The following is a 144179-nucleotide window of genomic DNA, read 5'->3' on the forward strand; positions in this document are numbered from 1 at the left end:
AGGGAAAGAGAAAGTGTAGTTAACCACGAGATGAGTTCATCAGAACAGCTCATTTGGCATATAGTCTAATACTGTTTCCTACTGTATTTAGAGCATCAGAGCAGATGATTCCATAGAGACTGCACAGGTCCCCAATGACATGACGTGGGCATGAGAAACAGACCATATGTGACACTGGGATCAGCTGTCCTCCTTAGCACATTGGCCTTCTATGTCTAAGAAGCACAGATGTAAGTATCAACCATTAGTATTAGTTAAAAACCCTGGGGCAGAAAGATACCTCCTTATACTTACAATGTTATTATGCTCAGAAAAGGAATCAAGAATCATAAATCATGAATAAAGAATGAATAGGTAACAAAAATCAAGTGGCCCTTGACGGATGTGGTTCTTATGGAGTGCTGTGTATCCAAATCACATGTTGTGTTGTTGGTCAGGCGGTTGATGTGGCCATAGATAACAGCTGAGAGCAGAGCAGACAGAACCACTCCAACCCAGTGAAGGGCAGGGGAAATAGTTCCCTATGGATGATGGGAGACAGCCCTGGAGCACAATGCGTACCATATAGGCCCTCACACAGACCCTGCATTGTGTGTGTATGTGGAAGTATTTGTACTGAAGGGACAAACTAAGAACCGGGGGAGGGCTTATGTCACAGACAGAGTGCCGAGTGGCTAGAGAGAAAGCTGAAGGAACAGCTTTAGATCGTACTCTCAGATATCTCAGACCATAATATGATTATCTGATTCACATTTGGATAATAGGCATAACTGAACCGCTTCATATGATTCTGATATTGTCATAACTATCCAATTTAGCAACAGGTCATGCATTTTCAAGAAGTATGTACTGTATGCTTTTAGTAGCAAATTAGCAGCGTTTTCTCTGCAGTAGTCACAGTGTGTGTCCCTACACTACACTACAGTATCTAACCTTGGATGATCTGAAAGACAAAGGCGGTGACTTGCGTCATTCTGAGTCACATGCCCTGAAGGAACAATGGCTTCTGTGTGACAGTGTGGCTGCAGTGTGTTTCCTGAGTGGGGTGACAAGAGTGGGAGACAGAGGTCCAAATTAACCAGCCGGCCGGACCCGTGTCCTAGCAAGCAAATATACAGAGGCGGGCATAGTGACGGGCACACACACAGTCACAGTGACGGGCACACACACACATACACACACACACAAGAAGGAAGGAAGTTGGTAGTACTGGCACAGGCTGTCTCAGTCACTGCAGACCCGACCTTCTCTTAAAACCCTTTCAGCGCTCTCTCTCCATTCAACCCACAGCCCTGACAGGCATTGTCTACTGGACATGGTGATGAATGAAAGGTCAACCAGGGGTTAAATTAGGAAGGAACAGAGAGGGTAGTTGGGAGGGGAAACTGATTTCACCCACCTGAAGACGGGAGGCAGCACACTCTAGTCTACAGTGGGAATTTGAACGGTTTCTGCTCTTTTAGAGACCCACAACTTAATGAGTGGACTCAATAGCTCATTAAAACAATTACAATTGAATCCCTGGAAAACAGAAATGACTACTACATATTCTCATTTACAGTACATAATGATGAGAGTACTGTGGGGAGCTCCAGAGGTCAGAGCTATGTTCAGTGTATCTGACATGTGCAAGGCTATATATTTCCCAATAGACCACAGAAGTGCCTTCCTCCTTTCTCCATCCATTAACAGTGATTACCGCTAGCTCCCTGATGATGCTCATTTAGCTGCATTATGCTTCAATGGAATCATGCAACTCTGCTGACATATGTTCCCCCATATGTTTCCGCTAACTGCTGAAGATTATAGACGTGATGCAGCATTGTACAGTAGTTACAGATGTTGGATCTAAATTTGACCAGTATTGTCGCAGCAAAATAATCCTGCAGCAACAGGATTGTAATGTTTAGTCCATAATGTTGCTTGATCGGTGGTTAAGCTATTAGCTGGCGAAAATTAAGCTACATGAAAAGTGCAATACCGTGTGTTAGAGCAGGTTTTCAATGAATTTATGTTCATCATGAAGTGCATCTGCATTTTCTGCGGTGCAGGAAAATGTTCAGCAACAAAAGAGTGATCAAATTAAGATCCCATATCTGTACACAACATCAGGACAACTTCTACATAGTCATTATGAATCTCATAACTTCGTTTTTTTTTTACCTGGGGCCTATCTACAAGGGCACTTGAAGGGATTCATAAGAACATATAGGCCTAATGATCAGTTACACATGTTTTGAGATTGGTTTGGCTAAAGATAATGATAGGATATTTGGTGGCATTTATAATACATTGGTTTATTCCGTTTTAGATAAGTATTGGCATATTGTAAATATTCACATCTGCTATAGTTAGTGACTGTAGTTATCATTGTTGATGTGTAAATGTTTGTCTACAGTATTTGGTTTATTACGCACATTTTGACTTGACTTCATATAGGCCCACCCTACCTGTTTATTCAACTAGCTCTCACAGTCTCACGTCAGAATTAGACGTTTCTTAAGCAACAAATTTCGAAGTGGTTCCAAAAGGTCAAATTTGGAAGTGTTTAAGGTTAAGTTTAGGCATTAACTCTGAATTTTTAACGTTAGGGTTAAGTTTAGTTATTAACTGCTAAATCTTATGGTTAGGCATTAACTCCGAATGGTTAAGGTAAGGGTTAAGGTTTGGGATAGTCTGGGATAGGCTTAAAACAAAAATCTAAAAAACATATTGCTATCGCTGGATTCGAACATGCAACCAGAGGCAGATGCTTACGCCCATCCACCATCCCTGTCCACAACGCCTTAGCAAAACCGAAACCTATTTGAAGGTAACAGCGCTCACTGTTGCCCCTAGTGGACGTTGTCTATGTCATCTCCCGACATCCTCAGACATGGATGGATGTTGAATACTGACTTGTATCACGGGTGACCTGGCTGTGTCTATTAGGTGTTAATGATTCTGGGAGTATCAGGTTAAGGTACATATGCCTTCTAATCATTGTTCAGGCAATATGCTTGTGAAACAGCATGTGTTGGAGACTATAGCTCTGTTGGTAGGACTCTAAGGCCTATGCTCAGCTGAGCGAGTGTCAGGCCTGTTTTAGGCTATCCTGGGTGAAAGAGAGAATTAGCTCTTATAAAGGCTATTTATTACAGATGACTATCAGATTATTATGCCATAATTTAGAGGATGATTAATCTGATTGTTCCAGTGAAGTTCCAGATAGATGTGTTTGGCATAGCATTTTACAGCTGAGTGATTAGGGATGATCGAAAAAGGTCAGATCCCTGTTGGGCAGTCATGTGTGTCTGTCTCCCTGGGACTGCGTGGGATGAAGCTGCCCCTAGACGTAGATCTCAGGTCAGTTTTGTGTTTTCTTTCTATTGGTTGATGTTGGTAGTGAGGGAGGCTAAGCTGATCCTAGATATGTGTTTACAAGATGCTGGGAGAGAGGAGGAGCTTGCAGACCAGGAACAATGACCTCACAAGCAAGAACACTGCAAAATCATGTCAGTATTTTCATGGAGTAACATATCCTTCATTGCGTTGAGGTTTCTATGAAATTAGATGTTGCTAAAATACATGTTGTTGATAACATACACGTCTATATTGATGGTTCGCTGCTTTCTGGAAAGCTGATGTTAACCGTGTGCGATGGAGTGTGCGACGGATGGTAGTTTCGGAATGATCTCCACCTCGGTAATTACATGGTAATGTCTTCAAACTTGCTGCACTTATGAAGAGCTGTGCCATTCATATTTCTGTCATCGCCATAGTAACCGAAAGGTCTTTGCTGAATATCGTTCAGAACGAAATGGAAAAAGTCTTATCTACTGTCATCAGATACGCTTAAAGAGCGCTAACTGAGGGATGGTGCGTGTGTGTATGTGTGTGTCTCTGTGTGTGTGTGTGTGTGTGTGTGTGTGTGTGTGTGTGTGTGTGTGTGTGTGTGTGTGTGTCTGTGTGTGTGTGTGTGTTTGTGTGTGTCTGTGTCTGTGTGTGTCTGTGTGTGTCTGTGTGTGTCTGTGTGTGTGGGCTGATGTACCGGTAGGTAGGAGAGAAAGAATCCTCACCTGGGGAGTTGGCTGTTGCTAGGTGGAGGCTGAAGCAGGACAGAGAGATACAGTGTCTCTCATAACAGTGTATAACACTGTAGCTTGCCAACACCCACTCAAACACCCCCAGTCAGTCTGGAGAAGTAAACCAACCCACACAGACTGGAGAAACCCACACAGACTGGAGAAACCCACACAGACTGGAGAGACTGATAATGATGAGAAATAAAGAGCATCTGGACAACAAAAGGCCAGCTAAAGGAGGCCAAGCCCCTGAGCCTCCTAACGTGAGAGTCATAAGAGCTGCTCTCTGCTCTCTCTGTTCCTGGGGGAGCTACACACACACACACACACACACACAGAGGGAGTTCACCATGGCAACAGGGCGTTCAGGGCAGCGGGACGTCGTCTCAGTCTGACACAGGTGTGAGAACAGATAACATACACTTTACCAGATATGAGATGTGGAAGAGATGGTACTGGGGTGTTTTCCTCTCTGACTCCTGTACTGTAAACTGCATCTACCTAAAGCCTACATCCCTGCATACGTGTGCACAGTATGTGTTTGTTTGAGTACACACACAATACCCACACGCTCACACAAACACAGTCACCATATTTGCATTTCTCGTTCCAAAAACGACTCAATGTCCTGATTGCACAGCCTCAGTCACCCCAGCCGAGGCAGTGTAGCTTATTTCCTGACAGAGAGATTGGAAATGATGATTGAGTGCAGCTATTACTATGAGAGAATGAGTCTGAGAGAGAGGGAGGGAGAGAGAGATGAATATATATATATATATATATATATATATATATATATATATATATATACAGAGAGAGAGAGAGAGAGAGAGAGAGAGAGAGAGAGAGAGAGAGAGAGAGAGAGAGAGAGAGAGAGGGAGAGAGAGAGATAGAGAGAGAGAGAGAGAGAGAGAGAGAGAGAGAGAGAGAGAGAGAGAGAGAGAGAGAGAGAGAGAGATGGGGAGACTGAGAGCGAGAGAGATGTGGAGACTGGGAGAGAAAGAAGTGGGTCAGTGTTTAATAGGCCAGAAACATGATGTGGCCAGGCCAGCCATTAACTACATTCCTCTGGCCAAAGCCCACTGAACGGCATCGCATTACACCTGATTTGCATAGCTGATTAATCATCGCTTAACTGTGTGTCTTTGTGGTATGCCAGGGGATTCACTTGTGTTTGTTTTGATTCATCTTGTTGTATTTATTGTATTGTGTTGATGTTGTTATTTTGCTTTATGTTGTATTGAATTGTGTGTTCATGTTTAGACCCTGGTGTAAATAAATGTTTTAAAAAAAACTAATAATAAAACAAAAACGAATAACATAAACATGAGTGAATCTGGATTGAGGGTGCAGTATCAGTACAAAGGATCATGGATATGAATGAGGCTTGAGGGAGCAGAGAGTGGGTATGATTCTGAAGTGGTGAAATTGTGTTCTGTTGGAAGGTAGGAGAGGAGAGGAGAGGAGAGGAGAGGAGAGGAGAGGAGAGGAGAGGAGAGGAGAGGAGAGGAGAGGAGAGGAGAGGAGAGGAGAGGAGAGGAGAGGAGAGGAGAGGAGAGGAGAGGAGAGGGGGTTGAACTATAATTACATCAATGTGACACTGTGTCCTATGGATATTGGATGACAGGAGAAATTGAAGACATCACTAGAGCTTTGGTTGGTTTGATGACATGGTATAGTAGAGGTTAGCGATGTGGGAATGACTGTCACCTACACCTGACTGAATACATTTCACCTGGCGGCTGCTCCCCAAGGTCACCATACATCAGAGTGTCCTTCCTTCTCTCCTTCATCCTTCCTTTCCTTGCAGTACTCAACTCTACAATGTGCAGTAGGCTACAATTGACCTGCCTCTAGCAGGTATCCTGTTCCAAAATACTTGCAGGTGTTGGTACTGTAGCTTCAACTTTATAACTTAATTTCTCACTTCTGGGGCTGCTCAATAATGTATGTTTATTGCAGTGGCAGAACAGGAGGTCTGATGAGATGATTTCTAATGTTCTTATTTAGTAATGTATGAGAGAGAGAGAGAGAGAGAGAGAGAGAGAGAGAGAGAGAGAGAGAGAGAGAGAGAGAGAGAGAGAGAGAGAGAGAGAGAGAGAGAGAGAGAGGGGGGGGGGAGTGGAGGAGACGATGTTTTAATTTGTTTTTAGATGTTAGTGTCTAATACAGGCTGACAGTGAGGGTTAGATCAGTCTGGGCGCTGCTTGGACCGGCACAAGTGTGAGTGTGTATGTGTGTGTGTGTGTGTGTGTGTTTGTTTGTGTGTGTGTGTGTGTGTGTGTGTGTTTGTGTGTGTGTGTGTGTGTGTATCTCTGTGTGCGTGCGAATATGGACATGCATGCACTCAAAAATGATGGGCTAAAAACAACACAATTTGGGTTATTTGGTAACCCAGCACTGGTTAACCCTTTCCAGCCGGAGCGTTCTAATCTCTGAATAATACTCCTGGCACATATCTATTTCTACTATTGAACTGTTACTGTACTAAGGTAGTTAGCCAGCTAGCTCACTAAAATTACTCAATCCTAATTTAGCTAGATAGGATGGCATATTTTGTGTTTGGTCCACTATGACTGTCCCTGATCAGCTGATGGCTTATCCATCATGATCATCTACCATACATCCATATGATGGATGAGCCAATCTAGACACAAGTAATGTGTGAAAGTGTTTGCTGTAAATCAGATAATGTCATTCTGGTTAGTTAACAGCCCTTTAGAGACTCAAAACGTTTTTATAGTATGTGTTGTGGATTGATGAAAAAAGGCAACTAATTGCAGAATAACGTTATATATTTTGTATAGGTAAAGATGGATGGAGTCGAAGGTGGGTACGCTTGCCTACTGCAGTCCCTACAGAGGAGGAAGCCGCTGACAGCTCTGTTGAGGTCAGGCTCATAGCAGATTAAGATGTTGAGGAAGAGTACCATGAAGGCATTGGCTGATTTGCCAATGGCTTTTATTATTATGTACTACATTTTACATTTTAGTCATTTGAGCAGACGCTCTTATCCAGAACAACTTACAGTTAGTGAGTGCATACATTATTTTAATTTTATTTTTCATACCGGCCCCCCGTGGGAATTGAACCCACAACCCTGGCGTTGCAAACGCCATGCTCTACCAACTGAGCTACATCCCTGCCGGCCATTCTCTCCCCTACCCTGGACAACGCTGGGCCAATTGTGCGCCGCCCCATGGGTCTCCAATATTTGGCTAGCCTGGTCCCAGATCTGTTCATCCTATTGTATTATTGTGAGGGCAAGCGGTTATGCATCGGAGGGGACCTAAATTGTTTTAGGTTGAGGCACTCCAGATAGTGTGAATCATTACGGACACAGGGACCTGTAAAGGTAAGTATCAAAGATGTCTACTCTGACGCCACGTCTAGGGAATAGGGTGCCATTTGGAATGCAGGCCTAGCATTGAAAGATTATAAAATATTGTTCCTCCTGTGCAGGGTGTACCTGGTGTTGGCATACACTGAGATGACAGAGGAGCTGGGTCATGTGAGAGGTCTGGCTGTCAAACAGACTGAGATCCTGAGGAAGTCATCCCACAAGCAGATGGGTCAGTATGTCCAAACACGTTATGCAAATATTAAAGGTTATACTCCATATTGATGTAGAATAGAATACCCTGCGGTAAAATAGAATGTGAGTTTGCCAGATCAGGCTGGTCGAGGGAGGTTATAGAAATGTAGCATGCTTGATGCCATGCCAACTGATGCCTGTTCATCATGTTAAGTTTACATAATGCAAATGTTAATTTCAGTAATACATTTTAACATATTCTTTAACCTCTATGGGATCGGTGTCCTGTATACGGGACGGTTGAGCTAACGTGCGCTAATTTGGTTAGCATAACTGTTGTAAGTCACAGCAAACTTTCCAGGAAATAGACATGTCTTATATGGGCAGAAAGCTTAAATTCTCGTTAATCTGACTGCATTGTCCAATTTAGATTAGATATTACAGTGAAAAAAGACTATGCTATTGTTTGCAACTGGTTTGATACATTCACCTCTGAAGGTAAATAATGTACTTACGTTCAGTAATCTTGCTCTGATTTGTCATCCTAAGGGTCCCAGAGATAAAATGTTTTGTCATCCTAAGGGTCCCAGAGATAAAATGTAGCATAGTTTTGTTTGATAAAATCAATTTTTATATTCAAATGTAGGAACTGGGTTATACAGTTTGAAGCCCTGCTGTCTCTGGCTCCACACCCACCCCGCACAGCCATCTAGATGTGTGAAAGTTAGTGTAGAAGCTAATGATCCATCATGTATGACATTCCTGGGAGTGTGTAAACTTACATTTTGTATTACCATATCCTTTTTGTATGTTCTCTATAGTTATGTACTTGAAAATGTATCAATTGACCAATTTGGCACATTTGGTAGACTTGATACGAAACAGTCCGGTATTGCAATGCTTCACTGGATCAAACTGAAACTTTGCACACACACTGATGCCATCTAGTGGCCAAAATCTAAATTGTGCCTAAACTGCAATATTATATTGTGATCTTTCTCTTGCATTTCAAAGATGCATGTTTTTTTGTTTGTATTATCTTTTACCAGATCTAATGTGTTATATTCTCCTACATTAATTTCACATTTCCACAAACTTCAAAGTGTTTCCTTTCAAATGGTATCAAGAATATGCATATCCTTGCTTCAGGTCCTGAGCTACAGACAGTTAGATTTGGGTATGTCGTTTTAGGTGAAAATGGAAGAAAAGGGTCCGATCGTTAAGAGGTTAATATTAAGATGAGTTATTAGTATTATAATAAGGTATACCACCTTATTGTATCCCAACAATGGGATTTACATAGGCTTTTAGGAAACTCGTACACTTCTGTAAGCGTTATTGAAGCTAAAAAAAAAATGTTTGAGCTTAATGTGCTAACTATGCTGAAGAACAGATGACCAGGAATGACATTTACTCTCATGGGTGGCTAGAAATAACTATCTGAATGCCACGCCCCTATTAAACTACACCTCAAGTCTTCTGATCTGACCCATTGGGTCATATCTCAATAACCAAGCACCAGCATCAATAACCCAGCAGTTTTTAAAGAAAACAACCCAACTATGTGACCCAACATCTGCAACCCAGCAGTTGGGTCAACCAAACAACCCAGCTTTTTTTAGAGTGTGTGTGTACTAAGACTGAATGGTTCACAAATGAGCTCTGGCACAGTGAGTAAACATTAAACTGGCTGAGAGATGTATCCTTACACACTCACACACACACACAGTCACACATACACACACTGTTATGTATGGGTCCCTGTTTGTGGTGTGTTTGGGGAGACTGCAGCTCCGGTTCAGTCCTCCTCTGGGTCTCAGAGACAGATGAAGGGAGAAGTGTGTCACTGGGTCAAACCTCGGCAGCCATCTTAGAGAGACGTCACTTTCACCTTCTCTAACCCAGACTGCACAGGGAAATGGATGACTTAATTTATTCAGATGTGTTTGTGTTATTTCCCAAAGTGCTACTCTGGAGGTTTTAGCCATAAAATATGAATATTGTTTCTTCTTTTCATCCAGTTTCTGTCATTGTGGCTAGGTTTTGTTAGTTCTGCTCTGTTTAATTGCGTTATAGTGTAGATGTACTGTCTTTAACATGGAGGAATATTTTCCTAACTCTAGTCACCTGTGGAGACCAAGCACTCTGTGGAAATCAAAGCCAGGATTATGCAAATCAAAATAGAACAGTGTGTGGACGCCTCGACCCAGTGACCCCATCACACACCCACACACGCATGCACACAATCCAGCACACGCACCCACACATACACATATTCACAAACACCCACACATACACACACACACACACAAACACACAGGGTGAAATTACCCAGCACCCCCTGCTCACCATATCGACCTCAAAGCTGTCACAGTATCCCCTGCCTGCTCTCTGAGCATGTGTGTGTGTGTGTGTGTGTGTGTGTGTGTGTGTGTGTGTGTGTGTGTGTGTGTGTGTGTGTGTTGTGTGTGTGTGTGTGTGTGTGTGTGTGTGTGTGTGTGTGTGTGTGTGTGTGTGTGTGTGTGTGTGTGTGTGTGTGTGTGTGTGTGTGTGTGTGTGTGTGTGTGTGTGTGTGTGTGTGTGTGTTTGTGTGTGTGCGCGTGCGTGCGTGTGTGTGTGTGTGTGTGCATGGGTTGCATGTCTGTGTGTCCCTCCCCGCCTGCTCTGTGTGCTCGGGTGTGAGCAGCATGGCAATCCAGTCATTAGAACAGCACCGCTGATTATCATAGACACACACACACAAACACTCCCAGACAGACTGCAGGGCTGGGGAAAGGCCAGTAGATTCCACAGCTGTGCTACAACTACAGTTTACTCTCTTTGTTAGAAGGGATGTTGACAAAGAATCATTGAGTAAGTGCCTAATATTAGAATACACTTCTGAATAATTTAGTGGTTGTGGTTGAGAAAGGGTGTGAGGGGTTTGAGGTTTTTTGTCTTTGTGGCTGTTAAAGGCTGGGGCTGTGTATGAACCAGGCCTGATCGATGGTCATGGATGAGACAGATGAGAGGAGAGAGAGTAGGCCAGAGGCTGCAGCACTGGATTAGAGAATCATCTCTCACACTCTCTCCTCAGAACACTGAATACTGCAGACTCACAGTGCTACAGATACACAGATTACACACACACACAACATATGCATGCCTGCATGCCCACGCATACACATTCTATGCATCTCATTTATTGTTTATTCATGGATTTCATCCAATATGGATTATTTTGGTCATTTTGATGTTGGATATTGTTGTGGTCATTTACTGCATTCAGAGAGAGGAGAGAAAGCAGGGTAGTGTCAGAGGAGAGACATTCTGTTTTATCTTCAGTTTTATCATTTCATCTCTGTATACCAGCTGATGTCCTTCACTGGTCCTTTTCTCCTCTTTGACAGATAGACAGACATCTGATGCCCTTCTGATGGTGGATGGGCTCTAATGGCTGACACTGGCCTCACACTACCATGGCACCTCGCTGAAGAGAGCTTAAAACACAGCAGGGTGTGTGTGTGCGCTCGCGTGTGTGTACGTGCGTGCGCGCGTGTCCGTGCATTCATATGTTTGAGTGTGTGATGCGGGATCTCAAGGAGAAGGCCTTCAGAAGCAGGAGTTCAGTTTGCATAAACAGACATGTGGGGGTTTATAGAATAGATGGTTACACACAGAGGCTGCAACTCTCTGCAGCTCTATCAACAACAACACAGAGTTACATATGGAATAAACAAAACAAGTGCATGTACAGCCGATGGATAGTTTGATGACTAAAGGGGGATCACATCCCATTCCCAGTGAGGGTGTAACTCAATACCAGTCACTAATAGTCCTTCTACCCACCCCCAACCATCAGTTAGCCAATTGGTCAGGATGTCCTTAATGGAAAATTCCACCCAAAACTATCTTTTGGTATTTTTTTCATTAGTCCATTGTATATTGAAAGTTACATATCTTGAAAACTTGATTGCTGACAAGCAAAACATTTTGGGACTATGTCAACAATGGACCAAAATATCGTTTTTGGGTGTTTTCCTTTAACACATTGACTGACCTCCCTGGATCCTCTACAGCTTCTGACAGGAAGACTATACGTGTGTCACGTTTGCTTACAGACAGGGACAGACCAAGGCGCAGCGTGATATGCGTACATGTTTATTAAATATCAAACACAACGACAAAATAACAAAGTCCAAGGCACAGCACCACACCACACCACACCACACCACACCACACCACACCACACCACACCACACCACACCACACCACACCACACCACACCACACCACACCACACCACACCACACCACACGGAACAAGATCCCACAACCCACTAGTGCCAATAGGCTGCCTAAGTATGGTCCCCAATCAGAGACAATGAGCAACAGCTGCCTCTGATTGGGAACCACACCGGCCAAGATAGATCTATAACATACTAGATCCAAACATAGAAAATACAACATAGAAAATCACACAGAAAATACACACCCTAACTCAACAAATACGAGTCCCCAGAGTCAGGGCGTGACAACGTGATGATAGAGAAGAATAGATATATACTCTGGCTTAGTGAGGGCTGGTTGGAAGACAAAGGCAATACATATGCAATATACTTTGAGTGTACAAAACATTAGGAATACCTTCCTAATATTGAGTTGCACCCCTTTTTGCCCTCAGAACAGCCTCAATTCGTTGGGGCATGGATTCTACAAGGTGTCGAAAGCATTCCAAAGGGATGCTGTCCCATGTTGGCTCCAATGCTCCCAACAGTTGTGTCAAGTTGGCTGGATGTCCTTTGGGTGGTGGACAATTCTTGATACACACAGGAAACTGTTGAGCGTGTAAAATCGAGCAGCGTTGCAGTTCTTGACACACTCAAACCGGTGTGCCTGGCATCTACTACCTTACCCTGTTCAAAGGCACTTAAATATTTTGTCTTGCCCATTCACCCTCTGAATGGCACACATACACAATCCATGTCTCAATTGTTTCAAGGCCTAAAACTCATTTTTTAACCTGTCTCCTCCCCTTCATCTACAGAGATTGAAGTGGATTTAACAAGTGACATCAATAAGGGATCATAGCTTTCACCTGGATTCACCTGGTCAGTCTATGTCATAATGTTTTGTACACTGAGGGTACATGCTTTAAACATGAACAGAGACATGCACAGTGGCCCTGCTAGGGAAATGTATTGTAGCTCCACTAACAAGATGTACTGTACTGTAGCTCCAGAAGGGAGTTGTATGCTGTAGCTAATGTATTCTACTTTTCACAGAGTGGAAGTTCCTCTTCAGAGCTGGTCACAGATAGATTGGAGACCAACAACCGGCTGAATGTGAGTGTAGCCTTTCCGGAACCTCTTACCTACCCACACGCTATTTTTTACAACAAACAAACACACACAGGAGATGAAATACACACATAGACACACACACACAAACACGAGCAGTCACTCTGCTTTTGTAGTCAGAATGCCCTGGGAGCTCATTAGAAGGAGTGTGTATTTTATTTTCTTATCTGTTGAGAGCAGAGACACATCTCAATCTACATTTCTATTATAAGAAACAGCATCTCCACTAGACATCTCTATTCTCTATCATCAGACTGCTGCATCTCTACACTGACACTGACTGAATACTGGGTAGTCATTTGTTTCACATCACAGTAACTCAACACAAAGACAAGAAGTACAGCAAAAGTAGCACAAGTGTTAGTTTTCTAGCAGACATACTGTGAGCCATAAAGCCTCAGTGCCAAGAGGAGAGCAGCGCTCACTAATAAGGGTTAAAGGTTAGAGGTCAGGTTGAGGGTAAACATCACCGCCAGCATCAGCTGCTGTTCCTGTTCCTGGCATCACACATATTAGCATGGAACCACGTCCTTCACTACACCCCATCAGCTGCCTACACTATACCAGATAGGACATGAAATCCTTTGTGTGTGTGTGTGTGTGTGCGCACGCATGTTTGTGTGTGTGTGCTTGGTTGATGATCCAGAACCATATCACTACAGGACTAATAGTACACCCCTGCCTACGGCAGCCAGAGCCAATCAGAGGATGGATGACACACGCTCATAGAGAAAATGTATCCCATAGCAACGCCTCTGACCCGCATCACCTGTCAGAGAACCCCAGAATGCACTATGAATAAGCAAAAATAGAGGATGTTCCATGTATCTACCTCACTTCCCTTCCTTCGTTACTGACACACCCTCAAATATCTGAGAGGACTGGATAAGTGTCAATAAGATGGCGGACACACCCTCTGACCTATCAAGAGTCTAGGCTAGTGGCATACCTCCTACTCCTCAGGGGGAGTGACACAGTGCAGTGCACAGGAATAGAGGGGATGCTAGGGAGGTAGGGAATCAGAATGCAGAGACAGACTCAGCCCACAGGAAGTCTGTCTAAGTGTCTGTGACCTATGGGGTGACCTCTGGGGTGAGCATCAAACAGTCCCGTCCTCCAGTCCTGCTCTGCCTGTCTAGACAGAGGGATATAGAGAGAGACTGAGGACAGAGAAAGGAGAGAGGACAGAGGGCTAGCATAACTGGAGGGAGATATGGGGAGATGGAGAGGGCACAAGGCTAATTAGTGGTAGACAGATAGAGAGCAGAGGCATAGTGCTAATTGCCTGACGAGGACCGTTTTGGCATGATCAAGTATTCAGGGGGAGAGAGAGCGGGTGATGAGGGAGGGGAGAGGAGGGGAAGGGAGGAAGGAAGGTAAGGTGAGAAGGGTGAAGCAGTGTGTTGCTTTTCTGGGAGGAGGGGGAGGATGGAGAAGTAGAAGGATGAGGCAGTGTAAGAGTTGTGTTTCAATGAGGAGGGGGTGAGGTGAGGAGTGAGTGAGGAGGGGTCAGGCAGTGTAAGAGTTGTTTCAGTGAGGAGGTTGATGTGAGAAAAGGAGGGGTGAGGCAGGGTGAGAGCTGTGTTTCTGTGAGGGGGTGAGGTAAGGAGTGGGTTAGGAGGGGTGAGGCAGGGTTACTGCAGAGTATTGTGTTACTGTGACCAAGCCCTCTAGGCCCCCGGAGGTGAGCAGAATTCCTAATGAGCTGTGAACTGTAAACAATACTCAGGATCCACACTCGGGAATTCTGCTGCTTCCTATCAAGAATTCTATTCTCTAACAGGAAGCGTCCACCCTCCCACACACACATACACACACACCCCCCACACACACCTGACGCACGCACACACACACCACCACACACACACACACACCACACACACACACACACACACCTCCCTCAGCCCATCCCCTCTGTGCCTGAGGGACAAAGCTAGGTGCTGGGGTAGACCAATGAATAACAGCTCAAATTGGAGGAAATGGGATCTTAAAATTACATTTCAGAGCGTCTCGTTGAAAGTGCAAGCCTGAGACCTGGTTAGCTTCATATTAAGGCTCAATATCCTGTAGGAACATCAGAAATATTAGTCAAGCATCACGTAGCAATATAACATCTGCCCATTTACATCCCTTTAATCAGGTTATAGAGACAGAGAGGCTGAGAAAATGTAATGGTAATGGGGTTACAATATTAAGCACCTAATATATCTACATCCTGATATATCTGCAGTCAAAAAGATTCACTGTCATGAAGAAATGGAAGAAGGCATGTGGAATTTACCTCACCCCATGTTTTTGTCCCCAGCACACATTGACTCATGTTTAAGGATCGTAATGACGGTAATGAGACATTATTTGTCATAGTCTATAAAGATTATAGGTGTAACCATATCTGGTTTGATATTTCAGTGAATTGATGACAGAGCTGTACAGGAGACAGGGATGTGCCCAGGCCACCAGATATAATATGTTACACTGATCCCACCTAGTGGTCACAGTAGAGAAGGCAGATTCCCCATTGATACAATAATGGCAACAGTGTGTGTGTGTGTGTGTGTGTGTGTGTGTGTGTGTGTGTGTGTGTGTGTGTGTGTGTGTGTGTGTGTGTGTGTGTGTGTGTGTGTGTGTGTGTGTGTGTGTGTGTGTGTGTGTGTGTGTGTGTGTGTGTGTCATCTCTGTAGCCCACAGTATCACAGATACCAATCTGTTTCCTCTGAGTGTCCACACTGTTTTATCCCAGATACCTCTTTCACAAACCAACCATCTTGTGTCTCTGTCTGTGTCTGTGTCCTATCAGACAGTGCCAACTAAACCCACAGGGGCCAACTAACCCCCTCGTCTGCACTCCAGCCACTGGACCACTCACTCTCGACTACATGATGACACTCCAGCAAGTCAACCCAACCAGATCATCACCTTATTAGGAGGCAGTAGGTATTCAAAGCTAACTCATCAGCACCACACTATGGGCAAACAGACACATTGCAGTTAACTGGACATTTTTTGCCCACTTCCGACAAGACAGACTTCAGCCCTATTCCGATTCCACCCCCTTCTCCCTGAAGTGTGCACTCATTCACCCCAGAGACGGGCAGTACTTCTGTTACATGTATTTGAAATATGTATTTCAATTACTTCTGAGTATTTAGTCATTTGTATTACACTGGGCTGAACTACACTCAAAACTTGAGACATCTGTGGCATTATGTTATGTGACAAAACTGCACATTTTACAGTGGCCTTTTATTGTCCCCAGCACGAAGTGCACCTGTGTAATGATCATGCTGTTTAATCAGCTTCTCAATATGCCATACCTGTCAGGTGGATGGATTATCTTGGCAAAGGAGAAATGTTCACTAACAGGGATGTACACAATTGTGTGCACAGAAATAAGAGAAATAAGCTTTTTGTGCGTATGGAACATTTCTGGGATCTTTTATTTCAGCTCATGAAACATGGGACCAACACTTGTTGAGTTTATATTTGTGTTCAGTGTAAATGTATTGTATATGTAAAAATGTACAATTGCAAAGCATTTGCAGTTTTATTCTAATGAGTTCCGGCCCGAAACAAGGCCAATAATAATACCCAGTGTGCTTTGCAGTTCATTTTGGTTCATTTTCACATATACATTTACATTTTGGCAATTTAGCAGACACTCTTATCCAGAGTGACTTACAGTCAGTGCATTCAACTAAGGAAGATAAACAACAACATATCACAGTCATAGCAAGTAAAACATTTCTGTATTCGTTACTGAGAATGTTGTTGCTGTTCAGGCCGTCTACTTACAAATATATTTCTGTATTTTAAAATACAAAATACATGTATTTTAATTAAATACATGTAAAAATACAAGTATTTTGTGGTTCACTTTGATACGCTGATCTTTATGGTATTTTTTAATTGTACTTTGTCCTTTTTGCCCATTCCCGATTCACCAGAGGCATAAGCCTACATACCCAATTGCTCTCCAGGAGGAGGGTTGGCCAATATGCAGACGCAAAGTCTGCCATATGTCTTACAACAATCTGATACTTTTACATCCCTGTGGTAGAGTGAGTGAGTACAGGTTTCTGGAAGAAAGGGGAGAATCTGAATTGGGCTACAAGTCTGGACTGTTGAGATGTAAACTATGTAGACAGACTGTGCAGTTGAAGGACATGTTTGTTACATTTTACATTTACGTCATTTAGCAGACGCTCTTATCCAGAGCGACTTACAAATAGGTGCATTCACCCTATAGCCAGTGGGATAACCACTTTACAATATTATTATTATTATTTTATTTTTTTAGGGGGGGGGGGGGTAGAAGGATTACTTTATCCTATCCCAGGTATTCCTTAAAGAGGTGGGGTTTCAAATGTCTCCGGAAGGTGGTGAGTGACTCCGCTGTCCTGGCGTCGTGAGGGAGCTTGTTCCACCATTGGGGTGCCAGAGCAGCGAACAGTTTTGACTGGGCTGAGCGGGAACTATGCTTCCGCAGAGGAAGGGGAGCCAGCAGGCCAGAGGTGGATGAACGCAATGCCCTCGTTTGGATGTAGGGACTGATCAGAGCCTGAAGATACAGAGGTGCCGATCCCCTCACAGCTCCATAGGCAAGCACCATGGTCTTGTAACAGATGCGAGCTTCAACTGGAAGCCAGTGGAGTGTGCGGAGGAGCGGGGTGACGTGAGAGAACTTGGGAAGGTTGAACACCAGACGGGCTGCGGCATTCTGGATGAGTTGTAGGGGTTTAATGGCACAGGCGGGGAGCCCAGCCAACAGCGAGTTGCAGTAATCCAGACGTGAGATGACAAGTGCCTGGATTAGGACCTGTGCCGCTTCCTGTGTAAGGCAGGATCGTACTCTCCGAATGTTGTAGAGCATGAACCTGCAGGATCGGGTCACCGCCTTGATGTTAGCGGAGAACGACAGGGTGTTGTCCAGGGTCACGCCAAGGCTCTTCGCACTCTGGGAGGAGGACACAATGGAGTTGTCAACCGTGATGGCGAGATCATGGAACGGGCAGTCCTTCCCCGGGAGGAAGAGCAGCTCCGTCTTGCCAAGGTTCAGCTTGAGGTGGTGATCCGTCATCCATACTGATATGTCTGCCAGACATGCAGAGATGCGATTCGCCACCTGGTTATCAGAAGGGGGAAAGGAGAAGATTAGTTGTGTATCGTCAGCGTAGCAATGATAGGAGAGGCCATGTGAGGATATGACAGAGCCAAGTGACTTGGTGTATAGGGAGAATAGGAGAGGGCCTAGAACTGAGCCCTGGGGGACACCAGTGGTGAGAGCACGTGGTGCGGAGACAGCTTCTCGCCACGCCACTTGGTAGGAGCGACCGGTCAGGTAGGACGCGATCCAGGAGTGAGCCGCGCCGGAGATGCCCAGCTCGGAGAGGGTGGAGAGGAGGATCTGATGGTTCACAGTATCAAAGGCAGCAGACAGGTCTAGAAGGACAAGAGCAGAGGAGAGAGAGTTAGCTTTAGCAGTGCGGAGAGCCTCCGTGACACAGAGAAGAGCAGTCTCAGTTGAATGACCAGTCCTGAAACCTGACTGGTTTGGATCAAGAAGGTCATTCTGAGAGAGATAGCAAGAGAGTTGGCTAAAGACGGCACGCTCAATAGTTTTGGAAAGAAAAGAAAGAAGGGATACTGGTCTGTAGTTGTTGACATCAGTGGGATCGAGTGTTGGTTTTTTGAGAAGGGGTGCAACTCTCGCTCTCTTGAAGACGGAAGGGACATAGCCAGCGGTCAAGGATGAGTTGATCAGCGAGGTGAGGTAGGGGAGAAGGTCAGCGGAGATGGTCTGGAGAAGAGAGGAGGGGATGGGGTCAAGCGGGCAGGTTGTTGGGCGGCCTGCAGTCACAAGTCGCAAGATTTTATCTGGAGAGAGAGGGGAGAAAGAAGTCAAAGCATAGGGTAGGGCAGTGTGAGCAGGACCAGCAGTGTCATTAGACTTAACAAACGAGGATCGGATGTCGTCAACCTTCTTTTCAAAGTGGTTGACGAAGTCATCCACAGAGAGAGAGGAGGGGGGTGGGGGGGGGGGATTCAGCAGGGAGGAGAATGTGGCAAAGAGCTTCCTAGGGTTAGAGGCAGATGCTTGGAATTTAGAGTGGTAGAAAGTGGCCTTAGCAGCAGAAACAGATGAAGAAAATGTAGAGAGGAGGGAGTGAAAAGATGCCAGGTCGGCAGGGAGTTTAGTTTTCTTCCATTTCCGCTCCGCTGCCCGGAGCTCTGTTCTGTGAGCTCGCAATGAGTCATCAAGCCACGGAGCTGGAGGGGAGGACCGAGCCGGCTGGGAGGATAGGGGACACAGAGAGTCAAAGGATGCAGAAAGGGAGGAGAGGAGGGTTGAGGAGGCAGAATCAGGAGATTGGAGGGAGAAGGATTGAGCAGAGGGAAGAGATGATAGGATGGAAGAGGAGAGAGTAGTGGGAGAGAGAGAGCGAAGGTTGCGGCGGCGCATTACCATCTGTGTAGGGGCAGAGTGAGTAGTGTTGGAGGAGAGCGAGAGAGAAAAGGATACAAAGTAGTGGTCGGAGACATGGAGGGGAGTTGCAGTGAGATTAGTAGAAGAGCAGCATCTAGTAAAGATGAGGTCAAGCGTATTGCCTGCCTTGTGAGTAGGGGGGGACGGTGAGAGGGTGAGGTCAAAAGAGGAGAGGAGTGGAAAGAAGGAGGCAGAGAGAAATGAGTCAAATGTAGACGTAGGGAGGTTGAAATCCCCCAAAACTGTGAGGGGTGAGCCATCCTCAGGAAAGGAACTTATCAAGGCGTCAAGCTCATTGATGAACTCTCCAAGGGAACCTGGAGGGCGATAGATGACAAGGATATCAAGCTTAAATGGGCTAGTGACTGTGACAGCATGGAATTCAAATGAGGAGATAGACAGATGGGTTAGGGGAAAAATTGAGAATGTCCACTTGGGAGAGATGAGGATTCCTGTGCCACCACCCCTCTGACCAGATGCTCTCGGGGTATGCGAGAACACATGGTCAGACGAGGAGAGAGCAGTAGGAGTAGCAGTGTTTTCAGTGGTAATCCATGTTTCCGTCAGCGCCAGGAAGTCGAGGGACTGGAGGGTAGCATAGGCTGGGATGAAGTCAGCCTTGTTGGCAGCAGAACGGCAGTTCCAGAGGCTGCCTGAGACCTGGAACTCCAGGTGTGGGGTGCGTGCAGGGACCACCAGGTTAGAGAGGCAGCAGCCACGCGGTGTGAGGCATTTGTGTAGCCTGTGCGGAGAGGAGAGAACAGGGATAGGCAGAGGCATAGTTGACAGGCTGTAGAAAATGGCTACAATAATGCAGAGGAGATCGGAATGAAATGAACTAAACATCTGGGAAAGGAGAGAGTAAAAACCAAAACTCCCAAATATAACTCTCCCAACTTCACCTCAGAAACTATAATTGTTTCACTGAACCACCCGAATAAAACTCTCCCAACTTCCACTTTAGAAATTAGAATTGTTGTGAACTACAGCGGTTCAATGTTTCAAGGAATAGACTCAACTTACTTTATTCAGCTAGCTAACTATGACGCTATAGCTAACTAGCATGCTAGCATCCAATAACACACAGTTTAGCACCAATACTTGGTTACAACAAACTACCAATAGTGTGTTAACACACTAAACAGATAATTCGTGTCCGTGTCTAGTTCCTTTCATAACGCAGCAATAATTAAACGTTGGCTAGCTAGCACAAATATATTGTATTTAGCTGCTACAGTACAGTTAGCTGGTCGTGTTGGCTAGCTAGCAATGGCTGCTGTGTTGACTTTGTTTGAATAACGACGGCGCTGCGAACAAATGTAGCTGGCTAAAAGGATATTGTATTTAGTTGCTACCGTTGCTAATAGCTACTCGCCAGCTAGTCAAGGAGGTGAGTTAGCTAGCTAGCTAGCTAGCTTCGTGCTACACCCGGCACCGCCGAATACAATGCTAACTTACAATAACTACCCACAACAGCCCACGATGCCTACCTATAATACCTAATAATATACAGCCCACGATGCCTACCTATAATACCTAACAACAATCTAAATACATAGTTTAAGCCTTACTCGACAAAGCCCAAGCTGTGTATAAAGCCAAACTTACCCGACGCCAGCTGTCTGGGTGGCAGACTGCAATCAGTAGCTGTAATTAAGTACAGCAGCTACCAACCACCTAACGTTAATGCCTCGGATAATGAGGTTAGAAAAACAGCTGAATGGTAGGTAGCTAGCTGGCCCAATTACAGGTACTCTTAAGCGTGAAATAACATTGGAAACAGCTATCCACAGTTGCTAAAAGTTACCAGTAGCTACCCGCTAGCTAGCTAGCTTTGTTGGTCCAGGTAGTGGGTTAGCTAGCCTCGTGCTTCGCCGAATACAATACTTACCTACAATAATTACCTACAATAACCTACAATAACTACCTAAGTAAACTACCTATAATACCTAACTACAATACCTACCTACAATCTAAATACATGGTTTAAGCTTTACTCAACACCATATAAGAAGCCAAGCTTACCTCCTGCTAGAGAAAACACAACCTCTCCCGACCAGGAAGAAACATCCTGATAGTTAGTCTATAGTCTATCTATAGTTTAGTCTATACAAAAGGATAAGTTTGACAAATAAAATTACATTTATGCATTTATCCCAAAATACTGTCTGGGACCAAACTGCAGTAGCCTAGGCTAGTCATATCTTTACAGGTCAGGATTTGTATAGTGGTACACTATGCTGCAGACATATTTACAGTAGGGTATATTAATTAACCATTATGCAGGGCCTACAGACATTGAGGCCTAGGGCTACTGTGAGACCACATTGCTCAATTATGTTTATCAGAAGTATTCAAATGATCAATTCATAATAAGGCCTTTAAGCTAGCAGGCCATTATAAATTGATGACAGGTGTTTGTTTGACATTTCAGATGGCCATGTGACCGTTAAACCAGCGGGATGTTACATCACTACTCACTACTGTTTAGTAGCTTCATATGCGGACTTTGCGTTTTTTCTCTCCTATCACGCCTCTGCTGCGCTCAATTATTCTCTTCTGGCTGCCCACAGCGTCTGTCAAAATCTGTCCATGAAAATAAGTGAGAAATGTTTGTATGGCGGTCAATGAGAGAGCCTCAAATTTGGTCAACAAAAAATGTAATTGCTAATTTGCTACATGAGGCTTATTTGGTCTAATATAAGTTTTATAAATTGTTAGGTTGTTGTTACAAATGTACTGATATACGTGGACACAGGTGGCATTTCGGCAACTTTGAAAATAATGACTTTATCACAGTTTCAAAACCCAGAGGAGGGAACACTTGCGAAACAGACCAAGCAGACCAGCCCTGGGTTTGGGGTTTGAGAAGTTAATGAGAGAAGTGAAACATTTTCTTTAGTTGCACATTTTCTTTTAAAAAAATCTATAGGCACAACCTAGATTCGAACCAATGTCTTAAGTAGTTGAACGTGTTATTACTCCAACCTCCTGAAAGTGACAAACTGACACATTTTAATTTCCATCAAAAACCTTATATCGAATGAGTGCCTTTGATTTACACATGCGCAGTTCGGCACGAAACAACCAATTGACCCGATGACGTTTTTCTGCGGATGAGTTTAGCTAGCCAAAGTCGCCATGACATTACCTACAATCGTGATCTGGGATATCTATTGGAGAAGCAGTTTCTGCCTATCTTAATACTGTAGGCCTACTGTCTTTGACTTTTGTGCCTGTTGTTCACAAGCGTATCTACCCTCTCATTGGCTAGAATGGTTCCACCTGATCTCGCCTCCTCCCATCTGCCTTCCATCTTTGAGGACATGCATTTCCATTGTTAAAGCGACCACTCGACTATCTTATCAATATAATATAACATCTTTGCTGTGGATCAGACGCGCTGTCAGGTGCGAAGCTACTGATGCCACCGCCGCAGCTCCGTTAAAAGTAAAGAATGTGCCAGGAACAAAGAACAAGAGCTGCTCTCTGATTCTCTCCAAGGAGAGAGCGAGAGATCAACCATAGCCAGCTGGCGGAGAGAAAGCCCGCGGAACCGGGCAGGACAAGGAAGTGGCAGCATGAGAGCAGCGAGGAAGCCCCGGCAGAGAGATCCATCCAGCGAGGCAGTTGACGCGGGCGAATCAATGACAGAGCTGCCACAATGGTTGCGGCTCTATTTCTATGGGATGCACGGTGTCACTTTGGATATCCTCCTGTCGTCGGCACAGGGTCTTTTGGCTGACAGCGACCCCAAACTGTTCGGCTTTTCCTCCCCGTACCTCTGCATCATGCACTCGCTGACCCATTTCTTGCTGGAAAAAATATATTCGCAAAAGAAGTGCTTTCAAGGACGCCCAGTGGTTTTCCACCTTGTTTTCTATCCCTCTGTTTACATCGGGTTGCAGATCCTGATTGGGAATATAAACACGCTGACCGAGCACGTTAGAATAGTCTCTGCCACTCATCTCGTAGTTCACTACCTACTGGCCCTGTACTTCACCCAAGTATTCCACAAGGGGCTTGCGCGGCTGCGCTACCACTGCCCCGGGAAACGGACCCTGGCTACCCCGGAAGAGCGCACACTGGAGCCGCTGCCTAATAAGGGTCTGCCCGATGTTGTGCGATTCCTCTTCTTTGGAATGCACGGCTTTCTGGACGAGATCATTTTTACCTCGATATTCAACCTTATCGAGAAATCTGACCGGACCATGAGCGGCCACACGTCCCTGTGGTCCTTCCTGATGTACGGGAGCTGCAGCTTCGTTGTAGAGAAACTCTACCTGCATTTGCACTTCAGACGGGGCTGGAGCACCTGGAGGCGGCTCCCCATCTATATCTGCTTCATCTACACCTGGGAGTTCTGTTGGGGGCTGGCGCTGCGGCAGTACGGCGCATGCTCCTGGGATTATTCCCACTATCCATTCAACTTCATGGGCCTGATCACTCTCCTCTACCTACCCGGATGGGTCTGCATCAGTCTCTACCAGGATATTCTGTCCAACGTTCTGCTGCGCGTGGTGGTGTGTGCCAAAGACGAGGAGCGAGGGCACTCAGAGCAGGGCGCGGGCGTCAACGTCTGCCCCGTGTCCAGGAAAAAACATGTATTATAGGCCTAGGCCACATTTGATCTAGGGACTATTGATACTAATAAAAATTATGAAGAGGACATTTAAGACCATCAGTGGTGTACCCGCACTTTGTAAAATAATGTGTATTTCCCTAGTGGAAATGTGGAATTGATGTAGCTGTTTAGACAGCATATTTTATCAGTGACTCTAATGATTAGCCAATCAATTTGTGACAGGTAGCCTAAACACACAGACATGCCTTGCCTGCCATTTCAGCTGTGATGACAACTGCCATTTCTAACTTTGATGTAGATGAAACAATTATATTTGACTGTCAATTGTTTCCTAAACTTTATTGACCAAGTCAGCCATATGCATGGTGGCACCTTTTGACTGGGTTGGTCTCTTCAATCCCAGAGCATGCTTTGAACTAATTTCTGCATGGCTTCATATGCACATTCATAAGCACTTTAATTGCTTAAATCTTATTACCTTAAAAAATGCATGACATTTAGAAATAAAATAGGTTCTCAAAAGTTCAAAATGTATGTAGCATGAGTTGTAATCAAACAGAATAGAATGGGTGGTGGACCGAATTAATTTCACTGTGAATATTTTTCGGAACCTTAACCTTACTGTGTTGGAGTGCCTTTCTGAGCAAACCTACAGACAGCTTGACTAAAGACAAACTGAACTACACTAAACTCTGTGTGCCAGTTTCCCCCTAGGCCTGGCTGAACTGAAAAGGAAGCTCAATGGGGAATTGAAAGTGCTTTTTAGTCCACAACTTTAGGCTTAATCTGGGTCATGTAAACAGGCAATGTGTGCCAGTCAGACAGACCCTGAGGATCTGCTTTAGCTTTCTCCCTTCTTTACATAGGGACATCTCCAGCCCCAGGCTTGTTTACCTAACGTTTATAAAGCAGCGGAGCACGAGTCAGCTTTTTATGGTTTACACTCTATAGGTTGATCTGGAGTATGCAATATCAGGAGTCAGCAGACCTGAGTTCAAATACTACTTGAAATCTTTCAGACACTTTCACTGTTTGCTTTAACCTGCCTGGAGTGCCAGATGGACAGGGTTTGGGGTTAGACTTTTTGTGAATATTCTATTGGTTCCATTACTCCATGAAAGCTCAATCAAGCCTAGCTAAATTATTTGAAATTATTTCAAAATAGTTTTTGAACCCAGGCCTGGGAGTCAGGTGTGGAGCATGTACAGTATAATTACTTGGGATCATGTATAGAGCCCTTTTGCCCTTTGGCATAGATCTTTCTGCCTGTTTTATTTCCTTGTTTGCACTTGTACCACACGGTAGAGTCTCATGTTCTCTCTGAGGGGCCAAACACATACAGGATGTGTGAATACCTGGCACTGTGACTTCACTAGCAACCTGTTCCAACATTATACTCGTTGGAAAGTACGTTTGGAAACGTACAGTTTTAGCTCTTTTACTGATTTTATGATTCTCTAGCATGTTTTTAATGCATTTTACTGCCTGCCTTCGTCAGTCCTGGGGATTCCGTGAAACTAAGGTTGGAGGTAACTGAAAGCTGGTAATACGGATGAGTAATACTAGTCCAAGGAAAAATATCTGATAACATATGCTATAAAAATATTTCAATTTTTGCACGTGATTTTTGTCAGATGATTATGAATATGAACTGTATCTTTCATGCCGTGGGAGTTTCCTGGCCTGCGCAAACAAACAATACCTTCCAGTCTTCTGGACACTCACACTGGACTGACTGAAATAACAAAATGATTTTCCTTTTGGTTTGTCATTTCAAAATGGTGGGCTTTTGTTGTGGGCGATGCAAAATAAGGATACACATGGGCCAACAGTAACTGCCTCAATGATGAATAGGACCAGGAGTTTCTTTCCTGGTTATGTGGTCGGGGATAACCTCCTGTCCCTGGTAAAGTTGTTATCTTAACTATATGATAATGTTTCTTTTAAAACTTGAGGTTTGGAAATCATTGATCAGCTGTATTTAATAATAGAGTACAATTATGTCCTATATGGCTCGAATGAGGAAGGAAAACCATGTTTATTTTAGGTTATAAATGAGGAGAGACTAAAGTATTCTTGGTACAGTATGTCCATGGTGAAATTGAATTGAATCAATCACTGGATGGAAATAGTGTAGCCTGCATACTGTACATTACTTATAACTTCATTAAATCTCAAAGAATTCCATGTTGAACCGCCAAGGTTGTCCCAGTTCATGTTCATGTCTTGATTGACACTAAATTGCTTGTATTTACAGGTTTTCTGTGCTTCTCTCAGATCAGCTGCCTAGGAAAGATGCACAATGTCATAAAAAACATAAAATGCCTGACCTTTACAGGAAACCGCACCTCAAATATATAAAGTCAACACTGCTCTCTGTGAGTGGATCAAGATATACTAAATGACTCTTATCTGTGCATAGTGTCAGATTGAGTCTGCATGAGAGGCAGAGATGAAGAATCTGTTTTTTCCACTTCTGCACTGTTTGTTAGGTGTGTGTGTGTGTGTGTGTGTGTTTGTGTGTGTGTGTGTTTGTGTAGGCTAGGCTACCCGTGGAAGGTTGTCAAGGATACCATTCAGCGAGGTTGGAGGGGTAAGGTAAGAAGAGCTAGACTGTTACTGTAGGGACCTGTTATTTATGTTCTCATATATCTGATACACAGCACCACCAGCCTATCTGATTGGCCATAAACATCTAGGGACAACACTGGCTTATCTAATTGGCCGGATGACTCTTCTGGACTCATTATCTCCCTGCAGACTTCCTCTATTTGTTAGAACAGTAGAACACTGATACTAACACAGCATTCAGTGTTGATGTTTACTGCTTCACTAACATCTAGACAGTTACAACACACGCACTCAAACTCTTAATAGGGTTGTGGGCCTAAGTTCAGAAGTCTGTCTAAAATTCAAGGTCATTCTCTACAGAGTAAAGCAGGCTAACGCTTAAATGCCAAATGTCTACAGTAATCTACTTTAATGCTTAATAAGGCTTTGGGCTCTACCGTGGTCTCCCCCTCCCCTCGAGTTTCAAGAAGGGGTGAGGACGGCCTCCAAAGCAAGGCAGGAGTCATACTTACACACAAGGTTTATTATTATTAGGGCAGGGCAAGGAAAATCTCATGTTACACTTTTGGCCATGTACTTTAATTAGTCGTTCACAATACGTGGAGAAGAAACTATTAGCACCTCTTGTTAATGTCAATTCATAAAATATTTATAATAACAGCTCTAATAGGTGCCTGTCTTCACAACATCAACACTGTGAGGGTCAGTAACACAACAGTGAGTGCAATAGACAACCAATGACACTGTAAATATTCAGAGACAGAGTCCCGTTTTTTTTTTATATACCCTCAAATTATATGCAAATAACTACAGGAGAAATGTTGTCACAGAAACTATCTCTACTTGCAATCCACTCGTCTTTGTTCCTGTCGCAACATGTCAATATCTTTAGGCTATTTCCAGCTGAATGGAATTAGTAGACGTATGAAGCTTTATCATTACTGCAATGTGAACTTTAAGGCACAGAGAAAACAGCAACCTGACAAACTCAGGTTGTACAGTACTGCATGGCATACACTATAGTTTCTCCTTATGTGCAATCAACAAACTTTTAGTCAACATTTTACCCTAAACCATCATCTGCCTGGGATGTTCAAGTACTTACCTCTTATTACAGTATTATTATATAGGTCAAACGAGAGACTTGTGCCACCGTGTGTATGTTACACAGGACACAGTCCAGTTACACAGGCCAACACTCATGATCCATCCGTCAGTGTTTTTTCAAGTTCTCCTTAATGGTGGATTGTTCCATATCAGCTATCACTTTATTCAGTGTCTTAGTCTTGTCGGACAGACCCTGATGCTTCAGTCTGAACACCAGCGCCTTAGACAGGTGTATGGGCAGCTTGGGGGCACATGTCCGTCCTGTATAGCATTGACAGGTGAACCTCCTGGAGAAGAGAGTCAGGTCAGCCAGACTGGGCGTCCCCAGGACCATGTACGTGTTCCTGGCCCGGAGGATATGGAAGTTCCCTGAGGACAGATGAAGGTAGTGGTCCGACTCGTAGTGCTTCCGGACGCAGCGACCATTCCCCTGGCACAGGAAGTCACTGCAGAGCTGGGCGGCGGCTGTCACGTTGGCGACGTAGGGGTTGAGCGTGGTGGTGAGGTACGAGGAAAGAGCCTCACAGGATGCCTGTGGGGAGGGAGAGAGAGAGAAAGTTGGAGGAAATGATAACTCTTCATGGTCATACGTAGTGGTGAGGTACGCCTAGAGAGCCTCACAGGATGCCTGGGTGGAGGGATGGAACAATACATCAAAGAAAGTTCAAGTGGATTCATATGTGCTGGAATATTCTATTCATGGTGAGAATACTTTTGTTCTGCTTTCGTATAGTTTTGTTGCTTAAAATGAAATTCTGTGTCTCAAATGGCACCCTATTCCCTCTAATGTAGTCACTACCTTTGATTGGCCCTGGCCATTTGGGACACAGCCATAGTGTCCGTTAAGACATTCCAGGTCCACTATGGCTGTGGTGTTTTCTGTCAACATTAACTGAGTGGGGTCAAAAAAGTACAAAAATATATACAGTACACTCACTACTGTAAGTCGCTCTGGATAAGAGTGTCTGCTAAATGACTAAAATGTAAATGTAAAAATGTCAGTGGTATTGGCTTTCAGTGAGAGTGGGGAGTATCACCTTGAGTGGTCCCTCCTTGTATGCATATTTATTTATTCATTCATTTATTTATTTTAAGATACATATTGATGCCATAAGTTAATGGTGCCACCTGTCAATGATTTTAGAAGGCAGGATAAGGATGATTTAAATTATTTCACTGTCCAGATCCATGTACACTTGTAAGATATCCAGACACAATGCGTGCCTGACTACCTCCGGATGTGGTGAGGAAGATCTGATCACAATCAGATCACAATGCGTCTTTTGATTGTCTACATACAGTATACCTGTCTGAAAATGTGGGCACAATCAGAATGTGGACAAAATTAGGACAAAGGATGCATGTTAGAACCAGGTATAAACAGGGCTAGAGTATCACCTAACCTTGTCATTGTAGTCGGCACTGGCCCCCCACAGCACGGCTCCTGAGGCCCCCACAGCAGCACTCTCCCCGATGGTGCTGACAAGGTCCCCCTGGAGAACATCACACAGTTAACGCAGAGAAGGGTTATTATTACAGTGGTAGGGGGTATGACAGAGGTAACTGCACCCCAGGACAGCATTGCTCTAACCTCAGATCCCCACCATCACCCTGCTTCATGTGTATGGGGGGTAGGGGCTAGAGACTCATTTAGGATTGGTCAAAAGCCTCTGTAAGAAGCATATTTCTCACCTGGCTGAGGAAGCGTCTGTTCTGGTCGATGAAGACGGGTCGTGTGTATACGTAGACGGGTGCGGTGGCGGGCCGGGCGGGCAGGGCAGACACCCTCAGCGCCTCCTGGACTCTGTTCCTCACCAACAGGGCGGCGCTATGCCTGTCCCCTAGAGACGCCTAAAGGAGGCACAACAACCACATAGGAGTTAGTTTCTCTCACCTTACCTACAAAATAGCCAGCACCAGACTTGTATAGCCTGCCAGACTACACAGGAGATGGCAAAACCAAAACACATCTGGCTACCAGACTAGGGGTAGATGTTAGATTATGAATTAGTAATATATAAAAAAAAACATTCTTACCTGCAGGTATATCGAGGGGTAGAGTGCGGAACTAGCCTCCCACAGCCAGAGCAGCTCATCATTCTGCCCCCTCACCTCCTTGGAACATCTCCCTGTGTATCCCGGCTCCATCCAACCATGGTTATAACAGTTGGGGAACAGGTAGAATCCCCACTGGTAGTTGGGCCTGAGCCGGCTACCCAAGGACATAGTCTCTGCCATGTAGCTGCGGGCTGCGGCCTGGAACTGCTTCTTGGCTGTAGCCGTTGCCCGCCGGGCTGTGAGGGAGCGGTCCCTCTGGCGGGCATGAGTCACTGATAGGGTCCTGTAGATCCACTTGGAGCCCCAGTTCCTGGCCCACAGGGGGCGCCAGTCCTCCCAGTCGATCACAGCCAGGCCACGGGCCGTCCTGGAGGGGGGTGGAGCAGTAAAGTTATACACTTATTATGCACTGATCTAAGGTCAGTTTTGTGTCCCCAACTCTCCCTTAATGGTTGAGGTAGTGTTTGAACATGGTGAATTAAACATTGATCTGTGCCTAAGGGCAACCTCTACATGGAGAGGATGTATTGCAGTAGAGTAGCAGTTGTAGTTGCCCCTTAGTTTTGAGCTGATGGTTAATCATTAAGGTTTGGATTTTGGAGGTGATTCTAGATCAGTACTTGGAGGGGATGTAGTAGTTGATGTCAGCGCGGGCCTTGGCCAGACTGGCCCTAAGGTTTCCTCTCTGGGGGATGCCTCCGTAGAACTGCTGCCTGGAAGGCAGGTCCACGTGAGGGTAGAGGCCCAGTCGGTCAGTATAGAACAGAGACAGGAACTGACCTGGCACCTAGAAGCAAGGAGGAAGGAAACACAGTAACGTTTTTGTTAGGATAAAGTTATGTCTTGTACTTCTCGCAATAAATCCCTGTTAGGACATTGAAGTATATGATTGTTTTAGGTTTGATGTGTCAAACACTGTTGTGGATATCATTCATTTTCACACCTGTTAGCAGCTTTCCAAGAGGTACAGTTGAAGTCGGAAGTTTACATACACCTTAGCCAAATACATTTCAACTCAGTTTTTTCACAATTCCTGACATTTAATCCTAGTAAAAATTCACTGTCTTAGGTCAGTCAGGATCACCACTTTATTTTAAGAATTTGAAATGTCAGAATAATAGTAGAGAGAATGATTTATTTCAGCTTTTATTTCTTTCATCACATTCCCAGTGGGTCAGAAGTTTACATACACTCAATTAGTATTTGGTAGCATTGCCTTTAAATTGTTTAACTTGGGTCAAATGTTTCGGGTAGCCTTCCACAAGCTTCTCACAATAAGTTGTGTGAATTTTGGCCCATTCCTCCTGACAGAGCTGGTGTAACTGAGTCAGGTTTGTATGCCTCCTTGCTCGCACACACTTTTTTAGTTCTGCCCACAAATGTTCTATAGGATTGAGGTCAGGGCTTTGTGATGGCCACTCCAATATCTTGACTTTGTTGTCCTTAAGCCATTTTGCCACAACTTTGGAAGTATGCTTGGGGTCATTGTCCATTTGGAAGACCCATTTGCGACCAAGCTTTAACTTCCTGACTGATGTCTTGAGATGTTGCTTCAATATATCCACATAATTGTCCTTCCTCATGATGTAAGTCGCTCTGGATAAGAGCGTCTGCTAAATGATGTAAAATGTCATCTATTTTGTGAAGTGCACCAGTCCCTCCTGCAGCAAAGCACCCCCACAGCATGATGCTGCAACCCCCGTGCTTCACGGTAGGGATGGTGTTCTTCGGCTTGCAAGCAACCCCCTTTTTCCTCCAAACATAACGATGGGCATTATGGCCAAACAGTTCTATTTTTGTTTCATCAGACCAGAGGACATTTCTCAAAAAAGTATGATCTTTGTCCCCATGTGCAGTTGCAAACCGTAGTCTGGCTTTTTTATGGTGGTTTTGGAGCAGTGGCTTCTTCCTTGCTGAGCGGCCTTTCAGGTTATGTCGATATAGGACTCGTTTTACTGTGGATATAGATACTTTTGTACCTGTTTCCTCCAGCATCTTCACAAGGTCCTTTGCTGTTGTTCTGGGATTGATTTGCACTATTTGCACCAAAGTGCGTTCATTTCTAGGAGACAGAACGCGTCTCCTTCCTGAGCGGTATGACGGCTGCGTGGTCCCATTGTGTTCATACTTGCGTACTATTGTTTGTACAGATGAACATGGTACCTTCAGGCATTTGGAAATTGCGCCCAAGGATGAACCAGACTTGTGGAGATCTACAATTTGGCTGATTTCTTTGGATTTTCCCATGATGTCAAGCAAGGAGGCACTGAGTTTGAAGGTAGGCCTTGAAATACATCCACATGTACACCTCCAATTGACTCAAATGATGTCAATTAGCCTATCAGAAGCTTTTAAAGCCATGACATCATTTTCTGGAATTTTCCAAGCTGTTTAAAGGCACAGTCAACTTAGTGTATGTAAACTTCTGACCCACTGGAATTGTGATACAGTGAATTATAAGTGAAATAATCTGTCTGTAAACAATTGTTGGAAAAATTACTTGTGTCATGTACAAAGTAGATGTCCTAACTGACTTGCCAAAACTATAGTTTGTTAACAAGAAATTTGTGGAGTGGTTGAAAAACGAGTTTTAATGACTCCAACCTAAGTGTATGTAAACTTCCGACTTCAACTGTATATGTGTATTGTTTCTTACCTTGGCAGGTGTGGCCACGCCTCTGTAGGGGGAGGTGTCCAGGGAGATATTGTACCTGTTACAGACCAGATCTGGGATGTTCCAGGTCACTATGAAGGGCTCACGGTCAAACAGAGGGGGAGCAGTGTCGGGGAGAGGATGGGGGGAGGTTTTGGGCAGACGAGGAGTGGAGGTTTTGGGTAATGGACGCATGGTAGAGGGAAGAGGAGCGATTGTTATTTTGGGAAGAGGAGGGACAGTAGTTGTGGAGAGAGGAGGGGTGGAGGTGGTGTGGAAGAGAGGATTGGGAGAGGACTGAGAGAAAGGAGGGGTGGTAGTTTTGGGACGTGGACGGGAAGTTTTGGGGAGACGAGGATGGAAAGTTTTGGGGAAGGGACTGGTGGTATGGGGGAGAGGAGGAGGAAGAGAAGGGGAGGTTTTGGATAAGGGAGGGTTGGTAGTTTTGGGAAGACGAGGGAGGGAGGCTTTGGGGAGAAGCGGGCGGGAGGTTTTGAGGAGGGGACAGGTGGTATGAGGAGGTGGAGGAGGGGAGGTTTTGGGGAGGAGAGTGATGGCGGTTGTGAAGAAGGGAGGGATGGTGGTGGAGGAAATATAGAGGAGAGGAACGGGGGAGGACTGAGAGAGAGGAGAGGTGGTGATTAGGGGGAGAGGAGGAATGGTAGTTTTGAGAGGATGTGGGCGGGAGGTTTTGGGGAGATGAGGAGTTGTAGTTTTGGGGAGACAAGGGTGAGTGGTATTTGGGCGATGAGTGGAGAAGATTTTGTGGTTCTTACCTGTTTTGGTTAGGTGATGGGAGGTATCGGGAAGAGGAGGGACAGTGGTTGTGGAAAGAGGGGGAGTGGTGGTGGAGGAAGTGTAGGGGAGAGGAGAAGGGGAGGACTGAGAGAGAGAATGGGTGGTGGTTTTGGGTAAGGGAGGAACAGTGATTTTGGGGAGATGAAGGCGTGATATTTTGGGGAGACGAGATGGGGACATTTTGAGGAGATGAGGAAAGGTAGTTTTGGGGGTTTTGGGAGAGGTTTTGGGTAGGGGACTGGTCATATAGGGAGTAGGAGCAGGGGAGGTTTTGGGAATGAGAGGGAAGGTCGTTTTGGGGAGACGAGGGTGAGAGGTTTTGGGGAGACGAGGGTGAGAGGTGTTGGGGAGACGAGGGTGAGAGGTTTTGGGGAGACGAGGGTGAGAGGTGTTGGGGAGACGAGGGTGAGAGGTTTTGGGGAGACGAGGGTGAGAGGTTTTGGGGAGACAAGTCGGGGAGGTTTTGGGGAGACGAGGGCGGTAGGTTTTGGGGGGACAACGGCGGTAGGCTTTGGTTAGGGGAGGCGAGGTATTGGGGACAGGAGAAGGGGAGGTTTTGGGGAAAGGAGGGACGGTTGTTGTGGAGAGGGGAAGGATGGTGGTGGAGCTGGTGTAAGAGAGAGGAGCAGGTGAGGACTGAGAGGCAGGAGGGACGATAGTTTTGGAGAGAAATGGGCGGGAGGTTTTGAGGAGATGAGTGGGGGAGATTTTGGGGAGACGCGGGTGGGAGGTTTTGGGGAGGGGACTGGTCATATAGAGAGGAGGAGGAAGGGAAGTTTTGGGGAGACGAGGATGGGAGGTTTTTTGGAGGAGGCGGGTAGTATGGGGGAGTCGAGGGCGGAACGTTTTGGGTTTGGCACGGGTGGTATGAGGTAGAGTTGCATGGGAGGTTTTGGGAAGAGGAGGAACAGTGGTTTTGGAAAGGAGTGGGATGGTGGTGTAGGGGAGAGGAGCGGGCGAGGACTGAGAGAGAGGTGGGTTTAAGGTGGTGAAGGAAGTTTGACGTTGGGGCTGGGGGTGTGTGGATGTTTTGGGGAAGAGGGTGGGAGTGGAAGTGTGGGTGAGAGGAGAGGTGGCAGTGAGTGTAAGAGAAGGGCTGGAGGTTGTTGGAGGTAGGAGGGTAGTGGAGTTGATGACACCCAGGAGAGAGAGGGTGAGGGCGGACAGCAGCAGTACAACGTCCCTGCTCTTCTGGATGTACCAACCCATCCTTTCTCCTGGGGAGGAAAAACATTCAGCAAAGAAACAGACAACAAACTGTCAGTATGATGTGTACTTCATATAGAACACATATACTGTACAGATTTACAGATGGCTGTTTGTCTTAGTCATTTAGAACTTATAGTCATTTAGAACTTTCATTCTACAGACATTTACTTGTTTCAAGTAGAGATTTGTATCATCTCACCAATCTTCCCACAAACATTTTTCAATCCCTTTCCCCATGTGCATAAATGAACCTCCTTGGCTAAAGGTTGTGGCCATGTCAGAATGCTGGCTATGGTAGCTGAGTGCCAGCCTCAAAGATGCCCACAAAGATGGCTGGCGCTGTATGGAAGAACTGCCATGGAATTGCCCTTTGGATAACCACTATCCCCTATCCCTATCCTGCCAAGCCTAACCCACAGATAGATATAACGACAAGGTAAAAGACAGACGACACGGTACCTGGACATCCCTTCACATCAGGCCTTCACCACAGCTCCTTGATCTGACGACACTCTTGATCCAAGGAAGACATCTTGGCTTTTAGAGAAATGACTTTTGCACCTCATCGGACCAGACTGAGAAGGTACTGCAAAAACAACCCTCTGGTATCCCAAACAGAGGAGACTAGACACATTTCCTACACAGACCAACTGGAGAGAGGAGAAAGCTGGGCAGAGCTGTGTACAAGGATGCACCCACCACTGCCTGTTTGCCTATCGAGAATGACTTGTTATGGTCGGGACCAGCCAAGTTTGTCTTGGAGCAAGAGAGGATGAGACACCATGGTGTGAGGTTGTGGAGCGTGTACTGTTTTAACCTCTGTAATGTAGCAAGTAGACTGGGACCGGGGGCAGGGGCTTGGCAGGAGTAAATAAGGATCGGTAAGGGGATGGGCTGGGGCAGCATATGGGGCTAAGGCTGGGTTATGTAGGTTAGGCAGGGGATGGGGATTGTGATAGATAATGAGATTGGTAAGGGGATCAGGAAGGGGATGAGCTGGGGCTGCATATGGGGTTGGGACTGAGATTGGGACTGGACAGAGTATCACAAACAGATGATGTATTTATAGCAGTATTTCCGAATGCCTTTATCATTCTGATTTGATTGCCTTTACACTGTGCTGATTCAAAGCCGCCGTAATGTAGAGGTGTCATAGGTCACAATCAACCGCACAGGGGTTCCGGAAATGAAACTGGGCTGGTTATCAAAACAGTGTAGCTGTGTAGGACTCTAAATCAATGAGACTTCCTGAACCTGACAGTCTGAGGAAGAGCTTATAACAATTGTAACGTTCTATTATCTGGTTCAGAGCACATTGTTTTGGTTATCTCCAGTATGCAGCTCAATGGGAACACTGGTTATCTGTGCAGCGTTCCACTCTGGCCAGACTAGTTGTCTATGCAGACCATCTCACACCTCAGTGACAGCAGAGAGGACTATTACATAATTGATCCTACATTGAATGTTGCTTAGAGACTCACTAGCAGAAACACTACTGTAGTCAGGGGCGTCTTCAGTGTTTGTGGAACAGACATGTTTTTCCTCCTAGGCCTCCAACACAACAATGTGATTCAGACACTGATGAATACATACTTCTTTCAGACATGGAAAGGGCAAGCTAGGAGAGGGTGGGAGGTATTGTAAGGTCTCTCTGCAGCTTACAGTACATTATTGTGAGGTCAAATATAAGGCAGACATACAGGCTGGAGAGTTCACATAGAGCTGAGAAACCATAATAAACCATAAATCCTCAGACAAAATGGCCAGGGCTTGAATGTAGAGTCTTGAATGTAGTACAAGTATTTAATTTAGTTAGTATAACATTAAATGATAGTAAAACAACAACACACTCATTTTGAAATGAAAAAGGGCTGTGTGGTTAAGAGCATTGTGCCAGTAACCGAAAGGTCGCTGGTTCTAATCCCCGAGCCGACTAGGTGAAAAATCTGTCGATGTGCCCTTAAGCAAGGCACTTACCCTAATTGCTCCTGTAAATCGCTCTGGCTAAGAGCGTCTGCTAAATTACTAAAATGTAATTATGATAGACTAAATTACATAGCACTGGCAGCACACCTCATGGTCTCTCTTTTCACACAATGAACTCTGTGACATATGACCTCTGACCTTGTAATACAGCCTTAATATGGGATTACAGTCATGGGGCTGGAGGGTGGTCGGTGGTGATGGTGATGGGGGAGGACACAGGCCAGCGCCACAGGCACAGGGTGCTGATGGGGGAGGACACAGGCCAGCGCCACAGGTACAGGGTGCTGATGGGGGAGGGGAGGGGAGGGGAGGGGAGGGGAGGGGGGGAGGTCAGAAATACAATTACATTGTATGATGTTAAAGAGCACATGTGTCAAACTCATTCCACGGAGGGCCGAGTGTCTGCGGGTTTTCGCTCCTCCCTTGGACTTGACTGATGAATTAAGGTCAGTAATTAGTAAAGAACTCCCCTCACCTGGTTGTCTAGGTCTTAATTGACAGGAAAAACAAAAACCCGCAGAAACTAGGCCCTCCATGGAATGAGTTTGACACCCCTGTTATAGAGGGTTAATGGATTATCCCACATATAGTACATTGTTGACATTGTCTTTTGAGAAGACAAAGTCAGGGAGAATTTGCATGTGAGTGACTTTCCAGAACATTTTCAAATCCAACCACAAGATGGTGCTTCTGATATTACATATGAATAGGGTTGTAGTGGCTAAATTGTCCAATATAATTGTCCCAATACAATTTCCATCCTAATGCTTTCGACCATAAAGGAGAGAGGTGAAATGTTAGTCTTGATGCAAACAAATCCAATGTCCAGAGTTTGATTCAAGTTGAAAAATAAGAATCAATTTATTTGTCGTTCTTCTTGTTACAAAAATGTAAAGAAAAATCAAACCAATTAATTCAATTCAAACTAAAGAAACAAACAACATGCATGGTTTGGTATGGTCAAAAGACTGTGTGCTGCCATTCCAGTCACTCCGAAGAAGTGAACGTCGATTAAGGAAGCCCCCAGCACCTCTCTGATTCAGAGGGGTTGGTTTAAATGTGGAAAACACATTTCAGTTGAATGCATTTAGTTGTACAACTGACTGGGTATCCCCCTTTCCTTTCCCTTTCCCAATAGGCCTTGGAGCCTGTAGACATTTGAACTGTGTTCCCCACACACATTAAGACATGTGGCAATCACACATTAAAATATACAATATAAGCCAGGGATGGGCAACTGGCGGCCCGCCACTTTTGTAGGCCTGAAGATCCATTTCCAAAAACGTACTGTTTAGCGTTAGAATAGTAGAATACACAAAGTGAAATTTCGAAATGTGGTTGTGCATCAGCAGTTTTTCTCTTGTTCTGTTATCACTGACAGTCATTCTATTAATCCATGTCAGGTAAATTAGTCTAGCCAGCTATCTAACCTTGTAGTAATCATGGTCTAATTACAGACCGTGGGCCTCCATTGATTTTGTTAGTACTCTCACTCAGATATCATATTAAAAACTGCAAACATGTCTCTCCACCCTATGGCAAAATGTGTAGAATTGCATGAAATAGTTATACAATTGTAAAATAGGGGGGGGGGGGGCAATAACATTTAACTTAGGGCCCCCAAAAGGCTAGGGCCGGCTCTGACTGCATGTGTGGGTATGCAGAACTGTGAGCCACTGCAGCCCCTCAGGATGAGTTCAGATTTCTTTGTGGCCCCCACCCCTATCAGAGTTGCCCATGCTCTGACAAGGTGGAACCTTTTTCTTATTTTTTCTTTCCAGTGCAATGATATTTTCACAGGTTTCTCTCTCAGCTTTTTCCTGTAGAAAAGTCCCTTTTATACCTTTTAGTATTACTTTGTGCAGTTGAATGAGTGAATGAGTGGATAAGGGAAAAAATAAGGGATATATTGTATGCTTTATTTCTGCCTAGGATATACTGCCCTCTTGTGGTAGAGTTATATTTCCTCTCTCTGATCGCTCTGTCTCTCTCTGATCTCTCTCCATTTCTCTCTGATCTCTCCATCTCTCCCTCTCTCTCGCTCTGATTTCTCTCTTCTCCCTGTCTCAGACTTACTCTCATTCTCTTGACCCCCTCCCCCCTCCCCCACACCTCTTTATTCCTTAAGTTACATAATCAATTATTTCTGTTCTGTGGCATTTGAGGAACTGACCGGGTTACTGCATTACATCCCCCTCACTTCCAATCTCTCTGTGTGTGAGGAGAGCACTGGTATGTTCTGTAGCTTTTATTAGGAACTGAGGCCATGGCAAGGGGAGCGAGTGTTTAAAGTTTCACGTATTTTTTTATTAGTCCTACATATGGGATGCACTTGGTACACACTACTAAATGCTTACTTGCAGGTTCCTTCTCGACAATGCAACAACAATAACACATAATAAAAGAAAGGAATACGAACAAAGTCAATGGCACAGTAGAATAGAATAAACATTTTAGCATAAGTGTAATACAGGAAGGCACAATTTATAATCTAATATGTACATGTGATTCAGGGATGGGGGCATTGGGTGGCGAGTGTTTAAATTGTGCAGTATTTAGCAATAATAATGAAAGAGTCTGGTAGCAGCAGTTGTGATGTGTGTGTAGCATTAATGTATGTGTGTGTGTGTGTGTGTGTGTGTGTGTGTGTGTGTGTGTGTGTGTGTGTGTGTGTGTGTGTGTGTGTGTGTGTGTGTGTGTGTGTGTGTGTGTGTGTGTGTGTGTGTGTGTGTTAGGGATGAATAGTGGGAACCAGGTTACAGAGATTTCCAGCCCAAACCCACTCCCTTTTCCCAGGACATTTCTCCCGCGATGCAGACAGCTGTATAGGTTCCCTAATATAGGAGTAGTAAAGGCCCAGTGCACTACTTTTATTAATATTGATTGCTGCAGCACCCTCAGCACCCCTACTTCCTGCGGATATGGGGTTATACATAAGCTTCTAACTTATAGCCTCTGTCTTTTGCACAATTTGCACCTGCGCTCCCCTGGCCTCTCTTCCTAAAAAAACGCTCCTAAGCTCTTGGAGTCCCTCACCCCTAAAAGAAGAAAAAACCTAGACTAGAATAGCTTGCTGGACATTTTTTTTTTAGTATTTCTTATACTAATAGACTATTTGTAGAGGGATGCAAACTCTTGTTTGCTGAATGTTAAATACAGCAGCCAACAATAGAACTCACGGGGAGTTTGAAAGAAGAGAGAACGTGTGATGGCGGTAGACTATAGCAGTTATTTATTCAGACCCATAACCATTCAATCTTCATGAAGAGAAGAGAAAGCCTTTTGCATCTTATTCTAGCCCTATATTATTCAAGTATGTCATTACAATGATGAAGATAAGGAAAACACAACTTATTTTATTTAACTGTTGAAAGCAAGGAAGGGATGAAGCAACAATCGAGAGAGAAAGGGGAACATTAGGTTAAAAAGTATTATTATTAAGTATATGTCAGCCGACTAATTATAAAAATGTAAAATAGGCCCTATTATATTTCAAAATTAAATTCCTAGCCTATAATTGTAACTTTGTAGGCAGCATGTCCTGCACCAGCAACGCTGTTCTCTCCCAGCTTCATGGTTTGAACGAGGAGCGTAATTCCAGTCCATATAATACAGTATAATACAATAGAGTAGAGTAATACAGTCCACAAAATTAGCCTATTGGAGCTTGTTTCATTTATTTACCCAAGAGAGGATAGCTATATCTATGGGCTTTTATGTTTGTCTGTCATGCATAATGTGCGGTAACATATAGCCTACTGTATATCATAGGCTATTTATTGGATAATGGCACAATCATTTGGGCTTTTTTGGGCTTGGGATCATAAAATGTCTTTAATGTAGGGATCATAAAATGTCTTTAATGTATGGCTCATCAGGCTCAGGTAGCATCAGACTTGACTCTTCATGCTGATCAAAGCTCTAATCAAATCCAGACATATTTATACAACGCCTCTGATTTTGGCGGGAAATACCAGGTTACCTGTGAGATTAGTGATTTATTCTCGGGGTGGAACATTTATAAAATACAGGGAAAATGTTCAACCCTAGTTTGTGTGTGTGTGTGTGGATGAGTGTACAGTATATCTGTGTGTGTGTGTGCTTGAGTGAGTGCATGTGTGCTAAGGTGCATGTGGTCTGTCCAGTTCAAGTGTTCAGCAGTCTGAGGGCTTGTAGATAGAAACTGTCTCTGAGACTTTTGGTATCAGACCTAATGATCCGATACCGTCTGCCCGATGGTAAGGGATTGAACTGATCGTGGCTGGGGTGTGTGGGGTCCTTGATGATGCTGCAGGCCTTCCTCACGCACCGTTTCGAGTAGGTGTCCTGGCTGTGATGCAACCGGTCAGGACACTCTTGATGGTGCAGCGGTAGTATTTGGGGAGGACCCAAGGTGGCATGCCGAATTTCTTCAGCCGCCTTACGCTTTGAACACACCAACTGTGTCGTTGCGCAAAATAGTATGCTGCATCATCTAGATATGTGTGCAACAAAAGTTCAACATTCACCTTCTGCTACCATTTCTGTCAACCCGTTTACACATACAGTTTGACGCATACGCATACGCTCGATAAATCAAACGTATGCACCACACAGAACGCACTGCAACTGCCTCTGCAACTCAATGCTGCAAGGCAAATGTAGCGTTCCATTGGAAATGAATGTACTTCTGGTGTACCAAAACGCAATGACACAGTCGGTGTGTTGGAAGCATTAGGAAGTAGAGACACTGTTGCACCCTCTTGACAAGAGTGGTGGTGTTGTTGGTCCATGTCAAGTCCTCGGTGATGTGGACGCCAAGGAAAATAAAGCTGCTGACTCTTTCTACTGCAGTCCCGTTGATGTGATTCAGCGCATCGTCCCTCCTCTGCTTCCTGAAGTCAACAATCAACTAATTTATTTTGTTGACGTTGAGGGAGAGGTTGTTTTCCTGGCACCACAATGCCAATTCACTTACCTCCTGCTTATAGGCTGACTCGTCATTGTTGGCTATCAGGCCTACAACGTGGTGTCGTCAGCACAGCCACGCAGTTGTGGTCAAAGAGGGAGTACAGCAGAGGGTTGCGGACACACCCCGGTTAACCAGGGGGCTCTGAGGTACCGGAAGAAAAAAGTGACAAACACAACGTAGCAGCGCAGCAGACAGAGTAAACAGCCATGTAGCCTACTATCTATGGTGGTGAAATGGACAGCACTCTCCAAGGTGCTGATTAATTCAAAGCATTTTAGACGTCACTGCAGAACATATACAGTAGTATGCCCACATACTCAAGTATAGCTGGGGGGCTTACACAAGTCCGAATTTCTTATAGCCTAATTTTCAAGACATCAATGTACAGCAACATTTTTAGATGTCACTGCAGAACACCTACCATATGCATTTGCACACATTCTCAGCTGTGGGGCTTACAAGACCCAAATGTCATATCATTTTCAAGACATCAATGTAGCAGTAGAACAAATATCCCAATATTGGAATATAACTTCAAATACAATAAATCAATGTAGGCTACAGCAGAACACACATATGAGAATATATAGGCTCCTGCCTATGTGATAATATGAAGCGTATATTCAGATTAACTTCACAGTACAGAACAAGTTTGTAAAGGAAAGATATGTTCCTACCTTAGTTTTCAAAAACTAAAAAAGCCCATGTGTTGTGATAATTGTGTTGTTTGCTCTATAACCTCTTAATTCATATGCCTTGCGACCGTGATATATAGGCCTAAAGGCAGAGACAATAAGAAGACACAGTGGCAGAATAAATTCAACCATACCTTTGTTTTATCACAAAACTAGATAGCAACCTCTGTCCAGTGAAGTCCACAAAGCGTATTGCATGTACAGTAACAGACAGTTACATGACCCACAGCATGGTCAAGCAAGTTAATGTTCCGACATTTTCGGACCACTGAATAACTATTGATTTACAACCACAGTGTTACTGCAAGTCACAAAGAAAACAGGAGCTGCCTCCACTATTCCAGCACCATTTCAACTTCAACATTTCAACATCATCCAATCACCTCTGCTTAGTCTAATACAGTGACAACTAAAAGATACCAAAAACAATTTAGTCCAATCAACGTAAGCTAAATATGATGTGGCTGTTCATGGTTCTGATTTCTGTGTGCGTGTGTGTGCATGCTCGTTCGAGCAAGTAGAAAAACATGTTGACTCACCCTACTTGTAGAGAAACGCCAATGCCATCCTCCTCTCTTTCATGTTGATGAAGCGGTCTATCACTCTATCATACAGTACACACTTTTTTTGATGTTGTCCTAGGCTACCTGGCTAAAATGCTTGCTCACAAGCCTAACTTCTATTCATGGGCAACGTTAGCTAGTTAACATTAGCCTTCTACATCTAGCTACATATTGAACTTCCATCCTTTCAGGCCAGGGGCACAACAATGTATGAATTAATGGTTGGATCAGAATCTGCATTATAATCATTGGCAAATTTGTTTTACTTTTTTTGTCAAGGGTGGCCATATTCTCGCTGGCTTCCCTTGCATTCAATGCTACGGGCGGCAACAATGTCATACTTGTTTGGACCAGACAGCATCAGATAGATGGCCTACACGTAGAGAGACAGAGGGGCGCTGTTTCGCTCGCTCGGATGCTTTCTCCTGTGAGATACATTCTGCCACTTGCGAATTGAAGGAAAATTATGAAACACAGAGAGATGAAAGATAAATTATTTGTATTTGTATTTATTTTATATTGGTATTTTTGGGGGGGAAGCCTGGCATCCATGAGTACATGCCACTCCTTGTAATGATGTTCAGAAGAAGGGCTGCAGTGTCAATATTTTTTGTTGTTGTTGTGTTAATTATAACCTTAGTGTCCTCTTTAGTCTTGTCTACAATGCTTGCTGACACTAAATGTGCCTTGGTTTGGACATGTTCCAAAAAAAAAATTCTGAGGGCTCTTTGTTGTTTTTTTACGTTGTTTTTACGTTGTTTTGTTACTCTTTTGCTAGTTTAATCTCTCCAGTCTATACCAATGCTCCCTACCTTTTTGCATGTTGCACAGCTCAGCCTTAAATTTTGCATGACAAGCCAGGTGTTATATATTTGCTTGTTCTTGAACTGAGCCTCCATCCAAATTGCACCTGCTCTGAGCACTTCGTCGGTGGATGCACCTTCGTCGCCCTCCAGAAAAACAGTCAGTATCTGGTGTGACCAACATTTGCCTCATGCAGCGCCACACATCTCCTTCGCATAGAGTTGATCAGGCTGTTGATTGTGGCCTGTGGAATGTTGTCCCACTCCTCTTCAATGGCTGTGTGAAGTTGCTGGATATTGGCGGAAACTGGAACATGCTGTCGTACACGTCGATCCAGAGCATGCCAAACATGCTCAATGGGTGACATGTCTTGTGAGTATGCAGGCCATGGAAGAACTGGGACATTTTCAGCTTCCAGGAATTGTGTGCAGATCCTTGCAACATGGGGCTGTGCATTATCATGCTGAAACATGACGTGATGGCAGCGGATAAATGGCACGACAATGGGCCTCAGGATCTCAGGAGAGAAATAAGCTTTTTGTGCATTGGAAATTTCTGGGATCTTTTATTTCAGCTCATGAAACATGGGACCAACACTTTACATGTTGCGTTTATATTTTTGTTCAGTATACATTTTTTATTTGGCTTTCCCAGGTTTCAAATTCAGTAGGGAGACGACTAGCCTAGGCTACGTGACGTGATTACGTAGGGACCTCTTCACTACCACCACTACCAAGACCTGTGTCAAGATCAGTTACTTACCCAACCGGCCCTCACCATAACCTATATGTACAAATAAGAGAGCAGGTCTGGAAGGATAGGATGATTACACAGTAGGATCCCCGCGCTTTTATGTGATGATTTTTCTGGGGGGCGGGAGAAATATCAAGGAGGCAGGCAACTTGATTTAACTCTGATCACTTTTATTAGAATGTTCACGGTGCAAACAGTGAAACAATTAATAAATCATGCCTCGAGAGGTACCGTACTGAACAGAGTGAAATCTGAGAGGTGCCGGATCCTGTTAATTTAAGCACTGTTGTTGCCGATCCTCACAGCCTGTGGTCTGCCCGTCAGGAAGTCCAGAATCCAGTTGCAGAGGGTGGTGTCCAGACCCAGGGCTCTGAGCTTGGTGTCAATCTGGGAGGGAACAATAATGTTGAATGCTGAACTGTAGTCAATGAACAGCATTCTCACATAGGTGTTCTTCTTGTCCAGATGTGTTACAGCCATGTCAATAGCGATGGAAATGGCATCTTCCGTGGATCTGTTGGAGTGGTAGGCAGATTGGAGTGGGTCCAGTGTGCCTGGCATGCTGGTCTTGATGTGGCCCATGACCAGCTTCTCGAAGCGCTTCCTGATGACCGGGGTGAGTGCGACGTGGCAATAGCAATTTGGGCATGTCACCTTGTTTTTCTTGGGCACTGGGATGATGTATGTGTGTGTGTGTGTGTTTGTGTGTGTGCTTGATCGCTGAGGCCAGGGTTGGCATTGTAGCTGGGTCTGTGGTGCCTCCATCTCTCACAACGTTCACTCCTGGGGCTGCTTTCTCTCTGTGTGAGTTTTCTGTAACTCTTCTTGGGGCATTAAGTTGTTACAGAACACTCTGTGAGGAGGACAAGTGGTTGTACTTCAATCAAGTGGAAGGGTGATGAGCTTCCCCTGAACTACAAAGGTGAAGGGTCAAGTATCATGAACAGGCATGGAGTTTCAGGCATGGATGGGGCTCCATGCCTGAAGTTTGAACATTCACATTACTCTGTTACTGGCACAGCCTGGTCAGTTCAGTCTTTATAAATATCACAAGATGCCTCAACTCAAGTTGATTGGGAGTGAACCTTGGAAGACCTCTTGTCCATCTAACTTCCCAGGACTTGTCTCCAACAGAAAGTGATTCCTTCAAATCATATTATGTCATCTAATCCTAGAGGGGAATTACAGAGTGAGTTTCCAGAGCACAGAAAACATTCTCAGTGTTGTGTGTATACAGTTCGGTAGCCTGGTCCCATCTGTATGCTCTGCTTTTGCCAACTATTCTGACAACAATTGCATGCATGCCACCAATGTTCAGAGGAGCTGGTTAAAACACATACAGATCTGGGATCAGGATAATGGGCCACAGCCCTGACTCATCAGTCATCATCAGACAGAGCATACTGTATTTTATCATCTAACCTGACCTAGATCTAGTCCCCAAAAAGTCTTTATGTAAACATCTCTCTCATTTGGTGACATACTCTTAAGATCCTTGTGATCCCCATACCAAAGAATGGTAAGAATATACATACCAGATCATTCTAAACATTTGAAACATTCTATGAATGTATGGTTAAGAATGTGTATTTGCATACATACTGTATGTACATGTGTTGGTATGTGTCTCCAAATCATAAAACCATAAAACATCCAATGATTTAGAAAAAGCACAAAAGCCGGTGTCTGAATGTTGACAGCCAAGCTGCCTTATTACACACACATCTCTGTCCTTAATTTGATCCAGCTGTAATTCTTGAGTGCAAGGCAGGCAGCATACCAGGAAGAGCAGTCATCAGCAGCACCGACTGTAGGCAGAAGGCACTAACCCTCAACACATCACTGTGGATAGAAAACCTTTTTGCTCAGCTCAGTCCCAACCACAGGGAAACACAGAGGTACTGTAGGTACTGTAGGCAGACCTCAGAACACTGAGAACTACTCAGAAACCCAAGGTTACCTCAGTAACACTCCGTTCTCTGGGTTGGTTTGTGTTTCATTGGCTTTACCACCATTACCCTTTAGATACAATTCAACAGAGCTGTCATTGTATGTAAGTGAGCAGTTAGCCTTGTCCTCTTCATCATGGTCATTATCGTCATCATCATCGTTATAATCATGATCATCATCGTCATCATTATCATCATCGTTATCATCATGATCATCATCGTCATCATTATCATCATCATCGTTATCATCATGATCATCATCGTCATTTCCTATACACTCTAAAGGAGCATTGAGTACAACATTCTTCTCCTTGACAACCTCCATTCTCTCTGTCGGCATGTTTACTGATAAAGACTCCTGTGCTGACATGCCGTGAGCCTCTCTCTCTCTTTATCTCACTGACCCATATTGAGCCCTCTGTTCTTAGTGACTGGTTCCACAGGTTTTTTCAGTCTGCTTCAGTGAGCCACTCAGCAGAACCAGCCTATGTATTATTTTACGGCAACTAACCATTTCTGATGTACTTTTCATCTTCTGGTTCCGTTCCTCTCTGTTGCCTCACTACACAACCATTCTGAGCCTGAGGGAGTGGCCAGAGTCCACTGTCATGACATAGACTCAGAAAAACAATAAAGGAATATTGTCCTGATGCTCTCATCAGGCGTGCGTGTGTGTGTGCGTCCGCATGTGTGTGTGTGTGCGCGTGCGTGCGCATGTGTGTGTGTGTGTTAATCACTCTGTTAGAGGCTGGGGAGCCGAGGCTCTGCATCTCTACCCCCTCGGGCTCCATGATAAAATATGCAGCAAGAAACTTGCATGCTGCTCTCGTAGGCCTACTTAGGCTTTGCTTCATTATTAAGTGAATATTAAAGCAAAATACAACTGTGAAAACAGAAAACATATGTTGATGTGTGTTGGGTACTGTACTGTCTGAGTTGAAAAGGCCAAAACAATTGCTGACACAATCGGTTAATGTGTAAGACATCATAGTGAACCGTGCCACGACTGTACACAGTGATTTATTCCAGCCCTGCCCCCTATTGGCCCCAAGGGAAAGGGGAAGGAAAGGGAATACCCAGTCAGTTGCACAACTAAATGCATTCAACCGAAATGTGTTTTCCACATTTAACCCAACCCCTCTGAATCAGAGAGGTGCTGGGTGCTGCCTTAATTGAAGTCCACGTCATTGGCGCCCGGGGAGCAGTTGTTGTTGAGCAGCAGCCTTGCTCAAGGGCAGAGCGGCAGATTTCTCCCAATTTCTATTTTTTTCTATTATATAATCCTAGTATTTTATTGCAATAAAATAACAAGGCCTACATAGCAAAGAACATGAATAATAAATAATGATGTATTTAATATTTAGAATTAATTATCCATGTAAAAATAATCAGCTGCTATCTAATTCTGTCCTCCTGTCCATATTATATGGCCCATTAGCCATAACTGTAGCCACGGAAGTTCAAGGCCGACCGGGGTACTGCAGGCATTGTTTGCAGAAAACAGGATCCCCTATTATAGTGGATGGAAAAATGTCAATCTTGGTGGTTAATCTTCGTGTAAGTTAAAAAAAAAATTGAAGTCAATCATGTTACCAATAATTGCTTCTAATACACCAGATATATGTCCTTGACTGATTATTTTAAAATCGCACAGACAAAGTTATAAGGATCAACTTAAACAGGAAGCACCCGTGGTAAGGACTAATCAATGTTGGTCTGACCAATCGGAATCTATGCTTTAAGATTGTTTTGATCACGCGGACTGGGAAAAGTTCCGGGTCGCCTCTGAGAATAGTATCTACGTATGCACTGACTCGGTGACTGGGTTCATCAGGAAGTACACAGAAGATATTGTTCCCACTGTGACGATTAGAATTTATCCAAACCAAAAACCATGGATAGATGGCAGCATTCGTGCAAAACTGAAAGTGCGAACCATCGCATTTAACTATGGAAAGGTGACTGGGAACATGGATGTGTACAAACAGACCAGCTATGACCTCTGTAAGGTCATCAAAGAGGCAAAATGACAGTACAGGGAAAAATTGGAGTCGCAATTCAACGGCTCAGATATGAGACGTATGTGGAAGGGACTCTAGACAATCACAGATTATAAAGGGAAAGCCAGCCACATCGCGGACACCAATTCCTCGCTCCTGGATAAGCTGAACACCTTCTTCAACTGCTTCAAGAAAAACAACATCGAGCCACCGACGCGGGCCCCTTCCGCTCATGAGGACTGTGTGCTCTCGTTCTCTGTGTCCGACGTGAGTAAGTCATTTAAGTGTGTTAACCCTCGGAAGGCTGCCGGCCCAGACGGCATCCCAAGCCGCGTCCTCAGAGCATGTGTAAACCAGCTGGCTGGAGTGTTTACGGACATATTAAATCTGTCAGTCTGTCTCCCAGTCTGTTATCCCCACTTGCTTCAAGATGTCCACAATTGCTCCAGTACCCAAGAAGCGAAGGTAACTGAACTAAATGACTATCACCCCATAGCACTCACTTCTGTCATCATGAAGTGTTTTAAGAGGGTAGTTAAGGACCATATCACCTCCACCTTACCCGACAACCTAGACCCACTACAATTCGCATACCGCCCCAACAGATCCACGGTTGGCGCAATCGCCATTGCACTGCACACTGCCCTATCCCACCTGGACAAGAGAAATACCTATGTAATAATGCTGTTCATCGACTACAGCCCAGCCTTCAACACCATAGTGCCCTCCAAGCTCATCACTAAGCTCAGGGCCCTGGGTCTGAACCCCTCCCTGTACAACTGGGTCCTGGACTTCCTGACGGCCGACCCCAAGTGGTGAAGGTAGGTAACAACACCTCAGCCACGCTGACCCCACAGGGGTGCATGCTCAGCCACCTCCTGTACTCCCTGTTCACCCATGACTGCATGGCGACGCATGTCTCCAACTCAATTATCAAGTTTGCTGACAACACAACAGCGGTAGGCCTGATTACCAACAATGATGAGACCGCCTACAGGGAGGAGGTGAGAGCCCTCGCGGAGGGGTGCCAGGAATATAACCTCTTCATAAAAGGTCAACAAAACAAAGGAGCTGATCGTGGACTACAGGAGACAGCAGAGAGAGCATGCCCCAAATCCACATCGGTGGGGCCGCAGAGCAGAGGGTCAAAAGCTTCAAGTTCCTCGGTGTGCACATCACTGTCGACCTGAAATGGTCCCTTCACACTGACAGTGTGGTGAAGAAGGCACAACAGCACCTCTTCAACCTCAGGAGTTTGACACATATGATTTAGAATTACAGGTGCATCAAAGCTGGGACTGAGAGACTGATAAACAGCTTCTATCTCCAGGCCATCAGACTGTTAAACAGTCACCACTAGCCGGTCTCCGCCCAGTACCCTACCTTAGTCACTGTTACTAGCCGGCTACCACCCGGTACTCTACCCTGCACCGAGACTGCATTGCCCTAAGTACATAGAGTCATTGAACACTGGTCACTTTAATAATGTTTACATACCGTTTTACCCACTTTATATGCATATACTGTATTTTAGTCATGGCTCATCCTATAGAACTACTGCTGTACACACCTTTTCTATTCATATACTGTCCATACTGTCTGTACACGCCATTATATACACTGAATATACAAAACATTAAGAACACCTGCTCTTTCATGACATAGATTGACCAGGTAAAAGCTATGATCCCTTATTGATTTCACTAGTTAAATCCACTTCAATCAGTGTAAATGAAGGGGAGGAGACAGGTTAAAGAAGGATTTCTAAGCCTTGAGACAATTGAGACATGGATTATGTATGTGTGGCATTCATAGGGTGAATGGGCAAGACAAAAGTGCCTTTTAACTGGGTATGGTAGGAGGTAGGGTTGCACGATATTGGAAATAACTGACATTGCGATATTTTGTTTTTCTGCGATATATATTGCGATATGAAAAAAAACAGGATGTATGTATGATCCTCTGGGGAAAATGCAGTTTGCAAACAGCGACTTTTCAGGTGGAAGTCCTCGTTAATAAAGTGTATGGTCAGATTTATGTAGGGCTCCGCTGTCCGGCTGGACCACAAGTCCGTTGTTGCTGTATAATATTCCACTTGTGACAGCTCTGTTTCAACTTGTGCCTTGCATTTCTCGTACAACTCTGGGATGGCAACTTGAGAAAAATAGTTGCGTGATGGCATTACATACCGCTTGTCAAGCGACCGGATCATGTTTTTAAAACCCTCTTTGGTAACCGTGTTAATTGGTACCATGTCTTTGGCGACGTGAAATGTTATTGAATCTGTGATTTCTCTCTGCCGTTTGGAACCTTTCTCGTATGGTGTAATACTGGCAAAGGCATCCGAAATAGATTTTTGCTTTGGAGGGCATTGAGATGCTTTGCACTCGTCATACGAAGATTTGTGGTGCCGCCTTAAATGATCGAACAAATTGGTCGTGTTGCCTCGTGTTGTGGCAACAATTGCAAGGCACTCTCGACAAAGTACCTGTTTTTGGTCAACATCATCCTGTCTGTAGCCAAAATATTTGCATATAATTGATGATGCATTTCTTTTTGCAACCAAATTCTCAATTTCTGTCTTTTTTGCCTGTTCCTCGCTCATCATTTCGTCACGCGCAAGCAGAGCCTGCATGTCAACCACGTGCAACAATGAACTCTGTGTTTAACATAATAATAATAATATTAAACTGTGTATCCAATAACCCATAAATCTGAGTAAATTACGTTATATCAGACAGATATAATGCTAGTTTAACATTTTTTAAAAATACATATATTGTAGACTGATATATATGTACCTTACTATTCTGAGGGCGAAAGGGTTGGGTGCAACTCAATATTAGGAAGGTGTTCCTAATGTTTTGTATAGTCAGTGTATAGCCTATTTATTTATATTCTGGACTCTGACATTGCTCGTTCTGATATTTCTTTCTTTTAACTTTTCAATTATGTGCGTATTGTTGTCCAGTTATTATTACTGCACTGTTGGAGCTAGAAACACCAGCATTTTGCTGCACCTGTGATAACATCTGCAAATCTGTGTCAATAAACTTTGATGTGATTTGATTTGTCCAGTCATATATACAGTCATTGGGCCTAGGCCTACCGCACCATAGCCTCATCTCCTACTTATCCTCATGATAATGCTGTGTTCCGTTGGTAGTCTGAACTAGGAAACTCAGAATTTTCCGACTTGATAACTGGTGGAATGCGGCATGTGTACAACTAGTTAGCAAGTCGGAAATGTCCGTGTTTCCTAGTTCAGACTAGTACATGAATGCAGCATAAATAACTAGCATCAATTTGGCAACCTACGCTTTCTGTCTCTGCTCCGTTTTGCACAGGTCCACTTCGATGCATTCCAGGATAAGCACAGATAAAACAATGAGCCAGATATTTCACCGGATGTATAAATGTGAAGCATCCGGTTGGCGTTTCCTTTCGCTACCAAATATGGTAATGAGAGGAAGCCCAGTGGCCGGCAGCGGGAGATTTGGGCGATATTCTGCTAATTTTCTCATCGATTAAAAATGTTGAACTCCATACAGTTTTCTGTTTCCAAAACCAGAATCTGTAATAAACAGAGTGGACTGCGTTTTGTAGACTATCCTTTGCCAAGGTTTCAAAAAATTGCGTTGTTTAGAAGGAGTGCAAGGTTCGAATATAGTTATTGCACATACGCACTTCACATAGTAGGCGTTCCCTAACGGAAATATGTAAATAAATGCTAGAACGCGCCAATAGGATCTCACCAGTTCGTGCTTGCTTCTCCAAACGTCCTTACTTGTTCTGCCCACTAAGATTAATTTGCTCCCATTTCAAATGACAGGCTCTGGTCTATCTTGGGTTAGTTATAAGAGTCTTTGGTATAAACATAGGCGGATTGGATCGTACCATTCTCTCAAAAAATATTTTAATTGCGCTTCTTTTTACGTATTTTCATTTAATTTCATTGTGTCATAAATGTTGTGTAACATAACCATTTAATGCTCACAAGATGATCTAGTCGTGCATTTCAAAAATGCGCACTCCCCCCGTTACGTGTTTGGTTTAGTCCCACAGACTGCCATGTTGGATTGAGCCAAAGATCTCCTGCTGCTCGCGCTGGAGTTCCGATGAAAGTTAGGATCTATCATCTTCAAGACGTTGCAGGAATGTTCTCATAATTTGGATAGAAGGAGGACCTTGCGTTGTGTTTGGAACCAACGGGGATATTAGCATACTAAAGCTGTTTCTATCGGGTCGTGAACAGACGTGCATCGATGTGAGGGTCCGGTTGCAGGCCACCGGAGATCAATGACTGTTTGTTTGGGTTTCATACAACGACGAATCGGAATCAAAACACACCTTTTGGTTGATTGTCAATAATGAGTGGCCATCTGCCGCAACGGCGGCCCGCTAACAGTGGATCCATACTGCTAACCCCACAAGAGAACGACTGTCTCTTCAATTACCTTGGCAGGAAATGCACCGTAAGTTTATCAGTTGTTATACTTTGTTGACTAATTGCTCGTGGATGATGTTTACCCGTTTCAGGATGAACTGAAACCTGTGTAATTGATGCCTCAATATGTTTGATATGATAACAACCGAAGGAAAACACTGACGGTCCTTCCCTTTGCTTCTTTGGCTAGACTGGTGGAACAGGGGTAGGGAAACGGGAATGTTGATATCCCGGGACACAGTGACATTTGGGCGGTAGAAAGTTTCAGTCAGGCCCCGAGGCCTCTAGTGTTCCCCTGACACACCTGCATAACATGGAAAAACCCAGAAGAGCCAACTACTGTTACCAAGAATGTGCTGTTCGGTTTTTTGTTGGCCTAGACCAGGGCCAGTGTTTGGATCTGGTAAACTCATCAACCTGGCCACGAATTATTATTCGTACTAACATTGCATAATGCCTTGGCTGATTTTGGAAGTAGCCTGTGTGTTCAGAACAATTTGTCTGGCATACTACCACACTTGGCATGCATTGTTCTGTTGTCCACACAATGCTTTCTCATAGGCAATCACATAATTCAATTCAGTTGATTGTTCTCCTCGGTTTTTGAGATGCAGCAATCAGTGAAGAATGTGACCAATGTAGCATTACAATGTATCTCTGTGGCAAATTAACTCTGATGTGCAGGGGCGCTATTTAATGTGACGGCCTGAAAATTATATTATATAACGCGTTTTGTTATCAGTTGACACTGCCAGGAAGTTATATTTCAATAGAAACAATGTGTCCTCTTGAAACATTATCTGCATTGTTTGCATCCTTTAACCTCTGTATTTAATTTGGTGTAATGTACAATAGAATTGTATTGCCCTACACGTATGTCAACAAAATAGGTTTACTGTATCTATTCACTGGTTTTACACCCCATTGTGTCAACTTGATCTATGTCAGTAAACTACCCGCCTAGCCTTGGGTGGTAGGCTCCTCTTCATCTGATGACAATTCAGAGAGAGAATGCACCCACCACTTTTATTTCACTCTCCATAGAGGTATGTGCTACTTGTAAACACCAGGTTGGTTGATGCAATTGGATGCCATTTAATGTTGTTAATCAGTGCATCAGGCATGTGGTTTAATCAGATTTCCTCATGGATATGGGTCAGGTTGTGTTGCGTAATGCTTGAACCTAAGTTTGGCTTCTTGGCAAGTTGGCAGGTTTCTGCCCAGTGTGAAGTCGGATACTGCTCGCACACATTCCCTACAGTGGTTGAGCCTACAGTTTCACTAGAGTAGACGAGTTGATAGTTTTGTCTCGCTAGTAACTTTCACATGCCACATTACCACACCCTTTGTTACTTCCCCAGATCACCTGGCTTTGAGTCATGTCACCTTTGTCATGTTCACAAAGTAGGCTAAGATGGTGTTAAGGAAGTAGACTTATCTTTCTTTCTCACGTGGTGGGCCAGAAGAGTCCCGCCTCCTACCTGTCAGTCACAGTCATACCTGTCCCAGGTGTGTCTCTGCACCTGTGTTGTACACCTGTATAAACAGCCAATGATGTCGTTCCACAGACATCCAGGCCATGTCACTCAGCATGTGACACAGCCCATGCAGTTGCGTGAGAAACATTCCTGCCTCTCTCTCCTCATGAAAAAATATTGTTAAAATCTCTGAGGAGTGAGTGATTGCTTGTTATGTAATGGTCTCATATAGCTAGAGAAGAAAATGTAGGAATTCGTCGTCACTGCTGCTGTCTTTTCTCTTCCTCCACAGAGAACTCAAGCCCTTTGCTTCTGTGTTTAACCTTTTGTTTATTCCAGTGGTTAAAGGCCAGTAATGTTATTCTAGCTGTTAGCCAGAAGCTACGGTCTCTAATAGCCTGTTGAGACATGGCTGTTATTTGCTAGTCGGAATTGGAGCGGTGTCAGTGGATCTCAGCTCAGGGTCTGTGTCTCTCTCTCTTTCTTTCTCTCTCTCCTCGCTTTCTCTCTCTCTCTCCTCTCTTTCTCTCTCTCTCCTTGCTTTCTCTCTCTTTCCTCTCTTTCAGTCAGTCATACATACAAACCTTGAGCAGCACACTCTGAAACGCAGGCCCTGCCAAATGATGAATCACACGTGAGAGGTCCAACCTGTGCTGCTGGGGTTTCACTGACATTCAACTCATCGGTATTCCTGCTGCTTCACTTTTTACTATCAGCACCTGGCTAGAGGTGGAAGCTATCCAATTCATGTTTGTGTGTGTGAGTGAGTGAGACAGAGATGCAGAGACTGCCTGATCAGCAGTCCTCTCCAGCAGGAAGTGCGGTGGTCGACCTCCTCCAGTATTTTGTGCTGGAGTGGCAAAAACGTGCCTTTTGATCTTAACCTCATTTTCTCCTTCCCAAGCTCTTCCCTGTTCCCTCTCTTTCCCCACCTCAGCCTCCCCTTACCACCCCTACTCTGGGCCTCTGCCTCCCAATACCAGTCTCTGTATTTCCTACAACTCTCCAGTCTTTACTCCTTCCCAATTCCATTCTGACTCCCCAATCTCCCCCCCCCCCCCCCCTTTCTTCCCAACCCCAGCCATTCCTACCCAATCCCAATTTTTAGGCTACATGGGAAATAATGTCAGGACATGGATGAATGATGCACAGTTACAGTACATTCGTCATCCTGTTTGTTTGTTTTCCCTGTGAGCCCTCTACAGTCCCGCTGGCTATAGTGTGTAGTAGCACCAGCAGCCTGGAGAGTGGTGCCGTGGCGAGCTTTGATGATGTCACTGGGACTGGGTGCTTCCTGTGGCTAGCGGGGCTGTTTCAGGCTGGCACTGGTGATCAGAGCTGGAGAGGCTGATCGATGATACAGTTCAGCTCTCTGTGACCTCACTGCCTTAGCCCTGTTGTGAGCACAGCCAGCTATATGAGCACAGACAGATATTGCTTTCTTTGAAATGTAGGCTAGGCTAGAAAGCTTCATGTCTCCAGACACTGCACAACCCTTACCCATCTGTGTGTAGTTAGCTACTAGGCCTTCTAGTCAACTTGGTTTACCACTTTCTGCATTGGTCTGCCTTTCATCTGCAGGGTAATGGGCCTGAACCCCTCTGCGAGGAGGCTAGTAAACTTGGGGAAGAACTTGGGTCCGGTTTCCCAAAAGCATTTTAAGGCTAAGTTCATCATTAGAACCTTCGTAGGAGCATCGGTAAATCTCTGTGCTGTTTCCCAAAACCATTGTTACTAAAGTTGCACTTGAAAACGCTCATTATTTACCGACTGCCTCAGACCACTCGTAAAACAGCTAAGTGTGTCGTTAGCTGATTTTTTACCCTTCTGCATCACTTTATTCACAGAAGATCTCTGCTAAACATAGAATCAAGATGTTTATCTGTCTGACTGTGACCAACCATAACTTCAGAACAAAGTGGACTACAAATAGGCCTACAAACTTGCCAAAATCTTTGCAAGTGTTACAAACAAGTGAAGGATAAAAAGCTTTAAATGAAACCCAAGATGACGGCATTAAAATATACTTTTGGTCATGTATGTGGACACCTGCTCGTCGAACAGCTCAGTCCACAATCATGAGCATTAATATGGAGGTGGTCGTCCCTTTGCTGCTATAACAGCCTCCACTCTTCTGGGAAGATGTTGGAACATTGCTGCTGGAAATTGCTTCCATTCAGCCACAAGCATTATTGAGGTCGGGCACTGATGTTGGGCGATTGGACCTGGCTCGAGTTGGTGTTCTAATTCATCCCAAAGGTGTTAGATGGGGTCGAGGTCAGGGCTCTGTGCAGGCCAGTCAAGTTCTTCCACACCGATCTCGACAAACCATTTCTGTATGGACCTCGCTTTGTGCATGAGGGTATTGTCATCCTGAAACAGGAAAGGGCCTTCCCCAAACTGTTGCCATAAAGTTGGAAGCACAGAATTGTCTAGAATGTCATTGTATGGTGTAGCGTTAAGATTTCCCTTCACTGGAACTAAGGGGCCTAGCCCAAATCATGAAAAACAGCCCCAGACCATTAATCCTCCTCCACTTAACTTTAGTTGGCACTATGCATTGGGGCAGGTGGTGTTCTCCTGGCATCCGCCAAACCCAGATTAGTCCAATGGTGGCGTCCAATGGTGGCGAGCTTTACACCACTCCAGCCAACGCTTGACATTGCGCATGGTGATCTTAAGCTTGTGTACGGCTGCTCGGCCATGGAAACCCATTGCATGAAGCTCCCGACTAATAGTTTATTGTGCCGACGTTGCTTCCAGAGGTAGTTTGGAACTCTGTAGTGAGTGTTGCAACCGATGACAGACGATTTTTACGTGCTACATGCTTCGGCACTTGGCGGTCCCGTTCTGTAAACTTGTGTGGACTACCACTTCGCGGCTGTGCCATTGTTGCTCCTAGACATTTCCACTTCACAATAACAGCATGTACAGTTGACCGGCGCAGCTCTGGCAGGGCAGGAATTTGACAAACTGACTTGTTGGAAAGGTGCCATCCTATGACGGTGCCACGTTGAAAGTCACTGAACTCTTCAGTAAGGCCGTTCTACTACCATTGTTTGTCTATGGAGATTGCATGGTGGTGTGCTCGATTTTATACACCTGTCAGCAATGGGTGTGGCTAAAATTGCTGAATCATTAATTTGAATACATAGTGTAAATAGGCAACGTGTATATATTTTAATCATATTAAAATACATTTTCAGTGAAATTGTATTTGTCACATGCTTCGTAAACAACAATGCAGAGTTGAAGATAAAATAAAAATTGTGACGAGGAATAAATACACAGTGAATAATAATAAAGGGTAAAAATAACATGGCTATATACAGGGACTACCAGTACAGAGTCGAATGCAGTGGTATGAGGTAATTGAGGTTGCTATGTACATTAAGTGCCTTCAGAAAGTATTCACACCCTTTGACTTTATCCACATTTTGTTACAGCCTGAATTTAAAATGGATTAGGCCTAAATTGACTTTTTTTTTTTTTTCACTGGCCTACACACAATAACCCAATAATGTCAAAGTGAAATTATGTTTTAAAATGTCTAAGTATTCAACCCCTTTGTTATGGCAAGCCAAAATAAGTACAGGAGTAAATATTTGCTTAACAAGTCTCGTAATAAGTTGAATGGACTCACTCTGTGTGAAATAATAGTGTTTAACATGATTTTTGAATGACTACCTCATCCCTGTACCCCACACATACACTTATCTGTAAGGTCCCTCAGTCTAGCAGTGAATTACAAACACAGATTCAACCACAAAGACCAGGGAGGTTTTCCAATGCCTTGCAAAGAAGGGCACCTATTGGTAGATGTGTAAAAATAAAAAAGCAGACATTGAATATCCCTTTGAGCATGATGAAGTTATTAATTACACTTTGGATGGTGTGTCAATACAACCAGTCACTACAAAGATTCAGGCATCCTTCCTATCTCAGTTGCCTGAGAGGAAAGAAACCGCTCAGGGATTTCACCATGAGGCCAATGGTGACTTTAAAACAGGTGCAGTGTTTAATGGCTGTGATAGGAGAAAACTGAGGATGAATCAACAACATTGAAGTTACTCCACAATACTAACCTAATTGATGGAGTGAAAAGAAGGAAGCCTGTACATAATATTAATATTCCAAAACATCCTGTTTGAAACAAGTCACTAAAGTAATACTGCAAAAAATGTGGCAAAGCAATTAACTTTTTGTCCAGAATACAGTGTTATGTTTGGGGCAAATCCAAAACAACACTTTACTGAGTACCACTCTCCATATTTTCAAGCAAAGTGGTGGCTGCATCATGTTATGGGTATGCTTGTAATCGTTAAGGACTAGGGAGGTTTTTTAGGATAAAGGGAAATGGAATAGAGCTAAGCACAGGCAAAATCCTAGAGAAAAACCTGTTCCAGTCTGCTTTCCACCAGACACTGGGAGATGAATTCACCTTTCAGCAGGACAATAACCTAAAACACAAGGCCACATCTACACTGGAGTTGCTTACCAAGAAGACGATGAATGTTCCTGAGTGGCAGAGTTACAGTTTTGACTTAAATCTACTTGAAAATCTATGGCAAGACCTGAAAATGTTTGTCTAGCAATGATCAACAACCAATTTGACAGAGATGAAGAATTTTGAAAATAATAATGGGCAAATGTTGCACAATCCAGGTGTGGAAAGCTCTTAGAGACTTACCCAGAAAGACTCACAGCTGTAATCGCTGCCAAAGGTGCTTCTACAAAGTATAGACTCAGGGGTGTGAATACTTATGTATAATATAGAATTTTGTGTTCAATACAATTGCAAAAATGTCTAAAAGCATGTTATGTGTGTGTTGGGGTTTAAGTATGTGTGAGTTTGTGGGTAGAGTCCAGTGTGTGTGTGCATGGGCAGTGCAAGAGAGTTGGTTCAAAAAAGGGTCAATGCAGGTAGTCCAGGTAGCCATTTGATCAGCTATTTAGCAGCCTTGTTCAGCGGTTTTATGGCTGGTGGTAGAAGCTGTTCACTTGGTGCACTGGTACTGTTTGCCATGCGGTAACAGAGAGAACAGTCTATGGCTTGGGTGGCTGTAGCCTTTGACAGTTTTTAGCGCCTTCCTCTTTCACCGCCTGGTATAGAGGTACTGGGTGGCAGGGAGCTCGGCCCCAGTGAGGTACTGGGTGCCTTGCAGTTGCCGTACCAAGCGGTGACGCAACCAGTCAAGATGCTCTCAATGGTGCAGCTGTATAACTTTTTGAGGATCTGAGGGCCCATGCCCATGTTAATTCCTTAGTAATGTGGATACCGAGGAACTTGACGCTCTCAATCTGCTCCTCTACAGCCCCGTCAATGTGGATGGGGGCGTGCTCGCCCCACCATTTCCTGTAGTCCACAATCAGCTCCTTTGTCTTGCTGATGTTGCAGGAGAGGTTGTTATCCTGGCACCACACTGCCAGGTCTCTAACCTCCCAATAAGCTGCCTCATCGTCGTCTGTGATCAGTCCTACCACCGCCGTGTCGTCAGCAAACTTGGTGAAGACAAATTTCAATTGAGTTATATTTTGCCAATAGGCTACTGTCTCTGTAATTTGTCTATTGACGCACTTAGCAAACATTCTCTCTGTGTGGTGTTTTGGCCTTCGGACGCTTCGTTAAAACACTCGTAGGCCCTGATCTTGAGTCTGTGTAGTGGAGCCTGACATCTAGCTCTGCTTAGTCAGAGGGTTCTGCTGCAGGCCTGTGTGCCCCAGCAGGATCACACATAATGGGCATGGAAGGAAGGCTAGACCACATCAGTCTGTGTAAGACCATGAGACACTTGGCAATAACTTTCCAGTTAGCTCTGTTTGAGCTAGCCCTTTATCTTTATGACAAGTTCTCTTCAAAGAGCTGAGGACATTGTTGGCATTGCTGCAGCAGATTCACTTGATAACCACTGCTCCCTGAGACAGCCTCCTCCTTCTAGTGCTTACAGGTCTAGATACATTACTGACATGGCTGCTGTCTGAGTCAATCAGTGGTGTGATACAGCTCGTTCCTATAGAGAAGGGCGTAGAGGCTGTTACAGTGGGACACACACTGCTGCCAACAGTAAAGACACGTTATGACAGGCCAAAATTCCTGTCCTTCTCTCATTACTATAAGTAAGTGACAGAGTATATTCACCACTTTATTGGCAGCCTGACAGGCTACTTTACCGTCCTGCGTGAGTAGACTGCTGAGATGTCAGTAAGCCATACAGAGGACAGTATTGGCACACGCACACAAGAGGACAGGGTGACTTTAGTCCTGCTGTGAGATGAACAGCACTGCGGTAGTCTAAACTCTGCCAATGCTGTCACACCTCTGTAGTAGTGTTTCTGCGCATACAGTATTTGCAAACCTTTATTTAAAGGTCGACTCGGCGAGATGACGTTGCCCTGAGCAGCTCTGCAGATATTGAGATGAGCGCGATGCAAGACTTGCACAGTCACACAGAGTATCTGCGCAAGTGCATGGGTGCGCTTCACGCTGTTGTATAAAAAAGAAAGGGTGTAGATCAACTTTAATATTGCAGATAGATTGTAACTTCCATCAATGTAATTGTCTGCATCATTTCCAATCCCCCATATGTTTAAAAAAATATATTTATATACATATACACGACCGGTCAAGAGTTTTAGAACACCTACTCATTCAAGGGTTTTTCTTAATTTTTTACTATTTTCGACCTTGTAGAATAATAGTGAAGACATCAAAACTATGAAATAACACATGGAATCATGTAGTAACCAAAAAAGTGTTAAACAAATCAAAATATATTTTACATTTGAGATTCTTCAAATAGCCACCCTTTGCCTTGATGACAGCTTTGCACACTCTTGACATTCCCTCAACCTGCTTCACCTGGAATGCTTTTCCAACAATCTTGAAGGAGTTCCCACATATGCTGAGCACTTGTTGGCTGCTTTTCCTTCACTCTGTGGTCCGACTCATCCCAAAACATCTCAATTTGGTTGAGGTCAGGGGATTGTGGAGGCCAGGTCATCTGATGCAGCACTCCATCACTCTCCTTGGTAAAATAGCCCTTACATAGCCTGGAGGTGTGTTGGGTCATTGTCCTGTTGAAAAACAAATGATAGTCCCACTAAGCCCAAACCAGATGGGATGTCTTATCGCTGCAGAATGCTGTCATAGCCATGCTGGTTAAGTGTGCCTTGAATTCTAAATAAATCACAGACAGTGTCACCAGCAAATCACCCAAACACCATAAAACCTCCTCCTCCATGCTTTACGGTGGGAAATACACATGCAGAGATCATCCATTCACCCACACCGCGTCTCAAATTTGGGCTCCAGAACAAAGGACACATTTCCACCTGTCTAATGTCCATTGCTCGTGTTTCTTGGCCCAAGCAAGTCTCTTCTTCTTATTGGTGTCCTTTAGTAGTGGTTTCTTTGCAGCATTTCGACCATGAAGGCCTGATTCACGCAGTCCCCTCTGAACAGTTAATGTTGAGATGTGTCTGTTACTTGAACTCTGTGAAGCATTTATTTGGGCTGCAATTTCTGAGGCTGGTAACTCTAATGAACTTATCCTCTGCAGCAGAGGTAACTCTGGGTCTTCCATTCCTGATGGCGGTCGATGGCATAGCGCTTGATGGTTTTTGCGACTGCACTTGAAGAAACGTTCAAAGTTCCTGAAATGTTCTGTATTGACTGACCTTCAAGTCTTAAAGTAATAACTGTCGTTTCTCTTTGCTTATTTGAGCTGTTCTTGCCATCATATGGACTTGGTCTTTTACCAAATAGGGCTATCTTCTGTATACCCCCCTACCTTGTCACAACACAACTGATTGGCTCAAACGCATTAAGAAGGAAAGAAATTCCACAAATTAACTTTTAAGAAGGCACACCTGTTAATTGAAATGCATTCCAGGTGACTACCTCATGAAGCTGGTTGAGAGAATGCCAAGAGTGTGCAAAGCTGTCATCAAGGCAAAGGGTGGCTATTTGAAGAATCTCAAATATATAAAATATTTTGATTTGTTTAACAATTTTTTGGTTAGTACATGATTCCATATGTGTTATTTCATAGTTTTGATGTCTTCACTATTATTCTACAATCTAGAAAATAGTAAAATTAATGAAAAACCCTTGAATGAGTAGGTGTTCTAAAACGTGTTACCAGTAGTGTATACATACATACAGTGAAGGAAAAAAGTATTTGATCCCCTGCTGATTTTGTACATTTGCCCACTGCCAAAGACATGATCAGTCTATCATTTTAATGGTAGGTTTATTTGAACAGTGAGAGACAGAATAACAACAACAAAGTCCAGAAAAACGCATGTCAAAAATGTTATAAATTGATTTGCATTTTTATGAGGGAAATAAGTATTTGACCCCCTCTCAATCAGAAAGATTTCTGGCTCCCAGGTGTCTTTTATACAGTTCCCTCAGCCAGGGCATTGAAAATGGGTCGTGGATGGGTATTCCAGCATGACAATGACCCAAAACACACGGCCAAGGCAACAAAGGAGTGGCTTAAGAAGAAGCACATTAAGGTCCTGGAGTGGCCAGTCTCCAAACCTTAATCCCATAGAAAATCTGTGGAGGGAGCTGAAGGTTCGAGTTGCCAAACGTCAGCCTCGAAACCTTAATGACTTGGAGAAGATCTGCAAAGAGGAGTGGGACAAAATCCCTCCTGAGATGTGTGCAAACCTGGTGGCCAACTACAAGAAATGTCTGACCTCTGTGATTGCCAACAAGGGTTTTGCCACCAAGGACTAAGTCATGTTTTGTAGAGGGGTCAAATACTTATTTCCCTCATTAAAATGCAAATCAATTTAGAACATTTTTTACATGCGTTTTTCTGGGTTTCTTTGTTGTTATTCTGTCTCTCACTGTTCAATTAAACCTACCATTAAAATTATAGACTGATCATGTCTTTGTCAGTGGGCAAATGTACAAAATCAGCAGGGGATCAAATACTTTTTTCCCTCACTGTACATGCATGCATACATACATACATACATACATACATACATACATACATACATACATACATACATACATACATACATACATACATATAAATACATATATTTAAACTCAGCAAAAAAAGAAACGTCCCTTTTTCAGGACCCTGTCTTTCAAAGATAATTCGTAAAAATCCAAATAACTTAACAGATCTTCATTGTAAAGGGTTTAAACACAGTTTCCCATGCTTGTTCAATGAACCAACAATTAACGAACATGCACCTGTGGAATGGTCGTTAAGTAGGCAATTAAGGTCACAGTTATGAAAACTTAGGACACTAAAGAGGCCTTTATACTGACTCTGGAAAACACCAAAAGAAAGATGCCCAGGGTCCCTGCTCATCTGCGTGAACGTGCCTTAGGCATGCTGCAAGGAGGCATGAGGACTGTAGATGTGGCCAGGGCAATAAATTGCAATGTCCGTTCTGTGAGACACCTAAGACAGCGCTACAGGGAGATAGGACGGACAGCTGATCGTCCTCGCAGTGGCAGACCACGTGTAACAACACCTGCACAGGATTGGTACATCCAAATATCACACCTGCGGGACAGGTACAGGATGGCAACAACAATTGCCCAATTTACACCAGGAACGCACAATCCCTCCATCAGTGCTCAGACTGTGCGCAATAGGCTGAGAGAGGCTGGACATCCTCCTCCCTCATGTGGTACCCTTCCTGCAGGCTCATCCTGACATGACCCTCCAGCATGACAATGCCACCAGCCATACTGCTCGTTCTCTGTGTGATTTCCTGCAAGACAGGAATGTCAGTGTTCTGCCACGGTCAGCGAACAGCCCGGATCTCAATCCCATTGAGCACGTCTGGGACCTGTTGGATCGGAGGGTGAGGGCTAGGGCCATTCCCCCCAGAAATGTCCGTGAACTTGCAGGTGCCTTGGTGGAAGAGTAACATCTCACAGTAAGAACTGGCAAATCTGGTGTAGTCCATGAGGAGGAGATGCACTGCTGTACTTAATGCAGCTGGTGGCCACACTGACTGTTACTATTTTGACCCCCCCTTTGTTCAGGGACACATTATTCCATTTCTGTTAGTCACATGTCTGTGGAACTTGTTCAGTTTATGTCTCAGTTGTTGAATCTTGTTATGTTCATACAAATATTTACACATGTTAAGTTTGCTGAAAATAAATGCAGTTGACAGTGAGAGGGCGTTTCTTTTTTTGCTGAGTTTATATACATATCCTTTTTTTAAAGGATGTACAGTGGGGGAAAAAAGTATTTAGTCAGCCACCAATTGTGCAAGTTCTCCCACTTAAAAAGATGAGAGAGGCCTGCAATATCTTTCATCATAGGTACACGTCAACTATGACAGACAAAATGAGAATTTTTCTTCCAGAAAATCACATTGTAGGATTTTTAATGAATTTATTTGCAAATTATGGTGGAAAATAAGTATTTGGTCACCTACAAACAAGCAAGATTTCTGGCTCTCACAGACCTGTAACTTCTTCTTTAAGAGGCTCCTCTGTCCTCCACTTGTTACCTGTATTAATGGCACCTGTTTGAACTTGGTATCAATATAAATGACACCTGTCCACAACCTCAAACAGTCACACTCCAAACTCCACTATGGCCAAGACCAAAGAGCTGTCAAAGGACACCAGAAACAAAATTGTAGACCTGCACCAGGCTGGGAAGACTGAATCTGCAATAGGTAAGCAGCTTGGTTTGAAGAAATCAACTGTGGGAGCAATTATTAGGAAATGGAAGACATACAAGACCACTGATAATCTCCCTCGATCTGGGGCTCCACGCAAGATCTCACCCCGTGGGGTCAAAATGATCACAAGAACGGTGAGCAAAAATCCCAGAACCACACGGGGGGACCTAGTGAATGACCTGCAGAGAGCTGGGACCAAAGTAACAAAGCCTACCATCAGTAACACACTACGCTGCCAGGGACTCAAATCCTGCAGTGCCAGACGTGTCCCCCTGCTTAAGCCAGTACATGTCCAGGCCCGTCTGAAGTTTGCTAGAGTGCATTTGGATGATCCAGAAGAGGATTGGGAGAATGTCAGATGAAACCAAAATATAACTTTTTGGTAAAAACTCAACTCGTCGTGTTTGGAGGACAAAGAATGCCGAGTTGAATCCAAAGAACACCATACCTACTGTGAAGCATGGGGGTGGAAACATCATGCTTTGGGGCTGTTTTTCTGCAAAGGGACCAGGACGACTGATCCGTGTAAAGAAAAGAATGAATGGGGCCATGTATCGTGAGATTTTGAGTGAAAACCTCCTTCCATCAGCAAGGGCATTGAAGATGAAACGTGGCTGGGTCTTGATCCCAAACACACCGCCCGGGCAACGAAGGAGTGGCTTCGTAAGAAGCATTTCAAGGTCCTGGAGTGGCCTAGCCAGTCTCCAGATCTCAACCCCATAGAAAATCTTTGGAGGGAGTTGAAAGTCCGTGTTGCCCAGCGACAGCCCCAAAACATCACTGCTCTAGAGGAGATCTGCATGGAGGAATGGGCCAAAATACCAGCAACAGTGTGTGAAAACCTTGTGAAGACTTACAGAAAACATTTGACCTGTGTCCCCCACTGTAACAAAGTATTGAGAAACTTTTGTTATTGACCAAATACTTATTTACCATCATAATTTGCAAATAAATTCATTAAAAATCCTACAATGTGATTCTCTGGGAAAAAAAATCTAATTTTGTCTGTCATAGTTGTCGTGTACCTATGATGAAAATTACAGGCCTCATCTTTTTAAGTGGGAGAACTTGCACACTTGGTGGCTGACTAAATACTTTTTTCCCCACTGTATATGCGCTTCACGCTGTTAGTGTGGTAGCTACGGGACCAAAACAGAAGAAAAGTTTAGCCTCACACTTCAACGCTCTTAGATGTTGCGGATATCGGCCTGATATTGCGTTTACTTGGATTGTCGAGTCTACCTTTAAACCAGGAGGTTGATTCCATTTTTCTTTTAAGGGAGACCTGGCCAACACTGCTTCACTGTAAAACATAGACTGAGAGTCTGTGGGTCTCAGTTAAATCCCTATTCCAACCATTTGACGTTTTAGTCATTTAGCAGACGGTCTTATCCAGAGCGACTTACAGTTAGTGCCTTCATCCCTTGTATCAGGGGTACTATACTCTCTCATCACATCATTCATTAACCCCTTGTGCCTCTCTCTCTCTCTCCCCTGCAGTCGCTGTGTTCTGCGGTGGTGCAGGTATACTCAGCAGACAGGAACTCAGCCTGGACCAAGAAGTGCTGTGGTGTGGCCTGTCTGGTCAAAGACAACCCAGCACGATCCTACTTTATCAGGGTGTTCGACATTAAGGTGGGTTTAGTTCACACACAAAACACAGACCAACTCAGGATCACTGCAGCACGGATTGTCCTTTACTATAGAGATGACAAATAGTTCTGATCACTGTACACACTCTCATACACTTCTTTATTTACATACACGTATAGGGCTGTCGAGGTGACCGTATTACCGCCACACCGGCAGTCACGAGTCATGAAGGCAGTCAAATTCCACGTGACCGTTTAGTAACGGTAATGAGGCTTCTCCAAGCTCTGATGCTGCTGATGGTCATTAGTAGCCTACCAAACTTGCTAACTGCCTGGTACTCAGCACTCTATTGTCCCCCTAATCACTCTGACATCAATGCAGATGTAATCGAAAATCGAATCAAACACTTAATGAGAGCCCTTGAGCTCATGTTGCGCAACATTTGTATAGGCTATGCAATTGCGTGAGAAAACGGAGTGATGGCCTCTACTAAAAAGAAGAGGATGCCATCAGCTTTCTGTAGGCTTACTATATTCATTTCTCAACTTTCCCATTATTAAGCACATTGCTTATCTTTACAACAGGAGTATAGCCTACCTGGCTGGCATGAAAATGAATCACGGGAAAAGCGTCCTCCATTCGCTATTTAAGTGCATAGATTACTTGTATTTTTCCCGCAGGTGCATGATAATGGTCCATTCTAAATCAAAACAGATTTCACACATATATTATTTAGTATATGTAAAGATGAGATTAAATCAATAATAGTCTGATGGGTGACAATATTAGCCTATCACTTGTGAATGATATATTATCACTTGTGAATGATGCCCAGCATCAAGCCTTTTTTTGCGACTTTTTCGAATCATAGTCGCACACCTCATGTAGCCTAGCCCATAGGCCTATATGTTTTGATAAGGTTTGTATCACAACTAAAGTGGCCAAATAACTTCTTAAAATTAAGCACATTAATCCGCTTTACAAGGGGTTTAGAGCATAACTGGTATACATAAGCAGCGCGTGAGTTTCAAGTTTGGGGAAAATGATTTTCACCATAAAAATGCACCTTTATAATAAAAGCATTACATGCATAATCGCATTTGCGGTCACTTTTGATAATGGTGTTTTCCTGCTAGTGAAACATTCCCGCTTATAGCCTACTGCCATGTGCGCATTGCTGCTCTCATAATGAGAAGAAATAGCCTAATAGTTTATCAACATTCAAGCTAATTCTTCTGATCTGTTGTGTCAGCCACATTGCGTAAATAAATGTTTTTTTGATGCTTGTGCTTGTATTAATTTGGGATCTATTGCATCCCACAACTGTCGACTTTTGTACTATGGGGGATAGTAGATTGACATGGGCTAGTGCTTTTGCTGTTCGTTAGGCCTACTCAGCTTGTGGACAGTTCTTCCAATATCTTCAATATGCACATCGGAATTGGATAAGGACGCGAGCAGTTGCAGACCCGATGTGTCTCTCTTCACTTGCAGCCTGTGAGAAAGACCCGATCACGTGATTGAGAGCGCGCAGCACTCAGTGAGAAGGGCACAACAAAGGGTGGTCCTCTGTAGCTCAGCTGGTAGAGCACGGCGCTTGTAACGCCAAGGTAGTGGGTTCGATCCCCAGGACCACCCATACACAAAAAAAAATTTATGCACGCATGACTGTAAGTCGCTTTGGATAAAAGCGTCTGCTAAATGGCATATTATTATTATATTATAAAGGCATGGATTTTCTTAGGGTGCGTTACAGCCACAAAGGGGATGCCGCCGTGAAATTCGAGGCATTATCAAGTGCTTGTCAAATTGTGAATGAGAGACTTGGAGTGTGTACAGCCTGCGCAAAAAACAAAGCAGAGCTCATGCCTTTCCAGCCACTTTTTTCAAATCATCGTTAGTCGCATCATGCAGCCTTAAAATCTATTAAAAATCGAAACCTAAAGCCCAACGTTTGTAGAACAACTAAAGTTACATGAATAACTCTAAATTAAGCATATAGGCTTACCTATTTCTTTGTTAACCGCTCAACACAGAATAGCCGCATGTGCGCACTTCCTCAAATCGTTTGGAGAAAATATTTATATTTTCTTTGTTCAATTGTATTCTTTATACTATAAAATAATGCCACGGAATTCTAAGCAAATCTTGTCTGCTAAATGAACAAGTGTAGCCCACAGCCATTTGACATAGCCACATCAGGACCTAACATAAGGACAACTCAGAGTATGCTATTCTGTTCTTCTGAAATAGACTACATTTCCTTCATATCATGCTTCTTTAGACCTGCCTAAAATAAATAATGGATTTATTGTGAAGGTGTAGGCTATATTACATGGATTTATAAGACATTTTAAAATGTAGATGTTCCAAAGGTCTGCATCAATGGCTTGTAGGCTATGTGTGGAAGCCAGGAGATACTGAATGTGATTATGTTGATTAACGGTCAATTACCGTGGGACCGACAGTTATTTGCTTGACAATCACCGGCTGACGATATTTCGAGACCGCCACAGCCCTATACACGTATACAGAATCTATTCACACACAATCTTTGTCCAATACCTACATGCTCTCTCTCACAAATACACACACACACACTAAATCTGTGGATGTGCCCTTGAGCAAGGCACTTAATCCTAATTTGCTCCAGGGGCGCCGTACTACAGTGGCTGACCCTGTAAAACAACACATTTCACTGCACCTATCCTTTGTATGTGACAATAAAACATATTTCTTTAAAATAATAATTCTATCCACACACTCACACTGTCTCTCTCTCCACAGGAGGGTAAAACCATGTTTGTGCAGGAGCTCTACAACAACTTCTCAATCACTTTTTCCAAATCTTACTTCATCACATTCGCAGGAGACGTGAGTTATACCTTTCTCTATGTACTTGATGTACCTTGCTCCAACCAAGTCCTTTCACATGACATTAATAGCAAAAACCTGTGTGTGCCATCTTTTGAAGCTTGCAGTGTTGTTCGTTGTTATGACATTCCACTTTCTGCGTTTGTGGGCGTGCATGCGTGTTTGTGTGTGTAGTCGTGCCAGATGGGACTGAACTTCGCCAGCGAGGAGGAGGCCAAGCATTTCCGGGAAGCCATGGGGGAGCTGCTGGGGAGACGACAGAGAAAATCTGGTGACTACTACCTACCGACGCCATCTTTGATTCTACTGACCTCGGACCTCTGATATTAAAACCATCTCCTCTCCTCTGACCTCAGCCTAGTCTGCTAATGTTTGGACAGATCCTCTCAATTTTGAGATATGGATCTCTCCTCCTCTCTATGCCGTCTCTTTTACTTCCTGATTGTACAATTGACAGCTCTCTCTCTTCCTCTCTCGCTCTCTGGCCCACCGTTAAGGGCTTTAGCTCCGGTAGAAGGGGAGCAGATCTAGAATCAGCTTTACGATCTCCTAAATCCTAACATAAACATGTGCCTGATCAGCTAAGATCAGTGTCCAGGGGCAACAGTGCTCTTCCATGCCTCTTTTTGAAGTGCTCCTTGAGATCAGCTTGCTATAATAAGGTCAGGACTATTTGTCCTCTGTCCCAAACCAGCAAGAGTCTATGCAGTTTCTGTATGGATGATGACCCTTGACTCTTTTAGATTTGAGCTCCGTTTTGTCAGTCTGTCTGATCGTTCTGGTAAATCACTAACTCGTACACGTACGCTTGACGATCAATCCGCACACACGCGCATCCTCCACCTATCCAACCATATACTGCTTAAAAACTAACTCTGTCCGAACCCCCCGCTTGCAGATTAGTTCCTCTTTGATCCATACACTTCAGTCACCTGTGACTCCATACCAATCACTTACCTCTCCCTTTCACTAACACTAACACACAGCACTATACATGAGTTTAATTCTATACATTTTGTTTTACAGAAAAAAGACGTGACCCTCCAGGTCCAAATGGTAGGTTCTTCATGAAATTCACTCAAGTCTTTTGTTGGAAAATCATTTTGATTTGAATCAGAAATCGACATAGACACTAAGTTTTCAATCAAATAACCCTGAAATTATTGGACTTAAAATATACATACACGTAAACAAACACGCTCGTCACTTCCTGACTTCCCCACATGGCTTTGATTGAATGGTTCCAGTGTAAAGCCATTGGATAATCCACTGAAAGCAGGGTGTCTCAGAGTGAACACCACTCCCAACCCCCTAACTAACAGATTACCTACCCTACCCCCCAGTCCTAATCGTAACCATAAGGGGCATGGAAGTACTAAATAACTGACTGTAGCATCAGTGGTGAAAGGCAATTTGTACGTACCATAGACCCGCCTTACAGGACATGCTTAGGTATTCTGCATGCACACACTCCAGAAAGCCAGTTCTACAGGGACGTTGAGCAGATCCCTCCCCTCAATCTTAAAATACCAAACCTGTAACACCACACACTCTCACACTCCATCACACACTCCAAACCTACCTCCACAGTAGATCACTTAGCTATAGATAAGATGCTATATATAACCATGTAGAGTATAAGAGGTTTCTATTTGAGGTTTCATTCTCAAATCCCCTCTCATCACTACCCAGACAGGCTGCGGTGTGATACGGTTCATTGGGTTTTTCTTAAACTTATGTCACTTAGTACCAGAGCTTTCCTTACTGTCTAGATGCTGTAGTAGTCGAAAGTGCTCCCCATAATGTACTGGTCTGACTGGGTGGACAGACCATGTCACCCCAGTCAACCCCTGGTCTGCTTAATCAGGCTAAGAGGATTTAATTCAGCTGCTAATGTTAGTTACTTCACAATACTCAGACTACCCCAGTCCCCTCACACTCACAGCACTGGCAATGTGGAACAGGGGGAGTAGAGGAAAGTGGGGGTGGGGGGGGGGGGGGGGGGGGGGTTAAGAATGTGTGACAATTTCTCTTCATAGCGGTGACCTGTAAACAGATTGCTGAGGATGACGTTTTTACATGGCACGGCCCAGACCTATCCTGTCCTATGAGGGTTGATCAGACTGGCATGGTTTGAGCTGTGCCCAGACAGACAACATTCTGGCCTAGCTGGCATGGTGTGTTCTGCCTGTGACCATACAGCGGTTTGTCTGTGGTGTCCCAGCGGCTGCAGTAATGACGGGTGAGAATGGCTCTGCTAATAGGAAGAGAGCACAGACAGATCCAGTGATTGTACCACGTTGGACAGATGGATGTAGTGTTTGTTTGGGTCTGACTCACTAGTGTGTCTCGGGGGAATTAACCATGTTCACCCGGTAGGTTACAGCTTAAATTGTTGCCCTGAATGCCCTCTCTCGTTCACCCCTCCCCCTCCTCCTTATCGCTCTCTCTCTCCCTTTTTCTCACACCGTCTCTCCTTCTTTCTCCATGCTGTCTCTCTTTGAGTCCTGTCTCCCACCCAACCAGCCTCTCTCTGATGTAGATGCATCATGTTTAAGAGAACCTCAGGGATTATGGTGGATTAGCAGTGGGCATTAATGGTTATGTCAAATCCAGCTGCACCGTGATTTGCTGGGATTAGAGGTGGGCTGCAGTTGGGGGTGTGGTTTGGCACGCTGGTGGAGAGGGGAGGAGGGCAGAAGGAAAAGAGTCGGGCTCGGAGAGCTGGAACCTGGCAGTGCTCCCTGTTGCGAGGGGGAGGAGAGAGCACTCTGTTTGGAGGCGGGGCCAGTTGTAGCTGTGTCATTTGCCCAACCCCTAGGCACCTCACTCAGCCGGAGGGTCTTAGTCTGCCTGCTGTCTGTCTGGTCGTAACCTGCTCAGTCTCCTCTCTGGTTGCTCCTCCACCTGGATCTGTTTTTGGAAACTCCTGGAGTTGGTTCTGTGGCTCGCACACCCTGTGTTCCTCTCTGGATGTCGCTCTGATTCTCTGGATCTATAGATCAGTGGATCTCTGCGCTATAGCCCAGGACTGGGCACCACATAGTCTTGCCCCCCATGCTGCCATCATCGCTCTGAGATGATGTTCTGTACCACCTTCCTGTCCTCTCCCTCTGAGGACCTATCTGAGGGGGGAGGAGGAGGGGGGATGCATCCGGGAGGGTGTCTCTCCACCCTCCACTGCCTGATCCTTCCCCAGGAGGAACTATATGCGCCCCCCTCGGACCCCACCACCCGCCTCTCGCTACGCCACAGGGACCACGCCTGCGGCGTGGTTGGTAAGATGCTGCTGGACGTCAACATGGCGGCGGCCGGAGGTTGTGAGGGGGACAGAGGGGAGAGGAAGGGGGACGGAACTCCCTGTGACTGTAGTCCCTCAGTCTTGCCCTCGGTCAGACAGAGCCCCCGTGGGGACTCCAGCCACAGAGGTAGGTGGTTAAGGAGTCGGGGCACTCGTCCATAGAATTCAGTATGGATTGACCACTATGTGGGTGTCACAGGACGTGTGAGCCATAGGTAGTGGCAATATTATTCAGTGTGAGGATTCCACACGAATCTCATCCAGTCAGTGTTGTAGTATTTTTTTTTGTTTGTTTCGTGTTTGCTGTGCGTTGGTCTATCCCTGCAGTCCCTCTAGCAGACATCTCCATGACTAACTGCCCTAAGCCTAATGGGAGGCATTAGAGAGGAGATGGTTTGACATGTGTGCTTAGTAAGAATGTAATGTGATCACAGCAGCAGGTAGTGTGTTGTGACGTTGGCTGAACTCTCCAGGTGTTAAAAGCCAGCCCACTGTCTCACCCTGTGTGCGCTCTCATTGAACTAATTGGAGGAGGTCGCGCGTCAACGATGGAAGTAGGCCTCATTAATGAAATGTCAAAAGTGTATTATTGTAATCAGTATGTTAAACTACCTAGTTCTGAGACACTGGTCTCTCTCCCCCAGACCCAGACTCCCCAGGACTGTTGCATTGTGGGTACTGTTGTACTGACTCTTCTGTTCCTCCCCAGGCCCTGCCCTGCACATTGCCACGGTGGACATCAAGAACCCAGAGATCAACAGCGTGACACGGTTCCATGGACACAACAACTCTCAGATGAACAACATGCTGAGCAGCAGCTTCAAGAAGAAGGTGAAGGGAAAGAAGGTTAAGAAGCTGACCAAGGCAGACATCGGAACGCCCAGCAACTTCCAGTGAGTATTCCATTCCATTTCTAATTCCTAATTGATTAATTTCTATTCTAATCCTTTCTATTCTGTTCTATCTGATTCTATTCTGTTCTATCTGATTCTATTCTGTTCTGTTTTATTTGGGTCAATTTTTTTTTTATTCGGCTCTTATTGGTGACACCTGAGTAGTAAGGGTCATTCACAAGTCCTCACAGTGTGGGTTGAATCCTCACATGAGATTTAGATTTGTGTGGAACGTCTAGTTACTCACTGTGATGTCTAGTTAGGATGTGGCCCGTTGAGGTCATCTGGGGGGTATTGCACGGCTAATGTATAGCCATACTGCCATGTGTTAATGTGCGGGCAAAGAGTTGATGGGACTTTTTAATCCTGGCCATATTTCTAATCCCATGTAATATGTAACTGGCATGATGATTGGTAGATGTGAGGATAATCTTTCCCGTGTTTTTAGGAATTGTACACTGTGGTAGTCAATACTATGGTACTGGGTTACTGAAGATGCCACTGAAATTTGGACTCCAGACCAAAGGACACATTTCCACCGGTCTAATGTCCATTGCTGGTGTTTCTTGGCCCAAGCAAGTCTCTTCTTTTATTGGTGTCCTTAAGTAGTGGTTTCTTTGCAGCAATTCGACCATGAAGGCCTGATTCACACAGTCCCCTCTGAACAGTTGATGTTGAGATGTGTCTGTTAATTGAACTCTTTGAAGCATTTATTTGGGTTGCAATTTCTGAGGCTTGTAACTCTAATGAACTTATACTCTGCAGCAGAGGTAACCCCGGGTCTTCCATTCCTGTGGCGGTCCTCCATGAGAGCCAGTTTCATCATAGCGTTTGATTGTTTTTGCGACTGCACTTGAATAAACTTTCAAAGTTCTTGAAATGTTCATTATTGACTGATCTTCATGTCTTAAAGTAATGATGGACTGTCGTTTCTCTTAGCTTATTTGAACGGTTGTTGCCATAATATGGACTTGGTCTTTTACCAAATAGGGCTATCTTCTGTATACCCCCCCCCCCCCCACACACACACACACACACACACACACACACACACACACACAACTGATTGGCTGAAACGCATTAAGAAGGCACACCTGTTAATTGAAATGCATTCCAGGTGACTACCTCATGAAGCTGGTTGAGAGAATGCCAAGTGTGCAAAGCTGTCATCAAGGCAAAGGGTGGCTATTTGAAGAATCTCAAATAAAATATATTTTGATTTGTTTAACACTCTTTTGGTTAATACATGATTCTCTTTGTGTTATTTCATAGTTTTGATGTCTTCACTATTATTCTACAATGTAAAAATGTTTCAATATAAATAAATAACCCTTCAATGAGTAGGTGTGTCAACTTTTGACTGGTAGTGTGTATATATATATATATATATATATAACAATTATTTAGTTTTTTTTTTGTGGAATTTATTTTCAATGTTTTTATGAATGTCGCTAGCAACAACAGAATAAACACATTTTGAATTAGGAGTATCTTTCTAATGATGTCAATTTAATTAATCAACTCCTAATATTGAGTAAATTACACTCTCTGGAGTATCTGGCATAGGCTTTGAAAAAGCACCTGTGAATAGGCTACCAGTGTGGTAGGTGCTGTGTCTTGACTTGGACATTAATTTTTGCCAACACTTGGCTCAGCTTTGTTTAACCAGCTAAACAGCTGCTCTTAGTGAAAATGTGTTTGGCATTAACTTTCTAGCTAATAGGCTACTTTAGAGTTTATACTTCCTCTGTGTGTCCAATCATCCCCTGAGTATAGGGTTCAGTATATAGTAGGTAGCCTATGTGATCATTCCCTCAGGCTCTGTACTCATCTCTCTCTGATCATGTGTTTCCTTCCAGGCACGTTGGCCACGTCGGCTGGGACCCAAACACAGGCTTCGATGTGAGTATGACTGACTGACTGACTGACTGACTGACTGACTGACTGACTGGGTTCTGACTGAGGAGGAGATATTGTTGTTGTCGTCTACACTGTTGCCTCTGGCTAGTAGAATCGTCCCCTACTTCTAATGGTATGGGAAGACCCTATGTGACCTGTGATCTGCCTCTTCTTCTCACGCGGTGGTCTAGCTAGCCTGTCATGTAACATATGGGACGTTTTAATGTCACATGCACAAGTACAGTGAAATGCCTTTCTTGCAAACTCAAACCAGTAGGCCTGGACAGTGTGCATTACTGGGAGAAAGAGGGGGGAGGGAAGGAGTGTGGAGAGGGTGGTTGTTGCATTTTATCCCCCTTACCAGTCCTCCGGCTCAGAACTTGTTTATTTCTGATGTAGTGTTCATCAGACATGATTCTCCTCAGAAATATATATCAAATATTATGACATATCTCTCCTCTCTGCCCAGTGCAGAAGTCACTGCCAGCCCAGGGTTACACAAGGAGATTTCACATTATAAACCTGTTTCTGCATAATCCACCCAGTCGTTTCCAAATAAAGGATGATAAGTAATTATTGCGTGGTGTTCTACACGCACATCGAGCAGATCAGACCGGAACCGAAGGATTTGTTGACATTTCTAAAATAAGATTTAAATGATTGAGTTTCTGAGCTTTAATACCTTCAAGGACTTGAGTGGAGAGAGATATGAGCGCGTTTAAGAGAAAGAGATATAGGATGTTTAAACATGGTTCGACAGAAACTGGAAAGAATACCCTGCACATTGTCCTGTTTTGGTTAAGTTTTGTACAGAAGTAATTCATTTCATAAAAGAACACAAACTGAATGACATAGAATTAAACAAACTAACTAAGCTTTTGTTTGTGTGTCTGCCCAGAGAGCTAGAGTAGTGGTTTAAAGTAGATATGATATAAACCTGTGTAATCTAGTTCTGTGGGAATATAATCCCACAGCCTTCAATCCACTCTACCGGTTGGGCAGTGGGCAGTGCCAACCTGGCACCGTTCCCACTCAGCCACCAGGTGGCGATGCAGGGGCTGTTTACAACAGGGGTGCCAACATCAGAACCGTTTCTGAGAACATGAGACCGCCAGTTCTAACTGAGTAATGTTTTATCCCAGTGAGGTTCTAACTCATTGACGTTCAAACTAAGTGAAGTTGTAACCAATTGAAGTTCTAACTAATAGTAGTTCTAACCCAGCGTGGTTCTATTCCTGTTAGTTTCTTTTCCAGTATTTCAGTGTGGTTCTAATCCAGTGTTCTCTTCACTCCTCCAGGTGAACAACCTAGACCCGGAGCTAAAGAACCTATTTGACATGTGTGGCATCTCTGAGGCCCAGCTGAAGGATAAGGAGACCTCCAAGGTCATCTATGACTTCATCGAGAAGAAGGGAGGAGTGGAGGCAGTCAAGTTCGAGCTCCGCAGACAAGGTGTGTGTGTGTGTGTATGGGGGGGGGGGGGGGGGGAGGAGACTAAGGGCTCTTTAAGGTTGTGTGTTTGTCAGAAGAATATCCATAGTAGGTCACAGTGACTTACAAAAACAAGTTGTCTTGTAGCCTATGTAGTGCCCTAAACTGTGTGATAGTGTCCATATAGAATGTTTAGTGCTCTAGAGTCTAATGTTCAGTGTGTGTTCCTCAGGTCCTCCACCTCCAAGGTGGTGTGGTAGGTTGGTTTATCTCTGCATGGGGCTGCTGTGCCATTAGTCTGACTGGGAGCTGTCTGATAGGCTAACTGACCTCTGTAGGACAAGAGAGTAGTTCCATCTCTGTCCCAAAGTCTAACACAGGCTTTCCCAAACTCTGTCCTGGGACCCCCCTGGGTGCACGTTTTAGTTTTTTGCCCTAGCACTACACAGCTGATTCAAATAATCAAAGCTTGATGATGAGGTAGTTATTTGAATCAGCTGTATAGGACCGAGTTTGGGAATCCCTGGTCTAACACAGAGATGCACAACTCAGGGCCTCCAGTTCCTCAGGACTGAGGCCCTTGAAGACCAGGGCCTGTATCCACAAAGTGTCTGAGTGGGAATGCTGATCTAGGCTCCGTTTTGTCTTATAGATATAATGAATCAATTATATGGAAACATCTTAGATCAGCACTCCTACTTGCAGATGCTTTATGACTACGGACCCAGAGCTGTGCAACCCTGGGCCGGATCTAACATGTATGGACCTTCACAGGCCAGACCAGGAGTCAGTTTGCAGTGTGCTGAAGAGACGTTTAACTTTTCTTGACTTTAGAATGACATGTTAGTCAATGCTATACTCTTTCATACTACCACAGAGCTTTTGTCTGTTTGAGTTTCTGGGTTAGTTGAGAAGAATAGCATGAAGTATAGCTGCCCTAGTGGCTACAGTCATTACTGCATGATGTTATACCAGCAACTGAGCTGTATTTATTTTCCTCTGAGGTACTTCTAGAATCTAAAGCATGTTGTGAAGTGTACAGTAGCCACAGTGTATATATACAATAGTAGATTACATGCTAAAATTATTTTCTTCTCTCTGGTCTAGCCCCCCCACCTCCTCCCTCCAGAGGTGGACCCCCACCCCCTCCCCCTCACCAGACCTCCGGCCCCCCTCCCCCGCCCCCACCCATCAGGGGCAGGGGTGCGCCTCCCCCTCCTCCCCCCTCCAGAGCGCCCACCTCAGCCCCACCACCACCTCCCCCATCCAGACCAGGCATGGGCGCTCCACCCCCACCCCCAACCAGAGGCCCTCTGCCCCCTCCTCCCCAGCCTTCCCATGCCTCCCTGGCTCCCCATGCCCCACCTCCTCCCCCGCCTCCTTCCTCCGCCCCAGCAGGTATGGGTTCCGGAGCACCCCCTCCTCCTCCCCCGCCTCCCGGCCCTCCTCCCCCACCCATGCTGCCGGAAGCTGATGGAGGGGGTGGAGGTGCTGGTAAGCCCTCAGCCCTGTTGAGCCAGATCAGGGAGGGGGCTCCGCTGAAGAAGGTGGATCAGAAGGAGAGGCCTGTTTCCACCAGCACCGGCCGAGACGGTCTCCTCGAACAGATACGAAAGGGCAAACAGCTAAAGGCTGTGAGTGGACATTACCTTATACACTACACCCTAACCCCTATGCCCCTGGTCCCTATATCCTAGCTCCAATTTATGATTGTTCCAGCATTGCGATCCGGAGGCTCCGTACTGCGGGTGTGATGCAATTACAGAGCCTCCGGAGGCTTGCAGAGGCCAAATCGAGCTCCGTACCGCATCGCTGTGCGCCTCCCAAATTTTGTAACAATGCAGAGGGCTCCGCATTGCTCCATATAGCTCCGCATTGACATGATTGGTTGACGGTAGGTGGGGGCGCGAGGTCCTCTATAAACCCAAACTCACCTCCTTGACAACTTCCTTCACAACAGCTCTGCTCCGCGAAGCGCAAGAAGTATGAATGCCCTGACTTCTACAGAGGCCGTATCGCAGTAACTGCTGTACGGCCAATGCAGACGTCGGCTTGACCATGCAGCGCCTTTAAGGCTGCCCCTTCACACATCCCCTATCCCCTAGAGATACTAGACGCACATTCCCCTATACTGGAGTGTGTTGACTGGTGTGTAATTCCTGTGTGTGTTCCAGGTGACTGACGAACCAGGGTCAGGTGGACCCGCCACCCCTTCAGCCGGCATCGTAGGAGCTCTGATGGAGGTTATGCAGAAGAGGAGCAAGGCCATCCACTCCTCAGGTACACTCTCTCACACACACACACACACACACACACACACACACACCTCAGATAAGAGGTTGCTGTAATATTCATACCAATGTATTTTCTGTGTGTTTGTGTCTCCCTCTCCCTAGATGATGATGACGATGATGATGAGGAAGAGGACTTTGAGGATGATGATGAGTGGGATGACTAGTGACCATCCCCTCTCCTCCCCCGCCGGATGATTATGACAACAGTACATTGTTCCTAAATTGTCTTTCTAAATCTTATTAAAATGATAATGTAAATGTTTTATCAATTTGCTGTATATTTTTGTTGCCTTTATGCTTTTTTTTTTTGTATTCTTTGCAATACCTCATTTAATCTGTAAAGGTTTGTCATGTTATCTTTCTGTAAAGTTTTTCTTCTCTCTCTTGGATTAACATCCAATTTTACGTCAAGTTTCTCTTGATCTGTAGAGTTGAATGTTTATTTTTTGGGGTCAGTGACTGGAGGGAGAACAAATGAACAAACTGACAGATCCCTTAATGTTATAGTTGTTAAAAATCGAGAACACTATTTTCATACCCTTCTCTTACTTTATTTTTACTTATTCAAAAATCCTAGTTTAACGCTCTTATTTTCTTAAGAAATCAGCTCTTTTGGAATATTTAGCCCCATTCGCTGTCAATTGTAAATCTACTCAGAGTTTGTATTTTTGCACGAATTGAAAGAAGACTGTACGTGAATACAGAGCAGTATCATGGCTGTATCTGCAACGTTATGCTTTAAAGGCTACGGATATCGCTTCAATTATCCAACACTGTCAACCCATACACTACAGTAGTACACACACACACACAGCTGTCTGCTCTGTGTTTCGGTTTGTTTCATCATAGTTACACTACAGTATAAACTACAAACGGTTATCACACAGACATCAATGTTTTTCATTCTCCTTTTCTTTCACGGTAGCAATCAGTCTCCTACAGTTATTTGTTTGAATCAGGTCGGTGGGGATACAAAGCTTGAGGATTCATTAGTTTGTCAACTTAATATGACATATCTGATCTTGCAGCTGACTGTCCCATGATGAACTGTGTCACTAACAAACTGTCATTCAGAACCAGTGAACTACACTAACACTCGTCTACTATTGACACTAACCTGACTCTACACGGGAATACTGCTTTCTCCTTGGGGAAGGGAACCAATGCTGTTTTTTACAGTATCGTCTGTTTTCACGGTTAGTGAAACTCCATTCAGTAACTAGGATATATGGACAACAAACCTTCATAAATTAGGTTGGAAGAATAATGGACTATTAAATTGTACTCTCAAATAAATGTTACTATTTACAGAGATGCTCTCCTGTTTTCTGTGGGATGGATGTAAGTATAATGTTAAATATGACCAGCCTTTGTACAATAGGATATGTACCGTATAATAAGTGTTTGTTTGGGCCTAGGGTTGTTTGAGGGAGAGCAACTTCTGAGTGTTTACTTATTTTGATGTGTTAGCACGTTGTAAGGCCTGCACGTGGATATGACTTCTTCTAAGTGTGTGTGTGCGTGCGCGCTGTGTACGGACTGAGCCCCCTGGCATCCCTTCCATCAGTAGTGAGTGATGACCAGCGCTCTCATCACCAGCAGCTTAGCATGACTGATCAGACAACAGCTGAGCCATATTCACATGGGGTCTTTGAATGGTACATTTAGAATTGATTGAATAGAGCAGACTTGAAACTCTATATGCTACAGAGAAGTGTCTGATCGACACTTCATATTTATATCTGACTGTCCAGTGATGTTCCACGGCATGTCTGAATACTTGAATAACCCCCCTGGTATGTCTGCTCACACAAACTGATCTCAAACTGAAATAAGATTGCCTGCATTGTTGATATTTATATTTAATAGTAGTTGGGGGTGTTATTGCAATCCGCTCCAGGTGATGCCAGTGTAGCTGCCCAAGATGGAGAGGGTGCAGCAGGTTAGAGTGTGTCCTGTGTCCAAGCTCCCTTGTGCACATGGTAAGCCTGTGGGACCAGCATCCACAGTTCCAGGCCCCGAGTACTGTATGGGAATTACACCTGAGCAGTGAGCTGGGCACCCTTGGTGACAATACACTGGGGACAGAGCATGGACAACAAGGTGACTTACTGTAGCACAGGTGGCATGGCAACAACGGAACAACACTGCTTAATGGGAACACATGGACAGATGACAAAAGTCCACACGTGAAACCGCGAGGTCGGACTGAGTCCACATGACATAACTCTTGGACTATTTGTAGTATGTAGAAGAGATTAAGCTGGAATGATTGGTTAGAGGGATGAAAAGAGAGAGATGAAGAGAGTGAATGATTTGTTTTTGTTTTAAATGTATGAAATACAGTTGTTTGCCAGGCAGTGGGATTAGAAAAATAAGTCCAATGACCTTTCAGTAGACACTTCATTAATTGTTATTTTACCAATCTGCCAGCTGGGTTAGGGTTAAGAGGTGCCAATTCTCCCCACATCCTCTTATTGGCTGTGTTTACACAATTTTTATACTATCTTTTTTTCTGACTGTCCACACAGTTTCATATGTGACCCATATCGGATTTGCACATTCACACTGATGTAGCCTCTGAACTAGCACACAGATGCAATGCTCGTTTCCTGTCACTAGCTAGGTTTCCATCCAATTGGCGACAGACTTTCATGCGAATATTCTAAGATCCGCATAAACAAAATATGAGCAGTTTCCACCAAACAGACTTGTTGCGGTTAAAAAGCAGTGTGTGATGACATTGTGCACACAAAATGTACTTTTTCGCATAAATATTTATGTACCAAATAAAAGTCTCTAGCCAACAGCTCTCAGATACAGTGCTGGTAAAAGTTAAAACCGAGAATATTTGTAAAACGGAAGTCAAGCATCGATCATCATGGCACCAGAATAAGACCCTCAATATTTATTGGAAGGGAGCATCAAGATCACTGTACGTACACTTTCTCCACTCTGAACTTTATCATAAATGATTTAATCTGTAGTCTAATAACCTGCATGGTTTTTCAAGTCGTAGTGGGAGGACCACACACCATATCATCACGTGACTCCAACTTTACTTCGATATGATGGTTATTATATCAATATTCTTGCGCATATAGGCGTTTCCACCGCCATTTCTCGCATAAATACTTTTACAGACACAAAAATATCTGCATTTATAAAATTGTACCGAAACTTCCTGTTTCCATCACACCTGTCGTGAGTTTTTTTTTATATAGTATGACTTTATTCTCACAAAACCTGTGGATGGAAACAAGTGTTACTGGGTAGTTTTCGTGGTAACGGCTGGCCATGTAAAAAACACAAAACAAAAACACTTCAGAGCCAAAGTATCTCATCTGAGAGTCCAAACCATAGAGATCCTATTAAATTATTCTAATTCCATGGTCCAGACTGAGGTCGCATATGGAGCATTACAATTTTACCAGGATTGAGATCCACATATACAGTTGAAGTCGGAAGTTTATATACACTTTAGGCAAATACATTTAAACTCAGTTTTTCACAATTCCTGACATTTAATCCTAGTAAAAATTCCCTGTCTTAGGTCAGTTAGGATCACCACTTTATTTTAAGAATGTGAAATGTCAGAATAATAGTAGAGAGAATGATTTATTTCAGCTTTTATTTCTTTCATCACATTCCCAGTGGGTCAGAGGTTTATATACACTCAATTAGTATTTGGTAGCATTGCCTTTAAATTGTTTAACTTGGGTCAAACATTTCGGGTAGCCTTCCACAAGCTTCCCACAATAAATTGGGTGAATTTTGGCCCATTCCTCCTGACAGAGGTGGTGTAACTGAGTAAGGTTTGTTGGCCTCCTTGCTCGCACACGCTTTTTCAGTTCTGCGCACAAATGTTCTATAGGATTGAGGTCAGGGCTTTGTGATGGCCACTCCAATACCTTGACTTTGTTGTCCTTAAGCCATTTTGCCACAACTTTGGAAGTATGCTTGGGGTCATTGTACAAACAATAGTATGCAAGTATAAACACCATGGGACCACGCAGCCGTCATACCGCTCAGGAAGGAGACGCGTTCTGTCTCCAAGAGATGAACGTACTTTGGTGCGGAAAGTGTAAATCAATCCCAGAACAGTAGCAAAGGACCTTGTGAAGATGCTGGAGGAAACAGGTACAAATGTTTCTATATCCACAGTAAAACGAGTCCTATATCGACATAACCTGAAAGGCCACTCAGTAAGGAAGAAGGCACTGCTCCAAAACCGACATAAAAAAGCCAGACTACGGTTTGCAACTGCACATGGGGACAAAGATCGTACTTTTTGGAGAAATGTCCTCAGGTCTGATGAAACTAAAATAGAACTGTTTGGCCATAATGACCATCGTTATGTTTGGAGGAAAAAGGGGGCACTTGCAAGCTGAAGAACACCATCCCAACTGTGAAACACGGGGGTGGCAGCATCATGCTGTGGGGGTGCTTTGCTGCAGGAGGGACTGGTGAGCTTCACAAAATAGATGGCATCATGAGGAAGGAAAATTATATGGTTATATTGAAGCAACATCTCAAGACATCAGTCAGGAAGTTAAAGCTTGGCTCTTCCAAATGGACAATGACCCCAAGCATACTTCCAAAGTTGTGGCAAAATGGCTTAAGGACAACAAAGTCAAGGTATTGGAGTGGCCATCACAAAGCCCTGACCTCAATCCTATAGAACATTTGTGGGCAGAACTGAAAAAGCGTGTGCGAGCAAGGAGGCCTACAAACCTGACTTAGTTACACCAGCTCTGTCAGGAGGAATGGGCCAAAATTCATTCAACTTATTGTGGGAAGCTAGTGGAAGGCTACCCGACAAATCTGACCCAAGTAAACAATTTAAAGGCAATGCTACCAAATACTAATTGAGTGTATGTAAACTTCTGACCTACTGGGAATGTGATGAAATAAATAAAAGCTGAATGAAATCATTCTCTCTACTATTAATCTGACGTTTCACATTCTTAAAATAAACTGGTGATCCTAACTGACCTAAAACAGGAATTTTTACTAGGATTAAATGTCAGGAATTGTGAAAAACTGAATTTAAATGTATTTGGCTAAGGTGTATGTAAACTTCCGACTTCAACTGTACATCTGAACTCTAAAGATCAGGTTCCATGTGGGGGGTTTTCTGTTTACACATTAGGGAAAAGATCAGATACACCTGATGATAATACCTGATGATACCGAAAACTGTGCTGAAATTGCTTATCAAGCTTGTTGTCTAGTGCCAGTGTTGTGTTGTCTAAGTGGTGAATATTGTTTCTCTCCAAGTCAGTTCTTTAGTAGAACTGAGGTACACCGTGTTTTTGCGTAGTTAGATGTCCTTTCCAATTCCATGTGGGAAGCTAGGATGGTTAATCAAGGACAGTTGTTGCTGCTGCCAAAAGCATTTCAGTGTTGTGTTTGCTTTTAACAGCTATGGGGTATATTTAGGACCAGGCCAGAGAACTCTTCGAAGACACACAAATGCACAGGGGAAGTAAAGTGTTCCTCTGCTAAATACACTGAGTATAAAAAACATTATGACACTTTTCATGACATACACTGACCAGGTGAATCCAGGTGAAACTTTGATCCCTTATTGATGTCACCTGTTAAATCCACTTCATTCAGTGTAGATGAAGGGAAGGAGACGGGTTAAAGATGGATTTTTAAGTCTTGAGACAATTGAGACATGGATTGTGTATGTGTGCCATTCAGAGGGTGAATGGGCAAGATAAAATATTTTAAGTGCCTTTGAACGGGGTATGGTAGTAGGTGCCAGGCGCACCGGTTTGTGTCAAGAACTGCAACGCTGCTAGGTATTTCAAGCTCAACAGTTTCCGTGTGTATCACGAATGGTCCACCACCCAATAGACATCCAGCCAACTTGACACAACTGTGGGTAGCATTGGGGTCAACACTGGCCAGCATCAACGCTTTCGACACTTTGTAGAGTCCATGCCCCAACGCGGGGGCACTCTACAAGGAATGCTGTCCGACAGGAAGATGGATATAACTTTTTGGCTTTTGGACAGAACCTTTTTTGACAAAACCTTTCTGGACAGAACCTTTTAGACAGAAACTTTAGAACGTTACAGTTTGTAGAGAACCTTTTGGACAGTCACAGTACCTTTTGGACAGTACCATGGTTTAAGCAGCAATAAAACACCATAACACTTCATTGTGTTGTTACTTTTATCTTCATGTTCAATTCATACAGTATATTCCTCACACACCAAATACAATATTTACAATTATACAAAAAAGGTTACCTCAGTAAACAATTTAGTCAACAATTTTTATGTTTATCATCACAAAAATGTAGACAACATTTTTAGATAAATACATTTTTTAAAAATATTAATTTCAGATTTGTTTTCCTCCAAAAGTAAAGTTGTTATTACAGTGTTAATTTCCAGTATCTTCTCTGAGGAAAGCAGTTCAATCTGAATGTATTGTTTATGTGTCCTCAGTAGTCTCAGGGGGTTGGTTCCCTGTGTCTTCAGATCAGCTAGTCTCTTCATCAGGGACAAAGACAAACTTCCTCTGTGGAACTTCCACCTGCAATTAAAAAACAACAATGATTTCTGTTAAATCAAACAGGAATATTTCTTATGCTAGGTTCCTCGAAAACAAAATATTCCATGAAAGCTAGAGCTATTTCAGAGACAAATACATGTGAGCAGGAAAACAAATATATTCCGTAATCCAGTCCTTCCGGGATTTTGTGATTCTGCGATTGCAAAATTGTTTGCAAAATCAACAATACCCTACAAATTATGCAAGGACAATTTTGATCAATCACCGCACTATTAACAGTCAAATCACCACAATATTACTGCATAAAACTGTCAGATCACCTCACTACAAAAAGAGGGCTCACAATTTAAACCAATCACCACACTTTTACCGCATGAAGTGGTTCAATCAAGCCACATGTCAACAAATGTTTTCCCCCGTCAAAACGCAAAATGTCAGAAATGCAGCAGCAATATCAAACATTTTTGCCCGCAACTCTCACAAAAGTTACTCTGCACTTTGACTAATCAGGGGCATCACCAACATGTAGTTAGTTAGCGACCATCCTCATTTACTCTTTGTTGTGAGGCATTTCCTATTTCCCTTATCATAGCAGCCGTCCAACAGTCCTATTTATAATTCTAGTAAAGTGGCAGGCATTCACAGCCTCTAGACCCTAGCCTTCTGAGGGCAACCAGGATTTTCCACAGTAACAACATAACAAGCAGTTACCACACATTAATGGGCCCACAGAAACATTAGAGACTAGACTACTCTCTCTATCCTTTCTTTTTTTTCTCTCTCTCTCTCTCTCTCTCTCTCTCTCTCTCTCTCTCTGCCTGTGTTAGGGACTTCAACCAAGGCTTGTGTTGCGTTTGGCTGTGTTCAGACATACCACAGCGCTTGACGATGGAAAGGTGTCATATGATCGGCTTCCATCAGAAAATAACATGTCAACCACAGGAGATGACTCAAATAGCGATGTCACCTGTCTAAATCAGACTGACCTCTTAGGTATGTGTTCCCTTTGACTGTAAGAATGCAACCTATGGTCCTCAAAGCAGAACCTTATTCATCTTAGACCGTTTAGACCAGGTTCTTCCTCTCAACCATTTTATTTGAGTTGTCTTTGACATTTTACAAGATGACATAGTGTCTCAGTCTGCTGGCTTTGTCACAGAAAGAGACACTTTTCCAGATGGAAACATGTTCATTAGTTTCCAGTGCTATTAGGCTGGTGGTGAAGCATTGGAGCATACAGTGTCTGTCCAGGAATAGCCAGCCCAGGAAACAGCTGGAATATCCTCCATGTTGGTAAGGGCCAATCGTTTTTCCTAGCCATGTGACCTGACCAGAAAATAACTCTGGGCCCTAATGATGACGTATGAGACTGGGAACTCTCACAGGTGGTGTCTCACCAGCCGACCATCTTTAACCCTTAAACCCTTGTTAACTCTCATTGGCTGTGCATGCATACACACATGCACGCACATGCACACACACACAATCTCACCTTTCTGAGGGAGCGGACACTGGCGTTGCGGATGGAGTTCATGAGCTGGTCGTGTGAAGAGCGCAGTGGAGTGGGTGGCCTGCTGTACTCCTGTTCTCTCTTCTCTGCCACTGGCCGCAGAGCGTTCTTCAGCTCCTTCAAGATACTGTTGGTCTCTCTCAATCCTTTCTTCCCCTTCTTTCCCTTCCCTTTCCCCTGCTTCTTAACAACCTCCTCGTGGAGCCTGATCACCTCCGCTATCTTCCTAGTCGGCTTCTTCTCTGCCGGGGGCTGACAGGGCGGGGGAGGAGGTGGGGGAGGAGGTGGGGGAGGAGGTGGGGGAGGCGGCGGAGGAGCAGGGGGGGTCTGTTTTTTGGGGAGTTTGGGGGATTGCCAAGGTGACACCTGCGGGGAACCGTAGGGCGAAGAACCCGGTGTGGCCTTCAACAGAGCGGTGGTACGGGGGTTAATGGCCCCCTCTGGCCCCGCCTGCTGGTTCTGTCTCTGCTCCTGCAGGCGTTTCTGTCTCTGACGGTCCATGTTACGGGTCAGGATGCCTGTCATGCTCATCCGGGGGCCTGGTAGGTGGAACTGGTAACCCAGCTTGATCAGGGTGTGGTTCTCCCTCAGAACCTTCACCATATCCATCTCCACCTGACAGGGAGGGAGCGAGGGAGAGGGAGAGAGAGAGAGAGAGAGAGAGAGAGAGAGAGAGAGGGAGAGAGATTTTACTATTGAAAATGTGTGTTATGCAGCAGCATCAAGATTGAATATCAAGTCCAGACTGACTGACTGACCTGTCCTCCACACATGTGTCTCTGGTTGTGGAAGCGTAGCTCGGTCAGGGTGCTGTTGCTAGGCAGAGCCTGGACCATGGCCAGAACCCCTTTCCCTGTCACATAGTTGGACTCGATGTTCAGGCTGACAATGGATGTGTTTTCTCGCAGTGTCTTGGCAATGGCCAGCGCCACAGGGTCGTCAGCATGCGTGTTGGCAAGGCTAAAGACACGCACGTGTGTGTTGGAGCGCAGTGCCTCAGCGAACTGGATTAGACTGTCCTGTGAGATGTCCTCGATGTTGTTGAGGTTGACCTCTTTGAGCTCAGAGTCGTTACTAAGGACTCTTTCCAGGGCCTCGTCGACAACTGTTGGGTTGCCGTCGGCGTTGGTGTCAAGCGGAGGTGGGGGCGGGGTTAGTCTCATAGGCTCCACCCTTGGGGGTCTCAGGAGGCTGGGGGAGGAGATGACGACTGACAGTGGTGATGGAGGACAAGAATCCTTTGGGTGTGCTGCTTTAGGCCTCTCCTCTTCTGGCTCCTCTTCATCCTCCTCATCCTCTGTTTCAGCTTCCTCCTCCTCCTCCTCCTCCTCCTCCTCCTCCTCCTCCTCCTCCTCCTCTTCTTCTTCTTCCTCTTGATAATCTTTATTTTCTTTCTTGTTCTCGTCATCCTTCTCCTCCTCTGCTTCGCTGTTGCTTTCTGTCATGCATTCTTCCTCACTCTTTTCAGCATCATCATCGTCTTCCTGTTTAGACATAAGGTGTAAATCTCTCATTAATCTGACTCAGACACATGGTCGTGTTCTGTTATAACTGTATTATGTCTAAAGTTAGACCTAAACGGGATATAAGATTTGCATTATTTTGTGTGAATGTCCTAACTGGTTCTCCATTGTACCAGAAAGTGATCATTATTGAATAATTAATCTTCTTCATTGGTCAAACAGAATTGAAGGTTATCCATATAGATCTGAGAGTAGCAAGCTAGCTGAGTTCAGACTCTCTCCTGATCACTGACCTGTTTGGGGCTGCTGGCTTCCCCTCTCTCATCCTCCAGTATCCTCTTGGTCTCCTTCTCCCAGTACTTCAACAGAGACTCTCTACTGAAGGTGCCAGTGGGTGTCTTCTCCGTCTGGTCCCTTTGTCTCAGGCCGATGGGCACGTTGGCATCAGGGTCTATGTCTGCCAGCTCCATCTCCAGCTCTGCTAGCTCCTCTGGGCTGAGGGAAGCCAGTAGTTCATCCTCATCCACATCCTCATACTTACTCAGCTCCCGACGGTACCCAAAACTGTTCATCGCTGAAGAGGTTGGCCCCTGTGTTGGGCTCCAGGTAGATGGGGCTCTGTGTGCCGTACGAGTCCGATCAGGGTGGGATCTTTCTGGGATAGGTTTCCGGTCAGTGGAGTCTTTCTGGAGGTGTGGGTCCAGTCAAGTTCAGTCTCAGCCTGATCTGTTTGTCCTCTACTGCTTCAGTGAGAACAGTACCAGTGGTGTGTGTGCAAGGGGCCTAGCTGGGGTGTCTGTGTCAGTGGTGTGTGTGTGAGTGTGTCCTGTTCTCCTTTCTTCTAATCTCTCCAGCTGCTGCAGAGGCCTTAAGAGAGGGATCAGTGGAGTGCAACAAAGCGTCGGACCATGATGCACAGTGCTTTTTTGGGAGGCGCTGCTCAGAGAGATAGACTAGAGCCACAAAAAGCATGTGAGCTCAGAGAGCAGAGCGGCCCTGGTCAGGCCTGTCAGCGGATCCCAGCAGCGGCCACATTGTTCATGGCCAAGAAAAGCCCAACCGGACCCAAGAGAGACACACAGAGAGTCATAGAGACACATAACAACAAGCAGAACTAATAGTGACCAACAGATAGAGACACATGTTTACACACACAGAGGGATATCACACACAGAGAAACCCACAGACATAGAAAGACATCCAGACTCAGAGACACACAGAGATGCACACCATTACATAAATGTGTCTCAAATAGTACAGTTTTCCCTAGGTGGCTCTGTTCAAATGTAGTGCACTATATATGGAAGAGGGTGTCATTTCAGATATGAGTGGTTGTTTATCTGATAGGGGACAGAGTGAAGTAGGTCCGTATTGAAATTGTGACTTTTCAAGTGTCTTTATCACCACTCAACATTGTTGTGTGACACAACTGGCCATCCCGTGGGATTAACTACTACAGATAACATGGTTTCTACGGTAACATACAGTATGTTTCTATGGAGCCAGTGGCAACACATCATTGGCGACACCCACATCTGGCGACCCCCACTTTTGTAGCAATTTAAAAAAGAAAAGAAAATATGTTAAAAATGCATGTTATTTTGGCATTAATACGTGTCACATATCAGTTTGCAAACAATGTAAAAAAAGAATAAAAATAAATCATTGAGTTAATAAAGCCGCATACAAACATGGTCTCTTTTTTGCTTTCTTGAGTAAGGCAGCTCCAAAATGCATGTGTTTCAGCCTAGCTCAGTGCTTGCTGTGGTGGTGGGCCAGCCAATGGAAAATACGGAGCATAGGGGTTGGTAATGTTCTCTAGATGCGCCATGATTGGCTCAGTGTTTTGTCACTCATGGGGACACTACGTCACCGCCAAATCTAAGGGTAGAGCTCGAAAAATCAAGCCCCTTGAGTGCTGCCATAGAGTTACATTAGAAGTGCCCATCCAAGGAGGTTCAAGAACAGAAAATGTTATATCTACAGTAGCTTTGATTGGACTGATCATGTCAACATCATACTTTCAAAATCTTAGCTAGCAGTCATCATCATGAATCAAGTCGACAATCTATTGGCAAATCCTTTTTAATCCTTGTCATATGAAGAGAAATAATGAAGAGAAATTATAGATAAAACGTATCGTGCTCATCGGCCATTGGACATAAACATTACACAACAAGTTCAACAATGAGTGGTTAGGAAGGAATCAGTGGCTAACTGCAAGCATTGCAAAGCAATCACTAGCCTGCTATTCAGTGGAGTGGGTGTGTGGTCCCAAGTCTGGGCTTAAGGGTCTCTTTTCCAAGCTTAAAATGATAAACATTCAACATTGGCCATGCTGTCAATGCAGCATGATTTCTGCCGCGCTCAAAACAACTGTTAACTCGGAACTGGGAAATCTGACTTCAGTGAGTTCAAGACAACTGGGAACTCAAGAAAAAACTAGTTCTGACTGGGAAAATACATTTTGAACGGTCATCCAACTCGGAATTGTAAGTCGGGAACTTGGGCCCTTTTCAAGAGCTACGACCTGAAGATCCCTGACGTCATCATGATTCGACCTTGTTTTTTTTTCCGAGTTCCCAGTTGTCTTGAAAGCACCATAAATCTAGAGAATGCCAGACTTTGATGACAAAGTTTGATGACAAAATTTGCCCTTGAAGGACTGCCGCGCCACCTTCCTGTTCAAGTGAGCATAGCACAACAAGGTGAGTCCAAAAATGTATTGTATGCTGCTGCATAAATTATGTAATATGCCAGGAAGATATGTATACTGTAGCTAAGAAAGTGTATGTTGTGTAGTAAGCTGTTAGTAGCCCATGTGCCTCACCCTAATAACTTGGTCTATTTTCCCCTCTTACAGTTTTTTCCAACTGCTTACACACAAAATCTTTTCATGTCACACGATTTTTGAAACCTCTCACTCAAAGTGCAAAACTACACACCAAATCTCCAAAACCATAAGCTATTTCTCAGCCTTTGACTCAGTTGTCAATTGCATAAAACACTTTTTTCAAAACACTACACACAATTTTCTACCTAAAGCACAAAAATCTAACAGGAAGTGACTTGCTTTCCTTTTCCAAACACAACCAATCAAAATGCTACACTTATTCACCAGGTCACACACACACTCCTCACATTTGCAAACACTAATTGCTTAACTGATCACTAACCAATCACTGCTTTACTGTAGTATAGGCCTATAAATAGGTCAAAGGTCAGATTACCTGTTTTGAACAATGGATGCCAACAATGGACGGAGGGCAAGAGGAGTAGGAGGGAGAGGCAGGGGACAACAACGAGGACAAATTCAAAGACGAAGAGTTGGAAGAGGAGGAGGAGGAGGAGGAGGAGGAGTAGGAGGAAGAAGAGGAAGAGGAAGAAGAGGACGAGGGCAAAGAAGAGAAGGAAGGAGAGCCATCTCTGATAAAAATAGGGCAACACTTGTTGATCATGTGATCAGCCACAGTTTGACCATGAGAGAGGCTGGACTGAGAGTCTATTTACAGTGGCGTCCATAATCCAAACCTTCAGAAATGAGAACAGGTATGCAACTATCTAATGACTATTTTAGCATTATAGTAATGTACTGTAAAATACGTATGACTGCATAGTATTGCATAAACATTTGTAACTCTAAGCCATCCATTTACTGCACTGCATTGAATGAATGAGGTTGGTTATCATGCTGTCCTACATTTATTTGTACATTGTTTACAGTTCCTATGCTGAACACATACTGTGTTTGAATTCTGTACAGAGTGGAAAGGCAAAGACATCATGGAGGATGAGGACGCTTGTTTACAGATGTACAAGAGACTGCAACTATAAATATGGTTTTGGCCAACAATGCAATTAGGATTCGAGAGATAAGAGAGCATATCTTGAATAATGACACCATATTTAACAACATCAATGCTGTAAACCTGTCGACCATACAACGCATCCTCCAACGGCACCAAGTGACGATGAAACAACTTTACAAGGTGCCATTTGAGAGAAACTCTGACAGAGTCAAGAATCTGCGACATGACTTTGTAGAGGTATGTATGCAACACTACTTCCAGTACTTCAGACATACCATATTTACTCATCTGTATATCCTTTTGTCTGTTACAGAGAGTATTGGAGATGGATGCCCATGTAATTCGCCATTAATTTATTTATGTGGATGAGGTTGGCTTCAACCTCACCAAAACCAGGCGCCGCGGAAGAAATGTAATAGGACAGAGGGCAATTACCAATGTCCCTGGACAGCGTGGGGCTAATATAACTATGTGTGTTGCCATCACTCAAAACGGGGTCCTCCATCACAATGCCACACTGGGTCCGTACAACACCGGCCACATGCTCACTTTTCTGGATGCAATTTACACAATGCTTGTCCCTGATCCAGATAAGGAGCCTGCTAGATTTGTGGTTATATGGGACAGTGTTAGTTTTCACCGGGCTGTTCTGGTCCAAAACTGGTTTGCCACCCATCCACAATTTGTAGTTTTGTACCTACCCCCATATTCACCTTTTCTAAATCCCATAGAGGAATTCTTCTCAGCCTGGCGCTGGAAAGTGTGTGATTGCCAACCCTATGCCCGCATGCCGCTTCTCCAGGCAATGGAGGACGCATGTGGGGACATAGAGGTTGCCTCTGTCCAAGGTTGGATACGCCATGCTAGGAGATACTTCCCTTGATGTTTGGCAAGAGAAAACTTATCTTGTGATGTGGACGAAGTATTGTGGCCAGACCCAGCCCGGAGAAGAGATGAAGCGTAGCTTAGCACTGGTGATTGCCCCCCCCCCCCCCCCCCCCCCCCTACCAATTCCTGGACTGCCCCCCCGGGATCCCACACAGACAATTGTGTTCTTTACTGTATTCTAAAGAATATACTTTTGGTTTACATATGTTTATGGTTTTGTTGTATGCTACTGTATGCTTCTGTTTGGCCTAATAAATATTTTCTGTTTCTACATTGCATTGGTGTTTACAGTGTACTTGTTACCCCTCTCAGCAGATTACTTTCCCTGTAGAACATTCTATTGAAATGTAGATATAAGCCTATGAAAGACCAAAGAGCTTTAGATTTAGAACAACTATTATGAAAGAAGTGTTTGCCATTTGATGCAAATGCTTCATTCTGACATGTGTTTATGGCATTTTGAATGCAGTGTTACATTTTGAAGGCGATGTGAGGCATTTTGCATTTTGTGTGTGCAGTTTTGTCAATTGTGTGTAGAGTTTTGAAAAAAGGAGACATAGTTTTGAAAACGTGTGTAAGCAGTTGGAAAAAACTGTAATTTCACCTACTGTTCTGACTTGGTGGTGCACATGTAGCCTATAACCTGTTTTAGAGAAATGTAATCATTGAATATTGTAAGAGCTTTCATTGTCTGCTTATATGCCCCCTTTATTATCTAATGGTTCTGACTTGGTGTACAGGGAGAATACTGTAAGAACGGCCCATGTCCTGAATTCTGTCGCTGTACATTTCAAAAGTGCTGAACAAATAGTTATATTGACTATGTCCGTCCTAGCTCGCTCATTAATGTCTTAATCGAAATTACGGATTGCCTCTTATCCGCTTGTCGTCCCCTTATGCCATAGTTTGTACAACTCAATTGTTAGTAGAAACCACATTTGTTTAAGCAAGTCAGCCATATCAGCTATGGTTTTTTAAAAGTCAATAAATGAGGCTGAATTAACTGTTTCACTGCCAGACAAGGCTCCGCTGATAGCCAGGTGTAGCAGTGGTAAGGTGTTGGGACTGCTGTTGGGACTCTGCTGCTGCGACAGCTTTAGGCCCTAATAGTTTGTGCGCATCGTTTGTCACTGTTATAGTGCAATTCATGTATTGTTTAGTGTTCTGTTGTGGCTTTGCTGGCATGCATCCCCCCCCCCCCCCCCACCAAAGAAATGGAGTTTGCCCCACCAAGATTTACATGCTAAAATCGCCACTATGAAGCAGACTAATATAGCAATAATGTGGAAGTAGATCTGTATCTTTTAGTGGGCTTTGATTTAGTAAAATGGTTCCTGAAATACTGGGGATAACAATAGATGATTGCGTCAGTGGGCTTATTTCAAAGAGGGTTATGTTATCATTTTAGGCTTGTCAGAGTAGAGTGGAGGAGCTTTTCTGAGAGCTGGCAGACAAGGCAGCGGGAGGCTCTCTATCTCTCTCTGCTATACACTGCTGGCTTTGGGCTTTTAAGCAGACCTCTTTATACGTCACCTCTCTGTCTGAATGAAAAATAGTATTTGGTTGGAGAACAAAAATGGTCTGTTTATCTATGGAGCTTTGTAGAAGCTCTTCCATTCTGTCAGTCTAAGTCTTCTTGCTAACTCCTAACTCTCAAAGTCCTCCTGACTTCAGAGTCTGGAATGGCTCTTTGATGTTGTGGGCGCAATGAGTCGATAATGAAGGGGGCTGTGCTTTTACTGGTTGGTTCTCCTCTGTGTCTTTCTCACTCAAACACCAATAGGCACAGCCACACAGCCCCAGAGTGACATCCCCTTCCATTACAACTGTTGGATTTTCAAATCAAACCCGTTGCTCAATTTCTGAGCGAATACGGCATTAATACACAGCCTCCTTTCCAGACTAGTGTGTCACAGCTCTCCCTGCGCTGTCACATTGGTCAAGTCAGCCAGGCTAGGGTGATAACTCTCTTTGGGTAAAGGGCTTGTTACACCTGTTAAAAACAAATCTGCCTTGCTCATCTCTAAAAATAGATCTACATTGATCCTGTAGGTGCCCATGTCCAGAAATCCAAAATAGGGTTGATATGCGTAGATGTATGATGTGTTCATACTGTTTCAGGCAGTGGGCAATGATGTGGAACCTATAAGACCTTTCTCGACATCTATTTCTGTGTACAGCAGAATTGTGTGTCCATTAAATTTTTCCCTAGGGGACAATACATTTTATTGTGTTGTGTAATGACACCCAGAGAGGCGCTACTGTCAGTAGGTCCTTGCTCTTCTGTTGCCCTAGGCAAGACCAAGAAATGCCACCTGCAAAATTAGACTAGTCCCAGTAAGCAAAATTACGTTCAAAAGACATGTAACATCCAAATGTCTATCACTGCGCTTTCAACCATTTAAAAGCACAGCATAGTTTAAATGGGAATAAAATGTCATACATTTTCTTTATTTATACAACATATTAATGTATTTTCACTGTGCTTCATCTAATAGCAGAACCAAATGACCTGGATTGCAGTTGAAATGACATTAGAAGTACATGGTGCAAGTGATAAATGCCGTTCGAGATTCTGCACAGATTTTAAAAGCAATTGTGAAGATCTCCACAGACCTGCGACAACCTATGCATGCTATCTTGAACATGCACGCTCTATGTGATTACATAAATAGAACTGTATAGTTCCAGTAACCTCAAAATGTGGCCATAGATGTGTTACTCATTTTAAGGTTGAATGTTACATTCGTTTTTAAGATAGCCTTAACTTTAGGCTATTTACTATATTTTAAAAGTAATATTGAATTGTGTTTAGATGGCAACGCAACCAAATATCAACATTTGAAGGAGATTTATTTTCTGTGCCACTGACTGGCTTTAATTCCAGTTTGTCTACAAATGAATAATTCACGTCTCCATCTCAACCAAAAATCACAGTTAAAGAATAGGACTAAATCAAATCATATCACACTTTAAATGCACTTTAAATATTGATTTAGTCCTATTTGTTTTACTTAGATTTTTGGTTGAGATGGAGATGTGAATCCAACTTATCAATCATTAATTTGTAGACAAACTGGAATTAAAGCCAGACTAATTCAGTGGCACAGATGGAACTATCCAAGCAAAAATATATATCTCCTTCAAATGTTGATATTTGGATGCGTTGACAGGCAAACACAATTCAATATCTCTAAATATCATTACAGTTAAAATCAACCAGAGCTTGAAATGCTAGGCCTATTGGATTGTCAATTTTTTGTTGAATTCTGTGTTGAATTGAAACAATAGCTGTTCAAGACTGCAAATGCTATACAGGCCTAAATAGCTACAAGCTACCATTTTCTATTAGAATTTTATTTTTAAGTAACATTGCATACAGTGAGGGAAAAAAGTATTTGATCCCCTGCTGATTTTGTACGTTTGCCCACTGACAAAGAAATTATCAGTCTATAATTTTAATGGTAGGTTTATTTGAACAGTGAGAGACAGAATAACAACAAAAAATCCAGAAAAACACATGTCAAAAATGTTATGAAATGATTTGCATTTTAATGAGGGAAATAAGTATTTGACCCCTCTGCAAAACATTACTTAGTACTTGGTGGCAAAACCCTTGTTGGCAATCACAGAGGTCAGACGTTTCTTGTAGTTGGCCACCATATTTGCACACATCTCAGGAGGGATTTTGTCCCACTCCTCTTTGCAGATTTTCTCCAAGTCATTAAGATTTCGAGGCTGACGTTTGGCAACTCGAACCTTCAGCTCCCTCCACAGATTTTCTATGGAATTAAGGTTTGGAGACTGGCTAGGCCACTCCAGGACCTTAATGTGCTTCTTCTTGAGACACTCCTTTGTTGCCTTGGCCATGTGTTTTGGGTCATTGTCATGCTGGAATACCCATCCACGACCCATTTTCAATGCCCTGGCTGAGGGAAGGAGGTTCTCACCCAAGATTTGACGGTACATGGCCCCGTCCATCGTCCCTTTGATGCGGTGAAGTTGTCCCCTTAGCAGAAAAACACCCCCAAAGCATAATGTTTCCACCTCCATGTTTGAAGGTGGGGATGGTGTTCTTGGGGTCATAGGCAGCATTCCTCCTCCTCTAAACACAGCGAGTTGAGTTGATGCCAAAGAGCTCCATTTTGGTCTCATCTGACCACAACACTTTCACCCAGTTCTCCTCTGAATCATTCAGATGTTCATTGGCAAACTTCAGACGGGCATTTATATGTGCTTTCTTGAGCAGGGGGACCTTGCGGGCGCTGCAGGATTTCAGTCCTTCACGGCGTAGTGTAATACCAATTGTTTTCTTGGTGACTATGGTCCCAGCTGCCTTGAGATCATTGACAAGATCCTCCCGTGTAGTTCTGGGCTGATTCCTCACCGTTCTCATGATCATTGCAACTCCACGAGGTGAGATCTTGCATGGAGCCCCAGGCCGAGGGAGATTGACAGTTATTTTGTGTTTCTTCCATTTGCGAATAATCGCACCAACTGTTGTCACCTTCTCACCAAGCTGCTTGGCGATTGTCTTGTAGCCCATTCCAGCCTTGTGTAGGTCTACAATATTGTCCCTGACATCCTTGGAGAGCTCTTTGGTCTTGGCCATGGTGGAGAGTTTGGAATCTGATTGATTGATTGCTTCTGTGGACAGGTATATTTTATACAGGTAACAAGCTGAGATTAGGAGCACTCCCTTTAAGAGTGTGCCCCTAATCTCAGCTCGTTACCTGTATAAAAGACACCTGGCAGCCAGAAATCTTTCTGATTGAGAGGGGGTCAAATACTTATTTCCCTCATTAAAATGCAAATACATTTCTAACATTTTTGACATGCGTTTTTCTGGATTTTGTTGTTGTTATTCTGTCTCCCACTGTTCAAATAAACCTACCATTAAAATTATAGACTGATCATTTCTTTGTCAGTGGGCAAACATACAAAATCAGCAGGGGATCAAATACTTTTTTCCCTCACTGTACTCCATAACCCCTGAAGGGGTATTGACTGACTGGATTGTCTATTTATCCTACAGAACAAATGTCATTGAAAAACATAATTGATGATGTAGCTCAGTTGGTAGAGCATGGCATTTGCAACGCCAGGGTTGTGGGTTCAATTCCAACGGGGGGCCAGTATGAAAATGTATGCACTCCCTAACTGTAAGTTGCTCTGGATAAGAGCGTCTGCTAAATGACTAAAATGTAAAATGTAATGATCTGTTAAACCTACCCTTTGGAATGACTTCGATAGCAACGGTGAATCTATTTAGTTTTTAAGTGGAGATCTCTCAACAATCACTCTCACGATAGCACATTGGTAATAGTCAGTGACAAATAGCTGGGCTGGGCTTGGTTAAAACCCTGGATGGGAGACCAAAGGGTAGCTGTAGATAGATCAATTCTCCAGTAGGAGGTGCTGTCCAGCATGTTTTTTTTTCTTTCTGATAGTGGATATAACGTTGAAGATCTGATGTTGTTTTAAAGGTACAAATTCAACATTTTTTATACAAGGTTTGTCTATGTTGAAATTTGGTTAACATGATGACATAATCCTGTGTTTGAAATTTCACCCTCAAAACAGCAGTTTACATTGATGATTTTTTTTCAAATCCAATGTATTTTCCACATAGATTCCATGTCACAATTCATTGACTATTACGTTGAAACAAGGTTGATTCAACTAGTTTGTGCCAAGTGGGATATGTCTTACCTGGTCATACAATAGCATGTGAATTGGATGATAATCATTATCGTATTATACTTCTTTCTCTGAGACCAGGTTGCTTGTTGCGTTGTAACAACAAAGGAGAATTATGAGGAGAATTTAAGTTGTTGGTTAGGTGAACTAATGACAAAGGTTAAGATAATTTATGTGAAAGATTAGGGGAACAAAAACGACAAAGGTTGGGCGAATTTACATAGCAGGTTAGGTGAATTAGGTTAAGTTTAGAATAAGGGTTAGGGGAAAGATGAGCTCAAATCCTACAGTTGTCTCCGACACAACTCGAACGCGCAACCTTTGGATTGCTAGATGGTTGCGGATTACACTCACCCATCCTCCTTGACCAACTTCCCTACTTTCGTTTCTGTCTCAAGTAACTAGACCATTAGTAGGTATCATATGTCTCGGAGGTGCTAAAAAAATGCGTAAGTTTGTTTCGTATGGCTCTGAGGCCAGGCTGTTTAGGTAGATGACCAAAGACTTGTAGTACTCATAGTACTCATAGTACTCGTAGTATTCTCTTTGGTATGACCAGAGAGAAGGTCTATGGCAGGGTTCTCCAAACCTGTTTCTGGAGAGCTACCGTCCTATAGGTTTTCACTTCAACCCTAATCTAGATGGCTTATTCATCGCAAAACTATTTCATGTTGCCAATTATTTTAATGATTACTTCATTGGCAAAGTGGGCATACTTCAGCAGGAAATGCCAACAACGAACAGTGAGACATCATATTCACGCGTCAAATAATGAAAGAAGAATTTTGTGAAGTTAGTGTGGGAGAGGTGGAAACATTATTGTTATCGATCAATAATGACAAACCTCCTGGCATTGAAAACTTAGATGGAAAGCTACTGAGGATGGTAGCTGACTCTATGGCCACTCCTATCTGTCATATCTTTAATCTGAGTCTAGAGGAAGGTGTTTGTCCTCAGGCCTGGAGGGAAGCCAAAGTCATTCCGCTACCCAAGAGTGGTAAAGCGGCCTTTACTGGTTCTAACAGCAGACCTATCAGCTTGCTGCCAGCTTTTAGCAAACTGTTGGATAAAAATGTGTATGACCAAATACAATGCTATTTCTCTGTAAACAAATTGACAACAGACTTTCAGCATGCTTATAGAGAAGGGCACTCAACATGTACTGCACTGAAACAAATGACTGATAATTGGTTGAAATACATTTATATAATAAGAAGATTGTGGGAGCTGTACTGTTAGATTTCAGTGCTGCCTTTGATACTATTGACCATATAACCTGTTGTTAAGAAAACTTATGGTTTATGGCTTTTCAACCTCTGCCATATAATGGATTCAGAGCTATCTATCGAATATAACTCAGATGGTTTTCTTTAATGGAAGTATCTCTAATGTCAAACATGTAGGGTGTGTTGTACCACAGGGCAACTCTCTAGGCACTCTACTCTTTTCTATTTTTACCAATGACCTGCCACTGGCATTAAAAAAAGCCTGTGTGTCCATGTATGCTGATGATTCAACTATATACACTACCGGTCAAAAGTTTTAGAACACCTACTCATTCAAGGGTTTTTCTTTATTTTTACTATTTTCTACAATGTAGAATAATAGTGAAGACATCAAAACTATGAAATAACACATATGGAATCATGTAGTAACCAAAACTGTGTTAAACAAATCAAAATATATTTGAGATTCTTCAAATAGCCACCCTTTGCCTTGATGACAGCTTTGCACACTCTTTGCATTCTCTCAACCAGCTTCACCTCGAATGCTTTACCAACAGTCTTGAAGGAGTTCCCACATATGCTGAGCACTTGTTGGCTGTGTTTCCTTCACTCTGCGGTCTGACTCATCCCAAACCATCTCAATTTGGTTGAGGTCGGGGGATTGTGGAGGCCAGGTCATCTGATGCAGCACTCCATCACTCTCCTTCTTGGTAAAATATCCCTTACACAGCTTGGAGGTGTGTTGGGTCATTGTCCTGTTGAAAAACAAATGATAGTCCCACTAAGCCCAAACCAGATGGGATGGCGTATCGCTGCAGAATGCTGTGGTAGCCATGCTGGTTAAGTGTGCCTTGAATTCTAAATAAATCACAGACAGTGTCACCAGCAAAGCACCCCCACACCATAACATCTCCTCCTCCATGCTTTACGGTGGGAAATACACATGCAGAGATCATCCGTTCACCCACATTGCATCTCACAAAGACACAGCGGTTGGAACCAAAAATCTCAAATTTGGACGCCAGACCAAAGGACACATTTTCACCGGTCTAATGTCCATTGCTTGTGTTTCTTGGCCCAAGCAAGTTTCTTCTTCTTTTTGGTGTCCTTTAGTAGTGGTTTCTTTGCAGCAATTCGACGATGAAGGCCTGATTCACACAGTCTCCTCTGAACAGTTGATGTTGAGATGTGTTTGTTACTTGAACTCTGTGAAGCATTTATTTGGGTTGCAATTTCTGAGGCTGGTAACTCTAATGAGCTTATCCTCTGCAGCAGAGGTAACTCTGGGTTTTCCATTCCTGTGGCGGTCCTCATGAGAGCCAGTTTCATCATAGCGCTTGATGGTTTTTGCGACTGCACTTGAAGAAACATTCAAAGTTCTTGAAATGTTCTTTATTGAATGACCTTCATGTCTTAAAGTAACGATGGACTGTCGTTTCTCTTTGCTTCTTTGAGCTGTTCTTGCCATAATATGAACTTGGACTTTTACCAAATAGGGCTGTCACAACACAACACAACTGATTGACTCAAACGCATTAAGGAGGAAAGAAATTCCACAAATTAACTTTTAAGAAGGCACACCTGTTAATTGAAATGCATTCCAGGTGACTACCTCATGAAGCTGGTTGAGAGAATGCCAAGCGTGTGCAAAGCTGTCATCAAAGCAAAGGGTGGCTATTTGAAGTATTCAAATGTAAAACATATTTTGATTTGTTTAACACTTTTTTTGGTTACTACATGATTCCATGTGTGTTATTTCATAGTTTTGATGTCTTCACTATTATTCTACAACGTAGAAAATAGTAAAATTAAAGATAAACCCTTGAATGAATAGGTGTTCTAAAACATTTGACCGGTAGTGTACGTGTCAGCAACCACAGCTAATGAAGTCACTGAAACACCTAACAAGGAGTTGCAGTCAGTTTTGGAATGGGTGGTGTCACGGTTTCGGCCGAGACTGCTCCTCCTCCTAGTTCGGGCAGGCTTCGGCGTTCGCCGTCCCCGGAGTACTAGCTGCCACCGCTCTATGTTTCGTTATTTGATTGCTTTTGTCTGTCTGTTACACCTGTGTCCATTTGTGTGTTGATTACGTGTCTTATAAGTTCCTTGTTTTGCACTAGTATGATTGTGTGTTGTTATGACTGCCACTGTGTCGGAGCTACGTGTTTGCACCCTGTTTGTTTTGTGTTTAGTGTTTACGCGTGTGCGTAATTTTTCCCTCGCCTCTTGGTGTATTTTGAGGTCGGGTTTTTCTCGTATACATTAGACTATTAAAGTCTGTTGGACTTAACCTCTGTGTCCTGCGCCTGACTCCTCACCACATCCACATCGGTTCTAGTGACAGAACAACACACCACCATGGAGTCAGCAGGAACAGCGGCGGCACCCGAATCCCTGGAAGACCGGATCAACTACCAGGACACCATGATCCGGCAACTCGGGGCCGCCATGGACGAGGTGTCCAACACTCTGCGCCGATTGGTGAATTGAGAGGTGCCCACGCACTCTTACAACATCCCATCACCAACGGCCAGTCCTCCTCTCTCAGCACCGGAACCCAGTGGCATTCGGCTCTCGCTCCCGAGGGCATATGACGGTTCTGCAGCCGGGTGTCAGGGATTCCTCCTGCAGGTGGAACTTTACCTTGCCACCATACACCCGGCGCCCTCGGGATACGAGAGCGTCTCCGCCCTCATCTCCTGTCTATCAGGCAAGGCGTTGGAGTGGGCCAACGCCGAATGGAGGGGAATAGACGCCGCAACCATCACCTACGCAGAGTTCTCCCGCCGCTTCAGGGCTGTCTTCGATCATCCACCTGAGGGGAAAGCGGCGGGAGAGCGTCTATTCCACCTCCGACAGGGGAAGAGGACCGCACAGGAGTTCGCACTGGAGTTCCGGACACTAGCGGCGGATGCGGGGTGGAATGAGAGGGCCCTCATCGACCACTACCGGTGTAGCCTACGAGAGGACGTTCGTCGTGAGCTGGCCTGCAGGGACACCAACCTGTCGTTCGACCAGTTGGTGGACATTTCCATCCGTCTAGACACCCTGCTGGCTACCCGCGGACGTCCCGAGTGGGGGTCGTCCATTCCACCCTCCAGCACCTCCAAGCCGATTCCCATGGAGCTCGGGGGTGCTGGCGCTAGAGAGAGGAGGAGAGGGAACCCGAGGGGGGCCATCCCCTGCACCACCTGTGGTCGTGGAGGACACACCGCTGCCAGGTGCTGGGGAGGGTTTCCTGGGAGAGGTGACAACAGGCCACGCACTGGGGAGTCATTTCAGGTGAGTAGGTGCCCCACTTACCCAGAGCTTTCTGTTGGTCACATGAGTATTCCTGTGAGATTTCCACAGGTGGCACCTCATTCCCAGCATAAGGCGTTAGTAGATTCAGGCACAGCTGGGAACTTTATTGATCGGGCATTTTGTTGTAGGTTAGGAATTCCCCTTCGGCCGGTAGAAGCTCCATTTCCTGTCCACACATTAGACAGCCGGCCGTTGGGGTCGGGCCTGATCAGGGAGGTCACAGCACCACTGACGATGACGACGCAGGGGGGTCATGAGGAGATCATTCAGTTTTATCTGATTGACTCTCCTGCGTACCCTGTGGTTAAGCACCCATGATCCTACCATAGCGTGGCAACAGAGGGCTCTTATGGAGTGGTCTGCCCAGTGTGTAGGGAGATGTCTAGGTGTTTCCGTAGGGGCGACCTCGGTAGAGAGTCCGAACCAAGTGACCGCACTGCGCATTCCCCCTGAGTATGAGGATTTAGCACTCGTGTTCAGCAAATCGAGGGCAACAAGGCTACCTCCTCATAGACAAGGGGACTGTGCGATAAATCTCCAGACAGGAGCGGCTCTTCCACGGAGTCGTGTGTATCCCCTGTCTCAAGAGGAAACAGCGGCTATGGAGACTTACATAGCCGAGTCCTTGGCACAGGGATACATACGGTCCTCCACTTCCCCGGTCTCCTCGAGTTTCTTCTTTGTGAAGAAGAAGGACGGGGGATTGCGCCCGTGTATTGATTACCGTAGTCTCAATCAGATCACAGTTAAATACAGTTACCCACTTCCACTGATTGCGACGATGACGGAATCATTACGCGGAGCGCGGTTCTTCACAAAGTTGGATCTCAGGAGCGCGTACAATCTGGTGCGCATTAGGGAGGGGGATGAATGGAAAACAGCATTTAGCACCACCTCGGGTCATTACGAGTATCTCGTCATGCCATACGGGTTAATGAATGCTCCTTCAGTCTTCCAATCCTTTGTTGACGAGATTTTCCGGGACATGCATGGGCATGGTGTAGTAGTTTACATCGACGACATCCTAGTGTATTCTTCTACACGAGCCGAGCATGTAGCCCAGGTGCGCCGAGTGTTGAGAAGACTGTTGGAGCATGACTTGTATGTCAAGGCAGAGAAATGCCTGTTCTTCCAGGAGTCCGTCTCCTTTTTGGGTTATCGGTTGTCCGCGTCTGGTGTGGAGATAGAGGTAGACCGGGTATCGGCCGTGCGTAATTGGCAAACTCCAACCACTGTAAAAGAGGTGCAGCAGTTCTTGGGTTTTGCTAATTACTACCGGAGGTTTATTCGGGGTTTTGGACAGGTTGCAGCTCCCATTACGTCCCTGCTAAAGGGGGGTCCGGTTCGTTTGCAGTGGTCGGCTGAGGCGGACAGGGCATTTGTCAAACTAAAGAACCTGTTCACCTCGGCTCCTGTGCTGGCGCATCCGGATCCCTCTTTACCATTCCAAGTAGAGGTAGACGCGTCCGAGACCGGTATTGGGGCAGTTCTGTCACAACGGTCCGGCACGCCACCTAAACTCCGCCCCTGTGCGTTCTACTCCAAGAAGCTCAGCTCGGCGGAGCGCAACTATGATGTTGGGGACAGGGAGCTGTTAGCCGTAGTCCAGGCCCTAAAGGTGTGGAGGCATTGGCTTGAGGGGGCTCAACACCCTTTCCTCATTCTGACTGATCACCGTAACCTGGAGTACATCCGGGCAGCTAGGAGATTGAACCCTCGTCAGGCTAGGTGGAACATGTTCCTAACCCGGTTTGTTTTTAAGATCACATACATCCCTGGGTCCCAGAATGGTAAGGCAGACGCCCTGTCCCGGCGGTATGACACAGAGGAGAGGTCCAACGAGCCTACTTCCATATTGCCGGAGTCTTGTTTGGTGGCTCCGGTGGTATGGGAGGTCGATGCGGAAATCGAGCGGGCACTGCGTACCGACCCTACTCCCCCCGAGTGTCCTGTGGGGCGGACGTACGTTCCGCTCGAGATTCGTGATCGTCTTATTTATTGGGCTCATACATCACCCTCCTCTGGACATCCAGGTATTGGCCGGACCGTGCACTGTCTTAGCATGAAATACTGGTGGCCAACGTTAGCTAGATAGGAGATAGGAGAGACCCCTCCGCCCCCTTTGGACATCGAGGGGGCCCCGGCGTACAGGGTCCGGACCATCTTGGACTCGAGGCGCCGGATGAGTGGTCTCCAGTATCTCGTGGAGTGGGAGGGGTACGGTCCGGAGGAACGGTGCTGGGTGCCCAGGAGGGACATACTCGATCCATCCCTCCTGACTGAGTTTCACCGTGGGCATCCCACGCGCCCGGGTCCGCGTCCTCCTGGCCGTCCCCGAGGCCGGGGTCGGCGCACGGCTGGAGCCGCGCGTCAAGGGGGGGGGTACTGTCACGGTTTCGGCCGAGACTGCTCCTCCTCCTAGTTCGGGCAGGCTTCGGCGTTCGCCGTCCCCGGAGTACTAGCTGCCACCGCTCTATGTTTCGTTATTTGATTGCTTTTGTCTGTCTGTTACACCTGTGTCCATTTGTGTGTTGATTACGTGTCTTATAAGTTCCTTGTTTTGCACTAGTATGATTGTGTGTTGTTATGACTGCCACTGTGTCGGAGCTACGTGTTTGCACCCTGTTTGTTTTGTGTTTAGTGTTTACGCGTGTGCGTAATTTTTCCCTCGCCTCTTGGTTTATTTTGAGGTTGGGGTTTTTCTCGTATACATTAGACTATTAAAGTCTGTTGGACTTAACCTCTGTGTCCTGCGCCTGACTCCTCACCACATCCACATCGGTTCTAGTGACAGGTGGCCAGTAATAAATCTCTAAAACTAAGAGCATTGTATTTGGTACAAATCATTCCCTAAGCTCTAGACCTCAGCTGAATCTGGTAATGAATGGTGTGGCTGTTGAACAAGTTGAGGATACTAAATTATTTGGTGTTACCTTAGATTGTAAACTGTCATGGTCAAAACATATAGATTCAGTGGTTGTAAAGATGGGGAGAGGTCTGTCCATAATAAAATGATGCTTTGCTGTTTTGACACCACACTCAAAACAAGTCTTGCAGGCTCTAGATTAGTCTTATCTTGATTATTGTCCAGTCAAGTGCTGCAAAGAAAGACCTAGTTAAGCTGCAGCTGGCCTAGAACAGAGCAACACATCTTGTTATTCATTTTAATCAGAGGGCTAATATAAATACTATGAATGCCAGTCTCTCTTGACTAAGAGTTGAGGAGAGATTGACTGCATCACTTCCTCTTTTTATAAGGAAATTACAAATAGTTTGCATAGTCAACTTACACACAGCTCTGACACACACACTTACCCCACCAGACATGCCACCAGGTGTCTTTTCACAGTCCCCAAATCCAGAACAAATTCAAGAAAGCGTACGGTATTAATTAGAGCCATTATTCAAATCAAATCACATTTTATTTGTCACATGCGCCGAAAACAACGGGTGTAGACCTTACTGTGAAATGCTTACTTACAAGACCTTAACCAAAAATGCAGTTCAAGAAATAGAGTTAAGAAAATATTTACTAAATAAACTAAAGTAAAAAATAAAATAAAAAGTAACACAATAAAATAACAATAACGAGGCTATATACAGGGGTTCCCTGTACCAAGTCAATGTGCTTCCATAGAACTCCCATCTCATATTGCTCAAATTAAGAAAAAATAAGATACAGCAACACTTCACTGCACAATGCCTCTCCCCTATTTGACCTAGATATTTTGTGTGTATGTATTGATATATAGGCTACAGTATGTGTGCCATTTTTAAATGTATGTAGTTCTGTCCTTGAGCTGTTTATTAATGTTCTGTGTTATGTCAGGTTTCATGTTTTGTGTGGACCCCAGGAAGAGTAGCAGCTGCTTTCGCAACAGCTAATGGGGATCCTAATAAAATACCAAATACCAAATCTAGCGCACATGATTCTAATAATTAGCTGGTTGATAAACTCAACTACAACTGGCATTAGTGCAAAAACCTACAGGAGGGTAGCTCTCCAGGAACAGGGTTGGAGAGCCCTGGTCTATGGTATGACTAGTGGGTAGGAAAACAGTGTCCACTCCACTGTGTCTCTCCGGGCGGCAGGCTGGTGTTGACAGGGCAGGAATGCTGCTGTTCAGATAACAACAACAGGCTGGCAACGCTAGAACTCTCTCAACATAACTCTACATTGGACCATGCTACTCTAGTCTAGCTGTGCCTTCACAACAACAGAACCCATGTTTGGTTCAGTCAGTTAACTGGGGTTTCAATATATGATCTGAATACAGAAATTGTTCAGCTACTGTAAAGGCCCAAGGCTTGGTTGGAGTGGAGGATACATTTACATTACATTTAAGTCATTTAGCAGACGCTCTTATCCAGAGCGACTTACAAATTGGGTACAGTGTATAGGACTATAGTAATGTGCGTGGATGCGGATTGTAACATTGCCACCCAGTAGTGTTTTAGGGTTACTCGATTCTGCTTTGGAAAAACAGCCGAAATCCTAACATCTATTTTGGGAATGTTGCAAGATCTGGCTCATACCCTCTCTGTGTGCCAGGGAGAGTTGAGAGGAGAGGTATACTACAAAGCAGGATCATTGAGTTAGCCAGCTAACTCCTAAATATTCTGAAAAAACTTTTTTTTATTTGTTTTTTTTTTAAATGGGCATGGTCTAAGTTTAGCTTGCATAATAAACCAGAAAATCAATAGTTATTTCAGGTTGTTTATGAAAGTTAGCTGGTTAGCTGGATTCTGCTTTGTAGTATACCCCTCTGTTCTCAGTAGCCTTGTTTATACCTGGTGCAAACATGCATCCTGTCCTGATCTTGTCAACATTGACATTTTTAGACATTCGTATACACATTCTTTCAAAATAATATGTATTTATTTGTTTTAAGACTCATATTGATGCCATAAGTCAATGTTCCCACTTGTCAATGATTTTAGAGTGCTGATAATGATGATTTAAATGGTTTCACTGTCCAGATCTGTCTACACTTGCGCGCCTGACTACCTCTGGAGGTGGTCAGGGAAATCTGATCAGAATCAGAAAAATGTGGGCACAATCAGAATGTGGACAAGATCAGCACAAAGAATGCATGTTAGCACCAGGTATAAACGGGGCTAGTGACAACACATTCTCAGATTTAGAGCTCCACAACTAACTCACACAACTTTGAGAGTATAATATGGATGAGCTGTTGTCTAGATCTCTCTAGATTTAAGCCCTTGTCTTATGAGTCAGGTAGGTGTCAGGGTCACTGTAAAAGTCAACAGTCCATTGCAGCAGAGTCATTCAGGCCAGTGTCCAGTGAGTGTTTAGCCCTACGTATAAACTGAATGAGCTCTCAGAGAGTTATTTTTAGTCCTGACCTGCAGCCATGACTTCAGGGTCATTCAGTCTCCTAGGGGTCATCTGTCTCCTAATGACCAAACGACACTGGTGCTGCAGGGACCGCGGGTTGTCTGGGGATACACACACATGGATGGACACACACACACACACACACACAAAGTCAGGTTATTCTGTTCATGATGATGGCGAGTTGATCTGTAAGATATTTCAGTATTTGCGTTCCCACTGTTTTTTGTCCACTATAGGCAAATGATTATTGTATTTGTGATTATAAGAGGGAGTGGATTATGATTATTAGCAATGATGCTGCATTACCCAGAATGTCACAGATGTCTGGCCACTCCTTCTGTTTCTCCAGGACCCGTAGGAGGTTGGGGAAGATACATGGGTGTCTGACGTAGTCCAGAAGCATCTGTACCACACTCCCCGCCAGGTTGACCACCGACGACAGGGAGATGATTTTACAGAACTGGAGCAGAGAGCGAACAGGACAGCGAGACTGACATCAGAAGGACAAGGTATTAGCTACACTTGCTTTTATGTTCTAAGTTAGACCAACACATTCTATATCAGCGGCGGCCAACCCTGGTCGTGTGCAGGGTTTTGTTCCAGCCCAGAACAAAAATACAGTACCTGCCTCCCTCCAGATCCAGGACTTACCTACTTCCTCTATTCTAAATCAAAGATTGGGGGCCAACTCCTGGTCTACTGGAATAGACCAGGAGTTGGCCTACAGGACTTATCGAGGCTCTGTAGTCCTGGTTATAAAATAAAGTTATTCTATAGTTATGTTGGTAATCGACCCAGGAGTCGCAGTCCATATCCTGTCCGTTGCTGTGGTTACACAGGAAGCACTTGTCTACGTCGTAGCCGTTGTTGAGCAGCAGGCGCAGCATCATGTGATCTCTGAGACAGTACTGCAACGCGGTGGGAAACACTGTGTCACTGATCATTCTGAAGTAGCAGTTGACCTTGGCACCACTGGACAATAGCAGACGCACCAGCTCATACCTGGGGAGGGATGGGATCGGGTTAGACAGGTGATGTCATAGAAGAGACCAGGAAGTAGCAATACATGGGCGCTAGGTTGAAGATGAAAGGTTAAGACAATGTCATAATTCCAAGCGGAAGCGTTAAAAAATAAACAAATTCATGGGACCTAGCATGGGAGCCAACAAACTGTTCCAATAGATAGAAGTTGGTGACATCACTGCTGTGCTCCATTCAGTTTCATTTATAGCTATTGCAGAGTTAGTTTGTGAAACATGGACTACTCTCAAGTAAGAAAAAACCTTCCCTGACGGAGACATGAAGACTTGCGTTATCCCAAAGCTAACACCTAGGCTTAGTTCAGTGGTCTACCACGGTCTTAAGTTACCCATACAGATACGGTCTCATACCTCCCAGCGCGTACAGCCACCAGGAAGCAGCGTAACGGGTCCAGGTCAGTTTTGGCACCGGCAGCCAGCAGCATCTCTGTGCAGGTGACATCACTGTTTGATACGGCGAAGTAGAGCGGACTCTGGTAACACAATAATAACAACATGATCAATTGATCCATTTTGTTTAATTCTTATCCAAAACATATTACATTTAACACGTTTATAATCAGAAGCCTATATGCAGGGCCGGCCTCAGGCATAAGCGGTTGCTTAGGGCCCCCTGCCGCGAGGAACTCAGTCGGGGTTGAAAGCTAGAATAGTAGAATACACAAGGTGCAATTTTGTAAATGTGGTTGTGCATCAGCAGTTCTCTTGTTATGTCAGTCACTGACAGTCACTCAATTAGCGATGTCACACAGGAATCAACCGCACAACTCTGGAGTTACAAGCACCTGCCTCTTGGGCAGGGCTCCTTTATAAAAGAGATTGTGTGTCCGTGTGTGCCCAATTGTACTACCTGGTTTGTGTGTGTCCATGGATTGTACCTGAGATGTGTGTGTCCAGCTGAGCGTTGACATCGAAGCCTTTCTCTATGAGCAGCTCCAGACAGTCAATATGGCCGCCATCTGCTGCAGAGTGGACTGGGCTCTGGCCAGACAGACGGATGGCTCTCTTAGTGGTGATGGGGATGAAGGTCCTCAGAGCACTGGAACAAACACAACATCATAGATCAGATTGTTGATTATACCATCACTATTGATTATGTTGTTGAAATAGGATCTAGCCTATGAACTGAACAACTGATTCTAGACCCAGGGATGGACAATTCCTCAGGGACAACACTTTCTAAGAACTGGATAATCAGATAACTCTCTAGCCAAATACATGTCTTGATCAATTGATTGCCACAAAGACCAGCATGCTCTCCAGTAGCTGTACAGTACATCCCTGTTCTAGACTGTTAGTAATATATGCCATTTAGCAGACGCTTTCATCCAAAGCAATTTACAGTCATGCGTGCATACATTTGACATATGGGTTATTTTACGTCCTGGGAATCGAAACCCACAATTCTGGCATTGCAAGGGCCATGCTCTACCAGCTGAGCTACAGTGCACCACGTAGTAAGAGTGAGCCACTCACAGGATGTGTCCCTCATAGGCAGCTCTGTGTATGGGCAGCTGGCAGGCCAGACTGGCTATGTTAGGGTTGGCTCCAGCTTGCAGGAGGAGGTCTATGCAGTCCAGGTTCCCTGAGCCGGCTGCATCGTACAGAACAGTGTCTCCGTTATATGCCTGGGCATTCACGTCGCCACCTGGTGGGGAAGGAGGATGATTAACCCTATTGTAGTCCTGTAGACTTGTGTTCAAGCCAAACGTTTACGTATAACTGATATTTACATTCAACTATTTTTCAGTTCCTTGTAATTGTATTTTTGGCTATTCTTCAATAATGTTTATTTGCCTTTTGTTTTGACAATATATTTAAAAAATGTAATCAATGTATTCATCAAGGACAATCTAAGGCCTCTGATTGGCTCGTACCATTCTGTATGAGTATATCTAGGACCTCGGCGTGGGCGTACTCGGCTGCGATGCCCAGCGGGGTGACATTGTGCCCATCTATAGCTGTCACCTTGGCCCCATGTCTTAGCAGAAGCACCAGGATGGCACTGCAGCTCACCTGGCAAGATAACACGCACACTTTTTAAGGAAAAGGGAATTACAATAAAACATTGTTTTTTTTATGACATTTTTGGCATTCCAGCACCTTGATGAAGCAGTAATATAAACAAGACTACAGGTGTAACTCCAACTCACCTTTGCTGCCTCGTGAATGGCCATCCACTTCTTCAGACACACCTGTTCCACGAAGGCCCCACAAATGATCAGAGTGGACACCATGTCATATGATCCCTGTCTCACCGCTAACACACATCAGCACATAACAAAACAGCACATGCATGCTTGATTGACAACATAGAACAGTGCTTGAATACAGTATAGTGCAGTGCCAGTGTGTGTGTGTGTGTGTGTGTGTGTGTGTGTGTGTGTGTGTGTGTGTGTGTGTGTGTGTGTGTGTATGACTGTGTGTGTTACCGAGCAGCAGTGGGGACTCGTTCAGGCTGTTGGTTTTGTGTGGAGACGCTCCATGCTGCAGTAGAGTCCTGACATTCTCCAGCAGACCCTCTTGAGCAGCCAGAATCAACGCTGTGTCCCCGTCTGCAGTCACATCCTCCACAGTCACATCACAGGAAGCTGCAGGGTCACACACACAACAATAATGGGAATTAAACACATGTATTAGGTGTTTCATTAGTACCTAATATCCCAGTAGCAGAGTGTTATAGAAGCAGTACTGTAAGTGGCTACTGGTATTTGAGGTACTATTTGTGAGGTACTGCTGGTGAGGTGGGCCTCTCACTCAGCAGGAGCTGATCCAAGACCTGTTCCTGGGACGGCACGGCTGCTCTGTGTAGGGGAAGCCACCCTCTGCTGTCCCTCTCTGTGAACGCCTGCAAACCAGAAAGCTCCTGCAGGATACACACATCACCTAGGGAGAGACACCACACAGAACCCTAGGTTAGGGTTATGGATAGGGTTATGGCTAGGGTTAGGGTTGAACCCTGATGTGGACATAAAACTAGGGTTAGGGTTTATGGCTTAAGGGCAAGGGTTGGGCTAGGGCAGTTTGAAAGGCATGGTCGGTGAGGGGTAGTCCTACCTTGCTCGATGGTAGTCACTATCCTCAGATAGTCACCACTGACTGTTTGTATGCTGTTGAAATATGGGTAAACTAAGTCAGGGAGAGGTAACATACTTATTGTGAGATGTGCGAATAATACATGGATGTAATCTTCTCCATCTTCTGAATACCTGTCTATTGATGAATCTCGAATACTCTCTCGAATGGCATACTCAATGAGCTCCTCCTCACATCTATCGACGTCCTCCATTCCTACAGAGAAATAAATTAGAAACACCATGAACCTCAAAAACACATGTCACTGCAGTCTGCATAGATCAACAGACACTTCCTAAACTATAGGCATACAGACAGGAATGACATTGCAATGATAAGTTGAAAGGTTTTAAAGCACCTTCGTTACTATCAAATATCTCAATGAATGAGCAACTCCAGTCTTACCTGTGAAATCTCCAGTCTCCGAAGGTTTGTTGGCTGCAAACTAAGTTTTATGTTGGTGTTTACAGGAGTAATGGGATATTTTTAGACATGACCTGCTTGTAATACCAGCCCCACACGCTCTGAAAATGCCTGTCACGCTGTTACATGCAGTGTTTAACTATCACACTACAAGTTTATCATAATAAGATGTAATTTACTATAGGAGACATACAGTATAGACAGGCTGTCCGGCTTATAGCATACAAGTCCTACATTATTTGGATATTGCTAGTATGTGTAGTGTACCCACTTCGAATGATAGTAAATTACAATTTGTAATACTTATTTTCCCAATATAATCATTGAACTTGTAGGAGCCGTTGGTTAATAACATGTATAAGAGGACTCATGTCTACTTCCTACAACTACACAATCAAACATGCTGAGGTTTTATTTTGAAAAACGAGGACGCGTTGACGTCATTTTTATTCGACAGAAGTGTCCCATAATCCATTGCGCCCAAAATCATGGCAGCCGTTCTGAAAAAGGTACGAGTGGAGGTCATGTTATGATTTTGTGAAAATGTAATGTGCTTTTGTTTATTCAGTTAGTTTGCTTTGACTTTACAATTGATATGAGCGTTGTCGCGTTCTATTGACAAGCATTATTGTATGCTAGCTAGTGTAGCAGGCTGGTTGGCTCGTCTTCTAGCTAAAAAACTTAGCAAGCTCATTTGCTGCAGGGTTCGCGGATAGCTACTTCGATCTGCTATATAAGGGTTAGTTACCTAGATCAGTGGCTTGTCCGTTGTGAATTAAATATAGCCAACTTCATGGCTGACACGATACTAACTTAAAGCTACATTACGTTTTATCCATATGTTCTGTAGTGTTCCACCTTCCTTCTGAATGCCATATGATTATTTAACCATGTAGTCTCGCGTGCTAGCTAGCTATTATGCTCATTGTGTGTAATATTTTCCCCAGACAACAGGCTTGGTGGGACTGGCCGTATCCCACAACCCCCATGAGGTGAGTCCACAGTAATCACCATAATATACAGCATTAGTAGTTTTGTAGCTGCACTAATGACCATAAACAGCAGTAGTAGACCACACCTACTTTTGTCTGATAATGTAACTCTGGTGTGTGTGTGTGTGTCCCCTCAGCGCCTGAGGATCCTGTACAGTAAGATCCTGGCATCTCTCCAGGTCATCCCTCAGGATGCAGCCTACAGAAAGTACACAGAACAGCTGGTCAACGACCGCTTTGACCTCATCAAAGCCGTAAGTTACACTCCAACCATGGTCAGGTCCAGAGCAGACTTGGGGCAAATGTTTTCAAACGTGACCTGGGCTATTGCACTGACAAGTTTAACACAGTAGAACACCAATCCAACCAGCCCTCATTGTAACTGTGAGTTCATGTATTAGCTTGAACTTGTATGAACCTCTTTGAGGGTATCCCCTTGTTAACTTTTATATTTGATATCATGTTACGAGACATTGTTTGGGATGGGGTCTGTGTGTTTCAATCCATATAGATAATTTAATTTGTCTTTCTTCATTTCAATTGAAAGGAGCCTGATGTGGAGAGACTAGAGAAGAAGATCAACTGTGGTCAGATCGAGGAGGTCATTCACCAGGTACAGAGAGGAGCCTCACACTCATTTCATTGCTTTGTATCTTCCTCCTAAAGTTCCTTTTTCTAGCCCTGTTTATGCCTGGTTTCAACATGTGTTCGTTGTCCTGATCTTGTCCAAATTCTGGTTGTGGCCACATTTGTTGACAGGTGTAGACAATCAAAAGACGCATTGTGATCTGATTGTGATTAGATCTTCCTGACCACCTCCGGAGGTAGTTGAAGACACATCTTGTGCGGATATCCTTGAAGTGTAAACAAATCCAGACAACGAAAGCGTATGCATTTGGCCAACGTCACGGTTGTCCCGGCCTTTCAAAAAAAGCTGACCGGACAGTTGAATTAAAATCATGGTCTTTAGAAATCAAGTGCCAACTGGCACTGTGGTCGGATATGCCACAGTCCAATACCGCATCCAGCTCTGATTTAAAATTGGCATATAGAAAAATATATTTGAGACATCCCGAATGAGAGAAAAAGGGTTCTCCCGTTCCCACATCCAATGCCAGCGCAAAATCAAATATTTGAAAACATCATAGGCTACAGAAAGACCAAGGACTGTAATAGCAGAATTTAAACTGAAGTAAAAATATATTGGGGATGCATGCAGGGATGGACTATGATGGAGTTGCAGCAGAAGAGAGCAGTGCATGACACTTGTATGGTAAGGTATAGGCTTAATGTTCCTCCTGTACCTTTATATCTAGCCAGAATGAACAGTGGGCAAGTGGTGAATAGGCTATTTCAGTTGCTGTATCAGATATGAAAATAATAGTGATATTATAATGCAATCCTTTTCGATTATATTGTGCATTTTTGAGCATTTCTCAGATATCAATTAAGTGCAGAAGATGTCCAAACTGATGCGAAAAGGCGCATAGGTTTCTGTAGCCTAAGCATGAGCGAGGCGACTGTCCAATAGGCTAATGTAGGCTTCAATACGAAGGACTCTTTAGGCTACTTTTAGATTGACACTTTGTTCCTTTATAAAGCCTTTGCTTTACATGCTTGCTCCTTTGCACTTTTTATAGATTGCTGCATTTTTATAATTTGACCACACGTCTTGCTATAGGTTATCATATTGAGGTACCGTTAGCGAATTATCACTGATCAATGATTTGGAGGAAACTAAACCACCGTTGTTCTCCCAGCATGTCACTTTTTTTTATTCCTTTGGTACTGTATAGGCCTATACTAAAGGTTATTTACAATATTAAGACAACGTATGTAAACATCGATGTGTAAAGAACAACCCTGTTCAGACCTGTTTGGATAATGCGTTGCGCCATTCAGAGATGCACTTTGTAGCCTACTCTGTAACTTAACCTGTTTCTACTGTGTGCATTAGGGCCTAAGTGTAATTTTTATTTTTTACTGTGCAATATAGGTATTTTGTACACGTATCCAGATACTCAGATCGTTTGTGTGGTGACTTTTTTGGTGATGGGAGAGATTCTCTGAATATTTATTTTGTACGGCTGTGGACAGGTCCAGGTTATCGGGACAGTAGCCTATTACACCCAGTCTTAAATCCTTGGGTAACAAAAGTAGGCTGTAATGATGAGTATGAAACTATTGATTATAAAAGTGTGCTGTTTTCTGTCGATTTATACAGCGTGTCATAATGGAAGGTCCAAGGCAGGTTGGATGAATTTGTATACAGGGAGGGACCAGGGAATCTGGTCACAATACGGACGAAGTGGGTAGATGAGAAATACATTTTATTACCGTGTGTAGACGCAACAAATCTCGATCAGATCATCTTGATTGGATGACGACAGCCATGTTAATGCAAGATGTAACCACGGCTACTGAGACATTGTTTTGTTTCTCAAACTATTTTGAAGCATTCAAAAACCTCCCTTAATAGTGTATCTCCCTCTTCCCTTCCCCTCCCCATTTATCCTACATCCCTAGCCTTATCTGACCCACTAATTTCCTTTTTCCTCCAGGCGGAGTGTGAGTTGGCCCTATCCAGGAAGATGGCGGAGTGGAAACCATGGGAACCACTGATTGAAGAGCCTCCCGTCAACCAATGGAAGTGGCCCGTTTAAAGACTACTTCCTGTATTTATCATATGTCTGTTTGTGTCAATGTGTAAGTACTTCATGCCCCATTCCCAATGAAGCATGTACAAATAAAACTGGAAATATTTTCCCTATCCTTGTAAAACTAATCTTTGACATTTTGCCTTGTGGGTACTGGGTGATAAAAAAATCATTTTTCAGACAGTTACATAAAAACACTCAGCCAAACCAAGGAGAATGAATGGAAGTTAAATAGCAAGATACTCTTTATTGAAAAAAATGTCTAGAGCACGGTTTATGCCTGTCCTGATCTTGTCCACATTCTGATGTTGCTATTTTTTTGTTGCAAAACCATTTGCTACTGTTTGCACTAATGAATACACCCCATGTGTACACCTGACAAACCTTGAATAGATAGTGATTGGATCACCTTGATCAGATCACGAAAACCACATTTAATTAATGCAAGGTGTAACCAGGGCTATAAATAGACCACCTTTGAGAAAAGGCATTGTCCTATCCTAGTGCCCAATGCACCGCACATATTTAAAGCTGTTCAGTCCAAGTTATCTTAGAAATGTAATTAGTTAAAAACGTTGGGTAAGATTGGACAAACAAAAGTCACAACTGGGATATGAACTGGCAACCATGTGGGTCTCGACATGTATAATGTCCCTCATCCACCTCCAATCTGCCAACTGTAAGGCAATTATTTTATTTGACTCTCACCTCTACCTACTGAGCTCTGCCCACAGCTTTCATCTCACCTCTACCTACTGACCTGTCACTGAGCTCTGCCCACAGCTTTCATCTCACCTCTACCTACTGACCTGTCACTGAGCTCTGCCCACAGCTTTCATCCAACCAATACATTTTTCCGGGACTACTTCTGGAGGTGGTCAGGAAGATCACATCATTTTAATCATCTACACCCGTCTAAAAATGTGGGCACAATCAAAATGTGGACAAGATCAGGACACATCCTGCATGTTACCAGGTATAAACAGGGCTCAGGATACAAGCCTTCATCAGGGAGCCCTCTTATCAGGCACAACAACTTGTTTTACTTCTCGTATTATTATAACCACAACCTTAGAGCTTTAGACCCACAGGACATCATTAAATAAGACAGAACATATGAACAGTTCTATAGGCCAGACAGGAAAATAGCTGATTCAGTTTAAACTGTTAAGTGTTTAATAGACTAAGGGCTCTATTCAATCCATATCGCTGTAGCGTTATAGATAGCGCGCTATAACTCTAAAGGTAATTTCCTAATGAGCCGACATCTGCAGCCTTTACTGTGAATGCAGTTTCCGCTGACACGGAACATTGCCTTTAAATTTAAAATCGCTGAATTTCTGCCATACGGATTGAATAGAGCCCTTAGATTAGGTTAACTATTATTATTAAAGCCCTACCATCAATCATTCCTTATAATGATAATCATTGTTCACCATAAAGCATTTAATAGAACTAAATTATAACCATTATAACCAGTAAAGCCCCTACCAATAACTAGCAAGCATTTATTTCCCATTCACCAGTATGAAGCACAGGTAACTGCCCCCTTGTGCTGCCCTCTGTGGCATAGTCATAGAATTAGCAGAACAGAAATGTGCTTACAACATGGTGGGTGGCGTTCCATTTGGAATGTTTGAATTGCTCCTTATCACATCCATTGAAATGAGCAACACTGAAGTCATATCAATAATGAAACTCCTGTTGGGTGGACCATTAAAAAGGCTAAGGATTTTCATAACCATGTCTGTTCTACAAATTCTATAGTCATAACATTCATAATATTTGGCTGTGTTCTTCACTGAGGTGTTCTCCATGCCCATGTGAAACACAGACAGTTGCATAATGGAAGCTGTAGTTCCCTCAGGTCCTGGAGTCCTGGGCTCCGCTGGTGGCCCTCTGCAGTAACTGAACCATGATGGGGTAGACAGGGGCGAACTCCTTCCCCTGACGAGCCCTCACACTCTGCATGTAGGCCTCCAGAGCACCCCTAGCACACACAGATGGAGATAGAGTTACGAATGACACACTACCCAATAGAACTGATATGAATTTCATCATTTTACCACAAGAGGGTGGTCACGCACTCCTCTGAGTGAGACCAAACAACCCACCAGCGGTCTCATAAAGGCTGTAAGACTTTTGTCATTCTCCTGCAGTTACCTAATGAGTGTGAGGCGGTCTCTCTCTGAAGGGTGGTCATCCAGCCACTGGGAGTAGCGAGCGATTGACCACTCTGCTCTCTGTGGAAGAGGGAGAATTAATACGAAGTGAAGATAAAGATGACGCTTGGAAGCAGTATAGATAAGTGTCTATAGTAGTGTGTGTAGGTACACTACAAGACCAAAAGTATGTGGACACCTGCTGTTTGAACATCTCATTCCAAAATCATGGGCATTAATATGCAGTTGGTCCCCCCTTTGCTGCTATAACAGCCTCCACTCTTCTGGGAAGGCTTTCCACTAGGTGTTGGAACATTGCTGCAGGGACTTGCTTCCATTCAGCCACAAGACCATTAGTAAGGTCGGGCACTGATGTTGGGCGATTAGGCCTGGCTCGCAGTCAGTGTTCCAATTCATCCCAAAGGTGTTCGATGGGGTTGACCTCAGGGTTCTGTGCAGATCAGTCAAGTTCTTCCACACCGATCTCAACAAACCATTTCTGTATGGACCGCGCTTTGTGCATGGGGGCGTTGTCATGCTGAAACAGGAAAGGGCCTTCCCCAAACTGTTGCCACAAAGTTGGAAGCACAGAATCGTCTAGAATGTCATTGTATGCTGTAAAGTTAAGATTTCCCTTCACTGGAACTAAGGGGCCTAGCCCGAACCATGAAAAACAGCCACACACCATTATTCCTCCTCCACCAAACTTTACAGCTGGCACTATGCATTGGGACAGGTAACGTTCTCCTGGCATCCGCCAAACCCAGATTAGTCCGTCGGACTGCCAGATGTTGAAGCGTGATTCATCACTCCAGAGAACGCGTTTCCACTGCTCCAGAGTCCAATGGGGGTGAGCTTTACACCACTCCAGCTGACGCTTGGCATTGCACATGGTGATCTTAGGCTTGTGTGCGGCTGCTTGGCCATGGAAAGCCATGTCATGAGTTCTTGTGCTGACGTTGCTTCAAGAGGCAGTTTGGAAGTCGGTAGTGAGTGTTGCAGCCGAGGACAGACGGTTTTTACGCGCTACGCGCTTCAGCACTCTGCGGTCCCGTTCTGTGAGCTTGTGTGGCCTACCACTTCGCGGCACAGCCGTTTTTGCTCCTAGACGTTTCCACTTCACAATAACAGCACTTACAGTTGACCGGGGCAGCTCTAGCAGGGCAGAAATTTGACGAACTGACTTGTTGGAAAGGTGGCATCCTATGACTGTGCCATGTTGAAAGTCACTGAGCTCTTCAGTAAGGCCATTCTACTGCCAATATTTGTCTATGGAGATTGCATGGCTGTGTGCTCGATTTTATACACCTTTCGGCAACGGGTGTGGCTGAAATAGCCGAATCGACTAATTTGAAGGGGTGTCCATATACTTTTGTATATATAGTGTGTGTGTGTACCTGGTGAGGTGATTTGAGCTCAGATGGTGCTCTGGTGAAGAGGAAGTGTAGCAAGGTGCTGTATGGAATCAGATCCCCCACGGCTGGACTGCTGGCTATCAGCTCACTGTTCTGGAACAGCAGGGGCCTACAAAAACAAACAAACAAAAAACACACAAAAAATGGCTCAGCCACATTGAGGTGTCTAGCCTAAATAACATGTTCATTATGTTACACCATTAGCCTTTACCCGTTATCTTTAAACCATTATCCTAGCGTCTAAGTAGAGGCAGACGGCAGGGAGACCGAGAGAATTACAGCTCTCTAACCCTCCAATAATGACTGACTAACATCTTCATTAAGATCCACTCTCACTCTAGAAACTACCGCTGCTATTGAGGCGTTCCCCATCTCATGAGTCAAAGGTTTAACAGGAATAGGTGTGGCATAATAACTGCTGTAATAACTATGTAGTAACTGTGTAACTAACGTGTCATAAATGTGTAACAAGCAGTGATGATGTAATAACATACCTGAAGGATCTCAGCAAGCGGTAGGGTTTCCCCAGCTCAGACACTCTCCTACAGAGAGGAGCTACGGCCAGCTCCATCTAAAAATACAGAGGAGAAATAGCACTGTGAGAACACGAATATAGAGTTACTTGGTGAACTTCAAGATGCACAGAAAGACCAAGAGACAGACAAACAGAGAAGGAGAGCTTGAGACAGACAGAGATACCGATAATACCCTCACATACAGCCCTTCTCCTCACCTGAGCGAAGTCAGCAGCCAATCTCATCTTGCCTCCCTCCCCTAGGGGGCGCAGCAGGCTGGCGTGGCGGATGAACAGTGTGATGCAGCGCTGGGCGATGCGCTCCGTGTTGTCGTGTATGAAGTCGACACACTGGAAGTGGCGGAAGTAGTCCGCCATCACACGGCCCACAAAGCCCTGTAGCTCCCGCATGTACAGAGAGCAGGGCACGTCCGGTTTACCCGGGGTGGACATAGACCTGGAGACAGACATATATAGAACACACACACACACACACACACACACACACACTATGGTTAGTATAGGTCACAGACTAAGGGTCTGACTCATAACCTTGAACCTCAGGCCATTGACCCACAATGATTGAGTGACTACACACTATACCTGTGTGTATGTGTGTGTGTGTGTGTTACTGAGTGTGTGTGTATGCAAATGTGTGTATGTGTGCGCTGCGAGTCGGCTAAGTCCCAGCAGGGCCATGTCTGTGTAAGAACAGAGAGCGGAAAGCAGTCTAGTCTGTATTCAGAGTGCTAAATGTCAATCTGAGCTCTCGGTCTCTGTATGTATGGCCGTGACAGAAGAACCAGTGTGTGCCAGGGGCCGATAACATTTAGCCAACGGCAGGAGGCTACAGTACTGACGCAGGGACCCTTTGTGTGGCTCTGTCTAATGGGACCCTGCTAGCTGTGTGTTTGTCATGATTGCAAAGCCCCAAGACTAACTGAGTCTACAGGTCCATTAGGAGCCTCTCTATTGTACAGAGAGGAGTCTGGCTAATTTGAATGGAGCAGCAGCATGAATGGAGGGAGAATATCTGAATGTAACTGTAGAGGGTCTAGACCAGGGATTCCTAAACCTTATCAACCCCCCCCCCCCCTCTATTTCTATGTGCACAAGCACTGTTCATGACACAAACTGTCCACACCTCTCTTGATGGCGGAGAGAACATTTAGCAGGTTGAAAGCTTATTTTCTTGCAATTCTACAATTTTGTCATGTCTAATGTGTATTCGTGTGATATTTGAGTGACTCAAACATTACAACAAAATCTATGGGCTAAAGAACCTAGCTAGAAAACGTTATCCGGCTTCTAAACAGCTCTCCAAAGTATGCAATGACAAGACAAATACTGATGATGTCCTACCCTATTTCGACATTTCACCTTATGCATTCTACTATTACAACATTTAAGAGTAAGTTGAAAGCTGGACCCCGTGCCCCCCCCCCCCTGCCGACCCCACCTAGGTGGCGCGCCCCACAGTTTGGGAACCCCTGGTCTAGACCATAGCGATCTTATTAAATTAATTCCTAATTCTATGGTCTAGACTGGTTCTGCACACATATACAAGCGAGCTGCTGGTCTCGCAGCTAGGCTACACAGGGCTATTACCTTGGCTGGCATGCATGGATGCTTGGTGACCTTTTTACAAAATGAAAACCCCCATTATTTTATTAACACGTCAATATCGCCACTGTGACTAGAATCCTGCAACAGCTACTCTGCCACTGTGTCCCTATGACTTATATCTGGGAGATGGTCAGTGGGGTCAATGGCTCAGGGAGACTGGGATGGTAGCGTGACTAAGAGTTCACTCAGAGGACATGTGTGTGTGTGTGTGTGTGTGAGGAACAGGGTGAGTGTGTGCTAGAACTAGTTTTAAGATAGTCACTACAATGAGCTCCCTCTGCGCAATGCAAGTGTGTGTAAGTGTATTTGTTTGGGAGAAAGGGGGCAGGGGTGAGTTCAGCCATGTTGGGTTTATCTGACCATGAAAGGCCATTTGGACAGGGGGCTGAAGAGACAACACACACACACGTGCACACACGTGCACACACACACACACCCACACACACAGAGGATGCTATACGAGAGCAGAGCGGTGTGTGTAGAACAGTGGATAGCCTGAGGATGTGTGTATGAGTGTGTAAATGTCATGTTTGTGTTACAACACAAGCTCAGGGGAAAGACAGAAACATTTTTTAAATGTAAATTAGCAACAGATGCTGTTCAGAGCCAGGTGGAACACAGAGACAATCAGATAGTAGTATCACAGATAACTTATTGTCACATATAAAGCTCTGTAGCACCATGTCACCAAGCCCACCTGTAAACATTACCCTTTAACAACTTAAACCCCAACCTTACTCCTAGAACGGGGGCAACTAGCTTGATGAGTGTGGTGTCTTAAAGTATGTGTGTACTAACCCAGAGAAGTCTTCCTGATGCATAGTGATGATGATTGCTTCTATGGAGTCACTGACCGACAGCAGGAGAGGCTGTACTGCACTGGCCATCAGAGCCTGTACTCCCTACACGCACACACGCACACACGCACACACACGATAATTTAATATGGCATAAAAAGAGGTTGTGTGTCATAACTTTGAAACAACTCAGTCAGACAATGACATCTCAAATATCAGTGGGCCAGGTGTGTAGCTGAAGGACACAGTCCCGACAGGGACACACCTTATTGGCTTAAGTCTGCCATTGCCTAGCAACCCAAACAGACAGGTGGCTGCTGGTCGTCTTGGCTGCATGAATGTGATTTGCTGATTAGAGTACATTTGCAGTGCACTCTAGGATAGGCGCTCTGTGCACGTGACATGTCAAACGAGAGAAGAAGAGCATGTGTGTGTGTCAGTCGCGGGGTTCAGAGTGGGGCCGCCAGTTTATCGTCCGCTCCATCTTTAGATCAATCTAAACTCAATAGACCTGACCCAGTGTGTGTGTGTTTGTGTTTGTGTGTAGGTGGCTAAGCCCCTGCCAGCGATAGATAACCAGATCTCTGTTCAGATCTCCTCTCTAAACTCCTTCACAACAAAGTTAACAATGTCCCCTCCGTTGTGTGTGCGTGCGTGTGTGGGATTGGCGGAACGCAGAGATTAACAAGCCTCCGACCGTTTTCCCAGTTACAACAAAAGGCGAGTGATTGCCAAAGAAGAGTCTAAACACGCCGCTCAATGTTTACCGTTTTATCTCCCAGAGTGAGATGCATCAGCAATAGCAATGTTTTGTTTGGCTTCCATAACTCAGTTCCAAGTTCTAAAAGTGCCCATTCAAACCCCATAATGAGAAACCAACAGCATAATCCACCACCATCTGCACATCAGATAGAGTGGTGAGCAAAAAGAAGAGGGGAAGGATAGAGGAGTAGAGATGAGAGGAAATCAGTAGAGAAGAACGATAGAGAGGAGGAGTAGAGAGGGGAGAAGAGTAGAGCAGTATGGGAGAAGACGAGTGTCTGTCTTACCTCTAGTGAAGCAGTGAGAGCATGTTCAGCAGCCGGAGGACATGACCCCAATCCTGATATCACCTGAGAACACACACACAAACACATACACACACACAAGGGTCAAAGATTAGGTTACAGTGAAACCTGACAAACCCTAATCGTTTATTTCACCACATATCCCTCCCATACTCTTCTTCTAGCAGTTATTACAGCATTTATCCTCCACGTCCCTCCTTCCATCCCATCCTTCTTCTCTCCCTCCCTCCTAAAATAACCAGCCGTTCTTGCTGAAACGGCCTCACTCTGCTTTCAAATGGTAACATTTTGACAACCTCCCAGGCCACTAAATATTTGATGGCAGAGTAATCTCTTTTTATTAAACTATTAATCACACAGGCCCCAGCACCAGGACACATCATACATCTTTAATGGGCCATATTAAGGAATACGTTTCCACATCTCTCCCTCTAACTCTCTCTCTCTGGAGCCCACTTCCTCTCCCTCCCTCCCACTCACTGCATCTCTCTCCCTCCCTCCCACTCACTCACTGCATCTCCCTCACTCCTACTCACTCACTGCATCTCTCTCCCTCCTACTCACACTCTCTCTCTCTCTCACTCACTGCATCTCCCTCACTCTCTCTCTCTCTCTCTCTCTCTCTCTCTCTCTCTCTCTCTCTCTCTCTCTCTCTCTCTCTCTCTCTGTCTCTCTCTCTCAGCTAGTTTACTTTGGGTGATGAGATACATTAACTCTACAAATACCTAGGGTAATTGGTTGTCAGCATTTCCCCATCAAATCATTGTGACACCAGATGACCAGCACACACACACACACACACACACACACACTCTTCTGCGTGAACTCTTAGTCACGCTACCATCCCAGTCTTCCTATATTTAAGCAATAAGGCCCAAGTGTGTGTGGTATATGGCCAATATACCACGGCTAAGGGCTTTTCTTAAGCACGACGCAACACGGAGTGCTAGGACACAGCCCTTAGCCGTGGTATATTGGCCCTATATCACAATTCCCTGGGGTGCCTTATTGCTATTATAAACTGGTTACCAACGTAATTAGAGCTGTAAAAATAAATATTTTGTCTTATCCGTGGTGTACGGTCTGATATACCGCATCTGTCAGCCAATCAGCATTCAGGGCTCGAACCACCCAGTTTATAATGTGTAATAAAACACACGTGTCATGTAAAACATAATGTAGACGTGTAAAACAATGTGGACATTTAAAACATAATGTGGACATGTAAAAAGAACACAGTGCAAGCTAATAAGTGTAATGTGTGTGATGGTGTGAGTATACGTGTGCGTGTATACGTGTGTGTGAGCGTATTGGTGTGATTGTGAGTGTGTGTGTTACCTTAGCAACAGCCTGGTGTAGTCTGTAGAGGGAGTTGACCACCGCCATGTTCCTCCTCTGGCCTTCTGTTAGAGGCCCTATCACCTGACTGGCATCCCCCTGGGTAGATAGCTAGAGCGAAAGAGAGAGTGAGAGAAGAAGGGAAGGATGGAGGGAGAGAAAGAGGAAAAGAGAGGGTGGGAGAGAGAGAGAAAGGGAGAGGGGGAGAAGGAGAAAGAGAAATAGGTGGAGGGAATAGAGGGAAAAAAAGTCAAGTCACCTGTAGTTCTCAGCAGACACACAGCAGCAGTGAGAGGGCACACAGGAGCCAGACATCAGCTCCCACTGCTATAGCAGAGTGGGTAGGGGCCAGGGAACAACACACACACACAACGGGGCAGGAGCCAGGATCCAGCTGTACTAGCAGTTTCTGCTGCTGTCTTCAGGACATGTTCCACAGGGGGAGAGGGACACCTCACCACCACTCATCTCAGAGGTGATAACAAGCAGGTCTCTCTCTCTCTCTCTCTCTCACACACACACACACACACACACACACACACACACACACACACACACACACACACACACACACACACACACACACACACAGAGCTGGGAAAGTTAGAGGTTCCCTATCTAATCCTCATCATACCTACTAGACTTAATCAAATGATTGGAGAGGAGAAAATAGGAGGAAAAGTCATAGACAAGCTCTGAAAATAACATTTGGAATGGAATGATCTGGAAGAAATCTGAATCTTCACACCGCAGACAGAGTGCTGATTGGATAACAGAAAGAGAGAAATTAGGGCCCTCAAGAAGACAGAGGTATTCAGGCCATCTCAGGAAGACACAGAGAGAGGTATTCGGGCCATCTCAGGAAGACGGAGACAGAGGTATTCGGGCCATCTCAGGAAGACGGAGACAGAGGTATTCGGCCATCTCAGGAAGACAGAGAGAAAAAGCGAGAGATAAGACAACATGTGCTAAGTGTTGCCATAGCAACGGTCTAAAAATGGCAGAGCAACAGTTAACTATAGCCTCAGAGTGTAGTTGTGTGGATGGCAGACACGCACACACACGCACACTGGCATTCATGACACATGCACGTGCCCACACACACAAACACACAGAAAGGTGTCAGGATACCAGCCCTGAAGCAGCTTCCTGTTCACACCTGAGTATGTCTGTGTGTGTGGGAGTGAGAGTGTGTGTAGGCCCTGAGTGTGTGCATGGGTGTGTGTGTGTGAGAGAGAGAGACTGTGTGTAGGTCAGGCCTATGTGTGTCGCATCTCAGTGTGTGTGCGTGTGTCAGAGTGTATATTTAGAGCTTGGGGTGTCTGGGGAGGAGGCTCCAACCTACTAATGAAGCTTCTGCTAAGTGAGTCACTGCTTTGACAGTGACACACACACGTGCACACACACATATGCAGTCTATGTACGCACGCACGCTACATGTAATTCTACATTCACAAGTCCTCATGACTCATTGGACAGGGAAAGTCACAGGGATGTGTCAAAGTTCATAAATGTGGTTCCTCGTAATGGTGTGTGTGAAGATTTGAGAGAGAACAAGACCTAACCTATCGATCTGTGAGACAATGAGTAGAAGCAATGATTGCAATCAACCACCGCCCGGAAATTGGTATGTAAAGAAAAAGAAACAAAAAAACAGGTGGGCCAGCATGTCACCATCCAACCCCAGCCCGGAAACCATGTTTCCCATCCCTTCCCATCATGCCTAGAAACACAGGTTGGTTGCCAGTCCCCTCCCCCTAATATCTCTATCTACACACAATCCCCCATAATGACAAAGCAAAAATAGTTTAGAAATGTTAGCTAATTTATTAAAAATAAGAAACTGAAATATCACATTACATAAGTATTCAGACCCTTTACTCAGTACCTTGTTTAAGCACCTTTGGCAGCGATTACAGCATAGAGTCTTCTTGGGTATGACACTACAAGCTTGGCACACCTGTATTTGGGGAGTTTCTCCCATTCTTCTCTGCAGATCCTCTCAAGCTCTGTCAGGTTGGATGGGGAGCATCGCTGCACAGCTATTTTCAGGTCTCTCCAGAGTTGTTAGATCGGGTTCAAGTCCGGGCTCTGGATGGGCCACTCAAGGACATTCAGAGACTTGTCCCGAAGCAACTCCTGTGTTGTCTTGGCTGTGTGCTTAGGGGGGTCATTGTCCTGTTGGAAGGTGAACCTTTGCCCCAGTCTGAGGTCCTGAGCGCTCTGGAGCAGGTTTTCATCAAGGATCTCTCTGTACGTTGCTCCGTTCATCTTTGCCTCAATCCTTACTAGTCTCCCAGTCCCTGCCGCTGAAAAACATCCCCACAACATGATGCTGCCACCATGCTTCACCGTAGGGATGGTGCCAGGTTTCCTCCAGACGTGACGCTTGGCATTCAGGTCAAAGAGTTCAATTTTGGTTTCATCAGACCAGAGAATCTTGTTTCTCATGGTCTGAGAGTCTTTAGGTGCCTTTTGGCAAACTCCAAGAGGGCTGTCATGTGCCTTTTACTGAGGAGTGGCTTCCATCTGGCCACTCTACCATAAAGGCCTGATTGGTGAAGTGCTGCAGAGATGTTTGTCCTTCTGGAAGGTCCTCCCATCTCCACAGAGGAACTCTGGAGCTCTGTCAGAGTGACCATCAGGTTCTTGGGCACCTCCCTGACCAAGGCCCTTCTCCCCCAATTGCTCAGTTTGGCCGGGCGGCCAGCTCTAGGAAGAGTCTTGGTGGTTCCAAACTTCTTCCATTTAAGAATGATGGAGGCCACTGTGTTCTTGGGGACCTTCAATGCTGCAGAAATTTGTTGGTACCCCTCTCCAGATCTATTCCTCAACACAGTCCTGTCTCGGAGCTCTACGGACAATTCCTTCGACCGCATGGCTTGGTTTCTACGGTGACATGCACTGTCAACTGTGGGACCCTATATAGACAGGTGTGTGCCTTTCCAAATCATGTCCAATTAATTGAATTTACCACAGGTGGACTCCAATCAAGTTGTAGAAACATTTCAAGGATGATCAATGGAAACAGGATGCACCTGAGCTCAATTTCGAGTCTCATAGCAAAGGGGATGAATACTTATGTAAATAAGGTATTTCTGTTTTTTATTTGTAATAAATTATCAAAAACTTTTTTTTAAATCAGTTTTCGCTTTGTCATTATGGGTTATTGTGTGTAGATTGCTGAGGATTTATATTTATTGAATCCATTTTAGAATAAGGCTGTAACTTTAACAAATTTGAAAAAAGTAAAGGGGTCTGAATACTTTCCGAAGGCAAGTATTCATCAATTGGCATGGTGTCATTACTGTGTAGGCGCCGTGAGAGTTATTTAAGATACTCTTCAAAGAGGTAGGGTTTCATGCGTTTTCGAAAGATGGGCAGGAACTCAGCTGTCCTGACGTGTTTTTTTTTTTTTTTTTTTTTTTTTCACCTTTATTTAACCAGGTAAGCCAGTTGAGAACAGGTTCTCATTTACAACTGCGACCTGGCCAAGATAAAGCAAAGTAGTGCAATAAAAACAACACAGAGTTACATATGGGGTAAAAAAAACAAAGTCAGAAATACAACAGAAAATATATATACAGTGTGTGCAAATGTAGCAAGTTATGGAGGTAAGGCAATAAATAGGCTATAGTGCAGAATAATTACAATAGTATTAACACTGGAATGCTAGATGTGCAAGAGATGATGTGCAAATAGAGATACTGGGGTGCAAAAGAGCAAAATAAATAACAATATAGGGATGAGGTAGTTGGGTGGGCTAATTTCAGATGGGCTGTGTACAGGTGCAGTGATCGGTAAGGTGCTCTGACAACTGATGCTTAAAGTTATTGAGGGAGATAAGAGTCTCCAGCTTCAGAGATTTTTGCAATTCGTTCCAGTCATTGGCAGCAGAGAACTGGAAGGAATGGCGGCCAAAGGAGGTGTTGGCTTTGGGAATGACCAGTGAGATATACCTGCTGGAGCGCAGACTACGGGTGGGTGCTGCTATGGTGACCAATGAGCTAAGATAAGGCGGGGATTTGCCTAGCAGTGATTTATAGATGGCCTGGAGCCAGTGGGTTTGACGACGGACATGTAGTGAGGACCAGCCAACAAGAGCATACAGGTCACAGTGGTGGGTAGTGTATGGGGCTTTGGAGACAAAACGGATGGCACTGTGATAGACTACATCCAATTTGCTGAGTAGAGTGTTGGAGGCTATTTTGTAAATGACATCGCCGAAGTCAAGGATCGGTAGGATAGTCAGTTTTACGAGGGCATGTTTGGCAGCATGAGTGAAGGAGGCTTTGTTGCGAAATAGGAAGCCGATTCTAGATTTAACTTTGGATTGGAGATTCTTTATGTGAGTCTGGAAGTTGAGTTTACAGTCTAACCAGACACCTAGATATTTGTAGTTGTCCACATACTCTAGGTCAGACCCGTCGAGAGTGGTGATTCTAGTCGGGTGGGCGGGTGCTAGCAGCGTTCGATTGAAAAGCATGCATTTAGTTTTACTAGTGTTTAAGAGCAGTTGAAGGCTACTGAAGGATTGTTGTATGGCATTGAAGCTCGTTTGGAGGTTTGTTAACACAGTGTCCAATGAAGGGCCAGATGTATACAAAATGGTGTCGTCTGCGTAGAGGTGGATCTGAGAGTCACCAGCAGCAAGAGCGACATCATTGATATACACGGAGAAAAGTGTCGGCCCAAGAATTGAACCCTGTGGCACCCCCATAGAGACTGCCATAGGTCCAGACAACAGGCCCTCCGATTTGACACACTGAACTCTATCTGAGAAGTAGTTGGTGAACCAGGCGAGGCAGTCATTTGAGAAACCAAGGCTATTTAGTCTGCCAATAAGAATGCGGTGGTTGACAGAGTCGAAAGCCTTGGCCAGGTCGATGAAGACGGCTGCACAGTACTGTCTATTATCAATCGTGGTTATAATATCGTTTAGGACCTTGAGCGTGGCTGAAGTGCACCCGTGACCAGCTCGGAAACCGGATTGCATAGCGGAGAAGGTACGGTGGTATTCGAAATGGTCGATGATCTGTTTGTTAACTTGGCTTTCGAATACTTTCGAAAGGCAGGGCAGGATGGATATAGGTCTGTAGCAGTTTGGATCTAGAGTGTCACCCCCTTTGAAGAGGGGGATGACCGCGGCAGCTTTCCAATCTCTGGGGATCTCAGACGTTATGAAAGAGAGGTTGAACAGACTAGTAATAGGGGTTGCGACAATTTCGGCGGCTAGTTTTAGAAAGAAAGGGTCCAGATTGTCTAGCCCAGCTGATTTGTAGGGGTCTAGATTTTGCAGCGCTTTCAAAACATCAGCTGTCTGAATTTGTGTGAAGGAGAAGCGGGGGGGGCATGGGCAAGTTGCAGCAGAGGGTGCAGAGTTGGTGGCCGGGTTAGTGGTAGCCAGATGGAAAGCATGGCCAGCTGTAGCAAAATGCTTGTTGAAATTCTCGATTATTGTAGATTTATCGGTGGTGATAGTGTTTCCTAGCCTCAGTGCAGTGGGCAGCTGGGAGGAAATAATCTTATTCTCCATGGACTTTACAGTGTCCCAAAACTTTTTGGAGTTAGTGCTACAGGATGCAAATTTCTGTTTGAAAAAGTTAGCCTTTGCTTTCCTGACTGCTTGTGTATATTGGTTCCTAACTTCCCTGAAAAGTTGCATATCGCGGGGGCTATTTGATGCTAATGCTGTACGCCACAGGATGTTTTTGTGCTGGTCAAGGGCAGTCAAGTCTGAGGAGAACCAGGGGCTATATCGGTTCTTAGTTCTGTATTTTTTGAATGGGGCATGTTTATTTAAGATTGAGAGGAAATTACTTTTAAGGAACAACCAGGCATCCTCTACTGACGGAATGAGATCTATATCCATCCAGGATACCTGGGCCAGGTCAATTAGGAAGGCCTCCTCGCTAAAGTGTTTTAGGGAGCGTTTGACAGTGATGAGGGGTGGTCGTTTGACCGCGGACCCGTTACGGACGCATGCAATAAGGCAGTGATCGCTGAGATCCTGGTTGAAGACAGCTGAGGTGTATTTAGAGGGTATGTTAGTCAGGATGATATCTATGAGGGTACCCATGTTTAAGGATTTAGGGTTGTACCTGGTAGGTTCGTTGATAATTTGCGTGAGGTTGAGGGCATCTAGCTTGGATTGTAGGATGGCTGGGGTATTAAGCATATCCCAATTTAGGTCACCAAGCAGTACAAACTCAGAGGATAAATGGGGGGCAATCAATTCACATATGGTGTCCAGGGCACAGCTGGGGGCTGAGGGGGGTCTGTAGCAAGCGGCAACAGTGAGAGACTTATTTCTGGAAAGGTGGATTTTTAGAAGTAGAAGCTCAAACTGTTTGGGCACAGACCTGGATAGTATGATAGAGCTCTGCAGGCTATCTCTACAGTAGATTGCAACTCCACCCCCTTTGGCAGTTCTATCTAGACGGAAAATGTTATAGTTGGGAATGGAAATTTCAGAATTTTTGGTGGCCTTCCTGAGCCAGGATTCAGACACTGCTAGAACATCAGGGTTGGCAGAGTGTGCTAATGCAGTGAATAACTCAAACTTAGGAAGTAGACTTCTGATATTTATGTGCAAGAAACCAAGACTTTTGCGATTACAGAAGTCATCAAATGATAGCTCCTGGGGAGTAGGAGTGATACTGGGGGCTACAGGGCCTGGGTTAGCCTCTACATCACCAGAGGAACAGAGGAGGACTAGAATAAGGATACGGCTAAAGGCTTTAAGAACTGGTCTTCTAGTGCGTTGGGTACATAGAATAAAGGGGGCAGATTTCCGGGTGTTATAGAAAAGATTCAGGGCATTATGTACAGACAAGGATATGGAAGGATATGAGTAAAGTGGAGGTAAACCTAAGCGTCAATTGAGTCGGTCTCTGAGTGTATGGGGGGAGGGACAAAGGAGCTAACTAAGGCAGGTTTAGCTAGGCTGGGGGGTCTACAGTGATATAGTACAATTAGAAATAACCGAAACAACAATAAACTAACCATGTTTGGGCTGAGGCTAAACATAAACAGGATGTAGTACCGTAAAAAGGAACAGTCTAGCAGATATCAGCTGTATAGCTGAGTTATCATAAGGTCCGGTGGTGAAGCGCTAGTGAGTAAGAGGCCACGGCTAGCGTGTGCTACGTCCGTTTTGTTGTAGCCAGCTGGTAGCGATGAATCCGGAGTTAAAGGTCCAGTGATTCAGTGATTCCGGCGGAAAAACTGATATGTTCTGGGTCGATAACGCGCTGTGCAGACTGGCCGAATATCCAGTGATCAATGTCCAGTGATTAAAAATTTATCCCGCGGAAAAAAATCCAATATTCTGGGTGAAACACCGCTAGCTGTGGCTAATAGCAAGTAGCTAGTTCAGTAGCTAGTTCAGTTTAGTGAGTAAGAGGCCACGGATAACGTGTGCTAACGGGCCAGGGCTAGCAGATGGATGGAATCTTCGTGGTTAACGTCGTAACCACATCAGACGATTTCGTCGGCAGACCAGTCGTGTAGGATCGGCGGGGCTCCGTGTCAACACTAGGTGGTCCCGTCCGGTTGATAGAGAGGTAGATAGCCGGGAGATGGGCCTAGCTCGGGATGATTAGCCAGACCACAGCGTCCGTTTTGTTGTAGCCAGCTGGTAGCGATGAATCCGGAGTTAAAGGTCCAGTGAATCAGTGATTCCGGCGGAAAAACTGATATGTTCTGGGTCGATAACGCGCTGTGCAGACTGGCCGAATATCCGGTGATCAATGTCCAGTGATTAAAATTAATCCCGCGGAAAAAATCCAATGATCTGGGTGAAACACCGCTAGCTGTGGCTAATAGCAAGTAGCTAGTTAGCTGGCTAGCTAGTTTCAACTGGAGATTCTAGATTCTAGATAAAAGGTAAGTCAATAATAGAATCCGTTCCACATTGAGTGAGGCGGGTTGCAGGAAAGTATATTTTGTAGAAGGATGAAAAGTCTGATAGGGAAATATGTACGAAAAATACAAAAAAACAGGGTATTTACAGGCTATTTACAGACACACGACAGAAACAGGACTGCACTACTTCGCCATCTACTTCGTTAGGGGGAATCTTGTTACACCAGTGGGGTGCCAGGACAGAGAAGAGCTTTGACTGGGCTGAGCGGAAGCTGCCCTCCCGTAGGGGTGTGAGGGCCAAGAGACTAAAGGTGGTGGATCAGAGTGCTCGGGTTGGGATGTAGGGTTTGAGCATCGCCTGAAGGTAAGGAGGTACAGTTCCCCAAGCACCAGCGCCTTGAAGATGATGCGAGCTTCGACTGGAAGGCAGTAGAGTGTGCGGAGGAGCGGGGTGATATGGGAGAACTTAGGAAGGTTGAACACCAGGCAGGCTGCGGCATTCTGTTTATGGCACAAGCGGGGAGCCCAGCCAACAAAGAGTTGCAGTTGTCTAGACGGGAGATGACAAGTGCCTGGATTAGGACCTGCACCGTTTCCTGTGTGAGGAAAGGTCGTTCTCTACGGATGTTGTAGAGCATGAACCTGCAGAAGCGAGTCACTGCTTTGATGTTTGCAGAGAATGACAGGGTGTTGTCCAGGGTCACGTCAAGGTTCTTTGCACTCTGGGAAGGGGACACCGTGGCGTTGTCAACCGTGATGGAGAGATCTTGGAGCGGGCAGGCCTTTCCCGGGAGGAAGAGCAGCTCCATTTTGTTGAGGTTGAGCTTGAGGTGGTGGGCCAACATCCAAGCTGAGATGTCTGCCAGGCACGCAGAGATGCGTGTCACCACCTGGGTGTCAGAAGGGGGAAGGAGAAGAGTAGTTGAGTGTCATCCGCATAGCAATGATAGGAGAGACCATGTGAGGATATGACAGAACCGAGTGACTTGGTGTAAAGAGAAAAGAGGAGAGGGCCTAGAACCGAGCCCTAGGGGACACCAGTAGTTAGAGTACGTGGTGCAGACACAGATCTTCTCCACGTCACCTGGTAGGAGCGACCTGCCAGCTAGGATGCAATCCAGGAGTGTGCAGAGCCTGAGACGCCCAACCCTGAGAGGGTGGAGAGGGGGATCTGAATGGTCACGGTGTCAAAGGAAGCGGATAGATCTAGGAGGATGAGAACAAAGGAGAGAGAGTCAGCTTTGGCAGAGCAGAGAACCTCTGTGACACAGAGGACAGCGGTCTCAGTTGAGTGAGCCGCCTTGAAGCCTGACTGGTTAGGGTCAAAAATATAATTCTGAGTGAGATAACGAGAGAGTTGGTCAGAGACAGCACGCTCAATTGTTTTGGAAAGAAAAGAAAGAAGGGATACCGGTCTGTCATTTTTAAAGTCAGAGGGGTCGAGTGTTGGTTTCTTGAGGCGGGGAGCAGCTCTGGCCATCTTGAAGCCAGTGGTCAGGGATGAGTTGATGAGGGAAGTGAGGAATGGGAGAAGGTCTCCAGAGACGGTCTGGAGAAGGGAGGAGGGGATGGGGTCAAGTGGGCAGGTTGTCGGGAGGCCGGACATCACTAGTCGCAGGATTTCATCTGGATAGAGAACGGAGAAAGAGGTCAAGGTGTATGGTAGTTCTATGTGAGTGGGACCAATGGACTCCGTAAAAGATGTCATCAACCTTTTTTTCAAAGTAGTTGCTGATCCTTTTTCCTGCATAGGTCAGACCCCCGGGTTCCGCTGCAAGGCAAACAATTTGCCGTACAATCATACAGCGAGAACGGTTGTGGAGGTTACCCGTGCGGTGTGCAATGTTAATCAGCGATATGGGACCCAGCTTCTCCTGCCTGAACAGTTCATAGAAAAGATTGCTCATGAAGGAAGTTGGGTTGCCCGCTTCCACACCTGTTTCAAGTCCTGTGACCCGCACATTTAATTTACTGTAATGATTTTCGAATGCTTCCGTTTTCTCTTTTAGGAGTTTGATTATCCTTTCCAACTTAGCTCACGCTGTTTCCAGGTCATGGAGTTGCACCTCTGTCGCATTGACTGTATTCTCCAAATGTTCCACTTTATTTTAATAGGTATCCACTTTAGCAGTGAGCACTGCCAATGATTCATTTATCGGTTTTAATTGTAAATCGAGGGCGGAGCTAATCTCCTCACGAACCATCTCTCGTATAGTAGCAGCCAGCTCTTTCTGTTGTCTGGTGCTGAAAGCCGCCATGTTCCCACAGTTGAATTGTGGACGGACAAATTCTAGCTGCTGAGGCGTAATAGACACGCTAGTTATTTATTGTTACACAATGAATATCCCACACCTTAATATGATGTTTAGTATTGACAAGTTTTAGGATTTAATTCAGTTAATTCATAGTAATTTTCTAAAGAAAGCCACGAAAAGGCCACGCGTTTCAATGAATGCCACCGGAACTGGATACTAGTTTTAACAATACTTACAGACAGAGGGGGTTGATGGTGACAGTCTACAGCTGATCAGCCGAGAAAAGGAGAACACTCCATGGACGCCCATAGGTGTCTGGTCAAAAGTAGTGCACTGTATAAAGAATAGGGTGACATTTGGGACGCAACCCATATGTGAAGAGCGCACAATTGGCCCAGCGTCGTCCAGGGTAGGGGAGGGAATGGCCGGCAGGGATGTAGCTCAGTTGGTGGAGCATGGCGTTTGCAGCGCCAGGGTTGTGGGTTCGTTTCCCACGGGGGGCCAGTATAAAAAAATATGTATTCACTAACTGTAAGTCGCTCTGGATAGGAGCGTCTGCTAAATGACTAAAATGTAAATGTAAGAGCTGGAAGATAGGGAGCTCCTGGGGCTGTAGGGTTTACTTCTAGCCCACTATATAATCAAGGGTGAGAGCCAGGGTGGTCAGGTGCTGATTGTCTCTACAAATGTTTTATTGGTTAATGTTCAGGTCTACCTTTTGAAGACTACATTAGTAGGCAGGAGGAACGACTCACAGACACTGTGGCTGTGTCTTAAATGACACCCTATTCCCTATATACAGTGAGGGAAAAAAGTATTTCATCCCCTGCTGATTTTGTACGTTTGCCCACTGACGAAGACATGATCAGTCTATAATTTTAATGGTAGGTTTATTTGAAGAGTGAGAGACAGAATAACAACAAAATCCAGGAAAACGCATGTCAAAAATGTTATAAATTGATTTGCATTTTAATGAGGGAAATAAGTATTTGACCCCTCTGCAAAACATGACTTAGTACTTGGTGGCAAAACCCTTGTTGGCAATCACAGAGGTCAGACGTTTCTTGTAGTTGGCCACCAGGTTTGCACACATCTCAGGAGGGATTTTGTTCCACGCCTCTTTGCAGATCTTCTCCAAGTCATTAAGGTTTCGAGGCTGACGTTTGGCAACTCTAACCTTCAGCTCCCTCCACATATTTTCTATGGGATTAAGGTCTGGAGACTGGCTAGGCCACTCCAGGACCTTAATGTGCTCCTTCTTGAGCCACTCCTTTGTTGCCTTGGCCGTGTGTTTTGGGTCATTGTCATGCTGGAATACCCATCCACGACCCATTTTCAATGCCCTGGCTGAGGGAAGGAGGTTCTCACCCAAGATTTGGCTCCGTCCATCGTCCCTTTGATGCGGTGAAGTTGTCCTGTCCCCTTAGCAGAAAAACACCCCAAAGCATAATGTTTCCACCTCCATGTTTGACGGTGGGGATGGTGTTCTTGGGGTCATAGGCAGCATTCCTCCTCCTCCAAACACGGCGAGTTGAATTGACGCCAAAAAGCTCGATTTTGGTCTCATCTGACCACAACACTTTCACCCAGTTCTCCTCTGAATCATTCAGATGTTCATTGGCAAACTTCAGAAGGCCCTGTATATGTGCTTTCTTGAGCAGGGGGACCTTGCGGGCACTGCAGGATTTCAGTCCTTCACGGCGTAGTGTGTTACCAATTGTTTTCTTGGTGACTATGGTCCCAGCTGCCTTGAGATCATTGACAAGATCCTCCCGTGTAGTTCTGGGCTGATTCCTCACCGTTCTCATGATCATTGCAACTCCACGTGGTGAGATCTTGCATGGAGCCCCAGGCCGAGGGAGATTGACAGTTATTTTGTGTTTCTTCCATTTGCGAATAATCGCACCAACTGTTGTCACCTTCTCACCAAGCTGCTTGGCGATGGTCTTGTAGCCCATTCCAGCCTTGTGTAGATCTACAATCTTGTCCCTGACATCCTTGGAGAGCTCTTTGGTCTTGGCCATGGTGGAGAGTTTGGAATCTGATTGATTGATTGCTTCTGTGGACAGGTGTCTTTTATACAGGTAACAAACTGAGATTAGGAGCACTCCCTTTAAGAGTGTGCTCCTAATCTCAGCTCGTTACCTGTATAAAAGACACCTGGCAGCCAGAAATCTTTCTGATTGAGAGGGGGTCAAATACTTATTTCCCTCGTTAAAATGCAAATCAATTTCTAACATTTTTGACATTCGTTTTTCTGAATTTTGTTGTTGTTATTCTGTCTCTCACTGTTCAAATAAACCTACCATTAAAATTATAGACTGATCATTTCTTTGTCAGTGGGCAAACGTACAAAATCAGCAGGGGATCAAATACTTTTTTACCTCACTGTAATTCATAGTGCACTACTTTTGACCAGAGCCCTATGGGTCACTAACCCAGCCACTAGCCTCCTCAGTAACCCTCCTCATCTGACTAGCCAAGCAGCCCACTGATGATGACCATTGATTCACAGCAGGGAAATTCTGAATCAACACTGATGACAATGGACTGAGAGAGACATGCTCTGACCGGTCTGTATTATTCTACCCCCCTCTATTCTCCTCTGTTCTCTTCTCCTCCTCCCCTCATCTCCTCTCCTTGCGCCCACTGACACTCACTGACATACAGGGCTGCCACTTAGCCACAGAACAGGGTTTGACTGATGGACAAACGGTTGTTGTGGTGACCTACCAGCTGCTCAGACTTGACACAGAAGAGCTGGACGGTCTTGGCAGCGTTCTTGGCCACGGCCAGAGTCAGACTGGGGTCTACCGACGCCACGTTCAGCTCACTGTGGAGGACACACATAATAATATCACATGTAGGACGGCGGAAGTAACAGGATCAGGAAAAAGTGAGATGAACAACAGATGTAAGAAATTATATTTCTGCTTTTTTCAGAGAATTTTGTCTGAGTAGAGAACAGTGTTTGTGTAGGTGTGTACCTGGTGATGGTCTTGATGATGCTGTCCAGTTCGTCGTGGGAGGGGGGGTTGCGTCCCCCCATGGGGAACACCAGGTTGATGGGGTCAAACAGACGAGACAGAGACTTGGAGAGGTACGCTGCCTCATAGGGCTGCAGAGAGTCCTTCAACGCCTTCTCTGGACTACACACACACACACACACACACACACACACGTTATTTATCTCATGAATGTGTTTACATACAATATACAGTACATCGATGGTTAATTAGTTTCCTGGTGTAAACAAAGTCCTACATTTCGGAACGTGCCTAGAGGCCAGATTCTCTGTATATTTACACCTCACACAGACACAAACACTGATCTAGACCAACAGCGAGTGCACAGTGGACTCGTCTGTGTCGCTGGAGCGAGATAAAGACATCAGTAGTGACAGGCTCTGGCACGGCTACCCTCTCTTCCAACTCTCTCCCTCCCTTGCTCTCTCTCTTTTCTCACACTGCTGAAATGGGGAAGAGGTAGAGAAACCCAAGCAAACAGCAGGCTGTAGGGGCATTAAAGGACAAGGTTGGATATGGGGTTGCGCGCACACACACACACACACACACACACACACACACACTGCTGTATGCACTTCTCCAGCACTGCTCCAATCATTGGTTCATCTGGCCAGTAATTTTATGCACCATAATTCATCAGACATGGCGTCTATTGATTAATGGTGCCCTCTCATTAACTGAAATGTAGCTAAATGAGAATAATGACTGAATGACGACGAGTGATTATCGCACACGAGCAAACGTGCATTCAATGTTTGTTCTTCATCTCATCACCCTCTCACTTCTTTTGCTCCCTTATCCCTCTGTGTCTACCAGCCGATTCATCCATCTCATCCCACCCCCTGTCACTTTTCCATCTGGGCTTTTTCACACTACCTCCTTTCATCCTCCCTCCCTCCCTCTATCCGTCCGTGCAGTACTCTAGCAGCTTGTTAGTGTGCCCTCTGTCCTCTCTTCACACACCTCTCTCTTCCCTCCCTCCCTCTCTCCCTCCGTCCATCCCCTCTCCCTCCCTTCAGCCCCCTCTCTACCTCTCTCTTCAGTGCCCTACCACAGCAACAGACACCTTGAGTAACAGAGGTAATTTAGCCCACAGCAGCGCCCGTAATTACAAGGTTAAACACTGAGACAACACACAACACACAGGCTGACAGCTCTACATCAGAGAGCAAACAGAGAGACGGAGAGAGAGAGAGAGAGAGAGAGAGAGAGAGAGAGAGAGAGAGAGAGAGAGAGAGAGAGAGAGAGAGGGTATGGGGTAGAGGGAGAGAGACAGGCAAAGCAAGGAAATTAAAGAGGTTGAGAGCGGGATGGAGAGAGGGAGCCAAGAAGAAAAAGAGTAATAGAGAGAGGGAGAGAATGAAAATTAATAGAGTCAGGGAGATAACCTGGGTCTGCTCCCAGTGGGCCTCATGTACTCCTAGTTAATCAACACTGGCTCAGCTTGACTGAGTGCCAGAGGGAAAACCAGCGGGGCCAAGCGCTGTAGCCTGAGTACCCAGGCCCAGGATCTCCTACTGGGAATCAGGGAACAGCAAGGGCCCCTGGCTGAGCCTGGAACTCCACACATTTAGGTTAATGTGTTGTGACTCATATCAGGCTCCAGCAGTTACAGACAGACGCTAGAGTGTACAGGAGCCATTTCCACCTGTCTGGTCACATAGCCATTACAACGCAATTTAAACACTCAGGTTGTTGCATCTGTCACAAATATAGTTGCTTATTCCAGACATCTACAGGCATGATAGGGATATGTCAGGCCTGAAGTTCACCCAGTAGAGAGGGTCTACGTCCCAAACGGCACCCTATTTTAGGGCTGTCCCCAACAACAACAAAAACTATTGGTCGACCGAGAGTCGTCTGTTCTTTCAACCAATCGATTGGTCTAAATTTTTAAACGTGTATTTTCCATATATAGACACCCTATGTTTGAATAAAATCAATGTAGGATACTTTGCCTGAAGCATTAAGCACCGCAATTAAAAATCAAGACACACAAATGACTAAAGAGGGAGCCAGAGATCAATATAGCCTAACCAGAAGAAGAAAAAATAACTGTTCCCAACCCGACCCTCCTCCTCCTCCCTCTGCCTGCTGCTGTTGGCCTTCGCAGATTCTGCCATTAAGCTCCTGATGTTGCCAGTAATAGGCTACACCAGCGGTCGGCAACCTTCTCCATTTGGAGTGCCAAGTTATCGTACTATTTCTACGGATCTGCGTGCCAGTTATGATTTTCATATGCACATTTTCATTTCATTTATAATAAAGTCTTCGTATCTCAAAATCAATGTAATGTGGTTAATCAAAATGCAATCTAAATAAAAATGATGCAAATCTAAAAGTAACTTCTATTGCCATTGCCAATATGTAAAAATAGCCTACTTAAAGCCAACAACAAAAAACATTGCAGCCCACAGGTAGAAAATAAATATCCTGTAAATCACATTGGCTACACATGGCCTGTCTTCAAGGAACTTCAAACATTGTATCAACTATTAACTTGGGTCCAACCTGAAGCTCACACTAGCAAACGTGCAACATTGTATAAAATATGTGAGCTCTGGACAGACAGACACAGCTGTAGGATATTATTGCAAGAGATAAGAAGTAATCAGGTAGGTCTTCTTTATGACATTTCCACCGGATCAGAGCATGACATTATTGAAAGAGAGAGAGCTGGAAAGATTTTTCAAATAGGCTACGTTGAGGAACTATTGTCATTCTCAATGGATGTAAAAACAGACTTTGTTTACTTGCTTTTTGAGACAAAGAAAAAATTACTTTGAGAAGCTCCACAGATATGGTGAGTTAAGACAATCAGAAATAGTATCAGATCCCCAAACGGGTACATTTATAAGCCTACATTTGCGCGCAGGCCAGGTAGCCTAGTTCTATGCGTAATCAGGTGCGTGTCCTTACTCAAGATTGACAGGAGCGCTCCAAACAAAAGACAATTAATAAATTGACAACTCGTAAATGGAATGAAATAAACCAAAACTTTTCCTCACAAGTGTAGCCTAGGTTGTGCGCTCTGCAAACAACTCCTACAATGCAATGGTAAGACTGTAATAATAATAATAATAATATATTTACAGAAATGACCGTAACCAAACAAACATTGTAGATTAGAAATTATGGGAATTAATGGTAAATGTACAGTCGTGGTCAAAAGTTTAGAGAATGACACAAATACTAATTTTCACAAAGTCTGCTGCCTCAGTTTTGATGATGTCAATTTGCATATACTCCAGAATGTCATGAAGAGTGATCAGATGAATTGCAATTAATTGCAAAGTCCCTCTTTGCCATGAAAATGAACTTAATCCCCAAAAAACCTTTCCACTGCATTTCAGCCCAAGCCACAAAAGGACCAGCTGCCATCATGTCAGTGATTCTCACGTTAACATAGGTGAGAGTGTTGACGAGGACAAGGCTGGAGATCACTCTGTCATGCTGATTGAGTTAGAATAACAGACTGGAAGCTTTAAAAGGAGGGTGGTGCTTGAAATCATTGTTCTTCCTCTGTTAACCATGGTTACCTGCAAGGAAACACGTGCCGTCATCATTGCTTTGCACAAAAAGGGCTTCACAGGCAAGGATATTGCTGCTAGTAAGATTGCACCTAAATCAACCATTTTTCGGATCATCAATAAACTTAAAGGAGAGAGGTTCAATTGTTGTGAAGAAGGCATCAGGGCACCCAAGAAAGTCCAGCAAGCGCCAGGACCGTCTCCTAAAGTTGATTCAGCTCGGGGCACCACCAGTGCAGAGCTTGCTCAGGAATGGCAGCAGGCAGGTGTGAGTGCATCTGCATGCACAGTGAGGCAAATACTTTTGGAGGATGGCCTGGTGTCAAGAAGGACAGCAAAGAAGCCACTTATCTACAGGAAAAATATCAGGGACAGAATGATATTCTGCAAAAGGTACAGGGATTGGACTGCTGAGGATTGGGTAGTCATTTTCTCTGCTGAATCCCCCTTCCGATTGTTTGGGGCACCTGGAAAACACCTTGTCCGGAGAAGACAAGGTGAGCGCTACCATCAGTCCTGTGTCATGCCAACAGTAAAGCATCCTGAGACCATTCATGTGTGAGGTTGCTTCTCAGCCAAGGGAGTGGGCTCACTCACAATTTTGCCTAAGAACACAGCCATGAATAAAGAATGGTACCAACACATCCTCTGAGAGCAACTTCTCCCAACCATCCAAGAACAGTTTGGTGACAACCAATGCCTTTTCCAGCATGATGGAGCATCTTGCCATAAGGCAAAAGTGATAACTAAGTGGCTCGGGGAACAAAACATCGACATTTTGGGTCCATGGCCAGGAAACTCCCCAGACCTTAATCCCATTGAGAACTTGTGGTCGCTCCTCAAGAGGTGGGTGGACAAACAAAAACCCACCAATTCTGACAAACTCCAAGCATTGATTATGAAAGAATGGGCTGCCATCAGTCAGGATGTGGCCCAGAAGTTAATTGACAGCATGCCAGGGCAGATTGCAGAGGTCTTGAAAAAGAAGGGTCAACATTGCAAATATTGACTCTTTGCATAAACTTAATGTAATTGTCAATAAAACCTTTGACACTTATGGAATGCTTGTAATTATACTTCAGTATACCATAGTAACATCTAACAAAAATATCGCATAACACTGAAGCAGCGAACTTTGTGAAGACCAATACTTGTGTCATTCTCAAAACCTTTGACCACGACTGTACTACTGGTATTTAGAATTTTGGTATTTTATTAGGATCCCCATTAGCTGTTGCAAAAGCAGCAGCTACTCTTCCTGGGGTCAACACAAAACATGAAACATGACATAATACAGAACATTAATAGACAAGAACAGCTCAAGGACAGAACTACATACATGGTGATAATGGTGTGCCATCTCTGCGGCCTCTGCAATGGATTAGTCCACTCAGACAGGCGTGAATCAGACAGGTGTGCCATAACATACATGTATACATTTGCCACTGCTCAACAAAAAAATATTTTGGTCGACCAACAGCCTATCCATCAAACAATTGACCAGTCGACTAAATGGGGTCAGCCCTACCCTATTCCCTATTTAGTGCACTACTTTTCACCAGGGTGAGTCTGGTCTAGCAAGATTCTATAAAACTCTGATGTTGACGTTTCTTTATCA

At 44.6% G+C, this 144179-nt stretch overlaps 7 protein-coding genes across 8 annotated transcripts in view; 3 read left to right on the forward strand and 4 right to left on the reverse strand.

Annotated features, from left to right (window-relative positions):
• The first annotated feature begins 22839 nt into the window (after positions 1 to 22839).
• LOC311139665 (transmembrane protein 229A-like) lies at positions 22840 to 25621 on the forward strand. Its single transcript, XM_084174587.1, has one exon. The coding sequence runs from the start codon at positions 23002 to 23004 to the stop codon at positions 24031 to 24033; it is 1032 nt and encodes a 343-aa protein (XP_084030713.1). The 5' UTR covers positions 22840 to 23001; the 3' UTR covers positions 24034 to 25621.
• Positions 25622 to 27789: 2168 nt separating this feature from the next.
• On the reverse strand, positions 27790 to 32589 carry LOC311140034 (hyaluronidase PH-20-like; the record flags this gene model as incomplete). Its single annotated transcript, XM_084175004.1, has 6 exons — positions 27790 to 28215; positions 29087 to 29176; positions 29376 to 29534; positions 29721 to 30108; positions 30362 to 30528; positions 32398 to 32589. 6 exons carry the CDS (start codon positions 32587 to 32589, stop codon positions 27790 to 27792), a joined length of 1422 nt encoding a protein of 473 aa, XP_084031130.1.
• Positions 32590 to 52173: 19584 nt separating this feature from the next.
• LOC311140142 (actin nucleation-promoting factor WASL-like) lies at positions 52174 to 80301 on the forward strand. Of its 2 annotated transcripts, XM_084175083.1 has the most exons (11): positions 52184 to 52577; positions 66205 to 66339; positions 69085 to 69171; positions 69346 to 69442; positions 70198 to 70227; positions 73182 to 73365; positions 75225 to 75267; positions 76563 to 76716; positions 77803 to 78329; positions 78870 to 78975; positions 79092 to 80301. In XM_084175083.1, the coding sequence occupies exons 1-11, from the start codon at positions 52473 to 52475 to the stop codon at positions 79151 to 79153; spliced, it is 1530 nt and encodes a 509-aa protein (XP_084031209.1). In that variant the 5' UTR covers positions 52184 to 52472; the 3' UTR covers positions 79154 to 80301. The 2 variants fall into 2 exon arrangements, with proteins under 2 accessions (XP_084031210.1, XP_084031209.1); XM_084175084.1 differs by lacking the exon at positions 70198 to 70227 and having other exon boundaries at positions 52174 to 52577.
• Positions 80302 to 85487: 5186 nt separating this feature from the next.
• Positions 85488 to 89065, reverse strand: LOC311139491 (leiomodin-2-like; the record flags this gene model as incomplete). Its single annotated transcript, XM_084174374.1, has 4 exons — positions 85488 to 85541; positions 87013 to 87645; positions 87789 to 88514; positions 88787 to 89065. The coding sequence occupies 4 exons, from the start codon at positions 89063 to 89065 to the stop codon at positions 85488 to 85490; spliced, it is 1692 nt and encodes a 563-aa protein (XP_084030500.1).
• A 19358-nt stretch (positions 89066 to 108423) lies between these two features.
• LOC311140035 (ankyrin repeat and SOCS box protein 15-like) lies at positions 108424 to 113107 on the reverse strand (the record flags this gene model as incomplete). The annotated part of the gene is made up of 13 exons (XM_084175005.1): positions 108424 to 108449; positions 108787 to 108879; positions 109085 to 109238; positions 109504 to 109780; positions 110170 to 110289; positions 110669 to 110857; positions 111295 to 111466; positions 111696 to 111834; positions 111972 to 112078; positions 112251 to 112409; positions 112576 to 112704; positions 112876 to 112928; positions 113028 to 113107. The coding sequence occupies 13 exons, from the start codon at positions 113105 to 113107 to the stop codon at positions 108424 to 108426; spliced, it is 1698 nt and encodes a 565-aa protein (XP_084031131.1).
• Positions 113108 to 113797: 690 nt separating this feature from the next.
• On the forward strand, positions 113798 to 117078 carry LOC311139709 (NADH dehydrogenase [ubiquinone] 1 alpha subcomplex subunit 5-like). Its single transcript, XM_084174631.1, has 5 exons — positions 113798 to 113825; positions 114264 to 114308; positions 114446 to 114562; positions 114856 to 114921; positions 116870 to 117078. The coding sequence occupies exons 1-5, from the start codon at positions 113805 to 113807 to the stop codon at positions 116969 to 116971; spliced, it is 351 nt and encodes a 116-aa protein (XP_084030757.1). The 5' UTR covers positions 113798 to 113804; the 3' UTR covers positions 116972 to 117078.
• Positions 117079 to 117182: 104 nt separating this feature from the next.
• LOC311140714 (conserved oligomeric Golgi complex subunit 5-like) overlaps positions 117183 to 144179 on the reverse strand; it is an 89189-nt gene continuing 62192 nt past the window's right edge. The window contains 10 exon segments of the mRNA XM_084175899.1: positions 117183 to 118955; positions 119129 to 119208; positions 120525 to 120651; positions 121037 to 121113; positions 121276 to 121513; positions 123481 to 123584; positions 124529 to 124591; positions 125885 to 125995; positions 138739 to 138838; positions 138993 to 139154. Of these exon segments, the coding sequence (XP_084032025.1) occupies positions 118829 to 118955; positions 119129 to 119208; positions 120525 to 120651; positions 121037 to 121113; positions 121276 to 121513; positions 123481 to 123584; positions 124529 to 124591; positions 125885 to 125995; positions 138739 to 138838; positions 138993 to 139154 (1189 nt within the window). The 3' untranslated portion in view covers positions 117183 to 118828.

The sequence above is a fragment of the Coregonus lavaretus genome, assembly GCF_964263955.1.
Source record: "Coregonus lavaretus genome assembly, chromosome: 13".
In the NCBI taxonomy this organism is placed as follows: domain Eukaryota; kingdom Metazoa; phylum Chordata; class Actinopteri; order Salmoniformes; family Salmonidae; genus Coregonus; species Coregonus lavaretus.

Bases quoted from the DNA above. Each gene is read 5' to 3' on its own strand.
- LOC311139665 (XM_084174587.1), top strand. From the start codon at position 23,002: ATGAGAGCAGCGAGGAAGCCCCGGCAGAGAGATCCATCCAGCGAGGCA.
- LOC311140142 (XM_084175083.1), top strand. From the start codon at position 52,473: ATGAGTGGCCATCTGCCGCAACGGCGGCCCGCTAACAGTGGATCCATA. The intron at 66,340-69,084 runs GTGGGTTTAGTT...CTCTCTCCACAG, and splicing joins TCAGGGTGTTCGACATTAAG to GAGGGTAAAACCATGTTTGT. The intron at 78,330-78,869 runs GTGAGTGGACAT...TGTGTGTTCCAG, and splicing joins AGGGCAAACAGCTAAAGGCT to GTGACTGACGAACCAGGGTC.
- LOC311139709 (XM_084174631.1), top strand. From the start codon at position 113,805: ATGGCAGCCGTTCTGAAAAAG. The intron at 113,826-114,263 runs GTACGAGTGGAG...TATTTTCCCCAG, and splicing joins TGGCAGCCGTTCTGAAAAAG to ACAACAGGCTTGGTGGGACT. The intron at 114,922-116,869 runs GTACAGAGAGGA...TTTTTCCTCCAG, and splicing joins TCGAGGAGGTCATTCACCAG to GCGGAGTGTGAGTTGGCCCT.